The sequence below is a fragment of the Chiloscyllium punctatum genome, chromosome 33, assembly GCF_047496795.1.
Source record: "Chiloscyllium punctatum isolate Juve2018m chromosome 33, sChiPun1.3, whole genome shotgun sequence".
NCBI lineage: Eukaryota > Metazoa > Chordata > Chondrichthyes > Orectolobiformes > Hemiscylliidae > Chiloscyllium > Chiloscyllium punctatum.
Genome location: NC_092771.1, coordinates 19,338,994 through 19,483,172, shown reverse-complemented (window position 1 = coordinate 19,483,172; position 144,179 = coordinate 19,338,994). Strand labels below are relative to the sequence as shown.

The 144,179-nt window shown below is 45.6% G+C and overlaps 1 long non-coding RNA gene across 1 annotated transcript; it reads left to right on the top strand.

The window, feature by feature from the left end:
- The first annotated feature begins 63,210 nt into the window (after nucleotides 1-63,210).
- On the top strand, nucleotides 63,211-141,710 carry LOC140458592 (uncharacterized). The gene is made up of 3 exons (XR_011953595.1): nucleotides 63,211-63,389; nucleotides 63,515-63,623; nucleotides 140,735-141,710. It is a non-coding gene; the product is annotated as an uncharacterized lncRNA (long non-coding RNA).
- The last annotated feature ends 2,469 nt before the right edge of the window (nucleotides 141,711-144,179 follow it).

Genomic DNA, 144,179 nt, shown 5'->3' with positions numbered 1-144,179 from the left:
GAAAAGAAGCAAGTCAAGCAGACAGGACAGGCAGGGCCAAAGCAGAGAACCAGGTAGGACTGATAAATTAAACTGCATTTATTTCAATGCAAGAGGCTTAACAGGGAAGGCAGATGAACTCAGGGCATGGTTAGGAACATGGGACTGGGATATCATAGCAATTACAGAAATGTGGCTCAGTGATGGACAGGACGAGTAGCTTAATGTTCCAGGATACAAATGCTATAGGAAGGACAGAAAGGGGGGCAAGAGAGGAGGGGGGGGGGTGACATTTTTTTGATAAGGGACAGCATTACAGCTGTGCTGAGGGAGGATATTCCTGGAAATACATCCAGGGAAGTTATTTGGGTGGAACTGAGAAATAAGAAAGGGATGATCACCTTATTGGGATTGTATCATAGACTCCCTAATAGTCAGAGGGAAATTAAGGACATTTCAGTTATCTTTAAGAATAATAGGGTAGTTATAGTAGGGGATTTTAACTTTCCAAACATAGATTGGGACTGTCATAGTGTTAAGAGTTTAGATAGAGCGGAATTTGTTAAGTGTGTTCAAGAAAAATTTTCTGATTCAGTGTGTGGATATACCTACTAGAGAAGGTGGAAAACCTGACCTACTCTTGGGAAATAAGGCAGGGCAGGTGACTGGGGTACTGGATTAGTGGTGCTGGAAGAGCACAGCAGTTCAGGCAGCATCCAACGAGCAGCGAAACCGACGTTTCGGGCAAGAGCCCTTCATCAGGATTGCCCGAAACGTTGATTTCGCTGCTCGTTGGATGCTGCCTGAACTGCTGTGCTCTTCCAGCACCACTAATCCAGTATTTGGTTTTCAGCATCTGCAGTCATTGTTTTTACCTCGGTGACTGGGGTGTCAGCGGGGAAGCACTTTGGGGCCAGTCACCATAATTCTATTAGTTTTAAAATAGTGATGGAAAAGGATAGACCAGATCTAAAAGTTGAAGTTCTAAAATGGAGAAAGGTCAATTTTGACGGTATCTGGCAAGAACTTTCAAAAGCTGATTGGAGGCAGATATTCGCAGGTAAAGGGACGGCTGGAAAATGGGAGGCCTTCAGAAATGAGATAACGAGAGTCCAGAGACAGTATGTCCCTGTCAGTATGAAAGGAAAGGCTGGTAGGTGTAGGGAATGCTGAATGACTAAGGAAATTGAGGGTTTGCTTAAGAAAAAGAAGGAAGCATATGTCAGGTATAGACAAGATCAGGTGAGTCCTTAGAAGAGTATAAAGGCAGTAAGAGTATACTTAAGAGGGAAATCAGGAGGGCAAAAAAGGGGACATGAGATAGCTTTGGCAAATAGGATTAAGGAGAATGCAAAGGGTTTTTACAAACACATTAAGGACAAAAGGGTAACTAGGGAAAGAATAGGGCCCCTTAAAGATCAGCAAGGCGGCCTTTGTGTGGAACTGCAGGAGATGGGTGAGATACTAAACGAGTATTTTGCATCAGTGTTTGCATCAAATGTAAGGAAATAGTTGGTGACATCTTGAAAAATGTCCATATTACAGAGGAGGAAGTGCTGGATGTCTTGAAACGCATGAAAGTGGGTAAATCCCCAGGGCCAGATCAGGTATACCCTCGAACTCTGTGGGAAGCTAGAGAAGTGATTGCTTGGTCTCTTGCTGAGATATTTGTAGCATCACTAGTCACAGTTGAGGTGCCATAAAGACTGTAGGTTGGCTAATGTGGTGCCACTGTTTAAGAAAGGTGGTAAGGGCAAGCCAGGGAACTATAGACCAGTGAGTCTGACATTGGTGGTGGTCAAGTTATTGGAGGGAGTCCTGAGGGACAGGATGTACATGTATTTAGAAAGGCAAGGACTGATTAGGGATAGTCAACATGGTTTTGTGCGTGGGAAATCATGTCTCACAAACTTGATTGAGTTTTTTGAAGAAGTAACAAAGAGGATTGATGAGGGCAGAGCGGTGGACATGATCTGTATGGACTTCAGTAAGGCGTTCGACAAGGTTCCCCATGGGAGACTGGTTAGCAAGCTTAGATCTCATTGGAATACAGGGAGAACTAGCTATTTAGATACAGAACTGGCTCGAAGGTAGAAGGAAAAAGGTAGTGGTGGAGGGATGTTTTTCAGACTGGAGGCCTGTGACCAGTGGAATGCCATGAGGATCGGTGCTGGGTGCTGGGTTCACTACTTTTTATCATTTATATAAATGAGTTGGATAGAAAACTGGCTAACCGGTAGAAGTCAGAGAGTGGTGGTAGATGGTAAATATTCAGCATGGAGTCCAGTTACAAGTGGAGTTCCGCAGGGATCAGTTCTGGGTCCTCTGCTGTTTGTAATTTTTATTAATGACTTAGAGGAGGGAGTCGAAGGGTGGGTCAGTAAATTTGCAGATGATACAAAGATAGGTGGAGTTGTGGACAGTGAGGAGGGCTGTTGTCGGCTGCAGAGGGACTTAGATAGGATGCAGAGCTGGGCTGAGGAGTGGCAGATGGAGTTCAACCCTGCCAAGTGTGAGGTTGTCCATTTTGGAAGAACAAATAAGAATGCGGAATACAGGGTTAATGGTAGGGTTCTTGGTCAGGTGGAGGAACAGAGGGATCTTGGGGTCTATGTACATAGATCTTTGAAGGTTGCCACTCAGGTGGATAGAGTTTGTAAGAAGGCCTATGGAGTATTATCGTTCATTAGCAGAGGGATTGAATTCAAGAGTCGTGAGGTGATGTTGCAGCTGTACAGGACTTTGGTTAGGCCACATTTGGAGTACTGTGTGCAGTTCTGGTCACCTCACTTTAGGAAAGATGTGGAAGCTTTGGAGAGGGTGCAGAGAAGATTTACCAGGATGTTGCCTGGAATGGAGAGTAGGTCGTACGAGGATAGGTTGAGAGTTCTCGGCCTTTTCTCGTTGGAACGGCGAAGGATGAGGGGTGACTTGATAGAGGTTTATAAGATGATCAGCGGAATAGATAGAGTAGACAGTCAGAAACTTTTTCCCCGGGTACAACAGAGTGTTACAAGGGGACATAAATTTAAGGTGAAGGGTGGAAGGTATAGGGGAGATGTCAGGGGTGGGTTCTTTACCCAGAGAGTGGTGGGGGCATGGAATGCGCTGCCCGAGGGAGTGGTAGAGTCAGATTCATTGGCGACCTTTAAGCGGCATTTGGATAGGTACATGGATGGGTGCTTAATCTAGGATAGAAGTTCGGCACAACATCGTGGGCCGAAGGGCCTGTTCTGTGCTGTATTGTTCTATGTTCTATGTTCTATGTGAGCTTAAGAGGTATAGTTTGCAGATGACACCAAAATTGGAGGTGTATTGGATAGCAAAGAAGGTTACCTCAGATTACAACAAGATCTTGATCAGATGGGTCAATGGGCTGAGGAGTAGCAGATAGAGTTTAATTTAGATAAATGCAAGGTGCTGCATTTTGGGAAAGCAAATCTTAGCAGGACTTATACACTTAATGGTAAGGTCCTAGGGAGTATTGCTGAATAAAGAGACCTTGGAGTGCAGGTTCATAGCTCCTTGAAAGTAGAGTCACAGGTCGATAGGATAGTGAAGAAGATGATTGGTATGCTTTCCTTTATTGGTCAGAGTATTAGGTACCGGAGTTGGGAGATCATGTTGTGGTTGTACAGGATGTTGGTTACGCCACCTTTAGAATATTGCGTGTAATTCTGGCCTCCTTCCTATCAGAAGAATGTTGTGAAACTTGAAAATGTTCAGAAAAAATTTAACACAATGTTGCCAGGATTGGAGGATTTGAGCTATAGGGAGAGGTTGAATAGGCTAGGGCTGTTTTCCCTGTAGTGTTGGAGGCTGAGGGATGACCTTATAGAGGTTTATAAAATCATGAGGGGCATGGATAGGGTAAATAGACAAGATCTTTTCCCTGGGGTGGGGGAGTCCAGAAGTAGAGAGCATGGTTTAGGGTGAGAGGGGAAAGATATGAAAGAGACCTAAGGGGCAACTTTTTCACATAGAGGGTGGTACATGTATGGAATGAGCTGCTAGAGGAAGTGGTGGAGGCTGGTACAATTACAGACATTTAAAAAACATCTGGATGAGTATATGAATAGGAAGGGTTTGGAGGGATATAGGTCAGGTGCTGGCAGTGGGAATGGATTGGGGTGGGATATCTAGTCAGCATGGACGAGTTGGACCGAAGGATCTGTTTCCATGCTGTACATCTCTATGACTGTACTACTATGAATGGCGTAGCAGTCTCGAATGGCTGAATAGCCTATTCCTGTTCCTATTTTCTATGTTTCGATCCATGGCCATTCTCAGAAGAGACCATTTTGCCTCTCAGAACTAGTCTGTCATTCAAAGAACAAATTTCACACAGGTAGTGGCTCATTGATGTGCTACTGACTTCGAGAAAGATGTTAAAATAAGTGACTTTCTGCCTATTTTTAGATGTGAGTTATTTGAAGTAAAGTGGGAGGGTTCTTCTCATAGGTCGGCCAACATTTATCCCTCAGGTGATGCAATATTTTGAAATAAAACTGGACGTTATGGCAACTCAACTCAGACGTTACCACATCTTACTGCAATCTGTTCTTAACGTATCACACTGTAACATGGGATGTCCACCACATTCTTAGAATAACTGTCAGGATGTAGTTAATCTTTCAGGGGATCAGAAATGCCAGCTTTCTTACCAGTATGAAACTGTATAGTCATTGCTCAGAATCCTGTCTTGGCGGTTCAGTTTCTGAATCTTTGCAGAAAGGAATCTAGACATGGGGAAATAACACAGAGTCGGGTTTTTGGTCAAAATCAGAGAGAACTAAGCGGCAACAGAAATAGAGACAGCTGAGGAACATCAGAAATAGAGCTAGCTGGGGAACATCACAAATACTGTCACCTGTCAAAAATATTGCACGATTATTTGGAGGTATGGAATAATCCTTGCCTGAAAGGGACACCACAGTTCTGCATTAGTTGCACTCCATGTTTGTACGAAGCTTTGCAAATCAGAGCTTGAATTAAAAGCAGAAAATACTGGAAACTATTCGCAAGGAGACAAAGCTAACATTCCAAGTCAATGCCTGGCTTAAGAAGGAATAAGGTACTGCAGATGCTGTAAATCTGAAGGATACACAGAGAATGCTGGAAAAACTCAGCAGGTTTGGCAGCATTCCTTGAAGAAAGGGCGGCACAGTGGTTCAGTGGTTAGCACTGTTACCTCACAGTACCAGGAACCCAGGTTCAATTCCAATATCGGGCGACCGTCTGCATGGAGATTGCACATTCTCCCTGTGGTTTGCGTGGGTTTCCTCCAACACTCCAAAGGTGTGCAGGTTAGGTGGATTGCCCTGTTGTGTCCAGTGGTGTGCAGGTTAGGTGGATTAGGAGAAAGTGAGGACTGCAGATGCTGGAGATCAGAGCTGAAAAATGTGTTGCTGGAAAAGCGCAGCAGGTCAGGCAGCATCCAAGCAGTAGGAGAATCGATGTTTCAGGAATGAAGAAGGGCTTATGCCCGAAACGTCGATTCTCCTGCTGCTTGGATGCTGCCTGACCTGCTGCGCTTTTCCAGCAACACATTTTTCAGTTCAGGTTAGGTGGATTGCCCTGTTGTGTCCAGCAGTGGGCAGGTTAGGTGGATTGCCCTGTTGTGTCCAGTGGTGGGGGGCAGGTTAGATGGATTGCCCTGTTGTGTCCAGTGGTGGGGGGCAGGTTAGGTGGATTGTCCTGTTGTGTCCAGTGGTGGGGGGCAGGTTAGATGGATTGCCCTGTTGTGTCCAGTGGTGGGGGGCAGGTTAGGTGGATTGCCCTGTTGTGTCCAGTGGTGGGGGGCAGGTTAGGTGGATTGCCCTGTTGTGTCCAGCAGTGGGCAGGTTAGGTGGATTGTCCTGTTGTGTCCAGTGGTGGGGGCAGGTTAGGTGGATTGCCCTGTTGTGTCCAGTGGTGGGCAGATTAGGTGGATTGCCCTGTTGTGTCCAGCGGTGTGCAGGTTAGGTGGGTTAACCAAGGGAAATGAGGGGGTGGTGTGGGTTGGAGTTTGGTGTGGACTTGATCGATCAAATTACCTGCTTCACACTGTGGGCACTCTATGAATCATTATCAAGTCTAGTATGACTCTGCTTCAGGACAGCTCTGTTTTTCTCTCTCCACAGTTACTGCTAGACCTGCTGAGTTTCTCCAGCATTTTCTGCTTTTATATCAGAATGAGAACACCTACTTCAATTTCAGATCAGTTTAGCAAAGATGGTTGGTGTTGGAGAGGGGAACAGGAAGTTGGAAGGCAGAAGTGATTTAAATGATAAATAATGGCACAAGGCCATGAATCTATTGAATGGCAGAACAGGCTCAAGGGGCTGAATGGCCTACTGCTGTTCCTATTTCTTATGCTGGGTCAAAAGCAAAGTTGGAAATCACAAAGTAAAGTAAAGAAACATGCCATAGGAGGTAAATGAATATCGTGAAAACTATAAAACTATACCTGAGCCTGCTTTCTGACTTGGGACTGAAATCATTTATCCTTTAACAACCCAGAACTTTCTAACAAGCACCAAGACATCGCATAGATGCTGGTGGTAAGGGCACGACCTTGGAGATCCTTTATGTACACCCGGTCAGTCTGTGCCACCACAGTGGCTGCGAAGGGTCGAGACTCTCAGACATCTCCTGCAGGAATGTGCCTTTGCAAAGGAAGTCTGGACAGAGATACAGTGCTTTGTCTCGAGGTTCGTCCTGAGCAGCTCTGTGACGCAGGACTCTGTGCTCCACAGTCTGTTCCCCCGGACCCACACCGAGACAAACATCGACTGCGTCTGGAGGACCACCAACTCGCTGAAAGATGTTCTGCTGTCTGCTGGAAACTTTGCAGTCTTCCAGAACAAGGAATTGACCTCAACTGAGTGTTGCGGACTGGCACATTCCAAGGTCCAGGATGACTTGCTGAGGGATACATGAAAGCTTGGGATAGTTGCTGCCAAGGCTCAGTGGGGAAAGACCACTGCTTGAGGTCTTCCTGCTGAAGGTAAATGGGGGTCCATTCAGTTATCGGACTCCCTTTGTGCCTCAAGTATTTGTAAATGTTAGTATTTCATAGGTAAGAGAGGGCTTTGCATTTTTGGTCTTCTGGTTTTGTTTATTTACTTGATATGCAACTGTACAGAATCAAACCGCTTTTGTCACAATGTAGACATACAGAGAGTTTTTTTACAAATACAGTATGTTTTTGAAATTAAAAAGAACATGCAGGCAGGCTATGACATACCTTGGTGGGATTTGAACTGCTAGCTTAGAGGGTGGGGCACTACTATTGTGCTTCAGAGAGCCTGTCAATCCACCGCTGCAACACTCAAAGTCTACTGTGGTTAAAACCACTGATCAGCACCAAGAATAAGAATGTCTGCAAAGCATTGGTGTGGAAATACCATTGAATTCCCACAGAGTGGAAGCAGGCTTCATCCCATATCAACCTCAAAGAGCACCCCACCCAGCTATGTTGTCCCCGTAACCCTGCATTTCACATGGCCTATGCACCTAGCTTGCACACTATGGGCAATTTAGCATGGCCAATCCACCTAACCTGCACATCTTTGGACTGTGGGAGGAAACCGGAGCACCTGGAGGGAACACATGTAGACACAGGGTGAATATGCAAACTCCACGCAGTCACTTGAGGGTTAGAATCAAATCCAAGTCCCTGGGGTTGTGAGGCAGCATATAAACTGAAGGAAATTATAGATGTACCAATAAATTTCCAATTGCGTGAATCCCCCTTTAATATCTATTCAACTTATGCTTTTGTTTCTCTCCCTGGATTGAATACGTAACTATTGGAAACATTAATTGTATTGGGAGTGTGTGATAGAATTATGAAGGGCCTAAATGACAGTGGATGAGAAGGATCTATTTGCTTGAGGTGAGATCTCAATAACCAAGGATGTCGATTTAAAGTATATTGATAGATGAATTAGACAGGTGTTATGGAGAAAGGTTTTTGGCCAGAGGCTGGTATTGAGTTGGAACTGACTGCTTGAAAAGGTGGTGGAGATAGAAATACCCATCTCATTTAAAATAAAATACTTGAATATTCTCTGGAAGTGTCGTTACTTCAGGAATTGGAAAGAGGGATTATGCTGGCTAACTCTTTTCCAGTTGGGAATGTTCTCAAAGTGTTAACTTGGGAAACTGAACATCTTGATGGATGTACCAATAACAAATGGTGTCTTCCTGCGCTGTACATTTTCTCTGTTTCGAACTCGATAAGGAGCAGATAGTTGCTGTTATAATGGCTGCACAGTAGGTTTTGTGATTAGATGGTCAAGAACCATCAGTATAGATTGATAATGGTTACACTGTAGAATACGCTGAATATTACCCTTTATTTCCAGGAATTATAGCATTGCCACAGATGCTGAGTCTGGATAAGGGGCACTCACTAAACTCATTTCCTGTAGCTCAATCATTGTGGTGAGAGACTTTCACAGCAAGGTCAAACTGCAAGTCACAAGTTGTAGAACAGTAGGTGAGATAAGACAATTAGCTATAGTCCAAAATGGATCATCGCATTTTGTTTCATTTGAGAGAGATTACTGGTCCTTTTTGTATTCACTTGTGGGATGTGGGCATCATTGGCTGGGCTAGCATTTATTGTCCACCCCTAACTACCCTTGAGAAGGCGATGGTGAGCTGCCTTCTTGAACCATTGTAGTCCATATGCTAGAGGTACACCCACAATGGCCTTAGAGAGGGAATCCCAGGATTTTGACCCAGTGAAGGAATAGCAATATACTTCCAAGCCAGGATGGTGGGTGGCTCGGAAGAGAGCTTGCAGGTGTTTGTGACCAGGTTCCTCCCCGGCCCACCCCTTGATGCCACTGTCTATAGAAATATATTTAATTCTGCCTTGAACCAATGTTTGCACATTCTCCCCATGTCTGTTTAGATTTCCTTTGTGCGCTCCAGTTCCCCCTCGCAGTCCAAATAAATGTAGATTGGGTTGGCTGTACTAAATTGCCCATTGTTGCCTCCCAGGTGCAAGGGTACATGATGTCTCTGATCGTGTTTTCCGGGTCCTTAAGGGGGAGGGGGAGCAGCCCCAGATCGTGGTCCACGTTGGCACCAACGACATAGGTAGGAAGAGGGGTGAGGATGTTAGACAGGCTTTCAGGGAGCTAGGTTGGAAGCTCAGAGCTAGAACGAACAGAGTTGTTGTCTCTGGTTTGTTATCCGTGCCACGTGATAGAGAGTCAAGGAATAAGGAGAGAGAAGAGTTAAATGCGTGGCTACAGGGCTGGTGCAGGAGGGAGGGATTTCGGTACTTGGATAACTGGGGTTCTTTCTGGGGAAGGTGGGACCTCTATAAACAGAATGGTCTACACCTGAACCTGAGGAGCACCAGTATCCTTGGGGGGAGGTTTGCTAGTGCTCTTTGGGAGGGTTTAAACTAACTCTGCAGGGGCATGGGAACCTGGAGTGTAGCTTTAGGGTACAGGACCTTGAGTGTAGGGAGGTTAGGAACATGGCATCGATCTTGAAGGAGGGTACCTGTAAACAGGAAGGTGGCTTGAAGTGTGTATACTTCAATGCCAGAAGTATAAGAAATAAGGTAGGTGAGCTTGCAGCATGGGTTGGTACCTGGGACTTCGATGTTGTGGCCATTACAGAGACGTGGGTAGAACAGGGACAGGAATGGCTGTTGTAGGTTCCAGGGTTTAAATGTTTTAGTAGGGTCAGAGATGGGGGTAAAAGAGGGGGAGGTGTGGCATTGCTTGTCAAGGATAGTATTACAGCAGTAGAAAGGGTGATGGAGGAAGACTTGCCATCTGAGGTAATTTGGGCGGAGGTTAGAAATAGGAAAGGTGAAGTCACCCTGTTAGGAGTTTTCTACAGGCCTCCTAATAGTCCGAGAGAAGTAGAGGAAAGTATTGCGAGGATGATTCAGGAGAAGAGTGAAAGTAGCAGGGTGGTTGTTATGGGTGACTTTAACTTCCCAGATATTGACTGGGAAAGCTATAGCTTGAGTTCGTTAGATGGGTGGGTGTTTGTCCAATGTGTGCAGGAGGGTTTCCTGACACAATATGTAGACAGGCCAACAAGACGTGAGGCTATACTGGATTTGGTTCTAGATAATGAACCAGGCCAGGTGTTAGACTTGGAGGTAGGTGAGCACTTCGGGGACAGTGACCACAACTCGGTGACTTTTACTCTAGTGATGGAGAGGGATAAGTGTGCACTGCAGGGCAACAGTTATAGCTGGGGGCAGGGAAATTATGATGCGGTGAGGCATGACTTAGGATGCGTGGATTGGAAAAATAGGCTTCAAGGGAAGAACACAAATGATATGTGGAGATTGTTCAAGGAACAGCTAATGGGTGTCCTTGATAAGTATGTACCAATCAGGCAGGGAGTAAAGGGTCTTGTGAGGGAGCTGTGGTTTAACAAGGAATTGAAATCCCTTGTGAAAGGGAAGAGGGCGGCCTATGTAAAGATGAGGCGTGAAGGTTCAGTTGGGGCGATTGAGAGTTATAAGGTAGCCAGGAAGGATCTAAAGAGAGAGCTAAGAGCAGCGAGAAGGGGACATGAAAAGTCCTTGGTTGGTAGGATTAGGGAAAACCCAAAGGCTTTCTATAGGTATGTCAGGAATAAAAGGATGACTAGGGTAGGTATTGGTCCAGTCAAGGATAGTAGTGGGAAGTTGTGTGTGGAGGCGGAGGAGATTGGTGAGACACTAAATCAATACTTTTCGTCAGTATTCACTCAGGAACAGGACATTGTTGCCGATGTGAATACTGAGTCACAATTAATTAGAATGGACGGCTTTGAGGTATGTAGGGAAGAGGCGTTGGAAATTCTGGAAAATGAAAATAGATAAGTCCCCTGGGCCTGTTGGCATTTATCCTAGGATCCTCTGGGAAGCTAGGGAGGAGATAGTGGAGCCATTGGCCTTGATTTTTATGTCGTCGTTGTCTACGGGAATAGTGCCAGAAGACTGGAGGATAGCGAATGTGGTCCCCTTGTTCAAGAAGTGGAGCAGGGATAGCCCGAGTAACTATAGGCCAGTGAGTCTCACTTCTGTTGTGAGCAAAGTCTGAGAGAAAATTGTAAGGGAGAGGATTTAAGAACATCTGGATAGGAATAATGTGATCAAGGATAGTCAGCATGGTTTTGTGAAGGGCAGGTTGTGCCTCACAAACCTTATTGAATTCTTTGAGATGGTGACCAAGGAAGTGGACGAGGGTAAACCAGTAGATGTGGGGTATATGGATTTTAGCAAGGCGTTTGATAAGGTACCCCATGGCAGGCTAATGCAAAAACTACGGAGGTTTGGATTAGGAATTGGCTGGCTGGAAGGAAACAGAGGGTCGTAGTTGATGGTATAGGTTAATCTTGGAGCGCAGTTACTAGCGGTGTTCCACAAAGATCTGTTTTGGGACCATTGCTGTTTGTCATTTTTATAAATGACCTGGAGGAGGGGCTTGAAGGCTGGGTGAGCAAGTTTGCGGATGACACGAAAGTCGTTGGAGTTGTGGACAGCGAAGAAGGATGTGGCAGGTTACAGCGGGATATAGATAAGTTGCAGAGCTGGGCAGTAAGGTGGCAAATGGAATTCAATGTAGCTAAGTGTGAAGTCTTTCACTTTGGTAGGAGTAACAAGAAGATGGATTACTGGGCAAATGGTAGACTACTTGGTAGTGTGGATGAGCAGAGGGATCTTGGTGTCCATGTACACAGACCTTTGAAAGTTGCCACCCAGGTAAATAGTGCTGTCAAGAAGGCATATGGTGTACTGGGCTTTATTGGTAGAGGAATTGAGTTCCGGAGTCCTGAGGTCATGTTGCAGTTGTATAAGACTCTGGTGCGGCCTCATCTGGAGTATTGTGTGCAGTTTTGGTCGCCATATTATAGGAAGGATGTGGAGGCATTGGAACGAGTGCAGAGGAGTTTTACCAGGATGTTGCCTGGCATGGTAGGAAGATCGTATGAGGAAAGGCTGAGGCACTTGGGGCTGTTTTCATTGGAGAAAAAGAAGGTTTAGGGGTGACTTGATAGAGGTGTACAAGATGATTAGGGGTTTAGATAGGGTTGACAGTGAGAACCTTTTTCCGCTAATGAAGTCAGCTGTTACTAGGGGACACAGCTTTAAATTAAGGGGTGGTAGGTATAGGACAGATGTTAGGGGTAGATTTTTTACTCAGCGGGTTGTGAGTTCATGGAATGCCCTGCCAGTAGCAGTGGTGGACTCTCCCTCTTTATGGTCATTTAAGCGGGCATTGGACAAGCATATGGAGGTTATTGGGCTAGTGTAGGTTAGGTAGGCTTCGGTCGGCGCAACATCGAGGGCCGAAGGGCCTGTACTGCGCTGTATTTTTCTATGTTCTATGTTCTATGTTCTATGTTGTGCCCAGGGATATGCAGGCTAGGTGAATTAGCCATGGGAAATGCAGGGTTACGGGGAATAAGTAGAACAGTGGGTTTGAGTTAAATTTTGGACTCCAGCTGTTAGAGAGTCAGAGTTGAAAAAGGTGGAACTGGAAAAGCACAGCAGGTCAGGCAGTATCCGGGGAGAAGGAGAGTCAATGTTTGGGTATAAACCCTTCATCAGGAAGGTGGGTCTAGGTCGGATGCTCTTTGGAGGCTTGGTATAGATCTGAGGTCAAATATCTGCTTCCATTCTGTAGAGATTCTGTGATTCCGTACCTGAGAAAAATTAGCTTAATTAAAATATGATGCAGTGAGACAATAACGTTAGTGGGCGAATTTGTAAAGACACACAAATTGGTTGTTTGCAAATGAGGGAGAATCAAGCATGTGAGGGAGTGTTGCGATTTGTGAAGATAGAGGTAAGGAAAATAGCTGAGAACTGTCTCTGAGATCGTTATCTATGACAAGTAGCAGAGACACTGATTGCCATCTGTGGCAGAAAGCAAAGATCTGCAGCAAGATAGGGGAATGGTTTGAACAGAGACTGTGAAGAAGTCGAGCGAGATGTTCTTGGATAGTTTACAGTGTCCAAGGGACAACCACGAATAGCAGAAACAGTAAGTCTTGCTTCCATGCAACACTTTGACACTGGCTCAGTCCTATCCAGTGTTTAACACTGTAACAGCAAGTAGCCATCTTGTGTGAGATGTTACACTTTTATATTTGACATTTTCTGCTGACCTCTTGCATTGTCTACTAAAGAATTAGAATTAGGTTTAATGCCACGTGTATTCAAGTCACAAAGGAACAGGAATTCAGTGAAAAATCCCACAATACATGGCACCATCTTAGGTACAAAGTACTTAAGTACAAAAAATAGAGAAAATAAAGAGAAAAGTTACACTATGTTACAGATTTGTATAGTGTATTTGTATAGAGCGGCATGGCAGTTAGCACTGCTGCCTCACAGCACCAGAGACTGGGGTTCAATTCCCATCTCAGGCAACTGTCTGTGTGGAGTTTGCACATTCTCTCTGTGTCTGTGTGGGGTTGCACCAGTTTCCTCTGTGAGAAACAAAGCTCACACACTTCAATAATTGTAGTCCGAGACAAAATCTGAATCAGCAGTGTCCTTTATTTTACACTTGCAAGTGGGTGAGATGTCCAGTGCCTATAAGGTAGAGGACATACACACACCAAGTTCAATTCATACATAATATTTATATGATTTGATGTCTTTTGTTTTACATTGCTCCTCCCCTGCTTACATCGTCCACTTCCCTAAGACCGGCCCCCATTACCCCTGTTTATCTCTTGCCTTATCCGGCCTTGTCTGTGACAAAATGCTTATTTCTGGTCTCACAAGGCTGTTTGACCTCATCCTGCTGTAGGTCAGTGTTAGGCATATCCTTTCTTCATCATTATCTACCCCCTTCATCTGTGCCTTTCCCGAGGCCGTTCTGATCCCTATGACCCTTTTAATTGGGGTTTGTTCCTGTGTTTTTGTAAAAGTGGGAAGCAGATGTTTATACCTACTGTTTGTACAGGCGTATCTAGCTTAACTTCATCCTCTCACAACATCTTATCTATTTGCCCATAATGTCTTCCATTGTTTCATTGGCACATCTCATTCTGACATACAATTTTAGCTAATACAAAAACAATTATATATTTCCTCCACATTGTTTCCATTCTTGTTGACTCAGCTCTTAGCTAAAACAATTACACACTGGTGTGAGCTCATTTCCTTTGTAAAATGGAATTGCAGAAGTAACATTAATTTACCTATATCCCACACCTCCCACAGTCCAAAAATGTGCAGGTTAGGTGAATTGGTCATGCTAAATTGCCTGTCGTGTTAGGTGAAGGGGTAAATGTAGGGGAATGGTTCTGGGTGGGTTGCTCTTTGGAAGGTCGGTGTGGACTTGTTGGGCCGAAGGGCCTGTTTCCACACTGTAAATAATCTAATCTAAACAAAAAGCTCAAAAGATAGAGATTGCAGTCTTTCTATAAGGGACTCCACCAGTTTCCAATCTTCCCTGCAGGCTAAGAGTTAGTAGAGCTTTCTTTTTCCCTGTACTGTTTCAGAAGGTGGTCACATTTGGTAGATTAAATCCTTCAATTTCAATCAGTGATCAGGGACAGCAGGGTGTGACTGCGAGGGAGGCAGGTAAGGGGATCCTGTGTTCAGCAATGGAGGAGCCTCAGCTCTTGACCTTGTGCAACAGGTTTGAGGTACCTGCTCCCTGTGTGGATGAGGAAAAGAGCTGTGGGGAAGATGAGCCAGCTGACCATGGCACCGTGGTGCATGAGGCCATTCAAGAGGGGCGAGCAAAAAGGCAAGTGGTAGTTGTGGGGGATTCTATAATTATGGGAATAGTATCCTTTGCAAGCTAGATCGAGAACCCCACATGGGATAGATCCAAAATAGACAGGCAGGAAGCTGGAAGAACACAGCAAGCCAGGCAGCATCAGGACCTGAAGAAGGTTACGCCCAAAACGTGGATTTCTCCACCTCCTGATGCTGCCTGGCTTGAATGTTCTTCCAGCCTCCTGCCTGTCTGTTTTGGATTCCAGCATCTGCAGTTTTTTTTCTCTCTAGAAGTTCTTTTGGCAGTTCATTCCATACATGCACTCCCTCTGCTTGAAACAGCTGCCTCTCTAACCTTAAACCCATGCCCTCTAGTTCTGGACTCTCCCTGAAGTCAATTATATGTCTCTCGCTTAGAAGGAGCATGTGGCCAGCACTGGTGTTCCTTTTGCTGTTTCAGTAATATTCCCCATGTGCCCTGATACCTTCAACGATTTGTGTACATTCACACTGCAACTTCATATAATTGTCTGCCCATCTTTTCCCCGTTCCTTATTTCTGTAAATGGGAAAGTATTGCAGTGATTTTGCCATTTCGTGCTGGATGGTGGATGAGCAGGACACACTGCTGGACAGGTTTATTGAAAGGATTTACCAGACTTGGTCACATTAATTACACACCTAGCACGGTCTAACAAATGGAACTTGAATGTGGATCTGCTCTAGAGATCAGAAGATTACCATTGCATCACAATGTTAAAAATCACACAACACCTGGTTATAGTCCAACAGGTTTATTTGGAAGCACTAGCTTTCAGAGTGCTGCTCCTTCATCAGGTGATTGTGGAATACAAGATTTTAAGGCACAGAATTTATAGCAAAAGTTTACAGTGTGATGTAACTGAAATGATATATTGAAAAAGACCTGGATTGTTTATTAAGTCTCTCATCTTTTAGAATGACCATGTTGGTTTCTTTCATATGTAAACCCCAGATTTTTTTTTAAGAGTTACATTCTCAAGTGAACTTTAACAATCGGTGCCATGTTATTTCAGATAATTCATTGAAGGTGTGAGGTGCCCTGTGCCCATTTCTACCCTCCTAAATGTGTCATCTCACACTTACCTGCATTAATTTTCACCTGCCATGTTTCTGTTTATTTCACCATTCCATGTCTACCTATTTGTATCTTCCTCATTGTTTATGAATTTCATATCATCTGCAAACTTTGAAGTTTTGTCTTGTATCCACATGTCATAGGGTCAAGGCCATTAATGTATATCAAAAATGGCAATGGCCCCAGCACTGGTATTGGGCATGATTGGAGATGTCGGTGTTGGACTGGGGTGTACAAAGTTAAAAATCAAACAACATCAGGCTATTGTCCAACAAGTTTATTTGGAAGCACTAGCTTTCAGAGTGGCAACACCATTTTATGTCTCTTCCTACAGTTAAGAAGAGTCAGTTCACCATTCTTCTCTGCTCTTGCCCCCTCAGTCAATTTCATATATAACTGTCCTTTTGACCTCAACTTGCTAATAAGTCTATTACATGGTACTTCATCTTTTGAAAGTTCATACACTCAATTGCATTGCCCTGATCAGCCTTCCCCATGACTTCACCAAATTATTCAGTCAAGTTGACCAAAGTCCATTTGCCTTTTAGCAGCTGTGTTTCCGAATGCTGTAACATTTTAACTCGCTCATCAAGCCAGTATAAATACTGACCTATAATGTTTGATTTGATCAGTTTTACCTTTTCTTTATTCACAGAATGCAGAGTTGATGCAGACAAAGCTGCTTTTAGAGATGTTATTGAGACTTGAACCTGGGCCTCCCAGACCAGGAGCACAGACACTATCACTATGCTACAAGTGGGCCCCACCTGGGTCTGCTTTTTAATTCTTTTTATGATTAGATTACTTACAGTGTGGAAACAGGCCCTTCGACCCAACTAGTCCACACTGACCCTCTGAAGAGCAACCCACCCAGACCCATTCCCCTACATTTGCCCCTTCATCTAACACTATAGGGCAATTTAGCATGGCCAATTCACCTGACCTGCACATTTTTGGACTGTGGGAGGAAACCGGAGAACCCGGAGGAAACCCACACAGACACGGGGAGAATGTGCAAACTCCACACAGACAGTTGCCTGAGATGAGAATTGAACCCGGGTCTCTGGCGTTGTGAGGCAGCAGTGCTAACCACTGTGCCACCGTTATTTAACCTATTTTTCTAGTCAACCTGTTTAGAGATGTTATTGCATACCTCTGGAGTAGGTGGGATTTGAACTTGGGTCTCCTGGTCCAGGAACAGAGATAGTACCACTGAGCCACAAGAGGGCCCCACCTGGGTCTACATTTAAATTATTTTTTAAATTTAACCTCTTTTGCTAATCAACCTGTTCCGAGATGTTATTACACACCTCTGGAGCAGGTGAAATTTTAACTCAGGAAGACTGCTTTTATTGGCAATCCTTCGTTGCCCCAATAATGAGAATAGCCTTCTTAGCAACTAATTATCTTGCTCCCAAAGATTTGCGGGCTTTCAGTCCAGGGTGGTGCCTCTGAACCATGAGGCCTGAGTCACGTCCCATGTGCTTCTAGGGGTTGTAGAAACATCTCTAAACAGGTTGGTTAGAAAATATCATCAAGAGAGGGTGGACTAGAGGAATGTAAAAAGGGAGGTAATGTCACTGGACTGGTAATCCAGAGCCCCATGTTAATATTCTGGAGATCCTGGGTTCAAATCCTACCATGGCATATAGTGAAACTTGAATTCAGTAGAAATCTGGTATTAAATGGTGACTATGTGCCTTGTATTGTGGTTTATTTCTTCCCAGGATGTGAGTGTCATTGGCTAGGTCAGTATTCATTGCCATCGCTAATTGCCCAGAGAGTAGTTGAGAGTCAGCCACATTGCTTGTAGTTTTGGAGTCATATATAGGCTAGACTAGGTGAGGATGGAAGATTTCCTTGAAGGATATTAGTGAACCAGATTTTTTTTATGGCCATTAACACTGAGCTGGTCCCTCCGAATCTCCAACAAAATACTTCATTATCCATTTACTTTACACTGTGTGTGTTTGTAGAGTAATTGATACAAATGTTCTAATTATTTGAACCAATGATGCCAGGTTTGGTTTTGTTTATTATTCCATGAGATGTGGACATTACTGGCAAGGTCAACATGTGTTGTCCTTCCTGACTGGATATCTTGGTTAGCCATTTAACAGAACAGTTATAAGTCAACTACATTACCATGAATTGAGAGATGGACCAGGTAAGAAAATTAGTGAACGAGACAGGTTTTGACAGCAACAAATGGTTAGATTCATGGTCGCTATTACAAACTGTGGCTTAAATTTTCCTGGTTGGATTTAAATTCCACCAGCACTTTTAAAATTTCAGAATTGTAATTTATTCAAAAAATATCTTTATAAACATACATAGTCACTAAAGCAGTTTGGTTCTGTACAGTAGCATGTTGAGAAGCAAACAAACATTAGAGTTTGACTCTATCCAACAAACAAACCCAAAGCATTTCTTACTTATACAAGACTATATTTACATAAATTTGAGGCACTGTGAGGATCCAACAACTGAACAGAACCCCATTTAACCTCAGCAGAAAGACCTCAGACACTGGTCTTTCCCCACTGAGTCTTGACGGCAGCTGCCCCAAACTTTAGTGCATCCCTCAGTACGTAGTCCTGGACCTTGGAGTGTGTCAGTCTGCAAAACACGGTTGGGGTCAACTCCTTACTCTGGAAGACCAACAAGTTTCGGGCAGACCAAAGAGTGTCTTTCACGGAGTTGATGGTCCTCCAAGCGCAGTTGCTGTTTGTCTCAGTGTGCGTCCTGAGGAACAGACTGTAGAGCACAGATTCCCACGTCACGAGGTTACTCGAGATGAGCCTCCACAAACACCATTGTATCTTTATCTAGACTTCCTTTGAAAAGGCACAATCCAGATGGAGAAGTGTGATAGTCTTGATTTCGCCCCCTCCCTGCTTCGAAGGCAGTGTGTGGTTGCGCAGAGAGTCTGAGGTGGGATTCAAACCCACATCTCCAGCAAATCATCCTGGACCTCTAGACAACTATAGCAATAGATCATTTTCATGGTCACTATTACTGAGACGAACTTCATATTACTGCTTTTTTAATTGAAACGAAATTCCACCCACTATAATGGTGAGATTTGAACCCATGTTCCCAGAGATTAGCCTAGGTCTCTGGGCTGCTAAATCCAGTCATATTACACCATCCTTTTCCATAGGTTTCGGGCTCTCACTTTCTATAATGACTTGCCATGTTCTTGTATAATTGTACAATAATGACTATGTCTGGACAGATGGAACTCAGTTCTCAAAAACCAGGTACTGGGAATAATTCTGGATATTTGGCACAGAAACAGAAATTTTATTATTCATTTGGGGTCAAGGGCGTCACTAGCTAGCCCATCCCTTGTTGCTCGGAAGGTAGTCAAGAGTCAACCACGTTGCTGTTGGTCAGGATTAATATGTTGGCCAGACCAGGTAAGGATGGCAAATTTCTCTTCCTTAAATGAGGTAAGTGATGCTTTTTTCCCGACAACCAAAAACGGTCATCGTTTAGACTCTTAATTCCAGATTTTTATAAAACTGAATTCAAATTTCAACATAAGCCATAGAAGGATTCAAATCCAGGTTCCGGGAATATTACAAGGGTCTCTGGATTAACAGTCCAGTTATAATCCCATTTGGCCAATACCTTCCCTGGAAGCACTCAGCCGGGCTGCGATTATCATTGGAGAGAGAAAATGAATTAAGCTTTCAGCCGAGCTGGAAGAAGTTAGAGATGAATAGCTATACCAAGTAAGGATGCAAGATAAGGAGCTAACAGGGAAGGAAAAGGCAGTTGTCTCTGATAACTTGGTATTGGGGTTGGGTTGGGTGAAGAGGGATGAGTGCAGACAGGAGAGCTTAATTAACAAAAGGAACAATGACGCAAGGCAAAGTGAGCTGATAATACAAAAAGTTAAAAAAACACAAACAAAAGATGGGAACAAAAGAAGTGGATTTGGTTAATGATAGCGTGGAATTGCAGGGAAAGTTGTCCCTTGCAGGGATAAGTTTTAAGCTCAATGTTCAGAGGCACTAAGTGAGCATCTCTGGAGAGGGACCCCCTATGGCAGTTGTTAATGTTTTCCCAGTCAGCTGCCCCTCTCTTTAGTCATGGAGACTTCAGCTGTGATGCCCTTTCTTCCCCTCTCCCCACCCCCTCTCCCCGGCCATCCTGACATGATGTAATGGAACACTCACATGGAGCGAGACCTCATTCTGATGCCAATGGAATGCTGGCTTGCCCGCTAAGTTACCCCACAAAGTGTAGGTCGGTTTGATGTGGATTCCAGATTGCCCTTTGGAAAGTTCACAGCCTTTGGAATGCCCTTCCCATTATTTTCCCAGTCCTCACCTCCCTTCTCCCACAGCTTCCACTTCCACTATTCTGCAAAGTCAAAAGAATTCTGTCCATTAATTCCCTTACTATCTTCAGACTCTTTTTCAGTGTTTCTATTTATTTTCTTTCAAACTGAACAGAATGTTAGTGTCTAGCAGCACTAAGCACATCAATAACACATTAACAATTCATCTCTGAAGGTCCGTGATAGGTGTGTGCGTCCATGTGTGTGTATATCCATGTATTTGTATCCATGTGTGTGTATTCACGTGTCTGTATCCATGGGTGTATATCCATGTGTCTGTATATCCATATGTTTGTATCCATGTGTCTGTGTCCATAGGTGTATATCCATGTGTGTTTATCCATGTGTGTTTATCCATGTGTTTGTATCCATGTGTGTGTATTCATGTGTTTGTATCCATGGGTGTATATCCATGTGTCTGTGTCCATGGGTGTATATCCATGTGTGTTTATCCATGTGTTTGTAACTACATGTGTGTATCCATGTGTTTGTATCCGTGTGTGTGTATCCACGTGTCTGTATCCATGGGTGTATATCCATGTGTGTGTATCCAGGTGTGTATATCCATGTGTGTGTATCCATGGGTGTTTGTCCATGGGTGTATATCCATGTGTGTGTATCCATGTGTCTGTGTCCATGGGTGTTTATCCATGGGTCTGTACCCATGTGTATATCCATGTGTCTGTATCCATGTGTGTGTATCCATGTGTCTGTGTCCATGGGTGTATATCCATGTGTGTGTATCCATGTGTCTGTGTCCATGGGTGTATATCCATGTGTGTGTACCCATGTGTATATCCATGTGTCTGTATCCATGGGTGTATATCCATGGGTGTATATCCATGGGTGTATATCCATGTGTGTTGCACATATAACCACCTAAAACCATTATTCTTATCTGTTGATATTTAAGAGGGATTGTGTGCCTATGATGGTTCTGATCTTTAGGAGACAGGCTGTATGTAATAATGGAATATTAAAATCATAGAGTCATATCATACAGAAGAGGACCTTCAGCCCAACGGGTGTGCACCAACAATAACTACTTTACATCGACACTAATCACACTTTCTCCCAGTAGACTCATAGCCTTGAATGTTATGACATTGCAAGTGCTCATCCAAGTACTTTCTAAAGGGTGTTTAAACATCTCAACTATGCTCCCAGACAATGCACTCCAGGTTCCCACTGCCCTCCAGGTGAAAATCTTTTTTTCTCAAAATCCCCTCCAAACTTCCTACTTTTAGAATTTATGCCACCTTTGTTATTGACTCTCCAACTAAGAAGACAGCTGTTTTCTATACACCCTGTATGCCCCTTTAATTTTACACACCTCAACCAGGTCCCACCCTTCAACTTTGTCTGCTCTAAAGAAAACAGCCTGCATTTATCCAACCTCTCTTCATAGCTGAAATGTTCCATCTTAGGCAGTATCCTGGTGATTTATTTTTGTATTCCCTCCAGTATAATTAACCAAAGTTCTGTGCAGCTCCAACATAACCTCTGTGCTCTTATAATCTATGCCACGACTGATAAAGGTGTGTCCCATATAAGACTGTAAGACCATAAGACGTAGGAGCAGAAATTAGGCCATTCGATCCATCAAGTCTGCTCCATCATTCAATCATGGCTGATAAGTTTCTCAACCCGATTCTCCCACGTTCTCCCCATAAGCCTAGACTCTTTTACAATCAAGGACCTATCTATCTCCATCTTAAATGTACTCAATGATCTGGCCTCCATAGACTTCTGTGGCAGTGAATTCCACAGATTTGCCTCTCTCTGGCTGAAGAAGTTTCTCCTTATCTCTGTTCTAAAAGGTCTTCCCTTTACTCGAAGGCTGTGCCCTTGGGTCCTAGTCTCTCCTACCAATGGAAACACCTTCCCAACATCTACTCTGTCCAGGCCATTAAGTATTCTGTGAGTTTCAATTAGGCCCCCCCCCCTCATCATTTTAAACTCCATTGAGTATAAACCCAGAGTCCTCAAATGTTCCTCATATGTTAAGCTTTTCACTCCTGTCCCGTTCTCGTGAACCTCCTCTGAACAAGCCCCAGGGCCAGTACATCCTCCCTGAGATATGGGGCCCAAAACTGTGCACAATACTCCAAATGTGGCCTGACCAGAGCCTTATGGAGCCTCAGAAGTACATCCCTGTTTTTATATTCTCAAAATAAATGCCACTATTGAGCTTGCCTTCCTAACTACTAACTCAGCCTACAAGTGTGCCTTGAGAGAATCCTGGACTAGAACTCCCAAGTCTCTTTGCAATTCAGACTTCTGAATTTTCTCCCCATTTAGAAAATAGTCTATTTTTCCTACTGAAATGCATGACCTCACACTTTCCCACATTGTACTCCATCTGCCACTTCTTTGCCCACTCTCCTAACCTGTCCAAATCCTTCTGCAGCTGTCCTGCCTCCTCAATGCTACCTGTCCCTCTACCTATCTTTGTATCATCTGCAAACTTAGCCAGAATGTCCTCCGTTCCTTCAGCTAAATTGTTAATGTTTAAAGTGAAAAGTTGTGGTCCCAACACTGAGCCTTGTGGAACACCACTTGTCACCGGCTGCCATTCTGAGAAAGGACCCTTTTATCCCCACTCTCTGCTTTTTGCCAGGCAGCCAAGCTTCTACCCATGCCAGCACCTTGCTTCTAACATCATGGGCCCTTATCTTAGTCAGTAATCTCCTGTGTGGCATCTTGTCAAAGGCCTTCATGAAGTCCAGATAGATAACACACATTGGTTCTCCTTGGTCTAACCTGTTTGTTACTTCCTCAAAGAATTCTAACAGATTTGTCAGGCATGACCTCCCCTTGATGAAACCATACTGACTTTACCCTATTTTACCATACACTTCCAAGTATTCAGAAATCTCATCCTTTACAATGGATTCCAGGATCAGACCCATTACTGAGGTTAGGCTAATCAGTCTGTATTTTCCATCTATTTCCTTCCATCTTCCATCCCTTTTTAAACAGGGGTGTTATGTTAGTGATTTTCCAGTCCTCTGGGAACCTCCCTAATTCTAGTGATTTCTGAAAGATTACCACTAACGCCTCCACTATCTCTTCAGGTATCTGCCTTAGAACTCTGGGGTGTAGTCCATCTGGTCCAGGTAATTTATCCACCTTCAGGCCATTCTGTTTTTCTAGCATCTTCTCCTTGGTGATAGCCACCTTACTCAGCTCTGCCCCCTCACTCTCTTGAATTTTTGAGGAATTACTCATGTCTTCCACCGTGAAGACTAACACAAAGTAATTATTCAGTTCCTCAGGCATTTCTTTGTTCTCCATTACTATCTCTCCTGTGTCATTTCCCAGCAGCCCAATGTCCAAATTTGATCTTTTCCCTCCTTATTTTTTTGTTGCTCTCTGTTGGTCTTTGTAAGTTTCTCAATCCTCTAGTTTCCCACTGTTCTTTATATGCTTTCTCTTTTGCTTTTTTGCTTTCCCTGATTTCTTTAGTCATATTGCCTCATCCTCCCTGTACCATTCTTCTTTTTCCTCAGGATGAATTCCTGTTGTGTCTCCTGAATTGCTCCCAGAAACTCCTGCCATTGCTGTTCCACTGTCTTTTCCTGCTGGGCTCCTCTCCCAGTCAATTCTACCCAGCTCCTCCCTCATGCCTCTGTAGTTGCCTTTATTCAGCTGAAATATAGTTACCTCTGATTCTATCTTCTCTCTCTCAGATTGCAGAGTATGTTCAATCATGTTATGATCACTGCTTCCTCAGGGTTCCTTCACCTTAAGCTCCCTTATCAAGTCTGCCTTATTGTACAACACTGAATTCAGTAGTACCCATTCCCTACTGGTCTCCATCACAAACTGCTCCAAAAAGCCATCTCATAGACATTCCACAAATTTCTTTTCTTGCAAAATTGATTTCCCCAGTCCACCTGCATATAGAAATCCCCCATGTTCACTGTGCCTTCCTAACTGAACTATTAACCTATCCTACAATCTTCAGTAACATGATGACGCCAAGATCCCTCTGTTCCCCTGAACTTCCTAGTAGCCTGCCATTCATTGAGTACTCTCTTGTTACCTCTTCCAGACTGCATTACCTCATATGTTTCAGTGTTAAATTCTATCTGGCACTGAGCTGCTGATTTGCCCAATCCATCTATATCCGCCTGTAACCTAAAACATTCTTCCTCACTATCAACCACCTGGACAATCTTCATGTCATCCACAAGCCTATTTATCATTTCACACCTCCAACCCCCCTCAACCTGTCACCCTCATCATTCTTTAAGCTTGGAAGCATTGAGGTTAATGGCTGGCAGGAGCTTGTTCAAACTGTTGACAACTTGCCCATTGACCTACATCATGCTTTGAGTTCAACTGTCTTAATAGTGACAGAGGAGGAAAGACAATGTACAAACTCCTGCATTCCAGAAACCAATATCCCCATGGGACATCCTGTTCTATGTGTCCAAAGGGATTGAGAACTGACCCATTCAGCCATATGAAGACCCACAGTTGACAAGCTGGAGACTGGAAGAACACAGCAAGCCAGGCAGCATCAGGAGGTGAAGAAGGCGTAGATCATGTTGCGGCTGTACAGGACATTGGTTAGGCCACTTTTGCAATATTGCGTGCAATTCTGGTCTCCTTCCTATCGGAAAGATGTTGTGAAACTTGAAAGGGTTCAGAAAAGATTTACAAGGATGTTGCCAGGGTTGGAGAATTTGAGCTATAGTGAAAGACTGAACAGGCTGGGGCTGTTTTCCCTGGATCATTGGAGGCTGAGGGGTGACCTTATAGAGGTTTACAAAATCATGAGGGGCATGGATAGGATAAATAGACAAAGTCTTTTCCCTGGGATCGGGGAGTCCAGAACCAGAGGTCATAGGTTTAGGGTGAGAGGGGAAAGATATAAAAGAGACCTAAGGGGCAACCTTTTCACGCAGGGGGTGGTACGTTTATGGCATGAACTGCCAGAATAAGTGGTGGAGGTTGGTACAATTGTAACATTGAAAACGCATTTGGATAGTTATATCAATAAGAAGCGTTTAAAGGGATATGGGCCGGGTGCTGGCAGATGGGACTAGATTGGGTTGGGATATCTGGTCGGCATAGAGAGGTTGGACCAAAGGGTCTGTTTCCGTGCTGTACATTTCTATGACTCTATGACTAAGACAATGTTTTGGGTGTACCCCTTCAATAGGACTGGGGGTGGGGGCAGAAGACCCACAGCAGAGACCTGCAACCCTCAGTAAAAATCATCTTCAAATCGAGGGGCAGCTGATGACAAGATCATCAGCCAGTCATGATCATGTTGTAGAGAAGTCTTGGAGGGCTGAATTGCCTACCCTTGCTCCCATTTTCAATGTTTCTATGAGATAAGATGGCAACAGTTTGTTAGAACAGGGAACAGCAAACAGATCCTTAAAGTCAGTCCATTGTCTCTTCCCCACATTGTGTATTCTTCAGTGTAATATTATTAAGATAATCTTGTGAGATTAAGTATTTATTGTCTGAAATGATTAGATTTTATCTTTAAATTCAATAGTAGTATTGTTTCCCAAATGTTTCAATTACTTTTGAAACAAGGTTTGTTACCAAGTAAGCCAAGGTTTATAAAATCACGAGGGGCATAGATAAGGTGACTAGACAAGGTCTTTTCCCTCGGGTAGGGGATTTCAAAACCAGGAGGCATATGTTTAAGGTGAGAAGGGAAAGATTTAAAAGGGACTTATGGGGCATATTTTTCACACAGAGATTGGTGAGTATAAATAATGAACTGCCAGAGGCAGTGGTAGAGGCAGGTATGCTTACAATGTTTAAAAGACATTTGAACAGGTACATGAATAGGAAAGGTTTAGAAGGATATGGGCCAAATGAAGGCAAGTGGCACCAGTGTAGTTTGGCAAACCATGGATAAGTTTGACCGAAGGGTCTGTTTCCATGCTGTATAACTGTATGACTCTAACATAGCAACCATTCTGACAAACACAATTTAATGCACAGGATTAGGGGGCGAAACAGTTCATTTGCTTTTGATGGTGTTCATGAAGGACTGTTGATCAAGACAGCAGAACTGCCTGCTCTCCTTCATATAGTGACATGCAATCTTTAGCATTCAGGCAGCTAGGACCTCAGTTTGAAACCTCATTGAAAAGCCACCACCTTTGATAGTTCAGCACTCCCTCAGCATTTCACTCAGGCCTCAGCCTAGATTAGATGCTGAAGTCCTGGGGTAGGACTTTCTGCTAGAGCTACCAATAGAGTGGAGACAAATAATGCTGGTAAATCCAGGGAAAAAGAATGTGTTCCAAAACAAAAATGCTGGAAGTTTCAAGAATAACGTATTAAATTGGCACCTTGGAATTAATAAAACAGAAGCATTATCATCATAACACTGAGATATATGGAGGTATTTATAATGTAACTACTTAAGTAAAGCTGAATTCTATTGTAGTCTGAAGCTAGCACACATACATTCTACACATTATTGAATAGTAATCAGAATGGATCCTCTTTCTCTAACCCAGTGCACAGGTATTCACCCTCACATTCAAGTCAGCTAAAGATGATGAACCCAGTTTAAAATGAGATTCGTTCCACTTTCAGTACATCGACATTCTTGCCTCTCTGAATTTCCGTCCTCTGACAATCCAGAAACTTTTATTACCCAAATGTGGCCCTACCCTTGTGGAATTTGCCTATTTATCTAATTTCATCTAGGTTTCTGCAATAAAACAATAGACAGTACCTTTCAGTCTAACACTCTGTAGATTGCATTTCTCTTCTAACCGTTCATGTTTGCGAGATAAATTAGAACAAAACTTAATTCCTGTCGGGTTCCTGAAATTCTGCATCAGTCATACCAAGTAATAATACATTTAAGCACTTATAAATTTAAAACTGAACTGCTTCCATTTATTTGTTGTCTAAAGCCAAAAATGTTCTCCCCTAATTCACTTACAAAGCAGACATTGTCTATTTGTTAGGTCAGTTACTCTCATGGCAATCCCTAGTCAAATAGAAAAGCTCCCAAGTCCCACAAATGAGGGCTAGCAGTGAGTAAGAGGGTGATATTTGCCTTTCAAATCATTGCAGAAGTTCCACTTGGAACCCCTGGATTTCAAAGCATAATGATTCCAAAATGCTGCAGCAGTGACTCAGTTGGGATGGACTGTTGCCTCTGAATTAGATGGTGACTCACTGAAGTCCCACTGCAGCAGATCAGCACAAAATTCATGGCTAGGATGCCACCACAGTAATGAGGGAGTGTGACATTATCAGTGGGCCTGTCTTTCAGTGGAGATGCTAAACTATGATTGTGTAATTCATGATCCCACGACACAATTTCAAGAGAAAAAGCAGACGATATTTTCATGGCCAAAAGCCACTGACATCAACAGTTCAGCACTCCCTTCAAACTCTGCAGAATCTTCTGTGCTCATGGCCAAAGGGATGTATGCTAGTCAATGGCCAGTATGCATTCCTTAGCCAACACTACTGAAACAGGTCATCTGCTCAATATCACATTGCTCTTTATAGGAGTTCCTGTGTGCAAATTGGCTGCTGTTGGTCCTATTTTATAAGCTGACATCATTTGCAAATTGCAACAGTTGCTACAAAGCACTTTGGGACATACTGAGGCAGTAAAAGACTATATAAATGCAAATTATTGTTTGCTTAAGTAATCCATTGTCAAAACTGTAAATGTATTATTGCAAATGGCTTTTGTCAAAAAAAGTAATATAAATAGCTGACGAAGTAATAAGCACTGGATTGTATCTGAGTAAGTGGCATTGAATGTTTAAAAAGGTCAGGAAGCACAGATATTTTCAGTCTATGATCGTGTGATACCTCAAAAAGTGGCTATTTGTGTGTTAGTTGCAGTGAGGTCTTGTATTAAATCTGAAAGATTGAGTGGGATTAACAATACTCAAGAGCTAATTGTTTTCGTGTGACTGCCTTTTGCTCCCTATCTCTCACTCATTCATTCTCTAGCTATTGTCTAGCTATCACCATTGTTAACAGCTAACCTGAGAATGCAACTTTTTAAAAAAAAGGTTTTGTGATTTACACATGAAAGAAGTGAAACTAGCACGGTATTCTAACAGATGAAAGGCTTAACAGACAATCAATTTTTCAATGTATAATTTCAGTTATATTACACTGTAAATTTTTGCTATAAATTCTGCGTTAGGATTGAGCCCTCCACTACCACCTGATGAAGGAGTGACGCTCCGAAAGCTAGTGCTTCCAATTAAACCTGTTGGACCATAACCTGGTATTCTGTGATTTTTAATTTTGTACACCCAAGTCCAACACCGGCCTCTCCAAGTCATTCATTCTCAGTCTTATGTTCACATCCATTCATTAGCTTGCGCTGAAGCTCATAAGTACATCCTTTTCACTCTTGCTTGCTGAATGCTGATAGGTCTTTAACCTGCTGTGAGCGTCATGAAGTCTCACGAGTCCCTAAAGCCAAGGGGAATCCCAGCAATGGCATTGCCATATGAGGTTTATAGCAGTTTAAAGTGCGATTCCTGTGTCTCACTGTAGAGCAACACTAACAAATAGGTAAAAACAATGACTGCAGATGCTGAAAATCAAATACTGGATTAGTGGTGCTGGAAGAGCACAGCAGTTCAGGCAGCATCCAACGAGCAGCGAAATCAACGTTTCGGGCAAAAGCCCTTCAACACTAACAAATAGCTTCCTGAGAGGTATTAGAGGTACCTGATTTACAATGACATCTCAGTACTTGCTGGAATAATAGAGCTGGACTTACCAACAGACAGGGATTTAATCAGACATAGTGCGCTGGGGAGCAAGGAACTTAGTATAGGCATTTATTATTACTCATTCTACTTCTCGATTCCACCCTTGGGCGACTGAGTGTGGAGCTTGCACATTCTCTGCGTGTCTATGTTTGTTTCCTCTGGGTGCTCTGTTTTCCTCCTACAGTCCAAAGATGTGCAGGTTAGGTGGATTGGCCAAGCTAAATTGCCCAAGTGTGTCCGGGGATGTGCAGGCTAGATGGATTAACCATGAGAAATGCAGGGGTATAGAGATAGGGAAGGGAGGTGGGTCTGAGTGCATTTGGATGGAATGCTCTTTGGATGGTCAGTGTTGACTCAATGGACCAAACGGTCGGCTTCCATACTGTGGGGATTCCATAATTCTGCTTTATGAAGTTTATCCTCCATTTAGTACTGAACGATGCCAATTCTGTGTGGCAAGTTGTGCAGGTGGATAAAGACCTAATAAATATGAATTGATCCCTTCACATCATTGATTGCCTCTAAATCTTTGAGATGCTGTTAAGTATAAATTGGAATAAATGCCTGCAGAAATTTAAATCAGAGACTTTGCTAGTTTTGCCCTAAGAACCGAAGGAATTCTTAACATCGTAGAGACAAAAAGAGACTGAAACAATTTTGTAAGATGACATGAACAGAGAATTATAATATTATATAACTTTTAAAGGAAGCTAATCTATCTTTAAAATAGACACAAGGAGTCTTACTAAGTAGTTCTGAAAAGTCACTTGACTTCCTTTGAGAATTGAACAGTGACTGGAACCAGACTGTCTCAATCTCAAGAAGGATCGCAAAATCTTTTTAAAATTCAATGAACATTTCCACAGACACTGATGAGAAACTCAATGACAATGACTTCCCTGGAGGTGTAAATGACTCTTTTTACGTCACCAAAATCCTGAAAGAATGGGATGTATTTGAGTTTATGACTGAGATACTTATGTCATTAATTGTGTCTATGAATAGATGGGTTTGCTCTTAAGACTTGAGGTAACCCAACACTGAAGCGCACTTCAACAGTTTAGGGATGGCAGCCATTTTAGGTTTTAGCTGGGGACACCCATATCTGGGTGGAGATACTTCAGTGGTACTGCAAAGATGTCTCCAGCTACGACTAGCAACTGAAGAACCGTCAACAGAATGTAAGGGTTGAGTTTTCTCTCACTGATACTGGGAGTCACAGAGGAAGGTATCCAGGTCAACCCCCAGATGACCATACACCCAACCAGGCTGCTATTGCCACAACCTGCAGTGCTGTTAACCTGAAACAAAGGAGCCTACCCTCACTCCCAGGGTCTGAGTCCAGCTGTAGAAGCAACCTCCAAATATTCAACCTCAGAAGCTAGCACAGCTGTTGAGTCTGACTTCAAGTTTCGATATCTTCTCCTCAAAAAGAGAATCGTTAACCAATCCAGGACAACAGCAATACTAAAGCCTGATCTCATTTTCACCTTGATACATTACATTTTTCTTTACTAACTTTCACTGTCTGCGTACGTGCAGCAAACATTGTTATAACCGATGCCTTATGAACCAGTCCTCTCGATAAACTAGTAAAAATTATATACCTCAAAATACTGAGATGTTTGCTGTATTATTCAGTCCAATTGTTATAGTTTTGAAAATTTACTTACCTCAGTTCCGGGAGCCAGCAGTGGTAACAAGTTAGTGTGATTTGTGACTTGGGGGACGGAGGTCCACTTACCTCATGGAAATAAAACTTTAAGATGCAGATGTTTCCCTTTCTTGTTGGCTCTGTATCTTGTATTTCTGCTTCTGTGATTTTTTTAATTCTCTTTTCTCGTATCTAAAATGGTTGTTATGGTTTTGTAGCTGATATATTGCTTCTGTTAATTCTGTTTTTTTTTATGTACCTGGGATGGTGCTGCCTGTGATGACATTGTTAATTTTGCACTGTGCTCCTGTACAGTCATAGAGTCATAGAGATGTACAGCATAGAAACAGACCCTTCGGTCCAACCCGTCCATGCCAACCAGATATCCCAACACAATCTAGTCACACCTGCCAACACCCGGCCCATATCCCTCCAAACCCTTCCTATTCATATACCCATCCAAATGCCTTTTAAATTTTGCAATTGTACCAGCCTCCACTACTTCCTCCAGCTCATTCCATACACGTACCACCCTCTGCATGAAAAAGTTGCCCCTAAGGTCCGTTTTATATCTTTCCCCTCTCACCCTAAGCTTATGCCCTCTAGTTCTGGACTCCCCAACCCCAGGGAAAAGACTTTGTCTATTTATCCTATTCATGCCCCTCATAATTTTGTAAACCTCTATAAGGTCACCTCTTAACCTCCGACACTCCAGGGAAAACAGCCCCAGCCTGTTCAGCCTCTCCTATAGCTCAGATCCTCCAACCCTGGCAACATCCTCGTCAATCTTTTCAGAACCCTTTCAAGTTTCACAACATCTTTCCGATAGGAAGGAGACCAGAATTGCACACAATATTCCAACAGTGGCCTAACCATTGTCCTGTACAGCCACAACATGACCTCCCAACTCCTGTACTCAATACTCTGACCAACAAAAGAAAGCATACCAAACACCTTCTTCACTATCCTATCTACCTGTGACTTCACTTTCAAGGAGCTATGAACCTGCACTCCAAGGTCTCTTTGTTCAGCAACACTCCCTAGGACCTTACCATTAAGTGTATACGTCCTGCTAAGATTTACTTTTCCAAAATGCAGCACTACACATTTATCTAAATTAAACTCCATCTGCCACTTCTCAGCCCATTGGCCCATCTGATCAAGATCCTGTTGTAATTTGAGGTAACCTTCTTCGCTGTCCAGTACACCTCCAATTTGGATGTCATCTGCAAACTTGCTAACTGTACCTCTTATGCTCACATCCAAATCATTTATGTGAATGACAAAAAGAGATGGGAAAGATTTAAAAAGGACCTGAGGGACGACATTTTCATGTAGAGGGTGGTGCGTGTATGGAATGAGCTGCCAGGGGAGGTGCTGGAGGTGGGTACAATTACAACATTTAAGAGCCATCTGGATGGAGACAGGAATAGGAAAGATTTAGAAAGGTATGCATCAAAAGTCTTTTCCCTGGGGTGGGGGAATCCAGAACTAGAGGGCATAGGTTTAGGGTGAGAGGGAAAAGGTATAAAAGGGACCTAAGGGGCAACTTTTCCATGTAGAGGGTGGTGCATGTATGGAATGAACTGCCAGAGGAAGTGGTGGAGACTGGTACAATTGCAGCATTTAATAGGCATCTGAATGGGTATATGAATAAGAAGGGTTTAGAGGGATATGGGCCAAGTTCTGGCAAATGGGACTAGATTAAGTTGGGCTTTAGGGTGTAGGTTTGCTTGCTGAGCTGTAGGTTTGATATCCAAACATTTCATTACCTGGCTAAGTAACATCATCAGTGGCGACCTCCAAGTGAAGCATTGGAGGTTGAGGGGTGACTTTATAGAGGTTTACAAAATCATGAGGGGCATGGATAGGATAAATAGACAAAGTCTTTTCCCTGGGGTTGGGGAGTCCAGAACTAGAGGGCATAAGCTTAGGGTGAGAGGGGAAAGATATAAAACGGACCTTAGGGGCAACTTTTTCATGCAGAGGGTGGTTCGTACAGGAAATGACATCACCACAAACCCCAGGAACCCCATCCAGGAGAAAGATATAAATAGAAAACAGGAGACAACAGCTTCGCTTCACTTGGAGGTCGCCACTGATGATGTTACCTAGCCAGGTAATGAAACGTCTGGATATCAAACCTACAGCTCAGCGAACAAACCTACACCCTAAACCTCAACCTGAGCTACAAACCTTCACAAACCTTGCATTAGGTTGGGCTATTTGGTTGGCTTGGACGGAAGGATCTGTTTCCATGCTGTACAGCTCTATGACTCTCTGACTCTAAATGCTAGAAAATGGGAGTAGATCAGTTTAGGATATCTGGTTGGTGCGGATGAGTTGGACTGAAGGGTCTGTTTCCCTGCTGTATCACTCTATGACTATCTGAAAATTGCCATGGACATGCCCCTTGGCATGCTAGATGGTGAGTTTATATGGAAGGCGTCACTTCCCTAACCAAAAGGTAGACCTGGGGACTGATGCTGCAAGTTTAGCTGACAGTGTGCCTGCTCTCCAGTATTGATCCAGGTGGGAACCTTAGCACTTTGGATTTCTGAGCATAAAATCAAGACCGAGCCACATAGGCTCTGATCTCGTTCCAAAGCACAGTGCCATTTTTGAAGTAAAAACTAACTCACCGTAGTCCTATTGGATTATAGGGCCGGCCCCTCTTTGGAGAGAGATGTATGATGGTGGTTTAACCTGAGGGTCACCACACCTCAGGTGAAGGGAGATGTTGAGAGGAAGAGTCCTTCATGGTAATCTCAGGCACTGCAGGAATTGAACCCATGCTGTTGGCATCACAAACCAGCCGTCTCATGGACTAAGCTATTCGACCCTCAACTTTTGAAGTGATAGTTGGTGGAAAACACAAACAAAAAAAACCAGATTCCTCATGTATTACTCAGGCATGCGGCCTCTGGTTTCGTATCTGTTTTGTTAACAATAACTCCATCCTAATTTGTAAATATTTATATAACCAAACGTCTTCCTTGATGCTTTGTAATATAGGAAGTGCAAATGTAGTTTCAGAAAAGAAGGAAGTGAAAAGTTTCTGTTTGGGCAGCTATTTACCAAAGGTTGAAACCGATCCTTTACAACAGTATTCACCAAAGAGACGGACATGATGGATGTTGAGGTTAGGGAAAGGTGTATGAATACTCTTGGGCAGGTCAATATAATGAAGGAGGAAGTGTTGGATGTCCTGAAATACGTTATAGAGCCCCTGCAGATTCATAGAATTCCTATAGTATGGATTCAGGCCCTTCAGCCCAGCAAGTCCGCACTGACCCTCTGAAGAGTATCCCACCCAGATCCATTCCCCTATTACTCTACATTTAGCCCTGACTAATGCACCTAACCTGCACATCCCTGAAACTATGGACAATTTCCCATGACCAATTCACTCCAACCTGCACATCTTTGGATTGTGGGAGGAAACCTACGCAGACATGGGGAGAGCATGCAAACTCCAAACAGATAGTCGTCCGAGGTTGGAATCGAACCCGGGTCCCAGGTGCTGTGATGCTACAGTGCTAGCTACTGAGCCACCATGCCGCTACGTTAAGGACAAATCTCCAGGGTTAGCTGGGATCTATTCCAGGATACTGTGGGAGGCAAAGGAGGAAAAAGCTTGGGCCTTAACAGATACTTTTGGATCTTTTTTGGCCTCCGGTAAGGTTTCAGAGCACTGGAGAATGGCCAATGTTGTTTCTTTCTATAAGAAGAGAAACAGAGATAATCCACGTAATTGCAGGCTGGTGAGTCTGACATCAATGGTGGGGAAGCTATTGGAGAAGATACAGAGAGACGGGATTTGTTAACATTTGGAAGCAAATTAACTTTTTAGTCACAGGCAACATGGGTTTGTGTGGGTGAGGTCATGTTTCACTGACTTAATTGTGTTTTTTGAGGAGGTGACAAGACTGATTGATGAGGCAAGGGCAGTGAATGTTGTATAATGGCTTTTAGTAAGGCATTTAAAAAGGTATGTCATAGCAGGCTGATACAGAAGGTAGAGTTTCATGGCATCTGGGGTGTGTTGGCTAGATGGATACAAAATGTCTTGGTCATAGAAGACAGAGAGTAACTTTGGAAGAGTGCTTTTCGGAATGGAGATCAATAACTAGTAGTGTTCTACAGGGATCAATGCTGGGACTTTGGTTTATTGTAATATATATAAATAAATCTGGAGAGAAATGTAGGTGGTCTGATTAGTAAGTTTTCAGATAGCATCAAAATTGGTGGAGTTACAAATAGTGAGGATGGTTGTCAAAGGATACAGTGGGATAAATAGAGTGCAGATTTGGGCAGAGAAGTGGTGGATAGAGTTTAATCTGGGCAAATACGAGTTGATGTGGTTTGGTAGATCGAAGTCAGTCGTGAATTATACTGTAAATGGCAGAACCCTTAGGAGCATTGACATACAGACTCATGTGAATGCAAAGCAGAGTAAAAGGTGCCATGGTCCTATCACACCATTGGGCTGTTTTCTCATCAGAGAGAGGAGAGATGACTAGTGGTGGTTTAAATTGAAGGTCACCACGCGTCAGGCAAGGGGAGAGGTTGTGAAGGGGAGTTCTTCATGTTAACCTCAGCTGGTAGAGGAATTAAACCCACACTGTTAGCGTCACTCTGCATTACAAACTAACTGTTGACTCAATTGAGCTAACCATGTGGTTGAACATGGTGAGGAATTAGATATGGCTTCTAAATGAAGGTTCAGTACTGACCATGAATCCAACAGGGAACTTGGGAGAAACTTCTTCAACCAGAGGAGTGGTTGACATGAAGGTCACAGATATACTTAAGAGGAAGCAAGGTAAGCGCATGAGGGAGAATGAGTAGAAGGCTATGCAATTAAGATTAGAGATGAAGAAGGTATGGGAAGAGGCTTGTTTGGAGCATAATCTGTCGATGGATCAGTTGGTTGGAATGGGTTCTGTCGTCTGTCTCAAATAATCCAAAGTTTTCCGTTACCTGAGTTGTAAACTCTGGAATTCCCTCCATAAATCTATCTGATGTTCAACCACATCCTCCCTCTACTCTTATTGACACTCTTTAAAACCAAGCATTTAGTAACCTGATTAGTCTTTATGTATACCTCCATTTAAAAAACTGGCCATTTATAAAGACCAAAAGAGAGACTTACAGTGAATTGAAAGGAGAAACATTGCTAAGAGTTAACCTTTCTCCCATTATGTGTCTTTTGTTAACATTTTAGTACAACTCTCCTTTGTGTAGAAAAAAAAGCCGCAATGTCATCTAAGTAATATCCAATTGTTTGAATATTTGGTGTTTGGTGGTGTGTCTCTTGACTTGTCTCCTTTCTGTAAGTTGCTTGACATCCTTTCTTCAACTGTTGGCAACAACACCACCATTAAGGAGGGAATTCCAGGATTTTGACACAGGGACACTGAAGAAGCAGCAATAGATTTCCAAGTCAGGATAATGAGTGGCTTGAAGGGGAACTTGCAGATGGTGTTACTCCTGTGTGCCTGCTACTCTTGTCATTCTAGATGGTAGCAGTTGTAGATTTGGAAGGTGATATCAAAGGAGCCTTGGTGAATTACTGCAGTGTATCTTGTAGATGGCATGCACTGCTGCTACTAGTGGCTCCAAAAGGAATGAGTGCTCATGCTGGATACTATCCAAATGAGCTGCTTTTTCCTGGATGATGTTGAGTTGTTGGTGTTACACTTGTTCAGGCAATTGGAGAGTATTCCCTAAACTTGTGACTGTGCCTCAGAGATAATGGATAGGCTTGAGGAAGCAGGGAGATGAGTGACCTGCTCTTGGAATTATAACATTTATATAGTTGGTCCATTTGAATTTCTGGTCAATGGTAATCCTCAGGATGTTGATAATGGAAGTTATCAAAACATTGAATGCTGTTAAACAGTGAAATATAATTCTTAGAGCTAAAGGGATCAAAGGTTATGGGGACAAAACAGGAACAGAGTACTGAGTTGATCATAAGCCATGATTATACTGAATGGTGGAGTAGGCTTGAAGGGCTGAATGGCCTACTGTTGTTTCTATTTTTGATGTTTCCATGTCTATTTGAGTACACCAGCAAAGCACTTTGAGACATTTCCTTATATCAAAGGTGTTAATTACATGGAGTTGCTGTAGGAGGTTACATAGAACTGGAAATGTTTCTGACATTGATGAACCTCAGTTTAAAACTAACTTGTCACCATATCTATTCACTTTACATTAACTTTTTGTGGTTAGGTATGGTTATGGAGGTGAGGTACAAATGCCAGCCATCAGCCAATTTAATTCAAGAAGTGGCAGAAGGGAATGGATTCTGTAAATGCTGAAGGCCTGAATGATATTCCAGCAATAGCCCCAGAGGCGTGTGTTTGAAAACTAGCTGTGGTAAAAACAATGACTGCAGATGCTGGAAATCAGATTCTGGATTAGCGGTGCTGGAAGAGCACAGCAGTTCAGGCAGCATCCAAGTAGCTTCGAAATCGACGTTTCGGGCAAAAGCCCTTCAGAAGCTCGAAACGTCGATTTCGAAGCTACTTGGATGCTGCCTGAACTGCTGTGCTCTTCCAGCACCACTAATCCTGAAAACTAGCTGTGCCAAGCTATTCCCATGCAACTACAACACTGGCATATACCCGGTGAAAGCTCCAAGCAAATACTCAGGCATAAAATTTCTACACTCGGAGTCCAGATGCAATGCTTCAAGTGCGTGTATTACGCATGCATGTGAGCAGCCACTGTTGGACAATCCAAGTACTTCTTCACTGAGGTTCTAAAGACCATAATTTATATCTGTCTTCTTATCAGATACAACTCACAGCAATAGGTAGACAAAAGCCACAACACCATAGTCTCCAGTGGGCTGATGGTTTCATTTCTCTACAGAGCAATTGATACTAGTTCTCCATAGGCAACAAAGAATGTGTTTCTTTTCCATAAAAGGTTGACAGAGGTGAATAGATGTTGTTTGGAGTAGTCTGGCCACATGTCAGTGGTGTTTCTTAATGAGGTTATTGTTTGCGCAGTTTGAATGCCTAAGGCATATCCTCTCTACATCTGCAGTCATAGAGTCAGAGATGTACAACACAGAGACAGACCCTTTGGTGCAAATTGTTCATGCTGACCCGATATCCCAACCCAATCTAGTCCCAACCTGCCAGGACCCAGCCTATATCCCTCCAAACCCTTCATATTCATATACCCATCCAGATGCCTTTTAAATGCTGAAATTGTACTAGCCTCTACCACTTCGTCTGGCAGCCTGTTCCACACACACACACCACCCTCTACATGAAAAACTTGCCCCTTAGTTCTCTTTTAGATCTTTCCCCTCTCACCCTAAACTTATGCCCTCTAGTTCTGCGCTCCCCCACCCAACGGAAAATACCTTATCTATTTATCCTATCCATGCCCCTCATGATTTTATAAACCTCAGTCTCCGATGCTCTCGGGAAAACAGCCTCAACCTAATCAGCCTCTCCCTATAGCTCAAATCCTCCAACCCTGGCAACATCCTTATAGATCTCTTCTGAACCCTTTCAAGTTTCCCAACATCCTTCTGATAGGAAGGAGACCAGAATTGCACGCAATATTCCAAAAGTGGCCTAACCAATGTCCTGTACAATTGCAACATGACCTCCTGTACTCAATATTTTGACCAACAAAGGATGTATAGAAAATAGGAAATAAATTACTTTGAACAAGTACAGTTGTTATTTGCAAATTTTTAGCTGAGCTCTTTGCATAATTTGACTCTCACATAAGGCTGTGGTTGTCTGTGAATGTTTTGGCAGCTACAGGTCCGAGACAACATATAAAGGCAAATTCAGCTGCTTCACCAGTAACATGAAAAACCATCCAGATACCTTCTGTTTACTAAAAGAAAAGAGGACAAAGGCAGCCCAACCAATTACTGCCCCATCACCTACTCTCAAGCATCATAGAAAGGTCAGAAGGTATCATTGACAATGCAAACAAGTGGCACTTATTCAACAACAAATTGCTCCCTGATGCTCTATTTGGGATCAGTCAAGCCGATTCCGCTCCTGACCTCATTGCAGCCTTGGTCCAAGTATGAGAGCCAAACTCAAGTGAGCAAAGGGGGACCGGGGGGATATCTCTTCACTGACTGGAGTCAGACTTGCAGAAAGGGAAATGATGGCCATTTGTTTTTATTCAGTCATTGGTTGTGAACATGCTAGGTCAGCACATTTTCTCCTTGCCCTAATTACGTGCCATTTCAGAAGCAGTTAAGAGACAATCACATTGTTTTGGATTTGGAGTCACATGTAGACCAGACCAGGTGAAGATGGCAGATTTCCTCCTCTAAAGGACATTAGTGAACCAGATGATGTACTTTTCAAAATGGTAATCAACAGTGACTAGCTTTTTGTAATTTAATTAAAGTTTAACCATCTGCTATCGTGGGTTTGGAATCCATGTCCCATAGAAATTAGCCTGGGATTCTAGATCACTACGTTAGTGACTTTGTCACAAGGCCCCCATTTCCCCTTTAAGGGAGTTGTTTGTTGGAGGTCAATCATCTCAAACAAAGTGCATCCCTGCAGAGGCCCTCAGGGTAGTATCCAGGACCCAACCATTAGACTAGATTAGATTACTTACAGTGTGGAAACAGGCCCTTCTGCCCAACAAGTCCACACCGACCCACCGAAGCGTATACCACCCAGACCCATACTCCTACATTTACCCCTTCACCTAACACTACGGACAATTTAGCATGGTCAATTCACCTAACCTGCACATTTTTAGATTGTGGGAGGAAACTGGAGCACCTGGAGGAAACCCACACAGACACGGGGAGAATGTGCAAACTCCACATAGAGAGTCACCTGAGGCGGGAATTGAACCCGGGTCTCTAGCGCTGTGAGGCAGCAGTGCTAACCACTGTGCCACCATGCCACCCAGCTTCAGCTGCTTCATGAATGGCCTCTCCTCCATTGTAAAGTCAGGGATGGGGATATTCACTGATGATTGCACAATGTTCTGCATCATACGTACTTCTCAGACAGTGAAGCAGTGCACATCCAAATGACAAACCTAGACAACATTCAATTTGGGCTGAGAGGTAGCAATAGCATGAAAGAATCAAATCACCAGCCTTAATGTACAATGGCAGTGCCATCGCTGAATCCGCCACTGTAGTATCCAAGGGGTTTCTGTTGATTAGAAACTGAACTGGACCAGCTATATGAACGTGGCTACAAAAATAGGTCAAAAACTCAGAATTCTACAATGACTAATGCTCTCCCGATTCCTTAAAGCCCGCCCATCAGCTACAAGGCGCAAGTCAGGGGTATGATGGACTACTCCCTACTTTCTTGGATGGGTACAACTCTAGCAACACTCAAGAAGCTTCTTTCGCATCCCATTCAATTCCTTCAGCATAGACTGCCTTCAATAGCAATGTACAGTAGAAGCACAGTGTACCATTTTGCAGACATACTGCAATAATTTACAGATTTTTTTCAATTGCATCTTACAAACATGTGACCACTACCATCTAGAAGGAACACCACCACCTGCAAGTTCCAGCCCAAGTTGCACACCATCCTGACTGGGAAACCCCCATATCACTATTCGTTCAGCCTTTGCTGTTTGAATTCGTGTATCACTGGACATCGGAGTGCATCTGGGAAAATTAACAAACAGTGAAATTCACAACTAATCTTGGAGGAACTGTTGGGCGAAGTTCACAGCACAGAATCAGATAAGTTAATTGTTGTTTTAAGTCTGTCCAAGAGAACCCAGGGAAATAGTGAGGAAAGAGATCGATCTGAGATGGGTACAGCTGAGAACAGAAGTGAGTCAAACAGTCAGGGCAGGCAGGGACAAGGCAGGACTAATAAATTAAACTGCATTTATTTCAATGCAAGGGGCCTAACAGGGAAGGCAGATGAACTCAGGGCATGGTTAAGAACATGGGACTGGGATATCATAGTAATTACAGAAACATGGCTCAGGGAAGGGCAGGACTGGCACCTTAATATTCCAGGATACAAATGCTACAGGAAGGATAGAAAGGGAGGCAAGAGAGGAGGGGGAGTGGCATTTTTGATAAGGGATAGCATTACAGATGTGCTGAGAGAGGATATTCCCGGAAATACATCCAGGGAAGTTATTTGGGTGGAACTGAGAAATAAGAAAGGGATAATCACCTTATTGGGATTGTATTATAGACCCCCCAATAGTCAGAGGAAAATTGAGAAACAAACTTGCAAGGAGATCTCAGCTATCTGTAAGAATAATAGGGTAGTTATGGTAGGGGATTTTAACTTTCCAAACATTGACTGGGACTGCCATACTGTTAAAGGTTTAGATGGAGAGGAATTTCTTAAGTGTGTACAAGACAATTTTCTGATTCAGTATGTGGATGTACCTATGAGAGAAGGTGCAAAACTTGACCTACTCTTGGGAAATAAGGCAGGGCAGGTGACTGAGGTGTCAGTGGGGGAGCACTTTGGGGCCAGTCACCATAATTCTATTGGTTTTAAAATAGTGATGGAAAAGGATAGACCAGATCTAAAAGTTGAATTTCTAAATTGGAGAAAGGCCAATTTTGATGGTATTAGGCAAGAACTTTCGAAAGCTGATTGGAGGCAGAAGTTCGCAGGTAAAGGGACGGCTGGAAAATGGGAAGCCTTCAGAAATGAGATAACAAGAATCCAGAGAAAGTATATTCCTGTCAGGGTGAAAGGGAAGGCTGGTAGGTATAGGGAATGCTGGATGACTAAAGATGTTGAGGGTTTGGTTAAGAAAAAGAAGGAAGCATATGTCAGGTATAGACAGGATAGATCAAGTGAATCCTTAGAAGAGTATAAAGGAAGTAGGAGTATACTTAAGAGGGAAATCAAAAGGGCAAAACAGGGACATGAGATAGCTTTGGAGAATAGAGTTAAGGAGAATCCAAAGGGTTTTATAAATATATTAAGGACAAAAGGGTAACTAGGGAGAGAATAGGACCCCTCAAAGATCTGCAAGGTGGCCTTTGTGTGGAGCCATAGAAAATGGGGGAGATACTAAATGAATATTTTGCATCAGTATTTACTGTGGAAAAGAATATAGAAGATATAGACTGTAGGGAAACAGTCTTGCAAAATGTCCAGATTACAGAGGAGGAAGTGCTGGATGTCTTGAAACGGTTAAAGGTGGATAAATCCCCAGGACCTGATCAGGTGTATCCGAGAACTCTGTGGGAAGCTAGAGAAGTGATTGCTGGGCCTCTTACTGAGATATTTGTATCATCGATAGTCATAAGTGAGGTGCCGGAAGACTGGAGGTTGACAAACGTGATGCCACTGTTTAAGAAGGGTGGTAAGGACAAGCCAGGAAACTATAGACCGGTGAGCCTGACCTCGGTGGTGGGCAAGTTGTTGGAGGGAATCCTGAGCGACAGGATGTATATGTATTTGGAAAGGCAAGGACTGATTCAGAATATGGATTATTGGTGCTGGAAGAGCACAGCAGTTCAGGCAGCATCCAAGGAGCTTCAAAATCGATGTTTCAGGCAAAAGCCCTTCATCAAGAATAAGAGTCAACATGGCTTTGTGCGTGGGAAATCATGTGTCACCAACTTGATTGAGTTTTTTGAAGATGTAACAAAGAAGATTGATGAGGGCAGGGCAGTAGATGTGATCTATATGAACTTCAGTAAGGCATTCGACAAGGTTCCCCATGAGAGACTAATTAGCAAGGTAAAGATCTCACGGAATACAGGGAGAACTAACCATTTGGATACAGAACTGGCTCGAAGGTAGAAGACAGAGGGTGGTGGTGGAGGGTTGTTTTTCAGACTGGAGGCCTGTGATCAGTGGAGTGCCACAAGCATCGGTGCTGGGCCCTCTACTTTTTGTCATTCACATAAATGACTTGGATGCGAGCATCAGAGGTAGAGTTAGTAAGTTTGCAGCTGACATTAAAATTGGAGGTGTAGTGGACAGCGAAGAGGGTTACCTCAGATTACAACAGGATCTGGAGCAGGTGGGCCAATGGGCTGAGAAGTGGCAGATGAAGTTTAATTCAGATAGATGCAAGGTGCTGCATTTTGGGAAAGCAAATCTTAGCAGGACTTATACACTTAATGGTAAGGTCCAGGGCAGTGTTGCTGAACAAAGAGACCTTGGAGTGCAGGTTCATTGCTCCTTGAAAGTGGAGTCGCAGGTAGATAGGATAGTGAAGAAGGCGTTTGGTATGCTTTCCTTTATTGGTCAGAGTATTGAGTACAAGAGTTGGGAGGTCATGTTGCGGCTGTACAGGACATTGGTTAGGCCACTGTTGGAATATTACATGCAATTCTGGTCTCCTTCCTATCGGAAAGATGTTGTGAAACTTGAAAGGGTTCAGAAAAGATTGACGAGGCTGTTTCCAGGGTTGGAGGATCTGAGCTACAGGGAGAAGCTGAACAGAGGCTGTTTTCCCTGGAGCTTCGGAGGTTAAGGGGTGACCTTATAGAGGTTTACAAAATTATGAGGGGCATGAACAGGATAAATAGGCAAAGTCTTTTCCCTGGGGTCGGGGAGTCCAGAACTAGAGGGCATACATTTAGGGTGATAGGGGAAAGATATAAAAGAGACCTAAGGGGCAACATTTTCACGCAGAGGGTGGTACGTGTATGGAATGAGCTGCCAGAGGATGTGGTGGAGGCTGGTACAATTGCAACATTTAAGAGGCATTTGGATGGGTATATGAATAGGAAGGTTTGGAGGGATATGGGCCAGGTGCTGGCAGGTGGGACTAGATTGGGTTGGGATATCTGGTCGGCATGGACAGGTTGGACTGAAGGGTCTGTAATCATGCTGTACATCTCTATGACTCTATGACTCTACTGGGCCAGAATCCTGGAACTTCATCCCTAAAAGCACTTTGTGTGTACCAACACCCCTCCCCACTTAGCAAGTACTACAGAGATTCAAAAGAACAGTTCAGCATTACCTTCTCGAGAGCAACTGTAAATGAGCAAGAAATTTTGGGCTCGCCAATGATGCTGATATCCCATAAATCTCTCTCTCTCTCTCTCACACACACACACACACACACACACACACACAAATGCACACACAGACACTCACGCATACACACACACACTCACACACACAAAGGTACGCACAAACACACACACACACACACAGACGCACACACGTGCACGCACACACATGTGCATGCACACACAGAGGCACACAGGTGCGCAGACACACAGGTGCGCGCATACACACACACACCGGCGCTAACACACACAGGCACGCTAACGTGCACGCACACACTCATAGATGCTCACACTCACACACACACACATCCGAGTTTTGTAAAGAGGTAGACTGTGACTCATATAGGAGGAATATCTGGATCATTTGGATTTAATGATTTGTATTGTTCTAAGAACCTTAACTCCAAGTGTGACATCATTAGTTTTTAAAATAGTAACGATCACTTATAAAGGGAGGGTAAAAAGGGTTAAATTGACACAATTTAAAGTTTGAAAATTCGTATTAACACGAATAGAAGAGCTGACTGGAATTAAACAAAAGAACCCATTGATTGATTAATCAGTGTATATTAGTAAAGAATCAGCAATGTCCGCTCCCGAAATTTTAATAGAGTGCTTTGTTGATAATTTCTGAAGGTTATTAAAGTAATGTTTAAAATGAATGCTATGCAGAATTTTAAAAGTGTCAACAGCAGGATTGAGTTCATATTTTGAATGACAGTTTAAAGAGGCTGTTAAAAGATTAGCTGTCTTTGATATGATAACTGAGTAGAACTTTGTTCTTATGACAAACTAAACACTTGCAGGGATTTAACACTTTGAATGGGTGTCCTGAATGGAGGTTTTATTTCCATATCAATGCGCATGTTTGCAATCTATATTAGATCATTAGGAATCTGCCCAGAGTGGATACTGGCAGTGGAGGTGGCACAAGGGGCTAAGGTGCCGCGGAGTGTCATGAGAGGGCTTAAGGTGTGGGTCGGAGTGTGAGGAGGTGTGATCATAAAATCTGGAGGGTCTACCAGCCTTTCGTCCAACTGAACCAAAGTCCCTGAGACCCAAGGCAGGCAATCCAGCTCAGCACGCCTGCCCCCTGACCACTTACAATCAGCTTCTGTGCTCCCCTTCTGATGTAGCAAACATTAGAGGTACAGGGAACATTTGAGGTGAAGCTGGTGTGTTCAGTTGTAAAATATCTCGATACCATAATTCAGCTTTTGCTCTCCTTCATTGTCATAAAGGTTAGAACAATTATCAATCAGGAAAAAGTAAAATAACACAACATTGTGTGGACTAGAGTAAATATACAATGGACAGCGCATTAGGTGTTAACTGTGGTGCAGTGAGCAGAGCTGTTACATCTTATCTAGAAAATTATGGGTTCAACTGGGTTCAGTGACCCTATGGTCCAGTTGACTCCCTCAGTGCAATTCTACAGGAGTGCTGTACTGTCAGAGGTGCTTGTTTTTGGATGGGTCTTGGTTCTTTTATCAGATCCCATGAGAATGTTTTAGATTATTTAGGAAAGTTCTTGTCAGTATCTTGATGAATAATTATCCCTAAACTAGCTTCGTAAAGCTATCTGATTATGACATTGTGGTTTTTGGGAGCTTATTGTGCTGTCTACATTACACAGTAACTATACTTCATTTGCTGTAACAAACTCAGAAGTACAAGGTGCTACATAAATACAAGCTCTTGCTTTTGTCCAACTCAAAGGATAATTTTATTTTACGTAAATGGAATTACTTTCAGAAGGGTGAGTGCAGTGGCTTTGCTTTGTAGGTTATGAGTTTTGAGAATAGCACAAATGCTCATTAATTGTTACTTTTAAAGGTTTACAGAAACCCATGATGGAGCATCAACACGTGGCTCAGGAGGTGAATTCAATTATTGTTGATCAGGCCCACCATCTCCGTTAGGTTGATGGTCTGCTGGGAGTCCACCATGTTGCTGAGGTCACATGACGGCCCTGTTGCTTTTTGCTGATAGATTGAGCAATCTGCAGAATCAGATGTGTCAAATGATGTAATATTAGCTCATGTACTTCATTTGCATGATAAGCAATGGCATGGTGGCTCAGTGGTTAGCACTGCTACCTCACCTCACCAGGAGCATGGGTTCAATTCTAGCCTTGAGTTTGAGAATCCTTCCGCATGTCTGTGTGGATTTACTCCAGGTGCTCTGGTTTCCTTCTACAGTCCAAAGATGTTCAGGCTGCGTGGATTAGCATGGGAAATGTGGTGTAGTGGGAATGTGTCTATGTGGGATGGTTTTGGAGTGTTAATTATAGTCTGCTTCCACACTATAAGGATTTTATTTTAAAAGTATTAGAGATAAATTGAGACATAGCACCATGGGCACTGTGAGTTGAAATGTCTAGCTAGAGTAAAAATAGCATGAGTCCTTGAATCCCTTACTCTGTTGAAAATAGCTAAGATCGCAGCCAATTTTCTGGGTAACAAGGAATTATTTACTCTATATGAGATTTAATCATTCCACGCTCACTATTTTGTAAGGAGAACTGTAAGTTTCCGATAGAAGGTCCATGAATCCATGAGACTTTTGGAATAAGTTTGAGAGAGAGAACTGCTCAGGGACATTGCTATCCATCTGTTTTGGAAGAAGTAACTATAGATATTTTTGAAATCAACCTGACAGAGATACAACAACACACCTCTGGAACCCAGGCCTCCTGGCTTATTGGCAAGGATGCTACCACTCCACCACAAAAGGTAATCGTAGCCTTTAATTCTGCATCTTGTACAACTGTTATTAACGTTACAAAAGGTGATTGCTTGTGATGGGCTTGTCTATAGCCTTATGAGTCCTGTTCATGCCAAGACTCAATAAAGGACCTGCATTTGTGTAAACATATCCAGTCGCCCAGGCTCTTCAGTGTTTGTCACATTCAATACAACGTTGTTTTGAAGGGTGATTTTTGTGCCTGAATTCTCCAATGGAGGAATGTTCTGTTAAAAAACACAGTTATTCACAATCCAGGTCGATGTCACGTGGATGTGTGATGTTAGGCCAAGTGTGGATTTGCATAGTCGTTTGCAAATACTACTTTATGAAGTCAGCGTTGGAGGTATTGGCTTTGTGCTCTACTGTCTTGTCCTGAAGGCACTTGACTCTATTGTCCCCAAACATTAAAACCTCTGGATGACCTTGTGTCTTTCCAAAGTTGATTCCCCTCATGGGATCCAGCTTGTATGTGGTTCTTTATCTGGGCCTCATATTTAAGGAAGGATGTGTTGGCATTGAAAGGGATCCAAAGCAGGTTTACCAGAATGATCCTGGGGATGGGGGGAGGAGGGGATCAGTAGAGGAGTTTGGGTCTGTACTCGATGGAGTTGAGCAGGATGAGGAGGGGATCTTATTGAAACTGAGAGAATGCTGAGAGGCCTGGATAGAGTGGATGTGGAGAAGATGTTTCCACTTGTAGGAGAAAGTCAAACCTGAGGACACAGCCTCAGAGCGAAGGGACGGCCCTTTAGAACTGAGGTGAGGAAGAACTTCTTCAGCCAGAGAGTGGTGAATCTGTGGAACTCATTGCCACAGAAGGCAGTGGAGGTCAAGCCATTGAGTGTATTTAAGACTGAGATAGATAGCTTCTTGATTAGTAAGGGGATCAAGAGTTATAGGAAGAAGGAGGAGTGGGGTTTGGGATGGACCAACCCACCAAATCTCAATCTATCCATGTCCAATGCGCCCGACACATGCATGTAAGAGCACCTGAGCATTTGTAGGAGCATGCAGAAAAGAAAATGGATTAATACTTGAAATACTAGTGTAGCTATCATGAGACAGCAGAGGAGAAGGTAAATGGACAGTACCTTTCAGAGAACTGATCACCCCCTCCCTGTAAAATGTCATGATTCTTATAAGGTGGAATGAGACATCCAATCTCAAAGATCAGCTTGGCTGTTCAGTGACCATTTGACAATGCTCCCGATTTTAATTTGCTCATTACAGTTGACTTGTGGATTGATGTGGTTTCTGAATCAACCAGCTAGCTTTAAGCCTGGCCAGAAGGACTTGTACGGTGCAGTGGTAGTGTCCAAACCTCTGAGCGAGGGGATACAAGTTCAAGTCCCACCTGCTCCAGGACTGTTGTTTCTTTTTTTAAAAAAACAAAAGTCTACATATTGTAAGCCTGAGAACTGAAAATCTGCCACTGTGTACCTGTCACACTCCCTCAGGTCACCCATTCACTTTGTGGTTGGTGGAAACTCACCATATTCACTGATATGATCGGTCATTGCACACGGGGTGAATTCACTTCACATGCAATGATCTATTCTGTTTCTGGAACATATACAACAGCTTCTTGGTAGAGGTGGATCTATCTCGTGCTTGTCACTGCTTCAGGCCATTGCCACAGGCCATTATTACTGTGGGTGAAACTTGTTACTCAACCAGTTGGGAGTCTTTCACAAGACAGTGTTCATTTTTATTTTGGTCTCACTCCACAACAGGGCATGTTATGAGCTCTGGACAATGCCTGGAAGGCAGGTATCAGGTTTATTATGTAGCATCAACACACTTGTTTAGAACTTTGTTTTCTGCTCTGATCAAAGTTTTATGGTGCCTGGAAAACTTCTGAGTTTTAAATAATATTTTATTCTTAACTTGGGTTGAGTGCCATATGTTTGCAAGGACAACACTGAAGTCATCATCCTCCAACAGTAATAGAGAGAACGAGGATGATCTCTTGACTAAGTCCATGGTCTCCAGTACATGGCAACATTGCTTAATGCAGGTAAAGTTAAAAGCCACACAACACCAGGTTTATTTGGAAGTTGATGAAGGAGCAGTGCTTTGAAAGCTAGTGCTTCCAAATAAATCTGTCGGACTATAACCTGTGTGATTTTTAACTTTTGTCCACCCCAATCCAACCCAACACTGGCACCTCCAGTTAAATCAAGTAAATTCATTATAGAGGTTCATAGGACTGCTCTTTCATTACAGAGAGACGATTGCTGGTATGGTTAACCTGAGGGTCACTGTGCCTCAGGCAAGGGAAGACCTTCATGACAATTTCACTAGTACAGGAAGTGAACCTGTGCTGTTAATCATAGGATCAGTGTGGAAACAGGCCATTTGACCCATCACATCCACAGTGACTGTCTGCAGAGTTTCGCACCCAGCCTCACCTCTCTCTATCCCTGTAACCCTGCATTTAGCATGGCCAATCCACCTGACCTGTACATCTCTGGTCTGTGGGAAGAAACACATACAGAGAACTTGCAAACTCCTTACAGGCAGTCACCTGAGGCTGGAATTGAACCTGCGTCCCTAGCACTATGAGGCAGCAGTGCTAACCACTGAGCCACTGTGCTGCTCGATATCATCCTACTTTGCAAATCAGACATCAAGCCAACTTTTAAGGCCCAGATCTTAGTGGTTGAGCTGCCTTAGCTGCCATACCATTCCAAAGCCCTTGGATAGAAAGGGAGGATTAAACCAGACTCTGGAGAGTTGTGTGGAATTTAGCCTCAAGATGTTGAGGCAGAAATTGTTACTTCAGTCTTGAAGACTAGATAAGGAAGGTGGACAAAAGCAAAATGGGAGGCGGAATGTTGGAACAGTGTGTTTGGAAGATAAATACAGGCATGGACTAATTGGGTCAAATGAAAGGAAAATATGCATTTGTATGGTGCCCTTTTAATGGCCAATGGTCATCCCAAAATGATTTAAAGCCAACCGATTTCTTTTGAAGAGCAGTTGCTGTTGTTTTTGCATACCAATGTTGTTCTCCCACCCCAGCTCCCCTGCTACATCTTGTCTTAGTCCCTTTGACTGCATCTTGGAGTGTGGGACCGTGTTCAAATTATGACTGAAATCAGTCAGTGAGCAATAGTCTCTGTATTCAGCAATCACAGCACAAGTTCAAGCTGACCATAGAATCCTGAAATACGGTTCTTACAAGAGTCCCTTTATACACAGTTCTTACATACATTAAAATCTCATTAATATAGTGTAACTTTTTTAAAAACTATAGTACACAAAGGTTTGCAGAGCTTCTGAACTGGGAGACAGAAGGTGGGTTAAAATGTACTAAATGCTAGCTGCTACTTTGGATGGGATGTCTGTCTGGTCTGCTTGCATAATTAGGAAGTGTCTTTGAAATTAGTAAATGTTAGTAAAAATACTAAACAGACAGGCAGGAGGCTGGAAGAACACAGCAGGCCAGGCAGCATCAGGAGGTGGAGAAGTTGATGTTTCAGGTGTAACCCTTCTTCGTTAGGCCTTTCTGCTCTAAATAAGTTAGAAATTGTAATACAAGATTAAAGGATATTAAACTGATTTCTGCAGCTGTGAGGTGAGATTTATTTACTATTTGCTGGTATGAGTTTCATTCATTCATGCAATTTCATGCCAGCACTGTTTTGTCCGTTAATTTCTTAAAGGGATAATGGCCCGTTTAAAAGGTATTTCACAGGTACTTAATCAGGATTGTGGTGCTGGAAAAGCACAACAGGTCAGGCAGCATCCGAGAAGCAGGAAAATGTACATTTCGGGCAAAAGCCCTTCATCAGAAAACGTTTGCTTTTGCCCAAAACATCGATTCTCCTGCTCCTCAGGTGCTGCCTGACCTGCTGTGCTTTTCCAGCATCACAGTCTCTCCAGCATCTGCAGTCCTCACTTTTGCCGAGATACGTAATCGGTTCAGGTGCAGGAGATGGTGAGTAAGGGCTGATTAATATTGTAATGTTTCATGGAGACTTGATGGGGATGGTATTGTTCCGTATGCAGATAAGGTGTGGAAATGGGTTTGAAAGGGTTGCTTTTAAATTTGGATATTACAGAATTGCGGCTTGATGAAAGAATGTATGAACCCCTGTGTCATAACCAATAATAGGTTAGTAAAGGGTTATGAATAAACAAATGGGAACCAGGTCTTAATGAATATAGCAAGCTGGAGAGTGAGTTAATAAAGATAGCCTAAAATACAATGTGTCACAAGAGTAGCCAAGACAGAGGCCAGCCATTCAGTTCAGAGACAGACCTTCCCTGCAGATACACCTCCAGGGGGTGCTCTTTGTGTGGAGACTGTGGTGCTGGAAAAGCACAGCAGGTCAGGCAGCACCCGAGGAGCAGGAAAGTCAGCATTTTGGGCAAAAGCCCTTCATCAGCTCTTTGTGTGGCCCACCACAAGAAACCCTACCTGCCTAATCACGGCATGCCTGAATGGAGGTTGTCGAGAAGGTGGGTGATGGTGGGATCTTCCAAAGCGTCTGGCCACTGCCGCAAGAAGCCCGTTGGACGTGCAGCAAAAGTAAGGGGAATGTATCTTGAAGGTGCCATCTTTGTGCATGAAGAATTAACATGCGCTGTATGTTCTCCCTTGCCTGAGCGATATCAGCACGTGGTTTTACCCATTGTAACTTCTGGGTCCAACATACAACCCATATTGTTTCTGGGCTGCATTCTGTTGCTGTCATCGTGGGCTCCATACAACAACAGCTGGCTGCGGGGGAATGAAATATCTGCTGTTCCCTCAAGGTTCCCCTCCCTTCAGGGAGGTTTTTGAATTGCATTTCTGTTTCTTTCTCTCAGGGTACCACCAGGGTGAACACTCCCTCATCACTCACTCTGCCATAGCTTGCAGTAGAGGTGGAGCAGAACTCTCTGTACCTCCTGGACTAGCCTCTTCAAGGTCTCAGATCGTCGGAGGATACCTGCCACAATCATTACAGGTACACTGAGCAGACTGTCAGCACCTCAGCTGGCAATGTCAGGATTGCACAGACCATAGTGGGTGTAGGCAAAAACTCCTCTCACTTTGCTTTTCCCCCTCCTGCCCCCGCTCCCCCCCCACCCATGCAACCTCACTCAATGCAACAAGTTCCTGTTGAACACTTCCACATGCCCTGACCCTGACCACTTTCCTTCCTCAAAGACTGCTTGCTCCCATTGTAGTCGTTGATGCACCCACCTCTCCCCCCCGACTTCTCAGTCATTCTTGCTGCTGGTGCCCATCCTTTCAATGGATGTGGAGCGAGAAACTGTTTCAATAAACGTACATTCAAGAGTTGCAAATGCATAGAAAAAACAAATCTGCCACCAGATCAGGCAAGGCCAGTCTGGCCCCTACATCGTAGCAAATTTAATCTTAATCTCTCATCACAAATCAAGACATTGCCGTAATGGGGTCATTAATTGCCCTGCCTGTCATGTTTCCCCATTCATGGAGGCTACATTTCATTTCGCCCATTGGACCAAATAGTCTCCATCTATAATGAAACAATATCAGTGAATGCACTCAATATGACCTGCAGAGTAGATGAGTAATAGCTTCTTTCATTGCTTCTCTCCCAGCTTATCCCTAAACATCCAACATTGATGTATAACTGTCTACATCCCTACTTGGTAAGCCAGAAAATCCCTTGAGTTTTTAATCCACCTAAAGGTCAGTGTAACCCACAGTACTTGAATTCCAAAGTAATGTATGATTCTGTTTTGAGATGTTAAGCAAAATATGCTATCAATCAATTTATGAACAAAAACTATTGAACGGAAGTTGTTCAAGGATTGACTAAGACACATATAAGGGAGGCCAGATCAACCATAATGATGTCTTTGAAACTTGCAGATGTTCTTTGGAAGTCATAGAGAAGGTATTAAGGGCATCTTCAACATTGCAGACCTGGTCGTAGATTGACTGACCTATTAACCATTTCCAATCTGTAGTCCTCAAAGATCTCTACATCCATCCCTCTCTGACCTCTTGCGGACCCTTCGTCTTTGCCCCTTCATCATTGATGAACATGCCTTCAGCTGTATGTGGTCTAGGCTTTGGAATTCCCTCCTAAACTACTCTACCTCCCTTTGCATTAATCCCCTTCAAATGTTCTTCTTTGATCAATATCTCCTGATGCAACAGGGTCAGATTTTGTTTGATTGTCCATCCTGTGAAGTACCTTGTACGGCTTTATCAAGTTAAAGATACACTTTCTTTAACTTGTTTCTTCATAGAATGGGGCATTTCTAGCAAGGCCAGTATTTATCTCCCATCCCTAATGGACTGCACCTTGACTAACTTGCTAGACCATTTTGGTGGTGCAGTTAAAAAAAATTACATTACCATTGGTCAGGAGTCACATGTAGGTCATACCAGCTAAATGTGGCAGATTTCCTTCCATTAAGGGACATTAGTAAAGCAGCACAAGTTTTTATGACAATCAAAGATTGCTTCGTGGTCATGATTACTGAAGCTAACTTTCAGTTCCACAATTTAATAATTGGATCTTTATATTCCTTCTGATACCATGGCGAGATTTTGAACCTGTATCTCCAAAGCATCATTTGATTACCATTCATGATATCGTTATTATTATATCACCATCTCTGATTCAAGTGGAACCTTTCAAAATGTTAAGTTGTTGCTTTGGAGTTAAAGAAGTGCTTTTTTGAACATAGTGTAGTAATATGACCAACGTTGGCCAATCCGTACCTGCTCTGCCAATTAAGAAAATCATGGGTGATCCTATTGTGGCCTCAAATCCATATCTCTGCCTATACCCAATATCCTTCAACTCTCCGGTTACTCAAGAATTTATCCACCCGCCTTCATTTTTTTTCCTCTTCATTCATAGGATATGGCCGTCTCAGACTAGGTCAACATTTACATATCATCTCTAATTGCCCAGAAGGGACTTTAGGAGTCAACCACATTCAGTGACATACCCACACTACTCTCTGAGAAAGAGAATTCCAAAAACTCATGACCCTGAGGGAAAATTTCTCATCATCTCCACCCTAAATCCTAATATATAAACTGTGACCTCTGGTTCTTGTCTCTTCCACAAGAATATTCACCCCATCTCGTGTCCTCAGGATCTCACATGTTTCAATAAGGTCACCTCCCATTCTTCTAGGCTCCAATGGGCATAGGCCAGCCTTTCTGATTGTTCCTTGATGATAACCTCCACAGCCATGGGCAGCATGATAGCTCAGTGGTTAGCTCTGCTGCCTCACAGCATCAGGGACCTGGATTTGATTCCAGTCAGGTGACTAAAAGGTAAAAACAATGACTGCAGATGCTGGAAACCAGATTCTGGATTCGTGGTGCTGGAAGAGCACAGCAGTTCAGGCAGTATCCAAGAAGCTACTTGGATGCTGCCTGAACTGCTGTGCTCTTCCAGCACCACTAATCCAGAATCCAGTCAGGTGACTGTCCTTGTGGAGTTTGTACATTCTCCCCATGTCTGCCCAGGTTTCCTCCAGGTACTCTGGTTAACTCCCACAGTCCAAAGATGAGCAGGTTAGGTGAATTGGCCATGCTAAATTGCCCACAGTGTTCAGAGATGTGTAAGGTTAGGTGCATTAGTCAAGGGAAATGTAAAGTAACAGGGCAGGGGAATGGGTCTGGGTGGGATACTCTTTGGTATGGACTTGTGGGGCCAAATGGTCTGCTTCCACACTGTAGGGATTCTATGATTTCTCTGAACCCAAGAAATGTGTGCAGCCAGTGAATTTCTGCTTGTTGATTTCATTAGATTAAGACTTCCAAGCCCTGCATTGTGATTTCCAGAGAAATACCTACTTCTTGGAAAGTCTCTATTGCAGATCATCTCCTCCAGTGATTTATGAGCACATTGGGAAAGCTTGTCTTTCCATTGGTTTCAACCACCCTCCTCAATCTAGTTGTAGGAGGAAGCAAGTTGATTTAAAGCATGTTCCACATTACTGAAGAAGTTGAGATGGTGTGTCCTGGCCAGAAATGAGCAGCTGAGTCACCCCAGAAGGATGTAGTTTTGGGGTCACAATCCAGTGACGACTGGAAGAATCAGGAAAAGTTCATGCCCTAGTGGTTGGACAGTGAGTTGTCAAATTCCCCCAAAAGGCAAAATAAAGAAAATCTTCCATTTGGTAGAAATTAGCAGCTGCTGGGACATCTCACACACAATAAAATCTGACCAACTTCCAGTCAGGTTCTGAGGAAGGGTCACTCGACCCAAAACGTTAACTCTCCACAGATGCTGCCAGACCTGCTGAAATTTTCCAGCAGTTTCTGGTTTTGTTTCTGATTTACAGTGTCCGCAGTTCTTTTGGCTTTTTTTTCCCAGTCAGCTATTATCTGTTCAAATTATAGAATTCAAGTTGACTGTTCAGGCTATAATACAGGTACACATAGCATAGGATGATCGAGAGTTGGGGGGCTGTGAGACTGTCTGAGTGGCCCTTGCTGACAGCTAGCACAGATACAAAGGGCTGAATGCCCTCTATCTGTGCTGTAATCATTATATCATTCCATACTATGTAATAATGAGTCAATAAGAAATTCCAATGTAGGTATATTCTTATCTAAATCTGTTCAAAGGTGTTATTATGCACCTCTAAAGCTGGGGAAACTTGAATCCAGGCTTCCTGACTCAGAAATAGGGATACTACCACTAGACCACAAGAGTCATAAAAGTGTAACTTTTTTTTAGAAAAATCAAACTGGGTAGCACAGTGACACAATGGTTAGCACTGCTACCTCACAACGCCAAGGTCCTGGGTTGAATTCCAGCCTTGAGTGACTGTCTGTGTGGAGTTTGCATGTTGTCCCTGTGTCTGCGTGGGTTTCCCCCACGTGCTCTGGTTTCCTTCCACAAAGATGTGCAGGTCAGGTGGATTGGCCATGGGAAATGCAGGATCATAGGGTAGGGGTGGTGGGTCTGGGTGGAATGCTCTTCAGAGAGTCAGTGAGGACTCAGTGGGTGGAAAATGGCCAGGTTCCACACTGTAGCGATTCTCTGAAAATGGTTGGATGTGTCACAGCATATCTCGGGGACAAGTGAGACTTGAACCTAGAGCCACTTCACTCAGATGTATGGACGCTACCACAGCACCACAAGAGTTGTGGATGTGTAGCTCTCTTTTAATAACAACACACCTGGTTGGACATGTAACAGCACACCTGTCGGACAGGTGGGATTTGAACCTGGACCTCCTAGCTCAGAAATAGGGATGCTACTATTACACCACAAGATATCTAATGACATCATCCCACTATAATCTCGGTTAAATTAATGGCCTATATGCTGTGAAAAAGATGCTGAATAACGATGGAGGTCTTCCTCAGATATTGCCGAACCTGAAGAAATGGAAAGACAAGGGAGAAGGTTAGGGAGTTTTAAAGATCTATTCAAACAGCACAGGTTACGGGGTAATGTAAAAGTGTCGTAGTTATTTAGTCCATGGTCTATATTAATATTTTCAGAGAGAACTCTTTGTTCTGTGGAGATTACATTTGCAGTTATGGGGCCATTATAATGCTGGACTTGAGAAATTGGGTTAAGATCACCTCAAATAGTCACGATCTGGAGGAGCTGGAAGTTGGACTGGGGTGAACAAAGTTAAAAAATCACACAAAACCAGGTTATAGTCCAACAGGTTATTTGGAAGCTTTCAGAGCACTGCTCCTTTGTCAGGTCAAATAGTTACAGTTCAAAGGGCTCTGTGTGTACCAGCAAGGCCAGAATTAGGAGGGTGAAAGCTAGAAAAACAGCAAGAGGCCTTCTCTGTGATGGGAGACTGTAGATGGTGAGTCTGAGGAGGATATCCTCAACGTCATTCGACATTTCAATTATCATCAAACCTCAGAGTCGAAAGGTTTGGTAGCCTGAAGTTTATTAACCTAAAAAGAAAAGCAGACATCTGTTGTCCAAGAGATGAGTAACTCAGGGTGGAGCCTTGGTTGAATTTTGACAAGTTGTCGCAGAATCACTGAGTTCTTACTATACAAAAGGAGGCCATTCAGCCCTATGTGTCTGAACTTGCACTTTGAATAAACACTGTTTAATGCCATTACTTCTGTTTTCTCCCAGTAATCCTGAATATTCTTACAATTTAAATGATCATCTAATATCCTCTTGAATACCTCAACTGAATCTGACTCCATTCCAATTCCAGGCAGTGCAACCTAACTGTTTCCTGGCTCAAAAACTGTGTCCGTGCCCTCTCATTCTCATCCCTTTTATGACAAGGAATAGCCTCTCACTGTCTAAACTTTCATGATTTTAGAGCTTTTATCAAATCTCCTCATAATTTTCTTCTCTCCAAAAATAACAGTCCATATGTAGAATCCCTAAGGTGCAGCAAGAGGCCATTCATCCCATCCAGTTTGTACCAACCGCTCCAAACAGCATCCCACCTAGACCCACTTCTGCAACTTCACAAAAAATCATAGCTAACAAGATAATTTAGCATGGCCAAACTACCTAACATGTGCTGTTGATTATATAATCAGTGTGGAAGTAGGCCATTTGGCCCATCACATCCACAATAACAGTCCAAAGAGCATCCCACTCTGCCCCACCCTCTCTATCCCTGTAACCCCGCAGTTAGCACAGCCAATTCACCTAACCTGCACATCTTTGGACTGTGGAAGGAAACCAGAGCACCCAGCAGAAACAGGAAGAACGTGCAAACTCCATGCAAACACTCACCCGAAGCTGGAATCAAACCCAGGTCCTTGGCCCTGTGAGGCAGCAGGGCTAACCACTGAGCCACCCATGCCCAATCTATTTGCATAGCTGTGGTTTCTTATCCCTGGGACCATTCTTGTAAACTTCTGCTGCACTCTCTCCAATGTATTCATATCCTTCCTGAAGTCTGTAGCCCTCAAAAGGTTAGATTTTTAAGCCTGAGGTTTATTAACCTAAAAATCTATCAGACATCTATTGCCACAGAAATGAGTAATTCAGGGTAAAGCCTTGGTTGAATTTTGGCAGTTTTGTATGTAATATTCCAGCTGAGGTCGAACCAGTGTCTTACACAAGTTGGCATAACCTGCTTGCCCGTTTAGCCTATACCCTATTCATTAAGTCTAGAATATTGTATGCTTTGCTAATTGCTCAGTCAACCTGTCCCTTTAATGACTTATCAGCTGGGTCTCTGCACTCCTGCACACAGTATAGATTAGCACTGTTTACAAAAGCCCAACAACATCTCTTCTTCCTCAGGCAGCTGAGAAAATTTGGTATGATGGCGAATGCCCTTGCCAACTTGTATAGGTGTGCCATCGAGAGCATTCTGTCTGGCTGTATCACTACCTGGTATGGCAACTGTACCATTCAAGATCGGAGACGGTTACAGAGAGTGGTGAACTCGGCCCGGACGATCACAAAGGCCAACCTCCCATCTCTAGCTTCCATCTACCAGGCCCGATGTCAAGGAAAGGCCGCCAGCATTCTCAAAGCTCCATCACACCCTGGCAATGTTTTTCTACAACCTCTACCATCGGGGAGAAGGTACAGAAGCCTGAACACACACACCAGCCGGTTTCAAAACAGTTTCTACCCTACCATTGTTAGAATATTGAATGGACTCACAAGCTCTTAACATTCGCCTGTACCCATGTTTTTGTTTTTGCCGCCGTTTATCTATTACTTACTTATCTATCCTACTTAACTCTGTGACCTACCTGTATTGCTTGCAAGACAAAGCCTTTCACTGTGCCTCGGTACACATGACAATAAAATAAATTAAACTCAATTCAATTCCTTATTGTATATTGCAACACTATGTTCTTTCAGCCAAAACTTATCCTTCTTCTGCATTCATCATGCAACACATCCTGAGAAACAGTGTGAAATCTTCAAGTTCAGCTTTAAGCCCATAGAACAGTCAGTAGCAGGGAGCAGCTGAAGATTTTAGGAAAATCTCGTGACAATCCTCAGCAAAAGTTGGCATAGTGGTTCACTGCTTAGTACTGCTACCTCACAGCGTCAGGGGCCCAAGTTCGGTCCCACACTCAATCTGTATGGAGTTTGCACATTCTCCCCGTGTCTGCATGGGTTTCCTCTAGGTGCCCAGGATTCCTCCCACTGTCCAATGATGTACAGGTAGGTAGGTTGGCCATGCTAAATTGCCCATTGTACCCTGGAATATGCAGGCTAGGTGAATTAGCCAAGGAAATGCAGGGCTACAGGGATAGGGTAAGGGGAGTTTGTGCCAAATGGGATGATCTTTGGAGGATCAGTGTGGACTTTAATGGGCTAAATAACCTGCTTTCACACTGGGGATTCTATGAAAAAATAATACCTAGTTTCAGATCTGGTAAGAGAGACTATGCAAATGAACAGTTGGCAATGCCATGGAGAAGAAGAATTGTTAATTCTGAAGGAGAGCAGTCATACAGCATGAAAACAGACCCTTTGGTCCAACCCCTCCATGTTGATTAGGTATCCTAATCTGAACTAGACTCATTTATCTGCGTTTGGCCCATTTCCCTCAAATGTTTTCCTGTCTGAATACCTTTTAAACGTTGAAATTGTATCTGCCTCCACCACTTCCTTTGGCAGCTCGTTCCATACACACACCATTCACTGCATGAAAAAATTGCTCCTTAGGACTCTTTTAAATCTTGCCCCTCTCACCCTAAACCCTATGCCCTCTAGTTCTGGGCTCCCTTGCCCTGAGGAAAAGACCTTGGCTATTCACCCAATCCATGCCCCTCATGATTTTATGAACTTCCATAAGGTCCCAGTTTGGTGGTGATTGAATAGAGAGTCTTTATGTAAAGCTTAAAATCCCTGATGGACCAGGAAACTTTAAAATGGAGCAATAATCCAGGCTGGAATGGCGTGTTCAGCAAGCAAAGGAAGAGTGAGAGTAGCTGAGCTAAACGTCAGAGGGGTTTTTGAAAGGGGCAATTGTGTCTGCCTTCACCATACTTTTAGTCAGTGAAAATTATCCAGTCAACACTCAATGAGAACCCAGTCACACATTGGTTACTATGTGAACAAATACCAGTGTTCACTAAAGAATGACGTTGCCTTGGGAGCAAGGGGTCAGCATCCATGTCAACCACTAAGTACGAGCGTGTGAATCTTGGGAGTTTCCTACTTCAGATTTCTCACTGTCTTCCAAGGACAATTGATAATAATTATAGTTTTCACCAGTTGTTATGATAAATACTGTACTTTTCTTAACCTTGTTCTGCTCTGCCCTTGTTAGAAAATGGTTGTGAAGTAAATAATAAAGGGAAATAAAAATCATGAATTTAGCTTTTCTTGACCAAACATAGGAAGGAAAACTGTAACAGTACTGCCTGTGTGTGTGTGTGAGAGAGAGAGAGAGAGAGAAAGAAAGAGAGAGAGAGAGAGAGAGAGAGAGAGAGAAACAGGGAGCCAGAGACTTAAAAGATAACATTGGTCAAATTCCAGAAACCCTGATAAAGAGACAAAGAATAACAGTAGTGCCTTGAATCCCAGACATGATAGATAGGCACCCAAGGACAGCAGAATATCTTTGTGTATTCAAGCACTGGTGTTGGAAAGTTGGGAAAAAAATAAACTGATAAGGTTTCAGACATAGGAAAACAGATGGGGATGAGGGGTCTGGGCTGGCAAGTGATTACACGGCACAGTGTTGTAACTGGACAATTATTACAAGTTGCCAATTTGGTTAAATCCAGTCTCCATGGCTGTGCTGTGTGGAGAAAGTATATAAAAAAAAACTTCCTGAGCAGTAAAACGTGTATTGATAATGGTCCCAGAGCTTTGAGTTGTCCGGCAGACAAACCCTGGTAGAAAACCATTTTGGCGAAGGAAATCATGTGCGTGATGCCGGTGGATGTTTAACCATCCAGGCTAGCCACATGGACACTGAATTACTAACCAGAGTGTAACAGGCAAGACAAGGTGTCTTGCTACTATTGCTCATAGAATGTTGAATCTTGCGGACACTGAATAAAGTACAACCCCTGCCTCTGATATGGATCCATGCAAAATCATTCTCCATTAAGGTCAGTCAAAAGAAAACCCAACAGCAGTTATCTTCATTCATTCACTCTTTCCCAAAGGCCTGTTTCTCCTTCAAGTGCTCGTCCAATTAATTTCAAGGGATACTCAGCTATTTCTCCTATCCTCTTTTCTGAGAATTCAGCCATTGCCTTCCATTGGATTGTGTATGCTTATAGATAAAGTAAGCAATGGTTTGTTTGAGGGTACTATTGAGCCAATAATTTGGATTTGATTCCCACAGCAGCTGAGGTTACTATAAAGGACCATCCTTTGCAACCTTGCCTGAGGCATGGTTACCCTCAAGATAAACCACCCTCAGTTGTCTCCTCCCTAATGAGAAAGTAGCTCATGGTCGCTATTAAATATATATCCAATGAGGCAGTACATTCCAAATTCTAACAACTCATTGAAAAAAATAATTCTCCTTATCACCTCTGGTTCCTTGCCAATCACCTTCAATCTTTGTCCTCTGGTTATGGACTCTTCAACCACTGAAAACATTTTCTCTTTATATACTGTACCTAAATCTTTATATTTCAATACCTTCCAAGATATTACCTTTGTCTCACCCCTTCTGCAAGCAGTAGCCCATACTTCAGGTGGATCAGGCAGGCAATGCAATCATCTGTTACCTCCACCAATAGTCCTACCTCAGACAGAGACATATGAGAGACCACATCTTTTCACATTCTGACCTATAAACTGGAAGGAAAGTCAGGCTTTGCTATACAGCTAAAATATCAGCAGATGTATGCAGCTTGAAAATCAAATGATGCACATTTCAATTGGGACGAGTACAACGATAATCAGGGCTCATTAATCAGCAAGCTATCACAAATGTGTAAATATCCAACTTAAACCATCAAGGTGATCCATTTACAAGGACAAAAATAATTTACACCAGGTTTCATGATTAACAGGAAAATAATTTTATTTATTACAAACAGACTACTTCTTGAGCAAATAAAAGAAAAAGATAAAGGATTACTAATCTATCACTATACAACTTGAACTTTACTCCCTTGAACTATCAATGCACACACACATTCACAAAAAAGACAGACAAAAGGCAGACACATTAGTAGATTAAATGTAGGAAAATATAGACAGGGAAAGCAAAACTTTGTTGATCAAAAGTCCAGAGTGTGAAGTGAAAGATTATTTCTCATAGTTCCTTTTGATTTCAGCAGTGATGGCGCACTGTTGACTGCTGAACGATGTTCAATCTTTGATTTAATAGTTGATCAGGTAGACCTAGGTCTTTATTTGTATTAACATTATTTCTTATAAACTTCTTGCTTTTCATCATAGAATCCCAACTGTGTGGGAACAGGCCATTTGGCCCAACAAATCTACACTAACCCTCCAAAGAATAACCTACCCAGACCCATTCCCCTACCCTATTACTCTACATTTACCCCTGACTCATGCACTCAACCTACATATCCCTAAGCTCTATGGGGCAATTTAGCATGGCCATTTCACCTAACCTGTACCTCTTTGGATTATGGGAGGAAACCGGAGAACCCAGAGGAAACCCACGCAGACACAGGGATAAGGTACAAACTCCACACAGACAGTAGCCTGTGGCTGGAATAAAACCCAGGTCCCTGGTGCTGTGAGGCAGCAATGCTAGCCACTGAGCCACCATGCAGCCCTTTTGTTTGACTTGCACTCACATAAAAATAAGGCAGAGATATTTCCTATTTGTTACCTCTGGACATCCCAAGCTGCCCTCCTCCTACAAGTTTGTAGCAAACTACAGCTTGACCAATCTGAGGGCTGTTGCCAGACAGTTTCTCTTCAATTTAAGAAGTCTCGGAGCCACTCTGCCTTGATAAAGTAACAACCTCACCGGTCTGAAATCACAGTAGTCCCGAAGAGTTAGAATATACAGCAATTGACTTTTAAGTCACTCAATACTCCTAGTATTTCAGCCATATAACAGTATCCAGGTTCCAATCCAGTTTATAATCTAAAATGAAAAAAAAATGGTATTCCTGAACATTCTGAACAGTCATGTTCAGAGTTCAACAATGGAATTAATCACATCCAGGCTTTGAATGCTGATGGTCTGATTCCCCAACTGTTCCAAGCAAGCTAAAATAGACAGTGACTCAAAAAGGGAATTTTGTCAGATTCTTGGGTTTGAATTGTGTATCTTGTGACTGAAGACATCGGAGGCTGAAGGGTGCCTTAGAGAGGTTCACAAAATTATGAGGGGCATGGATAGGGTAAACAGGCAAAGTCTTTTCCCTGGGGTCGGGGAGTCGAGAACTAGAGGCCATAGGTTTAGGGTGAGAGGGGAAGGATGTAAAAGAAACCTTTTTCACACCGAGGGTGGTACGTGTATGGAATGAGCTGCCGGAGGAAGTGGCGGAGACTGGTACAATTACAACATTTAAGAGGCATTTGGATGGGTATATGAATAGGAAGAGTTTGGAGGGATATGGGCCGGGTGCTGGCAGGTGGGACTAGATTGGGTTGGGATATCTGGTCGGCATGGACAGGTTGGACCGAAGGGTCTGTTTCCATGCTGTACTTCTCTATGACTCTATGACTCTAAATGCTTTTCTGGTGAGGCTTCCAGTGTATAGCAGAAAAGGAGCTGTAATAGCCATACAATGTTTATGAGCAGTGCAATTTGCCGTGTCCGTATAGGTTTACCATACACTTTATATAGCAGGCTAAAAATAGTTTAAAAGGATAAAGGTAATTGATGAAAGAACCAGAAGGAAGATGAGGAGCAATGGTTTTACAAAATGATTGTGATCTGCAATGCACTGCCTGAAGTGAAACATTCAAGAGTGACTTTCAAAAGGAAGTTGAATAAGTGTTTGAAAAGGGGAACTTTGCAGTTTTATGAGGAAAGAGCAAAGAACGAGGACCTTTCAAAGTGCGGGCAGAGGCATGATGTGCCAAACGGTTTCTTTCTGGAACATTCTACGATTCAGTGGTTCTGGGCATAGAGAGATACTTTCTTGTCATTCGTTTGGTCTCATCCTCCGGTGTGAGAAAGTTGAATTTATCGCACAGACAATCTCTCCGCACAACACTCTAAGGACTGAAGAATGTACTAATTTTATGACTTTGTGGTCGACTGTGAGTTACTGTCTCCCACTGTGTTTCTCTCCCATTATATTTTAAGTCCAAGGCATTGTGTTTGAAAGTGAAAAAGCAGAAGTGAAACACTTTTTACCTCTTTTAATTGTAACGTCTTCCCACAGCTGTGCTAACCTCAACGTTTGGGATGTTCTAAGCAGAAGAGCTTGTGAAATAGGAGCCAGAATGGAGCAAACAGAACATTGAGACTATTCTGCCATAACTGTAGTTGAGGTAACCTTCTGACTCAGCTCCACCTTCTCTTCTGCTTTCATATCTCTCGTTTTCCGGATGGTCAAAGATTTGTCTGTCTCAGACTTAAATAGATTCAACAATCGAGTGTTCAAAGAGGCTGGGGTGAGAACTCCAAGATTCACAACACTTGGAGAGAAGAGGTTTTTCCCTCTTATCAATGCTGAAGTCCTTCCTCTAGTAACCATGTGCCAGAGCAGCAGAACAGCCCGCTACCCATTATCGAACCCCTTTGGGATTTTGGATGTTTCAATCAGGTCGACTCCAAGTTGAGATTAGACCTCAGACATGATACATCTTCATTCAGCAGTGAATGTATGGACAAGTAGTGGACTGAACAATGACACCATGCACTACTGCCTGGTCCATTTTATAGTTGGACTCCATTGACACTTGGAGGGTGAGATGCCAATGCAGATCATGCTGCTCAATGGATGCTTATCCCTTGGGAGTGTGGGAAGGGTGTGTTTCCATGCTGTATGGCTCTATCACTCTGTGACTCCTGTCATGTATTTAAAGTACCTCTTAAAGGAGAGTTGACTTATTAGTGGTGGTCAGCAGTTGTTTTTTTTTATTCACTCACAGAACAAAGCAGTCACTGGCTGGGCCAGTGTTTATTGTTCATCCCTAATTACCCAGAGGGCAGTTAAGAGTCAACCACATTGCTGCGGGTCTGGAGTCACATGGAGGCCAGACCAGGCAAAGATGGCAGTTTCCTTCCCTAAAGGGTATTAGTGAACCAGATGGGCTTTTCCTCAACAATGGTTGTACAGTCATCATTTGACTTTCAATTGAATTCAAATTCCACCATCTGTCATGGTGGGATTTGAACCCAGGTCTCTAGAATATCATCAGGGTCACTGGATTAATAATCTAGTGATAATACCACTAGGCCATTGCTTATATCTTGACAGAAGCCCAATTTTGTATACTCTCCATGGTGCTTCTGGTGGAAAAAATAAGGCTAGAAAGGGAACTCCTTTTCCCTTCTGATAGGGATCCAGACAGATTAGTTGTGATGTGTGGCATCATAGGAGGAAATTCTTACCAGAGTAGCCAAGTTAAGGATTTGCTCTTTATTTCAATGCATTACTCAGTGAATGAACAGTCCAGGTGACTGTTGGGAATACTGGAGTTTTGCTCTTGTGAGAGAAACAATAGACAAAGTTTTAGAAGTCCATTTTTCAAAACAGCAAGCATTCTGATGTACCAGCAGTCAGTGAAGGTACTGGATTAGTGGTGCTGGAAGAGCACAGCAGTTCAGGCAGCATCCGAGGAGCAATAAAATCGATGTTTCGGGCAAAAACCCTTTGTCAGGAATACAGGCAGAGAGCCTGAAGGGTGGAGAGATAAGTGAGAGGAGGGTGGGGGTGGGGAGAAAGTAGCATAGAGTACAATATGTGAGTGGGGGAGGGGACGAAGGTGATAGGTCGGCGGGAGGAATGGGTGTAGCGGATAGGTGGAAAAGAAGATAGGCAGGTAAGACAAGTCATGGGGACAGTGCTGACCTGGAAGTTTGGAACTAGGGTGGGGTAGGGGAAGGGGAAATAAGGAAATTGTTGAAGTCCACATTGATGCCCTGGGGTTGAAGTGTTCCGAGGCGGAAGATGAGGCGTTCTTCCTCCAGGCATCTGGTGGTGAGGGAGCGGCGGTGAAGGAGGCCCAGGACCTTCATGTTCTCGGCAGAGTGGGAGGGGGAGTTGAAACATTGGGCCACGAGCCGGTGTGGTTGATTGGTGCGGATGTCCCGGAGATGTTCCCTAAAGCGCTCTGCTAGGAGGCGCCCAGTCTCCCCAATGTAGAGGAGACCGCATCGGGAGCAACGGATACAATAAATGATATTGGTGGCTGTGCAGGTAAAACTTTGATGGATGTGGAAGGCTCCTTTAGGGCCTTGGATAGAGGTGAGGGAGGAGGTGTGGCTGCAGGTTTTACAGTTCCTGTGGTGGCAGGGGAAAGTGCCAAGATCGTAGGGTGGGTTGTAGGGGGGGGCGTGGACCTGACCAGGTAGTCACAGAGGGAACGGTCTTTGCGGAAGGTGGAAAGGGGTGGGGAGGGAAATATATCCCTGGTGGTGGCGTCTGTTTGGAGGTGGTGGAAATGTTGGCGGATGATTTGGTTTATGTGAAGGTTGGTAGGGTGGAAGGTGAGCACCAGGGGCGTTCTGTCTTTATTACAGTTGGAGGGGTGGGGTCTGGGGGCGGAGGTGCGGGATGTAGACGAGATGCGTTGGAGGGCATCTTTAATCACGTGGGAAGGGAAATTGCGGTCTCTAAAGAAGGAGGCCATCTGGTGTGTTCTGTGGTGGAACTGGTCCTCCTGGGAACAGATCCGGAACAGGCGGAGGAATTGGGAATACAGGATGGCATTTTTGCAAGAGGTAGGGTGGGAAGAGGTGTCATCCAGGTAGCTATGGGAGTCGGTGGGTTTGTAAAAAATGTCCGTGTCAAGTCGGTCGTCATTAATGGAGATGGAGAGGTCCAGGAAGGGGAGGGAGGGGGTGGCTAAGAAGGTTTTTAGCAGCCTTGCTTTCATTGCCCGGACCTTTGAGTATAAGAGTTGGGAAAATGTGTTGAGGTTGCAAAGGATATTGGTGAAGCCTATTCTGAAGTACTGTGTCACCCTGATATAGGAAGAATATTTTCAAGTTGGAGAGGATTCAGAAAATATTTGCCAGGATGATGCTGGGAACTTGAGTTATAAGGAGAGGCTGGGTAGACTGGTACTGTTTTCACTGGAGCATAGGAGGTTGAGGGGTGACCTTATATAGGTTGATAAAATCATGAGGGGTATAGATAGAGTTATTCACAAGTGTCTTTTTCGTAGAGTGAGGGATTTCAAAACTAGAGGGTATAGTTTTAAGGTGAGAGGAGAAAGATTTTTTAAAAAACTGAGGAACAATTTTTTTACACAGAAAGCGGTTCATGTGTGCAGTGAACTTCTGGAGGAAGTGGATGTGAGTACAGTTACAATGTTTAAAAGATTGTTAGATAACTACATGAATAAGAAACATTTGGATGGATAAGGGTCAAGCCCAGGCTGTGGGACCAGTTTAGTTTGGGATTCTGGTCAGCATGGACTAGTCGGACCTAAGAGTCTGTGTCCGGCTTTATATGAGTTTAAACAATGTAAGACCCTAACTGATATGACTGATTTGTTCCCACAGTGTAACAAGCCACAGAATATATCATCAGCTCGTAGGGTGGGTTTTGAGTCATAACAAAAACCCAACATAACTGCCAGCAATATAAAACTCGCAGTGAATTCCCTGCGTTATTTTTAATAGGTAAGAAACAAAGGTCACTCTGAGGTTAATGTCCAGACAAAAGGGTAGGTAAACAGTTGCATGAAATGGAGAAGTGGTGGTTTTGAATTCTGTACTTTGCAAGAGGAAGGAAAGGTTGGGTGAAAGGATGAGTCAGTGAGGCATTCGCAACAGAATACCAGAAAAATGAAAAATGAGACTATTTTAATTCTACCACATGCAGAAAGTTACTCTGAAAAGAGCACCTATTACCTAAAAAGAGTTTCTGAGGAGAACTGAATGGGCCTCAACATTTCAGACAAACACTGTGCCCACTGTCTGAAGGAATGACTGGAACAGGGGGAGGTGAGCAGTGGTAAGCTGCCATCTTGATCTGCTGCAGTCCATGTTAGACCCACAATGCCATTAAGGAGGGAATTCCAGGATTTTGGCTTCACTAAAGTGATTGCGATATATTTCAAAGTCAGGATGGTGGGTGGCTTGGAGGGGAATTTGCTGGAGGTGTTCCAATGTGCTTGGAAGACTTAGTGGAGGATGGGAACATGGAGGCAATTTTAATCCTGATTAAGCAGTCTATTGTGTTTCTGTGATTGGTCAATATATGTTAACAATCTTGCTGCTGATTGGTCAAGTCAAATGTGCAGAACGAATAACAATCTGTTTCTTGTAGGGTAAGGTACCAAGATAAACAAAAATGCTTTCTTGGGAGCCCATGTGGAATTGGTTGAAGTTGGTTGATGTCCGATGTGTCAATCTGCATGAGATGAGATAAGTTTGGAGCTTGAGATATAGACACACAAAAGGTAAGAGCAGGGGTGGCACATTAAACTCTTTGAGACTGCTCCACCATTCCGTATAATTACAGGTGATTATAGAACTCAGACCCACTTTCTCCCTTAGTCTTTGAGTCCTTTAGCCCTAAGAACTGTATCTAACTCCTTCTTGATAACATTTCAAGTCTGATCCGATTCTTCTTTAGAGCTTGGTTTTTCAGAAATGAATCACAATGAGTCATTTAAAGATCTACAGCACTTTTGTTAGAGATAATGAAAGTTGAACCAAGTCAGCCAGAATCTAAGAGAATGGTGGAAAAGTTTTGTGTGCCTCCAAAGATGACAATATGGACACATATTTGAACAAACACATTAACTTTACATTTTACTGCATTAGTCCGACCTTCCCAAGACAGCAACAAAGAGCACACTTACATTGATTTGATCTAATTTATTGTAGATACATATTCATGTTGCCAGGGTTGAAGGATTTGAGCTAAGGGAGAGGCTGAACAGGCTAGGGCTGTTTTCCCTGGAGCATCGGAGGCTGAGGGGTGACCTTATAGAGGTTTACAAAATTATGAGGGGCATGGATAGGATAAGTAGACAAAGCCCTTTCCCTGGGGTGGGGGAGTCCAGAACTAGAGGGCATAGGTTAAGGGTGAAAGGGGAAAAATATAAGAGACCTAAGGGGCAACCTTTTCACGCAGAGGGTGGTATGTGTATGGAATGAGCTGCCAGAGGAAGTGGTGGAGGCTAGTACAATTGCAGCATTTAAAAGGCATCTGGATGGGTATATGAATAGGAAGAGTTTGGAGGGATATAGGCCGGGTGCTGGCAGGTGGGACTCGATTGAGTTGGGATATCTGGATGGCATGGACGGGTTGGACCGAAGGGTCTGTTTCCATGCTGTATATCTCTATGACTCTACCTAAGTATAGTGAAAAGCTTTGTTTTGTGAGCAGTCCAGGCAGATCAGAACAAACAACAAAGTTCACATCATAGAGTGCTTAGACAGAGTGAGGTATACAGGGTTATGGCTGCAGAGGAGTACACGGAGCAAGATCAACATTAGCAAGGTAAGTAGATTTTAAAAAACATTATTAGCAATTTTTACACACTTAGAATTTAGGTTTAGAATTGCAGAACAGAATGTGAGAATAAGATCTGCTGCAGAGACCTCAAAAAGAGTTGTCCAGTGTCGACGCCATCTTGAAACACTGTGCCTCTTGTGTGCACAATCTCGTTGTCACAATAATCATATTTTTAGTTTTCTTTATTCTCCTCTTTCATCTGGCAGAAAATGTTTGTGCCATGTAAATTTCAAGCAACAATGAGCTCAGGGACAAAACTGTTCCCCTTTCTTTCTGCTGCATTGACTATTTGTTGGGGAAATGCAACAAACCACGCCAGAACGTTTGGACAGGCAGATTAGGGGCCTGCTTGGGCACAATGATTCATCAAGTTTTTTTGCCATCTAGACAGAATGCAGCTATTGTACATCATTAATCCATTTGCAGTCCCTCTCCTAAATTGCAAAGTGGAGGGTTGGAGAAAAGTCTTCATCCAAAATCGGAATAATCTATCAGCAATTCCTCTCTGAGCCCTGTAGACAATCAAGTAAGATCAAGAAAACCATAGGGAAAAAAAAATCAGGTATATCCCATGTGATCTTATTAAGAAAACATGTTCTCACTTAAGAAGTGGATGTGCCGATGTTGGACTGGGGCGGACAAAGTCAGAAGTCACACGACACCAGGTTATAGTCTAACAGGTTTATTTGAAAACACAAGCTTTGACCTGATGAAGGGGCAGCATTCCAAAAGCTTGTGATTTCAAATAAACATGTTGGACTGCAACCTGGTATTGTGAGACAATTGTCACAAACTCGTCTAATTCAGTTCTGATGGTCCGCAGTGAATTCATATTGACAATAGCTTTTCATAATCTATTAGAGTCATAGAAATGTGCAGCATGAAACAGACCCTTTGGCCCTCTGTGAAAATCAGTACTTATTGGCATCTAATTTAACAGTGTGCATTTTTACTGAGTTGTAGCATTCCCAGCTTTACGTTAGGAGCTTATTCAGAGGAACCGAATATCGAAATAATCCAGCATGATCGCAAGATCCTGATGCTTGGCTAAACTATGTTATCCAGCACTCGATTAATTAAAGGTATTTAATTTGGTTGCATCACCATAGTCTTGCCAGACCATTAGAGAGAAGTGACTGGTGGTGATTTAACCTGAGGGCCACCAGACCTTCTTTTGCCCGAAATGTCGATTTTCCTGCTCCTTGGATGCTGCCTGAACTGCTGTGCTTTTCCAGCACCAATCTAATCTAGAATCTGGTTTCCAGCATCTGCAGCCATTGTTTTTACCACCAGACCTTGGGTAAGGGAAGAGGTTGATTGAGAAGGAGAGTCCTTCACAGTAACCTCAAACCAGTGATAGGAATTGACCCCACACTGTTGGTATCACACTGCTCTGTAACCCAACAATCCAGCCAACTGAGCTAAACCAACATCTAATGATGTGAACAAGGAAATGTTATTTTCTCCAGCAGAGAAGACAACAACAAAAGATCATTAATTTGAATTTGATTTCCTGAAAAGAGAAACGAGGTGCCAAAGCTTTTAATATTGCACTCATCAGAACACAAGCAAGAATGCCACCTTTCAAACAAAACACAACAATTTATACAATAGGAGGAAAGGAGTGCTGATTGGTTTGCAAATTAGTTCTGGCTGAGGCAAAACCATGGAGAAAGCCACAGGAAACTATCAGCCCTTCAGGATTCCAGATAACTCTGAAAAGGCAAAGGTTTGAAAATATCCCTTTTGTTTTCAGAGACTGGATCCTTGCACATACATGCACATCGCTTCTCAGGAGCATTGTTGAGCCGGACTGATTATTTTTAATTGGTTGTTAGTGCAGATTAATAGCACACTTGAGATTGTTTTTGCAAGTGCTGTTAATCCCAGAACCTCATAAAAAAGTAGATGTTGCATTTTGCATTTTGCAAGTGTGGGCATGAGTACATTCTGTACTCAATCTCCCAGGTACATCCAGAGGAACATGTATTTTGATTTCATTAACCAGTCATTGGGACATACAGTCTTGCATCACACTGGCATCAGCAAGCCATTTCATGTTGCCACTAAGCACTCCCAACACAAGTGGCATTTCCCAGGAGCGAGATGCTATTTTCAGTCCACTTTGCCTACCACACAATTGAGTCATTAGTGACTTTCAGTTTTGTTGTCAAATGTTTAAAGACAGTCTCCAAGTTTGTTTGTTGAAGCTATTCTGAACTACAGAGGAACCTTGATTATCCAAAGAGTATTTTGTTTGGTTAATCAAATCCTGGATAATCGAATGCCGGATAACATAGTTTAGCCAAGCATCGGGACCTTGCGATCTTCCCGGATTATTCTGATATTCGGATAATCGAATGCCGGATAATCGAGGTTCCTCTGTATAAGCTCCTAACACAAAGCTGGGAATGCTACAACTCAGCCAAAAAACCTTCTAAGCTACTCTTAGTCTCTGCTCCAATAGACATAATCCTAATATCTTCAATTATTTTCTGAAAATTAAAGTTTCACAAGTCTTGTTTCATCCTGGCCAATACAGCTCAATCTAAACACCCCAAAATAGGCAGTCAGAACTGCACTTGGCATTTAAACTAATGCCCTTATCCTCTATTTGTGACTTTCAAACCGGAATTGGCAATGTCAGTGGCATTCTCAAGGGACCTGTCTCTCTTGATGTGATTGTCATATCAGCAGACTACTTCCAAGTAAGCCAATACACCATTGCACCGTTACACATTGTTATAAAATTAGGGTGTAACAATTGTTTTCAAAGATATATGCCTCCTGCTAATCTAACTTGTCGATAGCCTCTGTGATGGGTGGGTGAACAAACAGCGATAATCTGTGTCTCAAAGGGGACACCACCCATGTAATAGCGGAATGTTCTTGTAGTCATCTTTATGTATTTGCGGTGCTGTGAACAAAGTTAGTAAATTGTAGTTGTGCTCTTGATGATCAGTGCCTGAAACCATGAGATGTTGATGTTCAATGAATGAATGATTTATTGTCATATGTTTTACAGTGAAATACAATAAAACACAGTGAAAAGCTTTCATTTGTTGCCAACATCCGGCACCAATTTGATAGTTTAAGAATAAGAGAAAATGAAAAGATATACCTTAAAGAGACATCTATCCACGGACGAGTTCTGAGCTCAGGACCACCATTGCCTCACCGATGTTTACTCCAGACTCAATTAACGTTGAAGTTGCTGATCTTGAGATATCACCTTTCACCGCTAGGCTGATTGCCACAACCCACACTGGGCATACCAAGGTCGAAGACTATTGTCACGTTTGATGCTCCCATCTTCACTTCATTGCCGCCAGTACAAGGCAAAGCCGCTGATCCTCAGGCACTACCTTTCATCACTGGGCCTACTACGCTGACTCCAGGGTTACCTCAGGGATCACCCCCACCCCCACCCCGCTCCCCCACTTCTTGCACTAGGTTCACTCTCTCCCCCTCTTCTGGGTTCACACTCCCACCTTCTCATGCTGGGCTCACTCTCCCACCCCAACCCCCCCCTCCTCTCCAATACTGGGCTCACTCTCCCCACACACTGGATTTACTCGCCCCTTCCCCACACTAGACTCGCGCTCCCCCCACACTGGGTTCACTATCTCCCCCCCCCCCAACCTCCCCCCACATTGGGCTCACTTCCCAACCCCCCCACCAACACTAGGCTCACTCTCCCCACACGCAGTGTTGACACTTCCCCCTCCTCACTCTGGGCTCACTCTCCCCATACACTGGGCTTACTCTCTCCCCACACACTGAGTTCAGTCTCCTCCCCCCCCTCCCCCCAACCCCCACCCCGCACCAACATTAGGCTCTCTCTCCCCCCAGACTGGGCTCATTCTCCCACAGACTAGGCTCACACTCCCCTACACCGGGCTTACTCTCCCCACAGATTAGGATCACTCTCCCCCATAGTGGGCTCACTCTCCCCCTACACTGAGCTCACTCTCCCCACAGATGACAATCACTCTCCCCCCACAGTGGGCTCACTCACCCCCACCCCACACTAGGCTCAGGAACCAGGTTTGCTAACCAAGTGAGTGGTGTCTGCAGAGCGATAAAGTACTTTTTCTAGTTGTAGTGAGGTATGAATCGAGAGTGGGAGTGAGAAACCTGAGTTTGGTGATGAATGGGCAAGGTTTTATAATCAGTTCCGGGATTATTGACTGTAGTTGATACAGTTATGTGAGTTGATAAGGTTTACAAAGGCAGGAGAACCCGTGGAGTGCTGCTCCTGCAATATGTGGGAAACTTCTGGTCTCCATGGTGACGACATATGCAGGGAATATATTCAGCTGAAACTCCGGATTTGCCACATGAAGGGCCTGGCGTTGCAAATGGAAAATAAGGAAATAATTACAGTGCTGGGGACCTGGATTTGATTCCAGCCTCAGGCAACTGTCCGTGTGGAGTTCGCACATTCTGCCCGTGTCTGCGTGGGTTTCCTCCGGGTGCTCCGGTTTCCTCCCACAGTCCAAAGATTTGCAGGTCAGGTGGATTGGCCATGCTAAAATTGCCCCATAGTGTTCAGGGATGTGTAGGAAGGTGCATTAGTCAGGGGAAAGTAGGGAAGTAGGGTAGGGGAACGGGGTCTGGGTGGGTTAGTCTTTGGAGGGACGGTGTGAACTTGTTGGACCAAAATAGCCTGTTTCCACACTGTAGGGATTCTAACATTTAAAATAATTCTTCCAGTTGGTGGACCCTGAGACCTTCTGAGCTCAATACCGAGTTAAATCATTTTAGGGCATGAGCACTTTTTCCCATGTCCTTACCCCAACCCCCGCACACCAGGCCATGTCATCACATGGGCTGCTACCACAACCACCCCATTGTCAACCACTAATTGCCCCCATTAGCAGCTCTTCAATTCTGCCAGGCTGACCTTTACCTGTTCTTTTGTCTACCCAACTGCTTTTCCCTCTCTGTCACTGGGCTCCATCTCCAACCATTGTTTACTCCTCCTCACCCCATCTTCAGCATATATGCCAACATTTTCCTCGCTAAAATTGGTTCTGCAGGAGGGTCACTGGGCCTGAAATGTTAACTCCTTTTTCTCTGCGCCGATGCTGCTAGACCTGCTGAATCTTTCCAGCAGTTTCTGTTGTTGTTTCTGATTTTCAGCAACCAGAGCACATCAGTTTTATTTTGGAACCATGCGTCAAGTCACCACACTACCAGAAGGATGTGGAGGCTCTGGAGAGGGTACAGAAACAGTTTACCTGGTTTGGAGGGTATTAGCTATGAGAAGAGATTGGACAAACTTGGTTTTGTTTTCACTTGAACATTGATGGATGAGGGATGAACTGATAAAAGTTTATAAAATTTTGAGAGGCATGGAGATAATGGAGGTTTTCCCAGGTTTCCTTGGATGGTGATGGCTAGCACGAGGGGACATAGCTTTAAATTGAGGGGTGAAAGACATAGGACAGATGTCAAAAGTAGTTTCTTTCCTTAGAGAGTAGTAGGGATGTGGAACGCACTGCAGTAGTAGACTCGCCAACTTTAAGGGCATTTAAATGGTCATTGGATAGACATAATAGTTGAAAATGGAGTAGTGTAGCTTGAGTGGGCTTCAGATTGTTTTCACAGGATGGTGCAAGATCGAGGGCCGAAGGGCCTGTGCTGCGCTGTAAGGTTCTATCTTCTATGTTCTATTAATGGTTAGCTGGGGACTCTTTCCCAGGGTAGAAATGTCAATTACTAGGAGATATAGGTTTAGGATAAAAGTGGTGAAAATGTGTTGCTGGAAAAGCGCAGCAGGTCAGGCAGCATCCAAGGAGCAGGAGAATCGACGTTTCGGGCATAAGCCCTTCTTCAGGAATCTTCTTGAAGAAGGGCTTATGCCCGAAACGTCGATTCTCCTGCTCGTTGGATGCTGCCTGACCTTCTGCGTTTTTCCAGCAACACATTTTCAGCTCTGATCTCCAGCATCTGCAGTCCTCACTTTCTCCTTTAGGATAAAAGTGGGTAAGTTTAAAGGAGATGTGAGAGGAAAATTCTTTTTACTCAATGGGTGGTAAACTTGAAAGGGCTCAGAAACGATTTACAAGTTTGTTGTCAGGCTTGGAGGGTTTGAGTTATACGCAGAAGCAAAAAAGGCTGGGGCAATTTTCCCAGGAGCTTCGGAGGCTGAGAGGTGAACCTGAGAGTGTTTTTTAAAATCATGGGGAATGGGTAGGGTGAGTAGCCCCAAGGTAGGGGAGGTTTATAAGATCATGAGGGCATGGATAGGGTAAATAGACATGATCTTTTCCGTGGGGTAGGGGAGTCCAAAACTAGAGAGCATAGGTTTAAGGCAAAAGATTTAAAAGGGACCTAAAGGGCAACTTTTTTACACAGAGGGTGGTACTTGTGTGAAAGTTGAATTTTTTAGACTATTTTTTAAGGTTAACTTTATGGGGTTGACTATTACATGGATACTACTTTTGAGGGGCTGAAATTCATGCTACAGTCCAAAATACCAAATCATTAGCATAATCCCAATCAATTTCTAAACGAATAAAGAAAAGACAACAACGATTTATGGTAAACTGAGCTGCACACAAAGGGAGGTTATCACTTGTCTTTGATCTGATGCATCTTAAACTTTCACGCCAAATTGATGCAAATTGTACATCAAAACACATAATAGCATGAAAGAAGAATTCATTTCCTCATTGTAATATTTATGTGCAGAATAATACCATGACTCACAAATGTTGATCTGTGAAGAACTAGGGTCGACTTTTACACAAGATGCATGGAAAATTCCAGATTTTTTGGCTAAACATAGGGGGCGGAATTTTACTCGAGTATTTATGGTACTGAGCTTCTGGAGAGAGCTTGGTTGTGGAGGCAGCAGTGATGATGGCAGTGTGGCCTTGTCAAGTCCAGAATGGGGCAGCAGCTGGAGGCTTGGAGTGGGGACTTGGTCAAACGGACATTGAACCCAATGTGGGAAGAGTGAGCCCAAAGCGGGGTAGTGAGGGAGATCCTCAATATCTGCAGTGGCGGTGAGAGCAGGCAGCCCGAGGTCTCCTGGAGAGCGGGCCAAAGCAGAGATCAAGCCCTTGTAAGGAGTGCGAGCCCAGTATGGCTGTGCATTTAAGAAAGACTGTTGAACCTTTAACTTTATTTCTTTATTTTTCTACTTTGTACCTGAGATTTTGTACCTATGGCACTGGATATGGTGATATTACACACTTTTCACTGTACTCACTTACTCTTTACTGAAAAATGTGTTGCTGGAAAAGCGCAGCCGGTCAGTCCTCACTTTCTCCTAGTTGATTTTAACCTACTGCGAATCCTCTTGCAAGGATGCCTTCCTTGAAGAAGCTCTCTTCCTCCTTCTACAAGGATTTCAGTGAGTCCCTCTCTCACTGCACCCCCCAAGTCCCTGAAACTCTTCAGCCACGTTCTCAAACAGACTTGCACCACAGTCACATCTCCTTCCTCAGCACCTGTCTCCGGCCTATCACCCTCACCTTAACCTCCTTCCACCTATCGCATTCCCAACGCTCCTCCCCCAAGTCTCTCCTCCCTACTTTTTATCTTAGCCTGCTTGGCACACCCTCCTCATTCCTGAAGAAGGGCTTATGCCCGAAATATCGATTCTCCTGTTCCTTGTATGCTGCCTGACCTGCTGTGCTTTTCCAGCAACACATTTTTCAGCTCTGATCTCCAGCATCTGCAGTCCTCACTTCCTCACTTACTCTTTACTTGAGTACGTATGAAAATAACATCTAATTCCAATTTTAATTCTAATTCTACAATAGCAATGTTTAAGAGGCATCTTGGTATGTGAACAGGCAGGAATAGAGAGATGCCACTGTGTAGAGGTGAAAGGTTTTTAGTTTAGAAAGGCGTCAAATGTCAGCACAGTCTTGGTGGGCCAAAGGGCCTGTTCCTGTGCTATACCGTTCTTTGTAGTTAGACGGATGCAGAGTGACAAGACTAAAGAGCAGGAACAATGATGCAAATTTGCACTTGGAAAAGTACAAAGATAAAATCACTTCACTTGAAATATGATTGCATGGCCTTGCGTCATTAAGAAAAAAAAAAGTGGGCGGCACGGTGGCACAGTGGTTAGCACTGCTGCCTCACAGCGCCAGAAACCTGGGTTCAATTCCCACCTCAGGTGACTGACTGTGTGGAGTTTGCACATTCTCCCCCTGTCTGCATGGGTTTCCTCCGGGTGCTCCGGTTTCCTCCCAAAGTCCAAAGTTGTGCAGGTCAGGTGAATTGGCCATGCTAAGTTGCCCGTAGTGTTAGGTGCAGGGGTATATGCAAGGGAATGGGTCTGGGTGGGTGCACTTCGGCGGGTCGGTGTGGACTTGTTGGGCCGAAGGGCCTGTTCCCACACTGTAAGTAATCTAATCTAATCTAATCTAAAAAAAAGAGATCAAAACATGGTTTCTGAGAATGCATTTCTCACACATTCAACTCCACATTTCTACAAAGTAGTTGCTCGACTGAATGCTGCCATACTAAGAATGTGCAGCGTTGTTGGCAATACCATCATTCAGATGATCCCTCTTTTGCTGTTTTAGGTTGGGTTGCCTGTGTCAGCGGGGATAAGGCAAATAATTGCAGCAATAGCTCTACATTCCGAATTGCCAGGAATGTAATCAGAATCATTGGAGATTGCTAAAATTCAGCTCAAAATAGAGCAGCTTGAACGAGAGGCAATGGCAAGGGAAAAAGACAAAAAAAAAAGAATATCCCGGGCAGAACAAAAAACAAAAACGAAAGGAAATGAAACAGTTTGAATTACGATTAAACACAGATGAAAAGAAAAGGAAAGAATCGCCCTCGCAGAAGAAAAGGAGAAAGGTAGAGTTTTTGAGGGGCTGATATTCATGCTACAGTCCAAAATACCGAATCATTAGCATAAGCCCAATCAATTTCTAAACGATTAAAGAAAAGACAACAACGAGTTATGGTAAACTGAGCTGCACACAAATGGAGGTTATCACTTGTCTCTGATCTGATGTTTCTTAAACTTTCACGCCAAATTGGAGCAAATTGTACACAAAACACATAATAGCATGAAAAAGAATTCATTTCCTCATTATAATATTTATGTACAGGATAATACTATGACTTCCAAATGTTGATCTGTGAAGAACTAGGGTTGACTTTTACAAGAGATTTATGGGAAATTCCAAATTGTTTGGCTAAGTGTAAGGGTCGACTTTTACGTAAGATCGACTTTTACTCGAGTCTGTGTGGTACTGAGCTTCTGGAGAGAGCTTGGTTGTGGAGCCAGCGGCGGTGATGGCAGTTTGGCCTTGTCGAGTCCAGAATGGTTGGGTCTGAAAACTCAAAATGGTGGACGTAGAGGTGGAAAGTAGGAGCAGTGATGAGGACAGTGTTGGAGAATAATCCCATCATAACCAAAGGCCTGGTGGGGATCTGTTTAAATATGTCTAAGCATTGTTTGGAATTGTGAGATATTTGTTCTAGGTTATCTTTATTAACCCACTCACTAGCTTGCTTTATTCATTAATACCGGGTACCTGTTCATTTATTCATAATCCTTTTCAAACCTGTTATTTACTGTAACACGGTTTCATTCATTCGTCATAAAATGGTGGTTCTGTAGTACCAAATATTTTATTATCACAGGAAAGGCCAAATAAAAACAACCCTTTCTAATTAAAACAGCCCTTTCAACCATTACTGCTTTCCTCACACCTTCAATTCTTGAAATCCTTTGCTACAAGCAATGTTTTGACCTATTTACCTCTGAATAAATAACAAAGACTACTAACCTATTCAGAACACGGCACGGTGGCACAGTGGTTAGCACTGCTGCCTCACAGCGCCGGAGACCCGGGTTCAATTCCCACCTCAGGCGACTGGCTGTGTGGAGTTTGCACGTTCTCCCTGTGTCTGCGTGGGTTTCCTCCGGGTGCTCCGGTTTCCTCCCACAGTCACAAAGATGTGCAGGTTAGGTGAATTGGCCATGCTAAATTGCCCGTAGTGTTAGGTAAGGGGTAGATGTAGATGTAGGGGTATGGGTGGGTTACGCTTCGGCGGGGCAGTGTGGACTTGTTGGGCCGAAAGGCCTGTTTCCACACTGTAAGGAATCTAATCTAATCTTTAAAAAAAACAATACCACCCTGCCAAGATGTCTCCATGACATATCCAAAACGATGGAAAGATTATGATATTAATCAGACCTTACCAACTGTCCCTTGGACATGAATACATTGCAGAACATCAAATATTTTTCACAATTAGTATGTACTTTTCAAATACCTTTTGACTGGGCTTTTAAGACACTAACAAATATATGTTGGTGGTAGTGTGGGGAATCAGGAAATAAAAAAAGGAAAAACATATAACCAGGAGATTTAGAATCCTCTCAGTTTAGGGCGCTGACCCTGTGGCTGGCTTGGTCACAGGCAGTGTGTTCCTGCTGCTACTAGAGTTGGTCCCTGTGTTTTGGAGGAGGAGGAGATTTTTTTTTCTTTCCCTTTATTCAGGGAAAACATTTGTTCTTTTGGTTTACTTTTTAAACAAATTTAAGAAACTAACCGTCAAAACAGCACTTAAGTGGAATTGCAAGAATGAATGAAACTCAGCAAATAATAAACAAACCTCACAAATCCAGCTGCAATAATCAGTTTAATACCATTTGTTCCTTTATTAAGTACAAGTAGAATTTCTAAGGTTTTTTGAGCATATTGGCCTAGTATTTTTACTAATATTTACGAACTTAAAAGACAAAAGGACCTCTTAAATGTACAATTCCATCAAGAGTAACAGTCAGCTACTCTCTTGTCTTCCAGGACACTCCATTCTAAAAGGTCTTCCCTTTACCCTCAGGTCCTACAACATCCACTCTGTCCAGGCCATTCAGTATTCTGTAAGTTTCAATTAGATTCCCTCCATCCCCCCCCCCCCCCCCCCCCATCCTTCTAAACTCCATTGAGTACAGACCCAGAGTCCTCAAACATTCCTCATTTGTTAAGCTTTTCATTTCTGGTACTGTTCTCGTGAACCTCTTCTGAACACGCTCCAGGGCCAGTATATCCTGCCTGAGATATGAGACCCAAAACTGTGCATAATACTCCAAATGTGGTCTGACCAGAGCTTTATAGAGCCTCAGAAGTACATCCCTGCTTTTATATTGAAGTTCTCTCAAAATAAATGCCATCATTGCATTTGCTTTCCTAACTACTGACTCAGCCTACAAGTTTATCTTGAGAGAATCCTGGACTAGAACCCCCAAGTCTCTTTGCACTTCAGACTTCTGAATTTTCTCCCCATTTTGAAAATAGTCCATTTCTCTATTTTTCCTACCAAAGTGCATGATCTCACACTTTCTCACATGGGACTCCATCTGCCACTTCTTTGCCCACTCTCCGAACCCATCCAAATCCTTCTGCAGCCTCCCTGCCTCCTCAATGCTACCTGTCCCTCTACCAATCTTTGTATCATCTGCAAACTTACGATAATGCCCTCAGTTCCTTCATCTAGATCGTTAATGTATGAAGTGAACAGTTATGGTCTCAACACTGAGCCTTGTGGAACACCACTTGCTGTCCTGAGAAGGACCCTTTTATTCCCAGCCTCTGCTTTCTGTCAGACAGACACATGGACTAAACAACCCCACCGTCCTGTGGCCAAACACTTTAACTCCCCCTCCCACTCCACCAAGAACTAGGTCCTGGGTCTCCTCCACTGTCAAACCCTAACCACCTGGTGCCTGGAGGAAGAACGCTTCATCTTCCGCCTTTGGACCCTCCAACCACACAGGATCAATGTGGATTTCGCCAGTTTCCTCATCTCCCCTCCCTTATTCCAGACCCAACCTTTCAACTCGGAACCACCCTCTTGAACTGTCCTACCTGTCCATCCTACCCCATCCGCTCCACCGTCCTCTCCCACCATAAGCCCCACATTGCATTCCCAGCTACCTTTCCCCCAGCCCCGCAACACTCAGCCACATTCCTGATGAAGGGCTTATGTTGAGAATGCCGACTTCTCCTGCTCCTTGGATACTGCCTGATTGGCTGTGGTTTTCCAGCACTGCACTCTTCGACTCTGATCTCCAGTCCTCACTTTTACCTCATAGTCATCATCATGAGTCTCTTAATTCCAGATTTTTATTTGAATTCAAGTTCTATCACCTGCCATGGTGAGATTTGAACCTGGATCCCCAGAACATACCCCAGACTGCCGGATTAACAGTCCAGTGTTAATACCATTAGGCCATCACTTCCCCATCAGCTTGCACTCATTATTTTGGGGGCAGGTTCAAATCCCAACCCATGGAAGCAGGAGGAAATACATTCAACTGGTTGAAATAATTGTGACGATAAAAGTAGCAACTTTTTGTGGTTTAAAAAAACTCATCGGGTTTGCAAACTTTGCTTTTTTTCTCAGTGAGCTCTGAGAGATTGTTGGGCTTGCTGTCTCTGGCACCAGATTGTGAGATGATTTAAGATCCTGTTTGTATTCTCCAACACCATCTTCCTGTGCAAACTGCTTTGAGAATCTTTGTTTCTGACCTCAATCCCCTACTGCATTATCTGCTTTTATAATATGGCTGTCCTTGCTGCTGAAGGGACTGCACTTGCAAATGGTTTTGACATTACTGCGTTCCTCAGAAAAGCTGCAGTGACAACTTGCAGAGCACAGTGACAGTTCACTCTCAAAAACCAGAACCTCTAAAGACTTCAGGCAACCAATCCATTCACAGTCTGTACTCTTCAAAATGTGTTGGTAGTGTTAAAGGTGTAGGAATTATAAACATTTCGTTTCAGAGGTTGGCATGTACCTCATCCTTGACCAGGCCAACATCCCCAGCACCGATGGGCACGTCATCCCTATGACTGACATGAGGCTCCCTGAGCAGGTGCTCTACTCCCAGCTCCGGAGCAGCAGGCCAGCCCCAGGTGGGACAGAGGAAGGGCCTCAGGGATATCCTCAAGGCCTCACTGGGGAAGTGCAGCATTCCCACAGACACTGGGAATCACTGGCCCTAGACCGTCCCAAAGTGGAAGAGGAGATCCAGGAAGGCATCGAGCACCTGGGGACATGCCATCGGGAAAAAGCGTAAGCCGGGAGTGAAACAGAAAATGGAGTGCGCTGCTACACCAAAGCCTTACCGTGACTACCTTCTGCCCCCAGTGTAACACAGTCTGTGGTGGCTGCATCGGTCTGTACAGCCACCTACAGACTCACCCCAAGAGTGGGAGAGAGTCATCCCTATCTCTGAGGGAGCACTGATGACGGATGATGACACACCAAAGGCAGTGAACAAAGGAGAATAGGGTGAACAGAGAGGAGAGTGGGGCCAAAGTGCAGGGTTGGTGAAGGCAGAAGTGAATGGGGTGAACTGCGAGCCAACAAGTAGAGGGGAGTGTGATGGAGCAACTAAGATGGTGAGGACTCTGGAGCCGGGGAGTCTAAGGACTATGGAGAATGGACCGATGATGGGGTTAATGAGGGAAATTGAGAACAGAGTGGAGAATGGGGTAATGAGGAAAGTGGAGAGTAGGACAGCAAGTGGGCAATGAGGGGATGGAGGAATGAGGTAGCAAGTGGGTGGATTGGAGAATGGCTTGTAGAATGAGACAATGACAGGGAGAGAGTAACAACTGGGCATGCCATTTATGGTTCAGGTTCAAAATTCAAGTCCTGATACAAAATAACAACATCAGCAATACTGACTTCCTGTTTCAGTGCATTAGCAGGAGACAACCGTTGTGATATTCCATATCCATCTGCCTTTCATCATGAAAGAAATATTTGCAATGAGATACCTGCTTTCAGGACCCAGGAGATCTTTACAGATGATGCAGTATTCCTCAAACACAGACATTACCATGACTTGGCATGCACAACAATCAATGTTTTTATGGACCAGACCAAACCACCCTCAAAATATATTAAGAAGATACTTTAGACCCTAGCTTCAATGACTCGATGACTCTATGACTGTAAGGCATTGTGTTCCAGATGCAATTCAGTTGGTCAAACTATCAGGCTTGAAACAAAACACACTTTGTTCTTACACTATAATTAAAATACAGACAAAATGGAAAATAAAAGCAAAAATTTAGCTTAACTGTAACTGTATTAAAATGCTTAACAAAGTAATACATTTATTAACAACTACTGATTAACTGTTCCAATATGGTAACATCCCATAAACACACCCTTGGCAAAGGCAAATTCAGTTAAATAATTATCTCACATGTAATTCTAGCAGGAGGAAAAGAACCCCAGCTTTTAGCTGTAACAGAGAGAAGAATAGGGGCTTCCATATCCAGCTTCAAGACCTCAGCAACTGCAACTGAAGGCTAAAACTAAAAGGAAATCCTGATTCCATGGGGAGCTTGATCCCACCCATTCAGTGTGCTTCTATTGTTTCAACTTTTAGAAAGAAAACCAAGGCCTCACAAGCTGTTTATTTGCTTTGGAACAGTCTGCTCAACTCCTCTGTCTCAACCTGTCATCAAAACCAGGACAAAATGCATCTCTTAAAGCCATACCATCGCCACAATTTATACACAGGAAGCTCTTGCAAAACCACTTTGTACTCATGACTAGCTGATCTGTTTTTGTGATGTTAATTGGGGCATAACGAATAAATCACCAAGTATAAGTCCTCTGCATTTTCTCAAAATATGGGAGATAATGTTGCTGCTGTACAGGACATTGGTTAGACCACTTTTGGAATATTGCATTCAATTTTGGTCTCTGCATTGGAAAGGTGATGTTGAACTTGAAAAGATTCAGAAAAGTTTCACAAGGATGTTGTCAGGATTAGAAGGTTTGAACTATAGGGAGAGGTTTGATTAGGCTGGGGCTATATTCCTTGGAGTATAGGGGGCTGAGGGGTGATCTCATAGAGGTTTATAAAATCATGAAAGGCGTGGATAGGGTAAATAGGCAAGATCCTTTCCCCAGGGTAGGGGAGTCCAAAATTAGAGGGCATAGGTTTAAGATGAGAGGGGAAAGATTTAAAAGGACTTAAAGGGGCAACTTTATCATGCAGACTCTAAATATTGTAATTGTACCAACTTTGTGTTCTCTCCTCCAGTTTGAGCCATCTAGCATAGAAACAGACCTTTCGGTTCAATCCATCTATGCCGAACAGGTTTCCCAAATTGAACCACTCCTATTTGCCCGTACTTGGCCCATATCCCTCAAAACCTTTCCTATCCATGTAGCTGTCCAAATACTTCTTAAATGTTGTAATTGTACCAGTCTCTACACTTCTGCCACCTTTGGGCATTCCTGATGAAGGGCTTTTGTCCGAAACGTCGATTCTCCTGCTCCTCGGATGCTGCCTGACCTGCTGTGCTTTTCCAGCACCACACTCTAGATTATAGAACACCAAACACGTTCTCCAATTAGTATGTACTTTTAACTGGGCCTTTATCCCTTTAAGAAACTTACTGTGAAAACAGCACATATGTGAAATTAAATGAATGAAAGAAACCCGCATCAGGAAATAGTAAACAAATTTCAACCTAGCTGCAGGAACCAGTTTAATATCATTTATTCTTTTATTAGGTACCGGTACAATTTCTAATTTACTTAGAGCATATAGGTCTAACATTTGTTACTAACATTTACTAACTAAAAAGGCAAAAGGGCTAACACCTCTTAATTATGCAAGCAGACAGGACAGACACTCTTAATCCCATCAGGAGGAGTAACCAGCATTTGACATGTTTTAATCCACCTCCTGTCTCTCAGGACAAAAGCCCCTCTAACCTTTGTGTGCTATTAGATAAAACAATGCAACACTATCGTAATAGAATTTTAATATATGTAAGAACAGTGTAAAAAAAGATTACCGTAAGGACGGTATTTCAGGATTCTCTTGCCATCTTGAATTTGTGCTACTTGCAGTTGCTGAATAAAGGAGGCTATTTTCACCATTCGTCAACTTTGATTGTGATTTGAACACAATCCAACAACACTGCCATAGGATATTTTATATTCAAAGAAAGGGTGGCACAGTGGCTCAGTAGCTAGCACTGCTACCTCACAGTACCAGGGACCCAGGTTCATTTACTGCCTTGGGCGACTGTCTGCATGGAATTTGCACGTTCTTTCTGTGTGGGACCCCTCTGGGTGCTCCGTTTTCCTCCCACAATCCAAAGATGTGCAGGTTAGGTGAATTGGCTGTGCTAGATTGCCCATAGTGTTAGGTGCATTAGTGTGGGGTAAACATAGAGTAGGGGTCTGGGTGGGTTGCTCTTCAGAGGGTTGGTGTGGATTTGTTGGGCTGAAGGGCCTGTTTCCATACTGTAGAGAAATCTAATCTAATCTAATCTAATCTTCTTCTTCACTTACAACAACTGCTTATGGACTAGTCCTGGTCCTTGGAGTAGAGCTCAAACCCATTGATTTGATTCATTTTTGTCACATGCACTAAGATACAGGGAGAAGAATTGTTTTGCTTGCTATACAGGCAGATCATACCATTGTTGTGAGTAAATCACCACAACTTACCTTTAATTCAGTTACTTATTAAGAAATTTCACAGACAATGAAATACTGAAACAATAATTTTAAATTTAGAGTCATAGAGATGTACAGCGTGGAAACAGGCCCTTCAGCCCAACTTGCCTATGCTACCCAAATTTCACATTTTAAACTAATCCCATTTGCCCGCTATTGGCCCATATCCCTGCAGACCTATCCCATCCCATGTACCCATCCAACTGTTTCTTAAATGATGAAACTGTACTCACTTTCACCACCACCTCTGGCAGCCCATACCTGACACCAGTGTTCCACCCAGACCCATCCCCTGTAACCCTGTGTTTCACATGGTTAATCCACCCACAAATCCCTGGAGACTGTGGGCAGTTTAGCATGTCCGATCCACCTAATCTGCACATCTTTGGAATGTGAGAGGAAACCAGAGCACCCAGAGGTAATCCACACACACACACACACACACACACACACAGGGAAAACATGCAAACTCCACACAAACAGTTGCCTGAGGAAGGAATTGAACCCAGGTCCCTGGAATTCTGTTCTGGCCATCTCACTTCCTGTCCATGAAACCCAGGGAAAAAAAATCATCTGGGTTACTAATGCCTTTCAGGGAAGCAAGGTGTTATCCTTACCTGGTAAAAACAATGACTGCAGATGCTGAAAACCAAATACTGGATTAGTGGTGCTGGAAGAGCACAGCAGTTCAGGCAGCATCCAACGAGCAGCGAAATCAACCTTACCTGCTCTGGCCTACATGTCCTCTAGGCAATTAGGAATGGGCAATAAATGCTAATGGTGCCCACATTACATGAATGAATAACAAAAACAAAAAAATCATTTTGTTTACATGCAATTTTATCCTTGTGTTAATTTTAGACATTTAAAGATAGTTAAGATCAGGCTTCTTTCATTATCAATGGCATGGTCATAGCTAGTGACAATTAAGATTAAAGTATAACATAACACTTCAAACAAACTGGATTATAATCTTTGTCTCTCGAGATCGTTAGACAAACAAATATCTCACACATTTAACATTGGGAACTTTAATATGCATTCCTCTGCCTTAGGCAAAGCCGATCCAGAGATCACTTTTAGCATCAGAGAGAGTGGCAGCTCCCCCTTGTTAGTAGACCTACCCGAAATTTGAAATCATATACATTTGGCTAAAGCATGAGCTTGTGCAATTTGTGTGAATGTAACATGGTGTTGTAAAACAGACTGATCAGGGGCTGGTATCACAAAGAGAATTTCGCAGCAGGTTACAAATTCTCGACTGGCTCAGGAGGCAGTTCAGGAACTAATGTTTTATACCCCTTAGAAAGGCAACAGTAATACATGAAAAAGGAACAAAGAATTGTGGATGCTGGAAGTCAAAAGCAGTTCTGAAGCAGGGTCACTGAACGTGAAATGTTAGCTCCACTTTCTCTCCACGTGTGTTGTCAGACCTGTTGAGTTTTACCAGCAATAATTTATGGTCTATTTATCTATCTCTTGACAAAGATTTAGGGTTATGTGCAAAGAGGCATGCTGAGTATGAAGACTTCGATCTGAGTGTCAAAAGTTAAAGCGTTAATAAATCAATTGACTTTCCCTGCACTGGAATGGCCCTGCTCACTCCTTGTACAAGTGGCAGAACTGCATTGAGGCTCAGTCATGGAATCCCTACATTCTGGATTAGTGGTGCTGGAAGAGCACAGCAGTTCAGGCAGCATCCAAGTAGCTTCGAAATCGACGTTTCGGGCAAAAGCCCTTCATCAGGAATAAAAATCCAGAATCTGGTTTCCAGCATCTGCAGTCATTGTTTTTACCTCATAGAATCCCTACAGTCTAGAAACAGGCCATTTGGCACCCACTGACCTCCAAAGAGTATCCCACCCCTCATTTCCCATGGCCGGTCCACCGAATCTACACATCCTTAGACTTTGGGTGGAAATGGGAGCACCCAGAGCAAACGCACAAACTCCACACAGTTGCCCAAGGGGGGAATTGAACCAGGGTCCCTGTAACTCTGAGATAACAGTGCTAACCATGGAGCCAGTCTACTGGAAAGTGTCCTTTTGTAATGTCTTGGTGAAGCTGAATTAGACTTTGGCATTTACACACAATATATTAATTATTACAAAGCCAGGCATTATAAAGCAAAACAACTGCCTTTATTGGGAGAAAATCTCTGACCAGGTTTTAAAGGGACCAAAACAGCAAGCTGTTAGGATGGCCATATTATGGCATTGGGTGGCAGCATCTGAAGAGGAGTCACGCCAGACTCGAACCATTAACTTTATTCATCTCGCTGCCAGACTTGCTGAGTTTCTCCAGCATTGTGAATTTGTTTCAGTTTTCCAGCAGTGTTTTGCCTTTATTGTATTACTGATTATTTGCTGTCTTAATTTCCATTTTGCTCATTTCTAACCTTCAAATAAACTTTCCTATTTGTGTCGTGGTTGAAGTTTCAGTGGGGGATTGTTTTGGCAAAAGTGATCACAATTTTGTAAGGTTTAGAGTACTCATGGAACAGATGAGAGTGGTGCTGAAGGAAGACTGCTAAATTCGGGGAAGGCCAATACAGCCTTGGTGAATGTGAATTGGGAGCAGCTATTTAAGCTGAAAATGTGTTGCTGGAAAAGCGCAGCAGGTCAGGAAGCATCCAAGGAACAGGAGAATCGGCATTTCGGGCATGAGCCCTTCTTCAGAAATGAGGAAAGTGTGTCCAACAGGCTAAGTAAAAGGTAGGGAGGAGGGACTTGGGGGAGGAGTATTGGAAATGCGATAGGTAGAAGGAGGTCAAGGTGAGGGTGATAGGCCGGAGTGGGGTGGGGGCGGAGAGGTCAGGAAGAAGATTGCAGGTTAGGAAGGTGGTGCTGAATTCGAGGGATTTGACTGAGACAAGGTGGGGGGAGGGGAAATGAGGAAACTGGAGAAATCTGAGTTCATCCCTTGTGGTTGGAGGGTTCCTAAGCGGAAGATGAGGTGCTCTTCCAGGGCAGCTATTTGAGGTGGGAGGCTTTAAAGGAGAGGTTAATTAGAGTGCAGGACAGAAATGTCCCTGTAAAAATGAGGGATAGAAATGTCATGATTAGAGAACCAGGTGAAATTCATAGACTAGCTCAGAGGGAAAAGGAAGCATCCATAAGGTCTAGGTGACTGAACACAGAAAAAGCTTTGGAAGAATATCAGGAAAGTAGGACCAATCTGAAACAAGGAATTAAGAGGGCTAAAAGGAGTCATGAAGTATCTTTAGCAAACAGAGTAAAGGAAAATCCCAAAGCCTTTTACTTGTATATAAGGAGCAAGAGGGTAACTAGATTGGTTTTTAGAGAAAGTTCTTTGTTTCTTTTCATATATTACTGTTGCCTTTCTAAGGAGTATAAAACTCCTTAGTTTCTGGAAGTTCCTGAGCTGCCTCCTGAGTCAATCGTGAATTCATAACCTGCTGCAACATTCTCTTTGTGATACCAGTCCCCAAAAGGAGGAAAGTTATGTGTGGAGTCAGAGAAAATGAGTGAGATTCTTAATGAGCACTTTGCGTCGGTATTCACCAGGGTGAGGACATGACGGATGTTGAGGTTAGGGATAGATGTTTGATTACTCTAGGTGAAGTCGGCATAAGGAGGATAAAGTGTTGGGGTATTCAAAAAGGCATCAAGGTGGACAAGTCCCTACGTCCGGATGGGATCTACCCTAGGTTACTGAAGGAAACAAGACAGGAAATAGCTGGAGCCTTAAGAGGTATCTTTGCAGCATCCTTAAACATGGTAAGGTTCTGGAGGACTGGAGAATAACTAATGTTGTCACCTTGTTTAAGAAGAGTAGAAAAGATAATCCAGATAATTATAGACTGGTGAGCCTGATGTCAGTGGTAAGGAAGCTACTGGAGAAGATACTGAGGGATAGGATCTACTCCCATTTGGAAGAAAACGAGCTTATCGGCGATCGGCAACATGGTTTTATACAGGGAAGGTCATGTCTTACCCACTTAATAGAATTCATTGAGGAAGTGACAAAGTTGATTAATGAGGGAAGGGCTGTAGATGTCATATGCATGGACTTCACGTAAGGTGTTGATGAGGTTCTCCATGATAGGCTGATGGAGAAGTGAAGTTGCATGGGATCCAAGATGAGCTAGCTAGATGGATAGAGAACTGGCTGCGCAATAGGAGATAGAGAGTAGTAGTGGAAGGGAGTTTCTCAAAATGGAGAACTGTGACCATTGGTGTTCCACAGGGATCCGTGCTGGCACCACTGTTGTTTGTGATGTACATAAATGATTTGGAAGAAGGTATAGGTGGTCTGATTAGCAAGTTTGAAGATGACACTAAGATTAGTGGAGTAGCAGACAGTGAAGGGGACTGTTAGAGAATACAGCAGAATATGAATAGATTAGAGAGTTGGGCGGAGAAATGGCAAATGCAGTTCAATCCAAGCGAATGCGAGGTGATTTATTTCAGAAGATCCCTGAAATGGAAAACCCCTGAGGAAAATTGATGTACAGAGAGATCTGGGTGTTCAGGTCCATTCTACTCTGAAGGTGGCAACACAGGTCAATTGATTGGTCAAGAAGGCATATGGCATGCTTTCCTTCATCGGATGGGGCATTGAGTACAAGAATTGGCAGGTCATGTTACATTTGTATAGGACTTTGTTTTAGCCACATTTGGAATACTGCGTACAGTTCTGGTTGCCACATTACCAAAAGGATGTGGATGCTTTGGAGAGGGTGCAGAGGAGGTTCACCAGGATGTTGCCTGGTATGGAGGGCGCTAGCTATGAGGAGAGGTTGAGTAGGTTAGGATTACTTTCATTAGAAAGATGGAGGTTGAGGGGGGACATGATTGAGGTCTACAAAATCATGAGAGGTGTAGATAGGGCGGATAGCAAGAAACTTTTTCCCAGAGTGGGGGACTCAATTGCGACAGCTCAGGAGTTCAAGATGAGAGGGGTAAAGTTTAAGGGAAATATACGTTGAAAGTTCTTTATGCAGAGGGTGGTAAGTGCCTGAAGCGCCTTGCCAGTGGAGGTGGTAGAGGCAGGCACGATAGCATCACTCAAGATTCTGAAAAGTCCTTTATTAAATGACACTGTGTGGAATGTCCTTCCTTGAATGGACAGGGTTAGGCAATTAGATCTCAGGAATTCACATCTTCTATTATCCATGGACTTACCAACACTCAAAATTGATGGACTGCTAGATACATTGTATCCTCAGTTGATATTAAAGAGAGGACTAGAGGATTTAATATCACAGAAGTAGGTGTGAACAGTGAACTCCCAATGGTGGAGCAAAGGTTTTTAACTTCACCTGTTTCTGTAAATATTAGAGGTGGATTGATTAGTTAGTTACCTGGTTTTACACAACTAATCTTACTTACTTCAAGCAGCAAGGAGAAACAGCCAGTCTGGAATTGAACAGATGATCCCAGCATTGGCTTCCCTCTCACTCTCTACCTATGAGCTTGAACAGCGTCCACTGTTTTTGACAATGTGTGTACTGCAAAGCAGAAACATTTTTTGAAGAACTCAATACAGCAGCTGCTGTCTCCAGAACAATTGATAAGTCAACTGTCTATATCTAAATGATCTTGGTATAACTAGATCATTTATACCAATGATCCTCTTTATTTCCTCTTTATTGCACTTTGAAATTATTCCTTAATCTATCCCTTCACATTGTAAACTCTTTTTTTGTGTGAAATTGTGAAACTGAATGTGTGAAAATGCGCACAAGTTGGAGCATTTTATTTATTTTTGACTCTGTTAAATACAAAGAATTAAAATCCAATTTTCTTTTTTAAAGTCCTGTCTGCTTACATATTTAATAGTCACATCACACCAACAGTTAAACACTAACTGAATAGCCAAGCACATCCTATTATAAAAATGGGCTGTTGCCAGCAAAGCAGAAGTAGGACGTAAGGGGCAATATGTGTTGTCTGTGTGTGGAATGAGCTGCCAGAGGAAGTGGTGGAGGCTGGTACAATTACAGCATTTAAAAGGCATCTGGATGGGTATATGAATAGGAAGAGTTTGGAGGGAGATGGGCCGAATGCTGGAAAATGGGAACTAGATTAATTTAGGATATCTGATCAACATGGATGAGTTGAACCCATCTGTTTCTGTGCTGTACATCTCTACGATGCTATGACTCTAGGGAGAGAGGGGAACTGTCCCACCTCTCCCCACCTGTTCATAATTTTTTACTTGTGAATCTGTTTTAGATTTCCAGCAGCGTTTTGCCTTAAATGTATTTGCTGTCTTCATTTCCATTTTGCTTATTTCTAACTTTCCTATTTGTTTTAGCTTGCATGATGTGGATGTATCTACGTGCATGGCAGAACATAAAAGGAAAACAGTAACATGTTATGGTGCTGGTGTTGGACTGGGGGTGGATAAGGTCAGAAGTCACACAACACCAGGTCATATGTCCAACAGGTTTATTTGAAATCACAAGTTTTCGAAGCATAGCCCCATCATCAGGTGAAGTAAGAGAGAAGCGCACAGATACAGAATATATTAGCAGAGAGATCAAGGGCAGATAGATCAAAAGATTGTACAAATGGGGCGAGAGGAGTGTTGAATAATAACTCTCTGCAGGTGATCCAAAATATCAGACGGTGTGAGTAATGTGTCAACGGTTGAATAACAAGTGAAGCAATCACCTACAATCCAATTAAGTGAGATAATTATGAAAATGTAAAAATAAGGTGGTGCTGGAAATAAACCAAATCACTGGAACCACATGGTCGGTATAGGAGTCACTTGCCGAGGGTCTAACCAAAGTAACAAGTAATCCAAAACGGTACAAACTAATTAAGGTGGAGAGATCATAACAAGTTATCAAGGTGATAGTGTCAAAACAGGACAGTAAGGAAGATTTTACATGACAGCATGGTAGGGTCACATATAGCACAACATGAACCCCAGATCACGATTGAGGCCACCCTCATTTGGTTTGTCTCCAACAGCGCCTTATTTTAATTTTTTTATAATTATCTCTCTGCCTCAATTAATTGGATTATAGGTCATCCCTTCACTTACTATCCAAAAGTTCACACTTTACTCACACCATCTAGCACTCTTGATAGCTTGCAGAGTCCTATTATTCAGCCTGTCGACACTCCACTCACATCCTTTGTATGATCTTTGAATCTCTCGGGTTTTGAAGCCTGTGTCTGGGTGTTCTCTTCACTCCACCCTGACGAAGGGGCAGCACTCCGAAGGCTTGTGAAGTCAAAATAAAGCTGTTGGGCTCAAACCTGGTGTTGTGTGACTTTTGACCCAGTAATATGTTGATTGGGTTGGAAAAAGAAAGGCTTGCATTTACGTAATGCTTCTTATGGCCACCTTAAAATGAACTTAATGGACAATGAAGAAGTTTTGAAATATGGTCATGACTGTAATATAGGAAACATGAGCTCATTGAATAAGCCAAATAGCCTATGTCTTATGGTCCCAGCAGTCAATTTGCATGCACAAAATTGCGACAAGCAACAATGAAATAATGACCAGCTTAATCTGTTTTGAGGTGGAAGGAGAGATGAATATTGATCTCCATTCAAAATGGTGTCATGGAATTGTTTACACCTACATGAGCAGGTAGGTGAGGTTTGATTTAACATCTCAAATGAAAGGCTGCACTTTTGACAGTGCAATGTTCTCCAAGGGAGTGCAGCCTAGGTTCACGCAGTCAATTCCCGGAATGGCAGGACTATCATATGTTGAAAGATTGGGGCGACTGGGCTTGTATACACTTGAGTTTAGAAGGATGAGAGGGGATCTGATTGAGACGTATAAGATTATTAAAGGATTGGACACTCTGGAGGCAGGAAGCGTGTTTCTGCTGATGGGTGAGTCCAGAACCAGAGGACACAGTTTAAAAATAAGGGGTAGACCAGTTAGAAGAGTTGAGGAGAAACTTCTTCACCCAGAGAGTGGTGGATATAGGGAAGGCTCTGCCCCAGAAGCAGTGGAGGATACTTTAAAGAAAGAGTTGGATAGAGCTCTTAAGGATAGTGGAATCAAGGGTTATGGGGATAAGGCAGGAGTCGGATACTGATTGTGGATGATCAGCCATGATCATAATGAATGGTGGTGCTAGCTCAAAGGGCCGAATGGCTTACTCCTGCACCCTTTGTCAGTTGTCTATTGTCAGGTACAGCAATGTAAGGGGAACATGAGTTTTGAGAAGATTTGTAGCTCAGGCTGAGGTTTTGGATACAGGTTTGCTTGTTGACCTGAAAGGTTCATTTCCAGACATTTCGTTACCCTACTAGGTAACATCTTCAGTAGGCCTCAGGTAAAGCAATGCTGAAAATTCCTGCTTAATAAATAGAAAGCAGGAATTTTCAGCATTGCTTCGTATGAGGCCCACTGAAGGTTAACGAAATGTCTGGAAATGAACCTTCCAGCTCAGCGGGCAAACCTATATCCGAACATATTAAATGTGAATTATCCCCCAGCAGTTCACTGGGGAAAGAAACAATTATGATGGTTAAAGATCTTAAATGTGGTTAAGTTATTATATTAGAAATCACTGTGGAATTTATTTACTTTAACTAGAAGGATTCATTTGAGAAGTTCATTTATTTCCATTTGCTTATATTAAAAATGGTTTCCGAATTAAACTAAACAATGCTGATTGGCGACATTCACACCTGATCTGCAAGTTAACCTCTGAGTGGGCGGCACGGTGGCACAGTGGTTAGCACTGCTGCCTCACAGCGCCAGAGACCCGGGTTCATTTCCCGCCTCAGGCGACTAACTGTGTGGAGTTTGTACATTCTCCCCGTGTCTGCGTGGGTTTCCTCCGGGTGCTCCGGTTTCCTCCCACAGTCCAAAAATGTGCAGGTCAGGTGAATTGGCCACGCTAAAATTGCCTGTAGTGTTAGATGTAGGGGTAAATGTAGGGGAAGGGGTATGGGTGGGTGCGCTTCAGCGGGTCGGTGTGGACTTGTTGGGCCGAAGGGCCTGTTTCCACACTGTAAGTAATCTAATCTAATCCTTTGTCCTTAACAATGGGCTGAATGCATCATGATGTCTGTACCACTTTGCGCTGCTCAACAACATGGTACCTTGGAGAATGTTGGCCTTACAAGGCAACCAGGTTAACTCATTAATAGCAAGCAGATTGCAGGGGAGAGGTTAAGACAGCAACTGGGAGATAGGGATGATAGACAAGACCAGGTGGAGCAGACACCTTGCCTCTTTGATATCTGTAACAGAGATAGTTTGTTTAATGTAAATCTATAACAGACCATGTTGGAATTCAAGTAATGTAGAAATACTTGATGATTTTTTTGATTGGGTAGATGCCTGTTTCAGAATCTTTCTGAAGGAGAACTTTCCTAACATGTTGGCAAAGTAAATGATTGCAACCTGCATCTGACACTATTTCATGTAATCATTTATCACAACAGCATCAACCTCAATTTTTGTGTTTTATATGTTGTTTTTACAGCATACCAGCAGAATTTGTTTTATTTATTCATGGGATGTGGCCATCACTGGCTGGAAAGTATTTATTGCCTGTTATCAATTGCCCAGAGGGCAGTTTTGAGTCAACCACATTGCTGTGGGTCTGGAGTCACATGTAGATTCAAACAGGTAAGTTGGCAGTTTCCTTCCCTAAAGGACATTAGTGAACCAGATGGACTTTTCCAACAATCGACAATTGTTTCATGGTCATCGTTAGACTCTTAATTCCAGATATTTATTGAATTCAATTTTCACCATCTGCCGTGCCGGGTCTCATGTACACACTCTCACATTCACACAGTCTCATAGGCATATACTCCCTCATACTCATGGACACTGTCTGTCAAGCACACACACTCTTGCAAACACTCACACGCATGCTCTCACACACATATGTTCCCTCACACACACACACTCCCTCTCAAGCACACACACACTACCCCCTCTCTCTCAAGAGCAAGTACATGCGCACACAAACAGTCCCTCTATCTCCCCCCCCCCCCACACACACACACACATCTTCTTGCATACATGCACTCTCTCCCCCAATACACACTTGTGTATGCATATGCGCACGCACACACACACACATAAAGCATACAAGCTGTAATTGGTCAGTTAGTGTGGCATTCTATAAGTTCGTACTTTGGAAATAAGACCAGTCTGACTCTTCGATGAGGTACAAACAGACTGAAACATGGCCTCATACCTAAAATGCATCATCTGATCTAAGGTGTTACCTTTATTCTGAAGCTATCTTGGGGCAGGGATTTGCATATTAATCGATTGAAACCTGCACCTCCATTCTAATTGATTAAATACTTAATAGCCATCTTGATTTGTTCAATATGTTCGCAGGTTTATTGAGCTGGCTGCACAATAAACTTACAGGTTGTTTTTGGGATCCTCCCATCCCAAAAACAACCCGCCGTCTGCATTAAAATTCCCCCTTAATGTCACCTTATGTTTCAAATGTTCTGATAACACTCCTGCAAAAACACCGTAGACAAATGAAAATGTTTGTCCTCAACACTGCCTTCACCTCAAAGGATAAAAATGCACTCACCTTGTTGATAATAAGGAACCACAACAGCCCAGGTTCAACTCATAGTTTCTGCCCTCATGACATTGGCTGGTGCAAGTCTGTGTATTTAAGGAAAAATTCCACTGTCTTAAAATGAATATTCTCCTCATTTGTACAAGACAGCAAGTGTATTCTGATAAATAACTATCTACGCCATGTCTTGGCATACTTGTGTGTCCTCTAATGTAATGCTATGCAAATAAAGATTTTGGGCTGTGTCTGTTTGATCCACCACAAGGAACATAGTGTCAGAAGCGTGTGGCCAGGGCAGAGTGGATTTTCATAGCAGGCAGTTGTAAAAGAAAGACAGAGCATAATTACAATTTCAAGTCTGCTATTTTGTCCAGGATGAGTCATTACGACTTTGAACTTTCCAGCACTTGGCAGAAGGGACATTTGAGTGAATTGGAAACTCTCATTGTCCTAATGACAGAATTTTGACATTGCTACAGAATCAAAGTAACATCTGTGGTCAGTGTTGGGAAGAAACATTACAAGCTATATTGCATCTTTGACCTGACTGAGGAATCAAAATAAATAAGTGGTAACATTCTGAACAATCACTTTGATCCCCGTACTAATGTCACAGTGAACAGTATATTTTTAATACAAACGCTCAGTAAGAGAAGCAAAGTATGTCCATGTCGTGATTGGAACCAGGTGGATCTTACTGACTATCCTTAATTGGGGTTGTTAACCTGGGACAACAAGAAGCCCTGCCTGACATATATGAACATGAGATTCAGAATCTCGTCATGTCAGGGACTGACTCTGTGCTGGTTGGGCTACAGTCAGTGTGTTACTGTTGCAGTTGGATTCTGTTTTTTTTGGGGGGGTGGAAACCTGATTCCTGAACTGGCTGAATTATTTAGCCAGTTTGTTAACTGGTGAGGACTGATTTCGAAACCCCTGATGCACACAATGTGCTTCAGGTGTAACTCAGTTCTCATTAGGGGATTGTTGTTTCACTGGCTGGTTACAGCCTGTGTGTGATTTGTCCTTTTTTTCAAAAATAAAAAAAATGTTAATTTTGTGGTAGGGCTTAGTCCTTGGACTCTAGTTTTTTCTGTATATGTCTTCACTTTTGGTGTTTGGACTGAGCCCTTGTGGAAGACATACTTTTTTTTAACCAGAGGAGCTGCTCCTGTGGGGAGGCCTAGCCCTGGGATTGGGCCTGTGAAGATTGAATACCCACATGTGTGTGTGCTGGGAGATGAACACTTGCTGTATCCTGGAGTTTGGGAGAAGACCTTTCATTTAGGAGTGGACCAAAACACCTTTGAGTTAACCACCTTTTAAAATGTATTGTGTTCCTTTGAGTGGCCCTGGCTCTCCAAGGATGTGTCAGGGCTCCATGGAGACTGAACACCTGTATGCTGCGAGGTGTGCATTTGCTGCCTTTGGGAGTGGACTCTGCCCTTGGTTGTGGACCCTGTTTTTAGTGGTTGATTCTGCAGTTGGAGTGGACTCCACTTCTGACAATGCATGTTGTAAACTGGAGTGGACTCTATTATTATTATTTTTTTTTAAAGGTTCTATTTGGACGCTGTGTGCCAGAAAGGACTATTTGTTCACAATTAACTCTACCATGTTTCTTGTTGGGTCATCACCTGCACACTCTTGTGTGTCCCTGGGTCTGGTAGGCCTTGCTGCGAGTTGGGAGGCTCATGGGCTGTTCTGAGAGCTGAAGGTTGGTAGGCTGTCCTGAAAGCTGGAGGGTGGGTAGGCCACCCTAATGCTAGTTGCCTGGAGAGCGAGATGGTGGGCAGGCCGTTCTGAGTGCTGTCGTCCCAAGAAGAGGTAATCGGGGTGGGCTGTCCTAGAGATGGTCGGAAGGTGTGTCAGAGCACCCGAGAGCCAGAAGGTGTATGGGGGCAGGCTGAGCTCCGGAAGGCTTGTGGGCCGCCCTGTACGCTGTCGTCCCAGGGAAGGGAACGGGCTGTCCTAGAGGTGGCCAGAAGGTGTCAGGGTAGCCCACTGGCTGGATGGTGCATCGGGGTGGGTGAGAGCCCAATGGTATGTAGGGGCAGACCAAGAGCCAAAAGGCAGGTAGCTGTCCTCAGTGCTGTCACCCTGGGTAGGTACTGGGGTGGGCTGCCCCAGAGGTGGTTGAAAGGTGTGCCAGGGTGGACCAAGAACTGGAAGGGGCATGGGGTGGACCGAGAGCCAGAAGGTGTGTAGGGGCAGGCTGCCTTAGAGTGGCCGGAAGGTGGAAGGGATGGGGGCTTGCTGGCTCTGTATTTATGTAACAGTATTGTCTCATGTACAAATGTCATTGTTGATGTCTTTTCCTATTTGAAACTGGGATTTGAGGTTTGTCCTCCTTTCCCTATGAACTGGTTGAATGATGGGGTTTGGGGCCTGGCTTTGCTGCTCCTTTCCCTTGTAAAATTGCTGTTTCTCTGTATACAGCTGTAAATGTTAACTGCTTTTTAAAAAAGCAATTTTGTAATTTTATTAATAAAATAGAAAGAGATTCAGAATCTCACGTCAGGGGCTGATTCTGAGCTGGCTGGCCACAGCTAGTGTACTGTGCACATAAATAAAAGGTGACTTGGTGATGGGATACTAGCCTCTGTGCAGTTATTTCAGTATCAGTATGAATGAACTAAGACCTCTCATTGGATCTTGTGGGCTTGGGTAACTAAAAAGATTCTGCTGTGACAGCATGTCTGCTGAGTAAAGCGAAACTTAATCTGAAGTGATCTTCAGTAAACTATTGACAAGCTCTGGAACTTTAACAATTAAAAGTTCACTTGAGAATGTAACTTTTAATTGTTAAAGTTCTGGGATTTACATATGAAAGAACTGAAACCAACATATTCTCAAAGGTGAGAGACTTAACAAACAATCCAGGTCTCTTTCAATATTATTTCAGTTACATCACACTGTAAACATTTACTCTAGATCCTGTGTCTTATGATCTTGTACTCCAAACCACCTGATGAAGGAGCAGTGCACTGAAAGCTAGTGCTTCCAAATAAACCTGTTGGCCTATAACCTGGTGTTGTGACTTTTTAATGTTGTAAAGATGGTTTTGAGTAACTTGCAAATTTCAGTGTTCAATTTTTCTCTTTATGGTCAGATGACAGGCTGTAGTCTAACAGTATTAATTGAAATCACAAGCTTTCCGAACACTGCTCCTTCATCACCTGACCATAACCTGGTGTCTTCTGACCTTGCCCACTCCAGCCTAACGGCAGGACCTCCATCATTGCTTTATATGAAAAGGAAATGCTTGAATTCCTATGTATTGTGGTTAATCATACTCAAGTGATCTCTGCTTATTTTATGCAAATAAAGAATTTGGCAGTTGCCATTGTAAATAACCATTTTAAAATTAAAATTGTTATGGATTGTAAGGCAATGGCATTAGTAGGGATAAGCTGGGGTTATTTTGACTTTCCATTGCATGGGTTCTGCCATGGAACTGGGGTTAAAATTGGTCCTGGTATAAGTAGGTGTAATAGTAGGGGACAGGTGAGGGGCAACTCTCTTCATCTAGAGGATGATGTGCGTGTGGAACAAGCTGCCAGAGGAATGAGCTGGTAGAGGCTGGTACACTTGCAACATTTAAAAGGCATCTGCATGCGTACTTGAATAGGAAGGGTTGAGAGGGATACAGGTCAAGTGCTGGCAAATGGGACTAGATTAATTTAGGATATCTGGTCAGCATGGAGATGAACCAAAGGGTCTGCTTCCATGCTGTACAACTTTGACTCTATCTTAGGATCTTCGACAGTACAAACCTAAATGCACAGGTCTCTACCAATGCTGCTCTTACTAATTAATATAACTTGTATCTAATTGTTGTATTAATAAGTATGAATGACAAGAGCTGCTTCTTGCTTTTAAAAAAAACATTAATGGATTGATCCTCTATTTCTGTAAACCAATGAGAGCCTGACACCCAGTCGAAGGGAAGAGGAGAGGTGGTATTACCTTCTCCCTATAAATGCTATGGTTTTGGTGGAGGTGGGTTGCTGATTGACTTGGCTTTAACTTCTTCTCTGCAGAAACTAACATCCGATTGTTTGAGGATCCTGGGATTGTATTCGTTAGAGTTTAAAAGGTTGAGGGGAGATCTAATAGAAACGTACAAGATGATGCATGGCTTAGAAAGGGTGAATGCTGGGAAATTGTTTCCATCAGGCGGGGATATCAGGACCCATGGGCACAGCCTTAGAATTAGAAGGGGTCAATTTAAAACTGAAATATGGAGACATTTCTTCAGCCAGAGATTGATAGGCCTGAGGGATTCATTGCCACAGCGTACAGTGGAGGCCGGGATATTAAATATCTTCAAGATGGGGGTTGATAATTCCTTGCAAGATTAAAGAATTTAAGGGCTACAGGGTGCGTGCAGGCTTTGAAATACCCGTCAGCCATGATTGAGTCCACTCCACCATTCAATGGGCTGAATGGCCTTCCTTCCACTCCTATATCTTATGGAGCACGAAGACTTGCAGCTTGTCAAGATCAGCAGCGTGGAGCAGCTAACAGGAGACCTCAGCGCAGAGGATCCACTTCATTGATAGGTCAGAAACCCAGTATCTGGGGAGGTTCAGGATGGCTATAGCAAGATGTGCCATCAGCTGGATCTGGTGACCCAATGACCTTTACTGGGGGGGGGGGGGACACTTTATTGAGGCTTATGAAATCATGAGGGGCATGGTTTAGATAAACAGTCTTTTCCCTGGGGTGTGGGAGTCCAAAACTAGAGGACGTTAGGTTTTGAGTGAGACGGAAAAGGGATCTAAGGGGCAACATTTTCATGCAGAGGGTGGTGCATGTATGGAATGAGCTGCCAGAGGAAGTGGTGGAGACTGGTACAATTGCAGCATTTAAAAGGCATCTGGATGGGTATATGAATAGGAAGGGTTTGGGGGGATATGGGCCAAGTGCTGGTAAATGGGACTGTGCACAGTCTTGGTGTCCCTATTTAGGAAAGGATGTAAGTGCATCAGAAATAGTTCCGGAGAGGTTTACTAGTTTGATACCTTGAAATAATTACACAGAAGCCAATATCCCGTCACCAAGTCATACTGTACATGGGCTGTGACCAGCCATCTCAAAGCTAGGCCATAGCTTGAAAAGCCCCTCTGAATTTCCTGTTTTTTTTTGCCAATATATCATGGTCTTTAACCCCTTAAGAATCATTACGGTGTACAACATAGAAAAAGAATGAAGATTTTACTGAGATGTTCCCCTTGGAACTATATGCGAGGTCAGGAGCGAATTGGGGCAGGACATCAGCTTCACATTGAAATTTATTCTCCATTATCAAAAATACAGGATAGACAACTTAAACAATCACAGTGAATATAGCAAATCCACTTTTAAAGATAAATACATTCTTAGCTTCAGTGCAAGAGTCCAGACCTGCTTGGTTTACTGTACAAATTCTCAGTATCACACACCCAGTAATGAGTGTACTTACTTCCACTCCATATTTTCAATGCAAATAGATTTAAAAACAAGATGGGTCATCTAAAATTCTTCCTGTGAAGAAGATATGGCCTTATCTGATAGGGTAGGTACAATAAGTAGCATTGTCCCAAAGGAGCTTGTCTACTATCCCCAGCAGTTCAGTACATGTACTTCCAGGCAACCTTGGCCAGTGATTCAAAGAACAGTTGGACCCGTTGCCCCCTTGTGATCACCAGTCAGTGCCCGTGATCATCATCTAAGTTAAGCTCTCTGACTAGGTCAGGGAGAATTTCCTGTTATTTTTTTTCTTTCCCCATACTACTGCCGAACTGCGGTAGTGCTTATTTTTTTTCCCCCCAGCACCACATTGTGTGTGTGCAGGTGTGAGACTCAGTGAAAGACATAAGATGCACAAACCTTTTATTCAAAGTTCCACCAGGAAGAAAAGAAACACGTGAGTGGCCAGTCACAAGCACTGCCCTTCACAAAAAAAGAGCAATGCTGTGCGATCAAACAGTGAAGGGGAGGGCAGGCATTAAATCAAAATAGAGTTTGAAATTTCCTGTTTATTTTTCCTTCTGGAGAGTCCTTGATACTGATCCAACTCCTTCAGAGCCAGCTCTGAGTGAACAGAATCTCTGACATTCTTGTTTTTTTCCCCTTAAACCCCCCCACTACCACCTAACTGCAGTAGTGCTTATTTTTTCCCCCGCACCCATGTTGTGTGTGTGTGTGTGTGTGTGTGTGGTGTAAGAGACACAAGGTGAACGAATCTTTATTCAATTTCCACTATGAAGAAAGGAAAACACCCGAGTGGCCAGGGCCGAGCACTGCCCTTCACCTCAAAGGACAATGCTGTGTGATCAAACAGTGAAGGGGAGGGTAGGGATTAAATCAAAATAGTTGGAGGGGGGAAAATAATACACTCCACTCCTTGCGGCAGCCACCTCTCCCTGAACAACTCCAGGGTGTTGGTGGACACCGCGTGCTCCTTCTCCAAGGACACCCGGGCTCTAACGTAACCCCGGAAGAGGGGCAGGCAGTCGGCCCTAACGACCCCCTCCACGGCCCGCTGCCTGGACCTGTTGATGGCCAGTTTGGCCAGGCCCAGGAGCAGACCCACGAGGAGGTCTTCGGACCTGCCCTCCCTCCTCCGTACCGGGTGCCCAAAGATCGGGACCGTGGGATTGAAGTGCAACCAAAAGCAGAGGAGAAGGTTTTTCCAGAAAATCAAAAAGGGAGTGCAAACGCACGGATTCCACAGCACCACAGAACAAGCAGTTGGGCTGGGAGTCCATGAACCACCGCAATCTGCGGTTGCAGGGGACTGCTGCGTGCAGCACCCTCCACCCCAGATCCCCGAGAGAAAGGGGGAGGACTCCCGCGTAGAGAGCCCTCCACTGGGGATCCCCACCGCCCGGTGGCAAATGGGCACGCCAAGGCATGGCAGGACGGTGGATGAGGGAGAAGAGGTGGACGGTGTGCAGCAGCAGTCTATATAGGGCCCTCCTTTTTACCCCCTGGAAGGGAACAAAATTGAAATTCCGAAGGCAGCTCAGGTTGTCGGGCACAGGCTCCCGCGGGAAGTACGGGACCTTGGGGCCAATGTGAAATTCCGTCCGGGCCGGGGTGAGTGCGGACGGGATCCCACCGCACACCTGAGCGTCCTCCAACTGGTGCACTACGTCGGGTCCGAGCACCGCCGTTTTAAGGCGTCGGATGGCGGTGGCCACGTACCGGACGTCTACCGCTGCCCTGCTCGCTATGTCCTGCGGCAGCGTCCAGCCCAGGCCCCCGGCACCCAGCACGTCCCTGACCCTGGTCACCCTCGCCGCCACGGCCCTCCCCTCTGACAGCCACTCGAACCCGCGAGTACGGAGGTGCGGATTCCTGAGCAACGGCTCCCTGACGACAGCCGCTACTCCAGCCGGAGGGTAGGCGCGGCGCGATTCGACCATGTTCCAGACAGTGATCAGGTCCTGGTAAAAGACAGGCAGCACCTTGAGGGCGACCTCCAAACCGTCACGGTCGATGAACAGGAGCTGTGTGTTGTAGTGGAGGTTACGCACCTGGCGTAAAAAAATACGTCGCCAGGGCGCACCACCTCGGAGGAGGCTCGACGTAAAGGTATCACTGCAAGGTCTGAAGGCGGAACATCGCGACCTGGGTGTGGATGCACACCAGCGACTGACCGCCCTCCTCAATAGGGAGACTCAGAACCTGCGCGGCGACCCAGTGCATCTTTTTATCCCAGAAGAAGTCGACCAACGTTCTCTGGATGTCAGCGACAAAGCCAGGAGGAGGGACCAAAGTGACCAGCCGGTACCACAGCATGGCGGCCACCAGCTGGTTTATGACCAGCACTCGACTCCTGTAAGATAGCACTCGGAGCAGTCCTGTCCAGCGGCCTAGGCGAGCCAAGACTTTGGCCTCCAGCTCCTGCCAGTTGGCCGGCCAGGATTCCTCAGCCGGGCTGAGGTAGACCCCCAGGTAGAGGAGATGGGTGGTACTCCAGCTGAACCCCCGTAACTCCCCCGGCAGAGAGTCCACCCGCCACGGACCGACCAGTAGTCCGGAACATTTGGCCCAGTTGATCCTGGCGGAAGATGCCGCCGAGTACACGGCCTGGCACTCGCGCATCCTCCCCAGGTCAGCAGGGTCGGTGAAAGTGAGGAGCACGTCGTCGGCGTAGGCCGAGAGGACCACCCCCGTGCCCGCGCCGCGCAGAACCAGCCCCGACAACCTCCTCCGCAAGAGGCGCAGGAAAGGCTCCACGCACAGGGAATACAGCTGGCCGGACAGGGGGCAGCCTTGACGCACTCCTCTCCCGAAGCGAAGGGGCGCCGTCAGGGACCCGTTAACTTTAACCAGACACTCTGCGGCGGCGTACAAAAGTCGGATCCGGGCGACGAACCGCGTCCCGAACCCGAACGCCCGCAGAGTCCCGAGCAGGTACTCGTGATCGACCCTGTCGAACGCCTTCTCCTGGTCGAGAGACAGGAAGGCGCTCGGCAGACCAGCCCGTCGACAGAAATGGATCAGGTCCCGGACCAGGTGGACGTTGTCGTGTATCCTCCGGCCCGGGACCGTGTAGGACTGGTCCGGGTGAATCATGTGGGCCAGCACGGAAGCCAGGCGAGAAGACAACACCCTGGCGAAGATTTTGTAGTCCGTGCTGAGGAGGGAGACCGGACGCCAGTTCTTTAAGGAACGAAGGTCCCCCTTCTTTGGCAGCAGGACGATGACCGCCCTGCGCCAAGAAAGGGGCAGCTGTCCGGCATTTAGACACTCCCCCAGGACCTGTGCGTAGTCGTTCCCCAGGACGTCCCAGAACGCCCTGAAGAACTCCACAGTCAGCCCGTCCAGCCCCGGGGTTTTGCCCCTCGAGAGCCGGTCGAGGGCGCCGGTCAGCTCCTCTAAAGTGACGAGAGCGTCGAGCCTTCCGGCGTCCTCCGGGCTGAGCTGCGGCAGGTCCTCCCACAGAACTCTGCGAGCGTCCTCGCTGGACGGATCCGGAGAGAACAGAGAGCCGTGTAATAGTTTCGGACGTGGGCCCTGATGCCCTCCGGATCCGAGACGAGGGACCCGTCGTCGGCCAGCAGCACAAGGAGCTGCTGATGGGTGCCATGCCTTTTTTCCAGCGAGTAGAAGAAGGGGGAGCCGCGGTCCAGGTCCTGCAGGAGCTGGATCCGCAACTTCACGTACGCGCCCCGAGCCCCGACGAGCTGCAGGTCCCGGAGCGCGGCCTTCTTCTCCTCGTACACCCCGCGCAGGGCCGGGTCCGCGTTGGGCTGACCGAGGCGTGACTCCAGGTCGAGCATCTCCCTCTCCAACTCCCCGATCCTGGATTTACGCCTCTTCGTCGACCGCCTCGCGTACTCCTGACAGAAGACGCGGACGTGAGCCTTGCCCACATCCCACCATAGCCTCAGGGAGGGGAAGCTTCCCGCTTCCTTCTCTAGCCAGCCCAGAAACGACGAAACGAGTCCCGGAACCGCTCGTCCTCCAGCAGCAGGTTGTTAAAGTGCCAGTACGCGGAGCCGAGCCTGGCGCCGAACGGAAGGAGTTCCGCCCACACCAGGTGATGGTCCGTGCACGACACCTGCCGCGTGGAGGCCTTCGGAAAACAGGAGGCGTACGCCCGCGAAATGTACAGGCGGTCGATTCTGGACGCTCCGATCCCAGGCCTCACGAAGGTGAAGGCGATGGAGTCGGGATGGAGATTCCACCAGGTCGAAGGACTTGACCAAGACCCCCAACCTCTTCCCCGACGCACAGCCAGTGCGGGCACCGCCGTGGTCCCTGCCCTCGAGGACGCAGTTAAAATCTCCCCCGAGGACGACGCTCTGGTTCTCATCGATGGGAGAGATGAGCGGACACTTCTCCAAAGAAGCTTGGTTGCCTTGGCCCGGCCAGGGGAGCGTAGACGTTCACCAAGTGAAGCACCGCGCCCCCCAGCCGAACCGTCAGGTGAAGCAAACAGCCTGGCACTAGCTCCCTGACCCCCAAGATCTCTGGCTGAAAACGCGGGGCCAACAAGATAGCCCGATCTGCGGGTGAGGTGACTCATGTAGACCCCCCCTCGCCACTCCAGGAGCCAGGTGGCTTCGTCTCCCGGGGTAGTGTGGGTTTCTTGCAGGAAGCACGCCGCATACCTCCCATCCCGAAGGACCGAGAGGGTCTGGAATCTGCGCTGTGACTCCCTGCTGCCGTTGATGTTGAGGCTGGCTATAGTTGTCTCCATGTCGGAAGTGTTGTGCAACCACCACCAGTACAGTTAAAAACCTATATACACATTTACTGGGAGGATGAGGGAGGGGCACAGAAGTCCCTTGCTCTCACCAAGAGTGCCCCCAGGAAGTTCCTGACTCGCTTTCACTCATTCACGTGAGCCCAGGCGCCTGGCGAGCAGCGTGGGCCGACCAGTAAACTCTTTCAAAGGAGCTCCAGCGGTCGAGTGCCAGTTGGGCTCTATCCCGGCGACTCAGAGTTTCCTCGACAAATTCCCGGAGTTCCTCGAGGGGGATATCGGTGGGGGTCACCTGGGACTCATGTCGCTGCATACAGAGTCCGCGTCGTCCCTGGTGTCCGCCACCGATCCCGAACCCTCCTCTGGGAGTTCGCTCTCGGTCACCGACCCCTCCCCCACAGAGAGGATGGGGGGCTGGTTCGGCACCGCCAACTGACCTCAAACCCCTGGTGACCCCATCCCCAGGGTCACCGGCAGTACCTTCCTCTGTGCACCCCTTTCTGAACACCCAGAGTTTGGGTCGTCAGGCCGCAGAGGCTCAGGGCCCTGCTCCTCTCCCGACACTGGGACGCCCATCTCCTCAGGGTAAAAAGGTCCTCCCCCAGGGCCAAGGCCCCCGGGATAAACAGTCTGGGAGGGAGGAGCGAGGATAACACCTTCCTCCCCTCCACCACTCAACAACCCAGCAGAGGGTTCCCCGTTGTTGCCTGCACCACGGCCCATGTGGCTATTAAAGTCCTCCCCAGGGGCCAGAGGAGTTATGGCAGCGGAAGGTCCCGCTGTAGCCCCTGGGGGTTTGAGTAGGTCAGGCCACGGTGCGGGAGAGTCACAAGGCACTGTAGGCTCTTCCCCTGGAGAGGGGCAGCGCCAGTGCACTGCTGGAATGTCTCTCCCCTCCAAGGGCCAGTGCCTCTTCCCCAGAGAGACAGGGGGGAATTTATGGGCCTTCCCCTCCCTGCTTGCCTTGGTGGTCATGGGGCCCGAGATCCCTCCCACCCAGCCTTTCCTGGAATACGATTGGCTGGGGGAAGATGGGGCACGGCCAGGGTGGGGAGGGTCAGCCGTGTCACTTCCTGCCCTGCCCCTGGTTTATCAGGTGATGGTGGGGCAGGGCCCAGTTTCCTCTCCAGGGCCCAGAGACACGGTCGCTGCAGGGGGGCGGGCAGTGGTGGATCCCCCCCAAGTTAGTGCCTGGGTAGGGTGGGGCTTGGGCTCAGGGGCCCCTGGGCCAGGTGTTGCAGCGCCAAGGGCAGGCGTTGAAGCCCCGGGGTTTCACTATTGGGGTGGATGTGGGGTCAGTGGGGCCAGGATCAGGTATGGGTTTAGGGGTCTGGGGGGGTCAGGGTTCCTGCACCGGGGTGACGCTGGCATAGCCGCAGGGGCATTGTCATGCGGGTGTGGGGTGGGGCGGGGGGCAGGCCTGTTGCGTCGCCTCGTGTCGCGTCTTCTTGAGCGCCTTCTGGCCGGCTGGACGCTCATCTCGCTCGCTCGCTCTCTCTGCCAGAGGCTGGAGCATTGGAAGCCTCCAGTGCCGGGGCTTGCGCTGTTGACTTTGGGGAAGGGGGAGTGGGTGCGGCAGCACCACCATCAGCTGTTGGCGTGGGCTGGGCAGCCTTCTGGGTGGGGCAGTTATTTGTAATGTGCCCACCTCGTGGCACAGGTGGTGCCGTCAGAAGGAGCAGTAGGCCGCGCCCTCGTGGAGGAGGGTGAAGGCGCCCTCGGTGACCTCCTCCCGGGCCAGGCAAATGAACACCTAGCATCGGAAGGAGTATATGTTTCAGAGGGCGGGGTCCTTAAGACCGAGCAGGGGCAGTTGGACACCTGACTGGATCTCCCCCAAGGTGGTGAGGTGGGGGAGAAGGAGCTCGCTAGCAATGAAGGGCGGGACGTTGGCGATCACGATCCTCTGGGCCGTAACCTCCAGAGGGTCGACGGGCAAATGTGTCCCGCCCACAGTGAGCTCCGTCTCCACGGCCAGGTGGACTGCCTGCTCGGTCTTCAGGAAAAACATGGCCTTCCCGTACATCCGGGCCGCAGCGACGATGGCCAGTGGGCTGACCACACTAGCCATGGCCTTGCTGCAGGCCTTGATGGACATATTGGGGTGGGGATAGGCCTTGACCCCCAGGCGTTTAGTTAAGTGCCTGAAGGGGGTCGTGGTTGCGGCTGGGGTTGGAGCAGCAGAGCCTAAGGCAGCGGCTACCCCGGCGTAGGTGCGGCTGGGCCCCGCGACCTTCGGGTTCGCCATACTCTGCTGCTATATGTTAGTAGGCCTCAGGCAGCAGCAGTGGCGGAAGTCCTGGGGATGTGCCCAAGCCAGTCATCCAAGGTGAGTCCCAGGCAGTGACTGTGGAGACCGGCCTCAGGCAACAGCAGCGATGGAAGCAGGCCTCTGGTGAGTCCCAGGTCAGCCCTCGGTCGCAGCGGTGGGGGCAGACCTGTTGGGGAGGGTCCCCAAGACAAGTCCCAGGCAGCAGCAGTGGAAGTAGGCCTCCAGCAGTGGCAGTGGTGGAGGTCCTGTGGAGGGGACAAGGCGAGTCCCAGGCAGCGGTGGTGGTAGGCCTGTTGGGAAGGGTCTCCAAGGCAAGTCCCAGTCAGCAGCAATGGTGGAGGTTGTGGGGAGGGGCCCAAGGCGAGTCCCAGGCAGTGGTGGTGGAGGTTGGCCTCAGGCAACAGCAGCAGTAGAGGCAGGCCTCTGGCAAGTCCTGGGCAGGCCCTTGGTCGCAGCAGTGGGGGGCAGACCTGTTGCGGTGGGTCCCCAAGGCAAGTCCCAGGCAGCCCCAAAATTGAGTTCCAGGCAGCAGCAGTGGAGGTGGGCCTCTAATAACAGTGGCAGTGGTGGAGGTCCTGGGAAAGGCCCCAAGCAGCAACAGCTGAGGCAGGTCCAGGCGGGGTCTCAGAGACCAGTGGAAGTGGGCCCCAGGTCAGCAGCAACATTGCCTTGACCTGGGTAAGGCCCAGGCTGCAGCTCCAAAAGTAGGCCCCAGACTCAAAAATTCTCACCTCCTTCTGCTTCTGCCTCCTCTTCTTCCTTCCTTCCTTCCTTCTTCCTCTCTCTCAATGTGGGGCAGCTAGTCCAGGGACAGTCCCCTTCAAGGAGGAGAGTCCTTACACGTACGTACACTCGCACTGATCCAACTCTCAAAAGGGAAAAACACCTGAGTGGCCAGTGACAAGCACTGCCCTTCACAAAAGAGCAATGCTGTGTGATCAAACAGTGAAGGGGAGGGTAGGGATTAAATCAAAATAGAGTTGGAAAGTTCCTAATTGTTTTTTTTTCCCTATTTAGTATTGTTTTTTAAATTTAAGCCCCACACTACCGCTTAACTGCAGTTGTGCTTATTTTTTCCCCAGCACCCATGGTGTGTGGGTGTATACAGGTGAGAGACACAGTGAAAGACACAAAGTGCACAACTCTTTATTCAATTTCCACCACCAGGAAGGTAGGAAAACACCCGAGTGGCCAGTGACAAGCACTGCCCTTCACATCAAAGGGCAATGCTGTGTGATCAAAACATGAAGGGGAGGGCAGGGACTAAATCAAAAGAGGTGGAGGCGGAAATGATGCACTCCACTCCCTGCGGCACCCACGTCTCCCTGAACAACTCCAGGGTGTTGGTGGACACCGCGTGCTCCTTCTCCAAGGACACTCGGGCTCTAACGTAACCCCGGAAGAGGGGCAGGCAGTCGGCCCTAACGACCCCCTCCACGGCCTGCTGCCTGGACCTGTTGATGGCCAGTTTGGCCAGGCCCAGGAGCAGACCCACGAGGAGGTCTTCGGACCTGCCCTCCCTCCTCCGTACCGGGTGCCCGAAGATCAGGAGCGTGGGACTGAAGTGCAACCAAAAACAGAGGAGAAGGTTTTTCAGAAAATCAAAAAGGGAGTGCAAACGCCCGCACCCAATATATACATGGTCCACGGACTCCACAGCGCCACAGAACAAGCAGTTGGGCTGGGAGTCCGTGAACCACCGCAATCTGCGGTTGCAGGGGACTGCTGCGTGCAGCACCCTCCACCCTAGATCCCCGAGAGAAAAGGGGGAGGACTCCCGCGTAGAGAGCCCTCCACTGGGGATCCCCACGCCCGGTGGCAAGTGGGCACGCCAAGGCATGGCAGGACGGTGGATGAGGGAGAAGAGGTGGACGGTGTGCAGCAGCAGTCGATACAGGGCCCTCCTTTTTATGTCCCTAAAAGCAACAAAATTAAAATTCCGGAGGCGGCTCAGGTTGTGGGGCACAGGCTCCCGCGGGAAGTACGGGACCTTGGGGCCAATGTGAAATTCTGTCCGGGCCGGGGTGAGCGCGGACGGGATCCCACCGCACACCTGAGCGTCCTCCAACTGGTGCACTACGTCGGGTCCGAGCACCGCCGTTTTAAGGCGTCGGATGGCGGTGGCCACGTACCGGACGTCTACCGCTGCCCTGCTCGCTATGTCCTGCGGCAGCGTCCAGCCCAGGCCCCCGGCACCCAGCACGTCCCCGACCCTGGTCACCCTCGTCACCACGGCCCTCCCCTCCGACAGCCACTCGAACCCGCGAGTACGGACGTGTGGATTCCTGAGCAACAGCTCCCTGACGACAGCCGCTACTCCAGCCGGAGGGTAGGCGCGACGCGATTCGACCATGTTCCAGACAGTGATCAGGTCCTGGTAAAAGACAGGCAGCACCTTGAGGGCGACCTCCAAACAGTCACGGTCGACGAACAAGAGCTGCGTGTCGTAGTTGAGGTTACGCACCTGGCGGAAAAAATACGTCGCCAGGGCGCACCACCTAGGAGGAGGCTCGACGTAAAGGTATCGCCGCAAGGTCTGAAGGCGGAACGTCGCGACCTGGGTGCGGACGCACACCAGCGACTGACCGCCCTCCTCAATAGGGAGACTCAGAACCTGCGCGGCGACCCAGTGCATCTTTTTGTCCCAGAAGAAGTCGACCAACGTTCTCTGGATGTCAGCGACAAAGCCAGGAGGAGGGACCAAAGTGACCAGCCGGTACCACAGCATGGCGGCCACCAGCTGGTTTATGACCAGCACTCGACTCCTGTAAGATAGCACTCGGAGCAGTCCTGTCCAGCGGCCTAGGCGAGCCGAGACTTTGGCCTCCAGCTCCTGCCAGTTGGCCAGCCAGGATTCCTCAGCCGGGCTGAGGTAGACCCCCAGGTAGAGGAGATGGGTGGTACTCCAGCTGAACCCCCGTAACTCCTCCGGCAGAGAGTCCACCCGCCACGGGCCGACCAGTAGTCCAGAACACTTGGCCCAGTTGATCCTGGCGGAAGACGCCGCAGAGTACACAGCCTGGCACTCGCGCATCCTCCCCAGGTCAGCCGGGTCGGTGAAAGTGAGGAGCACGTCGTCAGCGTAGGCCGAGAGGACCACCCCCGTGCCCGCGCCGCGCAGAACCAGCCCCGACAACCTCCTCCGCAAGAGGCGCAGGAAAGGCTCCACGCACAGGGAATACAGCTGGCCGGACAGGGGGCAGCCTTGACGCACTCCTCTCCCGAAGCGAAGGGGCGCCGTCAGGGACCCGTTAACTTTAACCAGACACTCTGCGGCGGCGTACAAAAGTCGGATCCGGGCGACGAACCGCGTCCCGAACCCGAACGCCCGCAGAGTCCCGAGCAGGTACTCGTGATCGACCCTGTCGAACGCCTTCTCCTGGTCGAGAGACAGGAAGGCGCTCGGCAGACCAGCCCGTCGACAGAAATGGATCAGGTCCCGGACCAGGTGGACGTTGTCGTGTATCCTCCGGCCCGGGACCGTGTAGGACTGGTCCGGGTGAATCATGTGGGCCAGCACGGAAGCCAGGCGAGAAGACAACACCCTGGTGAAGATTTTGTAGTCCGTGCTGAGGAGGGAGACCGGACGCCAGTTCTTTAAGGAACGAAGGTCCCCCTTCTTTGGCAGCAGGACGATGACCGCCCTGCGCCAAGAAAGGGGCAGCTGTCCGGCATTTAGACACTCCCCCAGGACCTGTGCATAGTCGTTCCCCAGGACGTCCCAGAACGCCCTGAAGAACTCCACAGTCAGCCCGTCCAGCCCCGGGGTTTTGCCCCTCGAGAGCCGGTCGAGGGCGCCGGTCAGCTCCTCTAAAGTGACGGGAGCGTCGAGCCTTCCGGCGTCCTCCGGGCCGAGCTGCGGCAGGTCCTCCCACAGAACTCTGCGAGCGTCCTCGCTGGACGGATCCGGAGAGAACAGAGCCGTGTAATAGTTTCGGACGTGGGCCCTGACGCCCTCCGGATCCGAGACGAGGGACCCGTCGTCGGCCAGCAGCACAAGGAGCTGCTGACGGGTGCCGCGCCTTTTTTCCAGCGAGTAGAAGAAGGGGGAGCCGCGGTCCAGGTCCTGCAGGAGCTGGATCCGCGACCTCACGTACGCGCCCCGAGCCCCGACGAGCTGCAGGTCCCGGAGCGCGGCCTTCTTCTCTTCGTACACCCCGCGCAGGGCCGGGTCCGCGTCGGGCTGACCGAGGCGTGACTCCAGGTCGAGCATCTCCCTCTCCAACTCCACGATCCTGGATTTCCGCCTCTTGGTCGACCCCCTCGCGTACTCCTGACAGAAGACGCGGACGTGAGCCTTGCCCACGTCCCACCATAGCCTCAGGGAGGGGAAGCTTCCCCGCTTCCTTCTCCAGCCGGCCCAGAAACGACAAAACGAGTCCCGGAACCGCTCGTCCTCCAGCAGCAGGTTGTTAAAGTGCCAGTACGCGGAGCCGTGCCTGGTGCCGAACGGAAGGAGTTCCGCCCACACCAGGTGATGGTCCGTGCACGACACCTGCCGCGTGGAGGCCTTCGGAAAACAGGAGGCGTACGCCCGCGAAACGTACAGGCGGTCGATTCTGGACGCTCCGACCCCAGGCCTCACGAAGGTGAAGGCGATGGAGTCGGGATGGAGATTCCGCCAGACGTCCACCAGGTCGAAGGACTTGACCAAGTCCCCCAACCTCTTCCCCGACGCGCAGCCAGTGCGGGTACCGCCGTGGTCCCTGCCCTCGAGGACGCAGTTAAAATCTCCCCCGAGGACGACGCACTGGTTCTCGTCGATGGAAGCCAGATGAGTGGACAGTTCTTGAAAGAAGCTCGCTTGCCTCGGCCCAGCCAGGGGAGCGTAGACGTTCACCAAGTGTAGCACCGCGCCCCCCAGCCGAACCGTCAGGTGAAGCAAACGGCCTGGCACCGGCTCCCTGACCCCCAAGATGTCCGGCTGAAAATGCGGGGCCAACAGGATAGCCACCCCGCCAGATCTGCGGGTGAGGTGACTCATGTAGACCCCCCCTCGCCACTCCAGGAGCCAGGTGGCTTCGTCTCCCGGGGTAGTGTGGGTTTCTTGCAGGAAGCACGCCGCATACCTCCCGTCCCGAAGGACCGAGGAGGGTCTGGAATCTGCGCTGTGACTCCCTGCTGCCGTTGATGTTCAGGCTGGCTATAGTCGTCTCCATGTCGGAAGCGTTGTGCTACCACCACCAGTACAGTTAAAAACAAATACAATTACTGGGAGGACGAGGGAGGGGCACAGGAGTCCCTCGCCCTCACCAGGAGTGCCCCCAGGAAGTTCCTGACTCGCTTTCGCTCGTTGACGTCGAGCCCAGGCGCCTGGCGAGCAGCGTGGACCGAGCAATAGACTTTTTCATAAGAGCTCCAGCGGTCGAGCGCCAGCTGGGCTCTATCCCGGCGACCTCGAGTTTCCTCGACAAATTCCCGGAGTTCCTCGAGGGGGATGAGGGGGAGATCGGCAGGGGGCACCTGGGACTCAAAAATGTCACTACAGACAGAGTCCGCATCACCCCCGGTGTCCGCCACCGATCCCGAACCCTCCTCCGGGAGGTCGCCCTCGGTCACCGACCCCTCCCCCACCGAGAGGATGGGGGCTGGTCCGGCGCCGCCAACAGGCCTCGAACCCCCAGCGACCCCACCCCCAGGGTCACCGGCGGTACCTTCCTTGGCGCACCCCGTCCCAGAACGCCCCGAGTTTGGGTCGTCGGGCGGCGGAGGCTCGGGGCCCCGCTCCTTTCCCGACACCAGGATGCCTGGCTCCTCGGGGAAAACATCGTCCCCCAGGAAAAGGTCATCCCCCAGGGCCAAGGCCCCCGGAAAAACAGTCTGGGAGGGAGGAGCGGGGATAACACCTTCCTCCCCTCCGCCGCTCGGCGACCCAGTAAAGGGTCCTTTGTCGTCACCCGCACCGCGGCCCTCATCGTTGTTGAAGTCCCCCCCAGGGGCCCGAGGAGTCAAGGTAGCAGGAAGCCCTGCTGAAGCCCCTGGGGGTTTGGGCAGGTCAAGCCGCGGTGCGGGATCGTTGGGGGGTACCGTGGGCCCGTCCCCTGGAGAGGGGCAGCGCCACCGGCGCACCGCAGGACTGTCTCTCTCCTCCAAAGGCCAGCCTCTCTTCCCCAGAGCGACAGGGGGGGGATTTATGGGCCTTTCCCTCTCCGCCCGCCTTGGTGGTCATGGGGCGTGAGGCCCCTTCCCCCAGCCTTTCCCGGAATACGATTGGCTGGGGGAAGACAGGGGGCGTGGCCAGGGTGGGGAGGGTCAGCAGTGTCACTTCCTGCCCCGCCCCTGGTTTATCAGGTGATGGCGGGCGGGGCAGGGGCCCAGTTCCCTCTCCGGGGCCCGGAGACATGGTCGCTGCGGGAGGTTGGGCAGTGGTGGTCCCCCCGAGGTTAGTGCCAGGGTGTGTCTGGGTGGGGCGGGGCTCGGGCTCGGGCTCGGGGTCCCCTGGGCCAGGTGTTGCAGTGCCTGGGGCGGGCGTCGCAGCCCTAGGGGTTTCTCCATCGCGGTGGGGGGTAGATGTGGGGTTTGTGGGGTCAGTGGGGTCCGGGCCGGGTATGGGTTCGGGGGTTTGGGGGTCAGGGTTCCCGCGCCGGGGCGACGCTGGCACGGCCGCAGGGGCATTGTCGTGCTGGGGCGGGGCAGGTCGTGGGCTGGGTGTCGGGGAAGGGGATAGGGTGGTCTCCCCGTGGGCGGGCCTGACGCGTCGCGTCTTCTTTAGCGCCTTCCGGCCGGCTGGACGCTCACCCCCCTCCCTGCCGGAGGCTGGAGGATCGGAAGCCTCCGGCTCAGGCGCTGGGGCTTGTGGTGTTGACTTTGGGGGAGGGGGAGTGGGTGCGGCGGCACCACCGTCAGCCGTTGGCAGGGGCTGGGCAGCCTTCTGGGTGGGGCAGTTTCTTCTAATGTGCCCCACCTCGCGGCACAGGAGGCACCGTCCGCCGTCCAGAAGGCGCGGTAAGCCACGCCCTCGTGGAGGAGGGTAAACGAGCCCTCGGTGACCTCCTCCCGGGCCAGGCAAATAAACACCTGGCGTCGGAAGGAGTAGATGGGCTGGAGGGCGGGATCCTTCAGACCGAGCAGGAGCGGTTGGATCCCTGACCGGATTTCCCCCAAGGTGGTGAGGTGGGGGAGAAGGAGCTCGCTGGCAATGAAGGGCGGGGCGTTGGAGATCACGACCCTCTGGGCCGTAACCTCCAGAGGGTCGACAGGCAAATGTGTCCCACCCACAGTGAGCCCCCTCTCCACGGCCAGGTGGACCGCCTGCTCGGTCTTTAGAAAAAATATGGCCTTCCCGTACATCCGGGCCGCAGCGACGATGGCCAGTGGGCTGACCACACTAGCCATGGCTTTACTGCAGGCCTCGATGGTCATGTTCGGGTGGGGATAGGCCTTGACCCCCAGGTGTTTAGTCAGGTGCCTGAAGGGGGTGTGGTTTGCAGCCGGGGCTGGGACAGCCGAGCCTAAGGCAGCGGCTACCCCGGCGTAGGTGCGGCTGGGCCCCGCGACCTTTGGGCTCGCCATACTCTGCTGCTGGGTGTTGGGTTCGGCCTCCGGCAGCAGCAGTGGTGGAGGTTGCAGGGAAATTCCCAGGCAACGACTGTGGAGACCTGCCTCAGGCGACAGCAGCAGTGGAGGCAGGCCTCAGGTGAGTCCCAGGTAGGCCCTCGGTCGCTGTGGTGTGGGGCAGACCTGTTGGGGAGGGTCCCCAAGGCAAGTCCCAGGCAGCCCCAAAATTGAGCCCAAGGCAGCAGCAGTGGAGGTGGGCCTCAGGCAACAGCAGCAGCAGCAGTGGTGGAGGTCCTGGGGAGGGGCCCCAAGGCAAGTCCCAGGCAGCAGTAGTGAGGCAGGCTCGAAGCAGCAACAGGGAGAGTCCTTGCATGTGTGCACAGTCACAGTCACACATTGATCCAATTTCTCCAGATAGGCAAAACACCCAAGTGGCCAGTGACAAGCACTGCCCTTCACATCAAAGGGCAATGCAGTGTGATCAAAACAGTGAAGGGGAGGGTAGGGACTAAATCAAAATGGAGTTGGAAATGTCTTGTTTATCTCTGTAAGCCAAGGCTCCCTGATTGGTCCAGGTTAACCAGACGAAAGTGAGCACAGCAGACACTGGAGATTAGAGCTGAGAATGTGGTGCTGGAAAAGCACAGCAGGTCAGGCAGCATCCGAGGAGCAGGAGAGTCGACATTTCTGGCAAAATCCCAGACAAAGGTGTCATAGTCAATGAGATCAATCTGGCCCCGGTTCCAATCACTACATAGCTGGCATGAACAGATTGCCTTCTGAGGAAATGTTGAATATGTTGGGCTTGTTTTCACCAGTTTAAAAGAGTAAGAGGTGATCTGATAGTAACGTATAGGATCCTGAATGGGCCTGGTACAGTGGCTCAATGGTTAGCACTGCTGCCTCATAGCACCAAGGACCTGGGTTCGATTCCAGCCTTGGGTGACTGCCTGTGTGGAGTTTGCATGTTCTCCCTGTGTCTGCTTGGGTTTCCTCCCACATTCCAAAGATGTGCAGGCTAAGTGGGTTAGCCATGAAAAATGTAGATTTACAGGGAGAAGCTGGGATGCTCTTCAGAGGATTAGTGTGGCTTGAATAGCCTGTTTCCACTTTCTAGGGACTCTATGATGACAAGGTACAGGAGGAAATGATACCCACTCTTGTAGATAAGCCTGGCACTAGGGAATGTTGGTGTAAAATTAGGATCCCCTTTCTGGACACATGAAGCGATTCTTTTTTAGAGGGTTATAAGATCTTGAAATTTGTGTTAGAATATCGTGGAAGTGGAACATTTAAGTGGGACATAGGTTCTTGTTAGTCAGGGGAATCAAAGGTTAACAAAGATAGATGGGAATGTGGAACTCTGAACACAAACAAATCAGCTGTATGAGAGTCATAGACCCTATGGAAATAGACCCTTCGGCCCAACTCATTCAGGCTGACCGGAGTTTCTAAATGGAACCAGTCCCACTTGCCTGCATTTAGCCTATATTGCTCTAATCCTTTCCTATCTATGTATCTGTGTCAAAGAGTATGGTGCTGGAGAAGCACAAAAAGGCAGCACGGTGGCTCAGTGGTTAGCACAGCTGCTTCACAGAGCCAGGGGACCTGGGTTCAATTCCTGTCTCGGGCAACTGTCTGTGTGGAATTTGCACATTCTCCCCGTGTCTGCGTGGGTTTCTTCCAGGTGCTCTGGTTTCCTCCCACAGTCCAAAGATGTGCAGGTTAGATGAATTGGCCATGCTAAATTGCACGTAGTACTAGGTGCATTAGTAATTGTAGGGGAATGGGACTGGATGGGTTGCTCTTCGGAGGGTTGGTGTGGACTTGTTGAAGGGCCTGTTTCCATACTGTAGGGAATCTACTCACACGGCATCTGGGGAGCAGGAGAATTGACAATTCAAGCATAAGCCCTTCATCAAGAATGTGGCGGGGGAAAAGGGGCTGAGGGATAAATAGGGGGAGGAACCGCTGGTGGGAAGGTCGCCTGGAAGGTGACAGGTAGATGGAAGTGGCTGGGTGAGGATGGTGATAAGTCAGCAGAGGGTGGAAGGAAGATGGACAGGTGGGACAGTTCAAGAGGGCAGTGCTAACTTGGAGGGTTGGATCTGGGATGAGGTGGGGGAAGGGAGATGAGGAAACTGGTGAAATTGACATTGCTGTGTGGTTGAAGTGTGCCAACCCACAAGATGAAGCGTCTTCCTCCAGGCGTCGAGTGGCTAAGATTTGGAGGTGGAGGAGGCTCAGGGATTGCACATCTTTGGCGGAGTAGGAGGGGGAGTTGAAGTGGTCGGCCACAGGATGGTGGGGTTGTTTGGTGCATGTGTCCCAGAGATGTTCCCTGAAACGTTCCATAAGTTGGTGCCCTCTCTCTCCATGTAAAGGAGACCACATTGAAAGCAATAGACACAGGCGTTTGAATGTGCAGGAAAATCTCTGCCAGATGTGGAAGCATTCTTTGGGGACTTGGATGGAGGTAAGGGGGGAGGTGTGGGCACAGGTTTTACACCTCTTGCAGTGACGTGGCAAGGCAAGGTCCTGGGAATGGAGGGTGGGTTGGTGCGGACCTAATGAGGGAGTTGCGGACATAGAACAGTACAGGCCCTTCGGCCGTTGATCTTGTGCTTCCCTTTTATCCCGTTCAAAGATCAGACTAACCTACGTACCATTCATTGTATCATCTGTGTGCCTAAATGTCCCTAATGTATCTAACTCTACTACCACTGCTGGCAGTGCATTCCATGCACCCACCACTCTCTGTGTAAAGAAGCAACCTCTGACATCTCCCTTAAACCTTCCTTCAATCACCTTAAAATTATGCTCCCTCATAGGTCTCTGCGAAACGCTGATAGAGGTGGGGAGGGAAATATACCTCTGGTGGTGGGGTTTTGAAGGAAGCGGGTGGATTCAAAGGAGAACTTGTTGAGGTTGAGGACCATTTCAGCCAATCCAATAAGTGTGTTGGTGGAGGGATGCTGATAGGGTGGGCGGGAGAGGAAGAAATGGAAGGCTTGGAGACCTTCGTCATGGTGGATGGACGTATACAGGGACTCTCTGTCCATGGTGAAAATGACAGGTTGGGGCCCTGGGAAATGATAGTCACGGAGAAGGTGAAGGGTGTGGGTGGTGTCCTGAATGTATGTGGGGAGTTCCTGGATCAAGAAGGACAAGATGGTGTCAATATATGAGGAGATGAGTTTGGTGGGGCAGGAGCTGGTGGAGATGATGGGTTCTCTGAGGCAGTCAGGTTTGTGGATTTTGGTAGGAGGTAGAACTGGGCCATGCAGGGTTCCTGGGACTATGAGGTTGGAGGCTGTGGATGGGAGATCCCTTGAGGTGATGAGGTTGTGGATGGTCTGGGAGATGATGGTCTGGTGATAGGAGGTGAGGTCGTGGTTGAGGGGGGGTAGTAGGAGGAGGTGTCCGTGTGTTGGCGCCAGGCTTCAGTGGTGTACAGGCTGGTGCACCAAACTATCACTGCGCCCCCTGCTCCCTCCCATCCGTTGGTTTAATGGTGAGGTTGGGGTTGGAGCAGAGGGAATAGAGGGCTGCACGTTGCAATGGTGAGAGGGGTGAACAGGTTGAGGTTGTCAAAATCACAGTGGTAGTTGGAGATGAAGAAGTCAAGGGAGGGTAATAGATTAGCATGGGGTATCCAAGTGGAGGAGTGTGTTGGAAGCAGGAAAAGGAGTCCTTGGAGGATGGTTGGGAGTCCTCTCCATGTATCTGTCCAAATATCTTTTAAATGTAATTGTACTCACCTCTACCACTTCCTCTGGCAGCTCATTCCATACATGTACCACCCTCTGCATGAAAACATTGCCCCTCAGGTCCCTTCTAAATCTTTCCCCTCTCTCCCTAAACCGAAGCCCTCTAGTGTTGGACTCCTTTACCCTGTGGAAAGAATCTTGGCTCTTCACCCTTTCTCTGCCCCTCATAGTTTTTTAAGCCCCTCGAAGTTAACGCTCAAACTCCTATGCTCCAGGGGAGAAGGTCCCAGTTGATCCAGCTCCCAGTATAAATCAAACATCGTTGAGAGTGTGGTGCTGGAAAAGCACAGTAGGTCAGGCAGCATCCAAGGAGCAGGAGAATCGATGTTTTGGGCATATGATTTTCATCAGACCTCATTCCTGACGAAAGGTCTCTGCCCGAAACATCGATTTTCCTGCTCCTCGGATGCTGCCTGACCTGCTGTGTTTTTCCAGCACCACACTCTTGACTCTGTTCTCCAGCATCTGCAGCCCTCAGTTTCTCCATTATAAATCAAACACTTCGTTATTGAATACTGACACAAATGTGAAATGCTAAATGTCCTATTTCAGCCCCTAATTCAGACTTTAATTCCCATGTACCATGCTATGTAACGCAACAGCAGTCTCGCTATCTTTTGTCAGCATTGATATTGAATTGTCAATGTACTGCCCATAATGGGCATTACCAACAGGCTGGAAGCAAGAATCCCTCTGAAACATTGCTGCTGGGATGTTTCATAGATTCCTACAGCACAGAGACAGGCCCTTTGACCTTTTATAAAAAAGGTGACAGCTCAGCTCGGGCACTGCATTAAAGGTTTGAGGCTGTATTCCAACCTTGTGTCAGACCTGTTCTATTTCCAAAGTAGGAATTCATAAATTATTATGTGGACTGACCACTTACGGACTGTGCACTATTTAACAAAATAGCATGTCTCGGCAAATGCAAGTTCAGCCCACAGACTTGTGTGTGTGTGCGTGTGAGGGAGGGAGAGAGAGAAAAAGAGAGAGATCATATGTGTGCGTGTGTGTACGTGTCTGTGTGTGTAAGTGAAGACAGTTTTAATATAGAAGGGCAAAATGTGTTAGTGCAGGCTTCGAGGGCTAAAAGGTGAATTCCTGGGCTGAATTTTTCTTTATTCAGTTTTGAAACAGGCTGTTAGACCACAGAAATCATAGCCATTAAGCCCAAAATTGTCCTCACTCAACGCCCACATAAGAAATATACAGAGATGAATCACTAGATGCCAATCAATTTTGACTGGGTTTCCCCTTTCTCATTCCTGGGTTGGTGCAGCCAGCTGCAACCTCTCTCATGCTGCCCTGCTCATTTTGGTTGACTTTGTACAGGATGTGAATCAAAATGAGAATTTTTTGGTCTACAACACTTGTATCCGCACCGAAAGGGGTGGCATGGAGGCTCAGCGGATAGTGTCAAAAGGTGTGGTGCTGGAAAAGCACAGCGGGTCAGGCAGCATTTGAGGAGGAGAGTCAACATTTCAGGCATAAGCTTTTCATAATGAATCCCTGATGAAGAGCTTATGCTCGAAACATCAGTTCTCCTGCTCCTCGGGTACTGCCTGACCAGCTGTGCTTTTCCAGCACAACACTTTCTTCGACTCTAATCTCCAGCACCTGCAGTCCTCTCTCTCTCCTTTCTCACTGCTGCCTCACAGCACCAGGGAGCCAGGTTTGTTTCCAGCCCCAGGTAACTGTATGGGGATGGTACATCCTCCCGGCATTTGCATGGATTTCCTCTCACAGTACAAAGATGTGCAGGTTGCGTGGACTGGCCATGCTGAGTTGTCCATAGTGTCCAGGGATGTGCAGATTGGTGGGTTGGGTAATGCTGGGTTACAGGGATACAGTGGAGATAGGTCTGGGTGAGATGCTCTACGAAGGGTTGGAATGGACCGCATGACCTGCTTCCACACTGAAATGAAAATTAATTTGCGCAGTCATCGACTGAACTGCCAATAAAATGGATGTCCATCCACTTCTGGTCCTTTAAGTCTCCTGATTCCATTGCTTCACCACCATTGCTGATTATGCCTACAGCTGCCCAGATTCTAATCCTTGGAATGAGCCATTGTGTCTCTCTTTTCTCCTTTAAGACTTTCCTTAAATCTTCCATATTGTCCTAGCTTTTAGTCACTGCTCCTGTTAGCTCTTTAGCGCTCCTTTGAGGCATCTTGGGATATTTCATCATGTTAAAGTCTTCATAAAAATACAAATTGTTGCTGTTAACTGGAATCTTGAGTTTCCTGTATAAAAGTGTATGCCTGACTCCTCAGTTCAGAGGGACTGCATGGTCACAGAGCCAAGCAATAACTTTGTCAGTGGCTAGTGGGAACTCTTTAATTCTCCACATTGCAGGCAATCAATGGATTCTCCTCAACAATGTGACTTGATGTATGTGAATTACACCACAGATGCAGCGTGGGTGGTTTTGGTGACTCACTAGCTACACAGATTTGATTTGATTTATTATTGTCACATGTACCGAGTTAGAGTGAAAAGTATTGTTTTGCGTGCTAGACCAATCATGCTTCGCATGAGTACATCATGGTAATAGAATGGAATGCAGAATGTGGTGTTAACGTCTACAGAGAAGATGCAGAGAAAGACCAATTCTGATATGAGAGGTCCATTCAGAAGTCTGATAACAGTGGGGAAGAAGCTGTTCTTAAATCTGTTTTGTTTCTTTTGCCTGATGGAAGAGAGTGGAAGAGAATATAACCTAAATGGGAGGGGTCTTTGATTATGTTGTTGCTTTCCTGCTTCATGGTGGTGAAGTGTAGACGGAGTCAACAGAAGGAAGGCTGGTTTGTGCGATGGACTGGGCTATGTTCACAACTCTCTATCATTTCTGTAAGGCTGCTGTAAGAGGTCTTGGTTAGTCTGGGAATGGTTGAAAATGGCCCACTGTCACCATGGACAATCAAAGCCAGGTGGACAGGTAGTGGGGTGTAGAATGTTTGATGCTTTCCCCTGAAAACCCTTCTGATGCAGTTAGTCAGCCGTTACTCCTCAGTGTGGTGGGTTTAGTGATGTGGGTTGGTAAGATGGAAGGCATAATGCTGGAATGCTGGTGGTGCAATAAGCACAGGCTTGGGTTGGAGTTGACATTCTCCAGTACTTTTGCTACTGCAATGACCCTCCAGCTGTGGGCCTGGGGTCACATGTAGGACAGCTCAGATAAGGATGGGAGATTTTCCTTCACTAAAAGCTCCTTTTTCTATCAGGTGTGACTGACAGCAGAATGCTAGAGACTTATCTTCAATTCTTGTCCAATCTTGGAGGAATAGATGCCCTATTGAGGAAATTCTCTAAGAGTAGTCACCTGACAGGCTATCTTCTGAAAAAAAAGTAGTTGGAATGCCAAATCATTTAAGGGTGAAGATAATGAACAAAAAAATCTGACAATCTTGCATGCAATGTGGGTACATTGCAAACAACTTTGTGTATGTGTTAATGTGGATGTACCTACTAGAGAAGGTTTAAAACTTGACCTACTTTTGGGGAATAAGACATGACAGGTGACTGAGGTGTCAGTGGGGGAGCACTTTGGGGCCAGCGACCATAATTCTATTTGTTTTAAAATAGTGATGGAAAAGGATAGACCAGATCTAAAAGTTGAAGTTCTAAATTGGCAAGAACTTTCAAAAGCTGATTGGAGGCAGATGTTCGCAGGTAAAGGGACGGCTGGAAAATGGGAAGCCTTCAGAAATGAGATAACGAGAATCCAGAGAAAGTATAGTCCTGTCAGGGTGAAAGGGAAGGCTGGTAGGTATAGGGAATGCTGGATGACTAAAGAAATTGAGGGTTTGGTTAAGAAACAGAAGGAAGCATATGCCAGGTATAGACAGGATAGATCGAGTGAATCCTTAGAAGAGTATAAAGAAAGTAGGAGTATACTTAAGAGGGAAATCAGGAGGGCAAAATGGGGACATGAGATAGCTTTGGCAAATAGAATTAAGGAGAATCCAAAGGGTTTTAACAAATATATTAAGGACAAAAGGGTAACTAGGGAGAGAATAGAGCCCCTCAAAGATCAACAAGGTGGCCTTTGTGTGGAGCCACAGAAAATGGGGGAGATTTTAAATGATATTTTGCATCAGTATTTATTGTGGAAAAGGATATGGAAGATATAGACTGTAGGGAAATAGATGGTGACATCTTGCAAAATGTCCAGATTACAGAGGAGGAAGTGCTGGATGTTTTGAAACTGTTAAAAGTGGATAAATGCCCAGGACCTGATCAGGTGGACCCGAGAACTCTGTGGGAAGCTAGAGAAGTGATTGCTGGGCCTCTTGCTGAGATATTTGTATCATCAATGGTCACAGGTGAGATGCTGGAAGACTGGAGGTTGGCGAACGTGGTGCCACTGTTTAAGAAGGGCGGTAAGGACAAGCCAGGGAACTATAGACCGGTGAACCTGACCTCGGTGGTGGGCAAGTTGCTGGAGGGAATCCTGAGGGACAGGATGTACATGTATTTGGAAAGGCAAGGACTGATTCAGGATAGTCAACATGGCTTTGTGCGTGGGAAATCATGTCTCGCAAACTTGATTGAGTTTTTTTGAAGTAACAAAGAAGATTGAGGGCAGAGCAGTAGATATGATCTATGTGATTAGCAAGGTTAGATCTCATGGAATACAGGGAGAACTAGCCATTTGGATACAGAACTGGCTCAAAGGTAGAAGACAGAGGGTGGTGGTGGTGGTGGAGGGTTGTTTTTCAGACTGGAAGCCTGTGACCAGTGGAGTGCCACAAGGATCGGTGCTGGGCCCTCTACTTTTTGTCATTTACATAAATGATTTGGATGTGAGCATAAAAGGTACAGTTAGTAAGTTTGCAGATGACACCAAAATTGGAGGTGTAGTGGACAGCAAAGAGGGTTACTTCAAATTACAACAGGATCTGGAGCAGGTTGGCCAATGGGCTGAGAAGTGACAGATGGAGTTTAAATCAGATAAATGTGAGGTGCTGCATTTTGGGAAAGCAAATCTTAGCAGGACTTATACACTTAATGGTAAGGTCCTAGGGAGTGTTACTGAACAATAGATCTTGGAGTGCAGGTTCATAGCTCCTTGAAAGTGGAGTTGTAGGTAGATAGGATAGTGAAGAAGGCATTTGGTATACTTTCCTTTATTGGTCAGAGTATTGAGTACAGGAGTTGGGAGGTCACGTTGCAGCTGTACAGGAAATTGGTCAGGCCACTGTTGGAATATTGCGTGCAGTTCTGGTCTCCTTCCTATCAGAAAGATGTTGTGGAACTTGAAAGGGTTCAGAAAAGATTTACAAGGGTGTTTCCAGGGTTGGAGGATTTGAGCTACAGGGAGAGGCTGAACAGGCTGGGGCTGTTTTCTCTGGAGTGTCGGAGGCTAATGGGTGACCTTATAGAGGTTTACAAAATTATGACGGGCATAGATAGGATAAATAGACAGTCTTTTCTCTGGGGTCGGGGAATCCAGAACTAGAGGGCATAGGTTTAGGGTGAGAGAGGAAAGATATAAAAGAGACCTAAGGGGCAACTTTTTCACGTAGAGGGTGGTACGTGTATGGAATGCGCTGCCAGAGGGTGTGGTGGAGGCTGGTACAATTGCAACATTTGAGTCATTTGGATGGATATATGAATAGGAAGGGTTTGGAGGGATATGGGCCGGGTGCTGGCAGGTGGGACTAGATTGGGTTGGGGTATCTGGCCGGCATGGACAGGATTCACTGAAGGGTCAATTTCCATGGTGTACATCTCTATGACATTATGACTCTGTGTTAATGCCTAACAACATTGTGTATGCACTAATGCCTAACAGCACCGTTCACGTGTTAGAGTAACAACATCATGTATGTATTCATGCCTGACAACGTTGTGCACGTGTTAATGTCTGACAACGTTGTGCACGTGCTCATGCCTAACGGCCTGCAACAGTTCAAGAAGAAAGCTCACCACCATCTTTTCAAAGGCAACTAGGGACAAGCAATAAATGTTAGCCTCGCCAGCAATCCCTGATTGAATATAAAGTACTTTACTGCTTGTAAAAATGTGCCAGTTAAAGACTTTGCACACAAATCATGCCCTTCTAAGTACATATTTGATGAAGGTATATGTCGTTGGCCCCAGTTACAGCATTCTGATTGAGTGTGTAATCAGCAGCAGTGAACAGCTTTCAATGGTCTTAATCCTGGTTTACACTTCACACCCACAATAAAAACATTTGTTTAAGGTCAGATTGATCTGTGCAGCCAGTAGTGGATTGTTTCTGCTGCAGAACCCATTCTTTCCAGGCAGGAGAACATGGGGGAAAAACAAAGAGATGTGACTCAAACCCGTTGCTACAAAGGTGTTTTATTTGGAACAAACTAACTTTGAATGACACGTGAACCTCACCCTTGAGAGGAGAGACATTTCATTCAAATATTTCATGGAAAATTCGAGCCGGAGTAGACCATTCAGCCCTTCGAGCCTGCTCCACCAAAACCAATCCACCTTGGCCACCGAAAGCATAATTTAAGTTTAACTATTGCCGTCCTGACATTGAGGCTCTGGCAAAGCAGTAGTGAAATGGACGATGTGGGAGAGCTGCAGACTCCAGAGTCAAGTAGTTTTGCGGCACCCCTTGCGAGCTAAGGGAGATTGGCGTGCTCCCATCTAATCTTTTGTTTCCCTTCTACAAATCAAAACCTCGAGGTCCTCCTCTCCAGCGTCTTGGAGGGATCCCACCACTATCATTGGTTTACCTGACCTTTTAATCTTGCCAGCTACAGGGTAATCCTGTATCCACAGATCCTGTTATCGCCATTTCAGTTACCCGCGGTTTATCGTGGCCTGAATGTATCACAGGGAGCATTGCACAATCAGGGCTGCCGGGAAGGTACATTTCATTCCTATTTATGGTTTTGGTCTTCCACAGTAGGCCTTGGAATGTTGGACGGCATGGTGGCTCAGTGGTTAGCACTGCTGCCTAATAGTGCAGAGACCGAAGCTCGTTTCCAGACTTGGGCAACTGTCTGTGTGGAGTTTGCACATTCCCTCCCTGTCTGTGTGGGTTTTCTCCAGGTGCGCCAGTTTCTTCCCACAGTGCAAAGATGAGCAGGTTAGGTGAATTGGCCAAGCTGAAATGCCCATAGTGTTCAGGGATGCCTAGATTAGATGCATTAGTCAGGCGTGAAAGTAGAGTAATAGGTTAGGGAATAGGTCTGAGTGGGTTACAGTTTGGAGGGTTGGTATGGGCTTGTTGGGCCAAAGGGCCTGTTTCCGCACTGTAGGGATCTAATTCTATACAGTATCCCCTGCAGGTATGGGGGTCTACTGTACTGACAGAAAATGGAATGACATTATGTTCGGAATGGTGTTCTGACTTTAAATTAGCTGAATGTCTGCATCTCTAGTTTAGCTGTTTTACCATCCTTTGCTGAAAATGTGTTGCTGGAAAAGCGCAGCAGATCAGGCAGCATCCAAGGAGCAGGAGAATCGACGTTTTGGGCATGAGCCCATCTTCAGGAATGAGGAAAGTGTGCCAAGCAGGCTAAGATAAAAGGTAGGGAGGAGGGACTTGGGGGAGGGGTGCTGGAAATGCGATAGGTGGAAGGAGGTTAAGGTGAGGGTGATAGGCCGGGGTGGAGGCGGAGAGGTCAGGAAGAAGATTGCAGGTTAGGAAGGTGGTGCTGAGTCTGAGGGTTGGGACTGAGATAAGGTGGGGGGAGGGGAAATGAGGAAACTGAAGAAATCTGAGTTCATCCCTTGTGGTTGGAGGGTTCCTAAGCGGAAGATGTGGCGCTCTTCCTCCAGCCGTCATGTTGCTATGGTCTGGCGATGGAGGAGTCCAAGGACCTGCGTGTCCTTGGTGGAGTGGGAGGGGGAGTTGAAGTGTTGAGCCACGGGGTGGTTGGGTTTGTTGGTCTGGGTGTCCCAGAGGTGTTCTCTGAAACGTTCCGCAAGTAGGCGGCCTGTCTCCTCAATATAGAGGAGGCCACATCGGGTGCAGCGGATGCAGTAAATGATGTGTGTGGAGGTGCAGGTGAATTTGTGGCGGATATGGAAGGATCCCTCGGGGCCTTGGAGGGAAGTAAAGGGGGAGGTGTGGGCGCAAGTTTTGCATTTCTTGCGGTTGCAGGGGAAGGGGCCGGGAGTGGAGGTTGGGTTGGTGGGGGGTGTGGACCTGACGAGGGAGTCATGGAGGGAGTGGTCTTTTCGGAATGCTGATAGGGGAGGGGAGGGAAATATATATCTGGTGGTGGGGTCCGTTTGTAGGTGGCGGAAATGATAATGGATGATACGATGTATAGGGAGGTTGGTGGGGTGGTAGGTGGGGACCAGTAGGGTTCTGTCCTGGTGGCGATTGGAGGGGTGGGAATTGGAGGAGATGCGGTGGAGAGCATCAGCGATCACGTCTGGGGGGAAATTGCGGTCCTTGAAGAAGGAGGCCATCTGGGTGGTACTGTTTTGGAACTGGTCCTCCTGGGAGCAGATGCAGCGGAGGCGAAGGAATTGGGAATATAGGATGGCGTTTTTACAGAGGGCAGGGTGGGAGGAGGTGTAGTCTAGGTAGCTGTGGGAGTCGGTCGGTTTATAGTAAATGTCTGTGTTGATTCGGTCGCCTGAGATAGAAATGGAGAGTTCTAGGAAGGGGAGGGAGGAGTCTGAGATGGTCCAGGTAAATTTGAGGTCGGGGTGGAAGGTGTTGGTAAAGTGGATGAACTGTTCAACCTCCTCGGGAGCACGAGGCAGCGCCGATACAGTCATCGATGTAGCGGAGGAAAAGGTGGGGGGTGATGCCAGTGTAGCTGTGGAAGATGGACTGTTCCACGTATCCGATGAAGAGGCAGGCATAGCTGGGGCCCATGCGGGTGCCCATGGCTACTCCTTTGGTTTGGAGGAAGTGGGAGGATTGGAAAGAGAAGTTGTTCAGAGTGAGGACCAGTTCAGTCAGTCGAAGGAGGGTGTCACTGGTACGGTGGGAAAGGAAGAAATGGAGGGCTTTGAGTCCTTCATGATGGGGGATGGAGGTGTACAGGGACTGGATGTCCATGGTGAAGATAAGGCGTTAGGGACTGGGGAAGCGAAACTCGTGGAGGAAGTGGTGTCCGAACGTAGGTGGAGGGCGTGGGTGGTGTCCCGAACGTAGGTGGGGAGTCTTTGGACTAAGGGGGACAGGACAGTGTCGAGGTATGCAGAGATCAGTTTGGTGGGGCAGGAGCAGGCTGAGACAATGGGTCGGCTGGGGCAGTCAGGTTTGTGGATTTTGGGCAGGAGGTAGAAACGGGCGGTGCGGGGTTGTGGGACTATGAGGTTGGAGGCGGTGGATGGGAGATCCCCTGAGGTGATGAGGTTATAGATGGTCTGGGAGATGATGGCTTGGTGGTGGGAGATGGGGTCATGGTCAAGAGGGCAGTAGGAGGAGGTGTCCGCGAGCTGGCGTTTAGCCTCAGCGGTGTGAAGGTCGGTGCACCAAACTACTACCGTGCCTCCCTTGTCTGCCGGTTTGATAATGAGGTTGGGGTTGGAGGTTACCATCCTTTGCTCCAGCACCTACCCAGCAGATGCCTGGCTCCAATTTACTCAGAATATAGCTTGTTTTGGGTCTGGTTCATCTGGTTATGAGTTTAAGTCCCAATCCGTAAAATCTAGGCTGATACAGCAGTGCACTGGGCTGTCGGATGTATCACCTTTCAAATGAGTCATTAAACCAGACTTATAAGCAAGGCTCAAGCACATGCAATAAACAGACTGGAACAGTGCAGGAATAATTTGTCAGGATGATCATGAATTTTCTTTTAGGCTGAAGGAAGTTTCATGGTGGAGTTCCCCCAAGGTTCCTTTTCCTGATCATAGGATCCTGACAGTGTGGAACCAGGTCATTTAGCCCATCGAGTCTACACCAGCCCTAAAAAGGGTACCCCATCCAGACTCAGGTGGCTGATTCACTCAGCCTACACATCCCTGGTTGCTAGGAGCAATTTAACATGGCTAATCCAGTTATTCTGCATACCTTTGGACTGTGGGAGGAAACCTACGCAGACACAGGGAGAACATGTCACTCAAATGCCACGCAGTCACCTGAGGGTGGAATTGAACCTGGATCTCTGCCGCTGTGAAGCATCAGTGCCAACCACTGAGCCATATCGAGACAATACCAAAGTTTGGAGTTGATACACCCATGGAAGCAATGTGATCTGTGAGGAGGACAGAATAACACATTGGAAAGATAGTGACAAGTTGGTGGAGTGGTCAGGTAGAGGGCAAATGAAGTTCAATTCAGTGCAAGAAACAGTATACAATAGAGTATATTGTTTTAAAGCTTGTGTAGGTGCAGAGAAACCTGGATGTATGTCTACATAATCGAGAGAGCGGTGTTGGAAAAGCACAGCAAGTGAGGCAGCATCCAAGGAGCAGGAGAATTGATGTTTCAGGCAAGAGTCCTTCATCAGGAATTCCTGATGAAGGGCTTTTGCCCAAAACGTCGATTCTCCTGCTCCTCGGATGCTGCCTGACTTGCTGGGCTTTTCTAGCATCACACTCTTGACTCTGATCTCCAGCATCTACAGTCCTTTACTTTTGCCTGTATGTGTATGTAAATCATTAAAGGTGGCAGGAACGGTGGAGAGAGCAGTGAATAAAGCATGCATTATCCATGCAGTGGTTTAATGATATGGATTAGGACTCCAGGATAAAAGATTAATGGTCTGACACATGCATTTGTATGTTACTACAGCAGATGGTGAAATTTGAATTCAATGAAAATCTGGAATAAAAAGTTAAATTCATGGTGACCATGTGACTATTGAAGGGGTTTAATAGTAATGTCCCTACCTCTGTGCAAGGAAGGCTGCATTCAAGTGCAATCTGCTCCACCAGTGTGTCATAATATATCTGAACATGTTATCTACGGTATCCTAGGCTTTATTAAGAGGGGCATAAATTTTAAGAGCAAGGAGATTGCACTGAACTTGTACAGAATACTGGTAAGTGTACAATTTGAGGCACTACATGTTCTGAAGCACATGATGCATTGGAGAGCGTGCAGAAGAGATTTACGAGAATGATTCCAGAGATTCAGTTCTAAAAATAGATTGGAAAATTTGGGATTCATTCCTTGGAACAGGAGGAAGTGAAGAAGAAATTTAATAGATTCCATATAACTTTGAAAACTATGCAGAATAGCGAGGGAGAAACTTCCCAATCGTTAAAAGATCAAGAACCAGAGAGTACAGCTTTAAACTAATTTGGAAAAGGAACAAATGTGAGGTGAAAAAATTATTTTTCAGTGTGTAGCTAGAAATGCAAATGTGGTGGAGGCAGTTTCAATAAAAGCTTTGAAAGGGCTTTAGGTGATTATTTGAATAGAAACAATGAGCTCGGTTGGGGGTGGGGGAGACGACAGGAGAATGGCACTAAGCCATGATGCTCATTTGGATAGTTGGTACAGACATGGTGGGCTAAATGGTCCTGTTCTGCACAATAGCAATTCCAGGACTCCGAGGTTCTGCCTGTCCTCTCACTTTAAGCTGAAAGATCCCATGGCACTATTCTGAATAAGGGCAGGGCAGTCATCCCTTATGTAACACCCAATGTTTACCCCTTTAACAGAATAACTTGTCACCATCACAATGTGCAGGGGTGGCTCCCACAAACACCAAACTGGATGTTATGTTTCCTATGGCAATGATTAAACTTCAAAAATGCTTAGAATCCCTTCAGTGTGGAGGACGGCCAACCCTTCAAAGAGCATTCCACACCCATTCAACCCCCTACTTTATCCCTGCATTTCCCATGGCTGATCCACCCTAGCCTATACATCCCTGGATACGATGGGGCAATTTAGCATGGTCAATAAAAGTAACCTGCACACCTTTGGACAGTGGGAGGAAACAGGACCACCTGGAGAAAGCTTACACAGATTCAGGGAGATTCTGCCAACTTCACACAATCACCCTGAGGTTGGACTTGCCAGGTCCCTGGCACTGTCAGGCAGCAGTTCTAACCACTGAGTCACCATCTCACCTTGAATTAATAGACTCACAGAATCAAAGACATGTACATCACGGAAATAGACCTATCAGTCCAACTTGTCCATGCCGACCAGATATCCCAACTTAATCTATTGTCAGGTGTCTTATCTCTGGCCAATGTCACGTCTCACCTATTTTGAACCCAGTTCCGATAGTGTGTTTGTAGAAAACCAAAACCATAAGACTTTGGGAAAGTCTGTGCACCAAAAGATCTGTAAAAGATAATGAGGCACATAATCTGTTTACCACACTTGACCATTCCCTTTGTGGTGGATATAGATTGCATCATTAGGCCTGATTTGTCATCACCTGACTCATATCCTTCTAAACCCTTTCTATTCATGTACACATTGAGATGCCTTTTAAATACTGTAATAGTACCAGCCTCCACCACTTCTTCTGGGAGCTCATTCCATGTTTGCACCACCCTCTACATGAAAATGTTGCCCCTTAGATCCCTTTTATACCTTTTCCTTCTCACCCTAAACCTATGCCCTCTACTTCTGAACTCCTAGTTGGCTGTTAATTGATTTCAGATGAGAAGCACAGACATAAAGTAAAAGTTCTTCCTTAATCAAACAAAGCACTTCTTTATACAGCACTGGGTTCAGATCAGTGCTCATGATTGTATTGAGATGAAAAAGATTCTGAGGTGACTTGACAAATTGGATGTCGGAAGGCCGTTTCCCCTGTGGGGAAGCATAGAATTTGGGAAGGCATATTTGAAAAGAAAGGGCATCTTCTATTTAAGATGGAGGTGAGGAAGATTTATTTACACTTGGGGATCATTAGATTTTAGTCTTCTCATCCTCAGTGAGCAATAGAGACTCCATCGTGGATAAATTAGATTTTTGTTCGATGAGGGAGTAAAAGTTATGTGGGACAGGCAGGACAATGGAGTTTGGGCTATAATCAGGTCAGCCATGATCCAACTGAATAGTGAAGCAGCTTGAGGGGCTGAATGGCCTTCTCCTGCTCTTTATTGCTTATGATATTATAACAGGTGGAATTAGTTGGTTCTAGCAATTAAATTGGACTTACTTGATGATGTAATTGGAAAGACCTTTAGGGTAGTTTACTCTTGTAGGAATATCAGGGGGAGAGGGGTTTCCTTGTGTAAAAAAATAAGGGGGTACCCACTTAATGTCCTGACCAATCAGAGTCAATTTCTCCACTCTAATATTGAAACAAAGCCTGAGTATTAACTGTCAGTCAGTCTTGATGGATGCACTCCCCATGGCCTCTACCAATCAGAGTTCACTTGCCAACTGATCAGCATTCTCCTCTCATTCTGTATAAATATTTGTTTTCCCCTTGAATTGGTATTCTTGTGAAAAGTCCTGATGAGTGAAAGATCGAAAATCTTTAATACAATGAGTATTTTTTCAGCAACATTCAACTTCTGTACTCCCGAAGGACAATCTCATTATTTTTGGTGAGGTGTATTATCTCTGGCCAATGTCACAGCCCAACTGTTTTGAACCCAGTTCCAATGGTGGGTTTGTGGCAAACCAAACCCCTAAGACTTTGGGAAAGTCTGTGCACCAAAGGATCTGTAAAAGATAATGAGACATATAATCTGTTTACCACACTTGACCATTCCCTTTGTGGTGGATATAGATGCAGAGAAAATGCTGACTGGGCTTTGGTTTGAACTGCGGGTGAGAGGGAAAGTTAGCAAACAATGCAACCGTTGTCTCAATCTTATGCAATTAAACATGACAAAGCTTTGACTGAGCAAGAGGAACTTACAGTCTGAGCAACGTAGCATGGTTTTAACTGAACTAAAAATGTGACTCTTTCTTGAGGCTACAGCTTCCTTCTATTTCTCACAAATTCAGGATCTTGGTGGGTATCAAACTAACTGCTGCTGACAGCCTTGTTGGGCAGTTTCAAACCAGCCATCAGGAAGGGAACAGAATGGGCAAGGAATGGTCCTCCTGACTTGCTCGGTGGTCGATAGTGCGGCTACAGCTAGGAACTTGTATTTTTAGCAGAGTCTTTTGAGTGTTTCATAACTGTAGAGTCATAGAGATGGACAGTACAGAAACAGATCATTCGGTCCGACTTGTCCATGTCAACCAGATATCCTAACCTAATCTTGTACCATTTGCCAACACTTGGCCCATATCCCTCTAAACACTTCCAATTCCTACACTCACCCAGATGCCTTTTAAATGCTGTAACTGTATTAACCTCCACCATTTCCTCTGGCACCTCATTTCATACACACACCACCCTCTGCGTGAAAAAGTTCCCCTTAGGTCTGTTTTATACCTTTCCCCTCTCACCCTAAACCTATGCCCTCTAGTTCTGGACTCCCCCACCCCAGGGAAAATACCTTGTCTATTTGCATGTGATTATTGGAAACCAGTAAAGTTGCAATATTCGTCAGTGGTGTTGTCCTTAGAGTCGAAAAGTGTGGCGCTGGATAAACACAGTAGGTCAGGCACCATCTGAGGAGTCGACGTTTTGGGCATAAGCCCTTCATCAAGAATGATCTCCAGTCCTTACTTACCCTCCTTAGAAGTCTGGCACACAGTGAGAATTTTTTTTGTAATTAGATTCCCTAGAAACAGGCCCCTCGGCCCAACAAGTCCACACCGACACTCTGAAGAGTAACCCCACCCAGGCCCATTTGCCTCTGACTTAACACTATGGGCAATTTAGCATGGCCAATCCACCCGCCCTGTGCATTTTTGGATTGTGGGAGGAAACCGGAGCACCCGAAGGAAACCGGGACACAGACACGGGGAGAACGTGCAAACGCCACACAGACAGTCGCCCGAGGCTGGAATTGAACACAGGGCCCTGGCGCTGTGAGGCAGCAGTGCTAACCGCTGATCCACCGTGCCGTCCAATAAATGATAGCAATGGACTGCATTAAGAATGAATAGATTGGCAAAATGGACAGATGGGTGGCGGGTGAAATTTAAAATAGAGAAGCGCAAAGTGGTGCACATTTGGCCGAACGGATTGGTCGCAAAAATATTGACAAAGTTTATGTTGAAACTGAAGCATGTGGAGCTTAATGTGCATGGACTTTTGAATGTGGCAGAATATATTGAAAGACAGCAAGCATTCAGTACCTTGGGCTTTGTAAGTGGATGTGATGAGAGCAAATACAAGGAATGTAAAATCTGGTTAGACCAGAACTAGTGTATTGTGTCCAGTGCCAATTATCAGAAGGATGTGAATTATTTGAAAGGGTGTGGTGAAGATTCACTTGAACAGTTCTGTATTGAAGGACTTTAGCTCCAATGCTAGGGTAGAGGAGTTGGTGTACTCTTTGAAATAAAAACGGTGGTTGTACAGACCAATTGAAATAGGGTAGACAAAGAAAAAAAAACTTTGCTAGCTGATGGTACAAAGAACCAACGCAGATTTAAGTTTTTAGGCAAGAGATTCAGGTCGGGAGATGAGGTCGGGATTCAGGTCGGCAGGCAGTGCTAATGACCTGGATTTTGCTGCCTGTGAGGGTGGTGCAGGCAGAGACAAACTATGGTTTGAAGAGAAATTGAATAAATTTTAGCAAAATAGACTTGTGGGGCTACAGGGATAGAGCTGGGGAATGGGATTGACTAGATTGCTCTGTGCAGATCCCGAATGTATTCAATGGGCCAAATGGTCTTCTATGGATCTATGGGGTATAATTTTCCCCTTCCTCTAGGTGGTAGCAGAGGTCGCAGAAGGGGGAATTAGGAAGGTGAGTTGGTGTGGAAAGGCAATCCTCTCTGTCATGTCACCTCAATACTTAAGTTCTTAATAGATCAGGCAGTAGCTATGGAGACAAAACCAGAGGTAACTCCAAAACTTGGATCAGTGATCTTTAATCAGAACTGCAGATTAGGAACTATCCAAGCTCGTTCTTTGCAGCCTGCTGTTACAGCCACAGTATTTATCTAGCTGGTCCAGTTCAGTTTCTTGTCAGTGGTAACCCCAGGATGTTGTCATGGGGCGATTGCTGGATACTCTTTGTCCAAGATGCTTTGGCATGCCAGGACTGAGATGATTGGTCTCCAACAAACACAACCATCTTTTTTTGTGCTATGTATGATTCCAACTAGTAGAGATTCACAACTCCAGTTTTTCAAGGGCTCCTTGATCCTTTAATCCATCAAATGTTGGTTTGGATCTGTCCTGCTTTTTGATGATAGGACATGTTGGCACTTTTCCACATTGTATGGTAGATGGCAGAGTTGTACCTATACAGCAACGGGATGTGGATTATTCTGGAGCACATGCTGGAATACTGTCAGGGCCCATATCTTTTCCAGTGTCTCGTGTCTTCAATCATTTCTTGATACCACATGGAGTGAATCAAAATGGCTGAAGACTGGCACCTGTGCTGTTTGGTATCTGCAGAGGAAGCCAAAATGTATCACCCACTCAGCAACTCTGGCTGAAGATTCATGTAAATGCCTCAGCCGTTCATTTTGCACTGACACGCTGGGCTAACCCATCATTTGTTGTTTAATTGATTACCAACATTCACTGCAGGATGTACAGAGTTGTAGATCTAATCCATTGCTTGTGGAATTGCTTAGGGCTATCTATTACATACTACCTCTACTATTTGTCATGCACGCAGACCTATGTTATAACTTCACTCGATGACTCTCAATTGGGGCACCATGGTGGCTCAGTGGTTAGCACTGCTGCCTCATAGTGCTAGGGGCCTGGGTTCAATTTCACCCTCAGTCTCTGTGAAGCTTGTGCATTCTCCCCATTTCTTCCCACAGTCTACAGATGTGCAGGTTAGGTGGGTTTGCCATGCTAAATTGCCCATCATGTCTAAGGATTTGTAGGTTCAGTGGATTAGCCATGGGAAATGCAGGGTTACAAGGGATGGGTCTGGGTGGGATACTCTCTGGAGGGTTGGTGTGGACTCAATGGGCCAAATGGCCTGTTTTCACACTGTGGTGATTCCATGACATCTAACTTTGGGCCTGCTCCTGGCAAGCCCTCCTGCACTCTTCAATGAACCAGGATTAATTTCCTGGCTTGGTGGTAATGGAAGGCTGGGGGTATGCTGTGCCATTATAGACAGTGGGTGGATATAATTCTGCTATTGCCAAATACCCACAGCTCTTCATAGGTCTGCCTGTTAGGTTGTTGGATCAGTTTGAAATCTATCCCCTTTAGCAGCGCGATCGAACCACACAACGAGATGAAAGGCAGCATCGATTTGAAGGCAGGATTTTGACTTCATAAGGACAGTGCAGTCATTGCTCTTAATGATACAGCTACGAACAGACGCATCAAGTAGAGTGCTGAGGACAAAGTCAAGTATGATTTCCTTTGCTTTGGCTGTCTCACCACCTGCTGCAGGCACAGCCCTTTAGGACCTGAGCAGCCTTTTGAAAGCAGTGATGCTAATGAGCCATTTTTTATAATAGACATTGAATCCTACAACCCACATTGACCCCCTGTGACCTTGTCATCCTAATGTAATTTTGACATAGAGGGAGATTGAGTCATTGGCTGTGCAGCTTGGGGCTGTGGTTATCAGCAGGATGTTTCCTTGCCCATGTTTGAACTGATGCCATGAGACTTCAAGGGGCCACCAGTCAGTCAATGTTGAGGGGAGAGGTCTGTATGACACTGTGCTGCCACTGGGTCTGTCCTGCTATGGAGAATAGACATACCAAGGGACGGTGGTGGTGGTGGTGATAGTGAGAATGATCATATCGGGCATTTTAGTCTGTGTGACACCTCTGCCAATTTTGGCACACGTCCCTGAATGTTGCTAAGGCAGACCACAGGCTGGTGGGCCATAGATGCTGGTTTTGTTCCCAGTGGTTTGGTTGATGCTAGGTTGTCCATTCAGATTAATTAACACAACATATTTTATAAGGCGTTTTAGCAGTTGGATCCAACAGAGTGACTACCGAAAGGATAGCATATTTCCCCAAAGGGTGTAAGTGAACCATATGTTTCTTTTAATGATAACAGTTTCATGGTCACCTTTTTAATTCCACGTTCAATGCTTGAATTTGACCTTTTCCATCTGCTGTGGTGGGATTTGAAACCACATCCTCACACCATTCGCCTGGGTCTTTGATCTAATAGTCTAGGGACAATAACATTACGCTCGCACCCCAATTAGCTTTGTTTACCCACCAAGTCTGCACCCAGAATCGAACATTACATTCGACATGCACAGCAATGTTTTCTTCTCCAAGTAAGCATTGGGGAGATTCAAAAACACCGTCTTTGGTTGTTTTGACAAATACTGTCCCCTGGCCAATGACTCCACCCATCTACCTGGTAACAATCTAAAGGCTGAGTCAACTCATTTGTAATCTTGATCCTAAGATCCAGCTTCTATACACGTATCTTCTCCTTTGCCATGTTCATCTGTATCCACGCCTGGAACATCGACTGAGTCTGTCTCGCCTCAGATCATTGACTGGAACCTTCAATAATGTCCTTGAATTGGCTAATTCGAAGGTTCAGGTTAATACTCTTGATTGACAGAGACTTTGTTCACCTGGTAAGAGTCAGGCATTGACCTGTAGGACACGCAATTCTGTTTTTAAAACAACCACTGTGATTAAGAAAGAGCTTGATTATAGCAGTTTCACATGCCTCCTTCCTCAACGCATGGGTACGCCGAAAATCCCAACACTGCAGGGTCAAAACTGCACAGTAAAATCATCACGAGATTCACTGTTGTCTGTCTCAGTTGGTCATGACATTTGATGGAATGTGGAAAAACAGGCATACCTAGTACCAAGAAGTACTTGGCAATGGCATATAATGAAAAGAACAGAATGTTTCCATTTAAAAGTTAATTGAAGGGATATGGGTGTTGCTGGCTGGGCCAGTATTTATTGCCCAAACCTAGTTGCCCTGGAGAAACAGGGTGTGAGCAGTTAGGCTTGCTCAATACATTTGCGAAAGTTGCATGACCCTTTGATCTTTTACTTATAAATTCTGTGTCCGACGTGTTCCCTCTCACTAGTTACCTGAGGAAGGAGTGGGGGCTCAGAGACCTTACGGTTTCAAGTCAACCAATTGGACAATAACCCTGTGACTTTTGATTTCTTGAATTGCTGCAGTTTTGGGGATGTAAGGGCACACTCAGTGCTGTAAGGGTTCTAACCTGACGACCGTGAAGTGAGAGCAGCGTAGTTGCAGGTCAGGGTAGCATGTGTCATATTAATAATGGGACGAGGAGAAAATGAGGACTGCAGATGAGTCAGAGTCAACGAGTGTGGCGCTGGAAAAGCACAGCAGGTCAGGCAGCATCTGAGGAGCAGGAGAGTCGACGTTTTGGGCATAAGCCCTTCAGAACCCTCCTGCTCCTCGCATGCTGCCTGACCTGCTGTGCTTTTCCAGCGCCACACCTTTTGACTCTAATAATGGGGCAAGTGAAAAAAAACACACTGTAAGACCAGAAGAAAAAGAACAGGAGTAAACTGCCCAGCCTGGTGCATCATTGAACAGAATCACGGCTGATCCGACACTCCTCCACTTTCCATCTAATCCTTGATTCCTTGGTTGATGAAGAATCTATCTCAGCCTAAAATATACACAAGTACTCTGCCCCTACAGCTCTCTGTGGCAAGGTGTCTCTCACCTCAAAACCCTCTGAGAGAAGAAATTCTTCCTCATCTCAATCTTAAATCAGCACCCCTTTACTCTGAGATTAAGACCTCTGGTTCTAGACTCTCCCATCAGGGCAAATATCCTCTCAACTTTGACCCTGTCAAGCCGCTTATGAATCTTATATTTTTCAATGAGATCACCTCTCATTATTCTAAAATCCAGCGAGTGGAGTCCAAACCTAGTTTAGCTTTTGCTCACAAAGCAATCCCTGTCTATCAGGGATCATCTTAGTGAACCTACCCTGAACTGCCTCCAATTAAACAACTGTGTCACACCCCACTAGCAAGCAATTCTAAAGAGGAGCATTTGATCTGTTTTATCCAATACTGTTTCATTTCAAGAACTAGCATGGTGGCTCAGTGGTTAGCACAACTGTCTCACAGAGCCAGGGACCTGGGTTTGATTCCATCCTCGGGCGACTGTCTGTGTGTGTTTCCTCCCAAAATCCAAGAATATGCAAGTTATGTGGATTGAGCATGCTAAATTGCCCTGTAGTGTCCAGGGATATGTAGGCTTGGTGGATTAGTGATGGTAAATGCAGGGGTCTGAGTGGAACGCTCTTCAGAGGGTTGGTATGGACCTGATGGCCCAAATGGTCTGCTTCCACACCGTAGAGGATACTATGAGCTTCACAATCTGCCACTGGCATTTGCTTTTCCGAAACCTGATTCAGATGGAAAGTTGACTGTCCACATACAAACTGATGGCAGCTTTCCAGATCTTGTGCAATTACACACAAAAGTTTTGTGAGAATCAAAGAGGAACAATAGAATTGTTTTTAATCCATTATGCTCTGTTTCTGTGCAGAAACCTAGTTTCAAAGCTGTAGGGCTTAAAGGATATTTTTATTTGAAGAGATTGTAGGGTGATAAGGCTGACCTTTGTATATTTAACTAATAAAATACAAAAGCACGACTGTTTCATTTTATTGTCAAATGGATCGGTCAAATTTTACTTGTCATTCTCGTGGAAACATTGCTGTATGCAGAAAATCTGCTCTGACCTTATCATCAATTACTTCAGGTGTAAGGCAAAACTCAAGTTAAATATGTATTTTAATACAATTCTTTTGAAACTGGAATTTATTTACTTGTACCTCAGTCCATAGAAAAGTGGATAATGTCTCCACATTCTGGTGCCATCTTGGATTATAGAATAAATTACTGAATAAATTGTACAAATGGCAAAATACTGAATAAATTAACATTAAATTGATATTACTAAAACTGAAACAGCTTCAAAGGTTCATCTGGCGAGAGGCAAAAGATATAAAAGGGACGTAAGGGGCAACATTTTCATGCAGAGGGTGGTGCGTGAATGGAATGAGCTGCCAGAGGAGGCTGGTACGATTACAACATTTAAAAGGCATCTGAATGGTAACATGAATAGAAAGGGTTTAGAGGGATATAGGCCAAATGCTGGCAAATGGGGCTAGATTAATTTAGGATATCTGGTCGGCATAGACGAGTTGGACCAAAGGGTCTGTTTCTGTGCTGTACATCTCTATGACTCTGTGTCTGCCTTGGGTTGGATTAAGAGTCCATTTCCATGCTGTACATCTCGGTGACTCTATATGACTCTTTCTCTCTCCGCAGAGACTTCATCCTCACTGCTCCTCCATGTCATCGCTGTCTGACGTTGTCCCCGGGTCCTGGTGATTGTTTCTTTTGTACTGACTCCAACACCATTGCTTCCGCACCCCCATCTCTGAGCTGGAGATGGTCACTCTGGAGCATTAAAGAGTAACTTCATTCAATTATCTACAAGGTGCAAGTCAAGAATGCAATGGAATATCCTCCACTTGCCCAGGGTCAACAACACTTAAATGGTTTGACACCAATCAGTGTCAGTTTGTTTGGGAAGCCACAATCTTAACTATTTGCCCCCTTCCCCACTGTCATATGATCACAGTATCATAGAATTCCTATGGTACAGGTTAAAAAAAACCATTTGGCCCATCAAGTCTGCACCAACCCTTTAAAGACTGTCCCACCCCCATCCTAACCCCACATTTACCATGGCTAATCCACTTAATCTGCACACTACAGGCAATTTAGCATGGCCCATCTTCCTAACATGTAAATTTTAAGGCTGTGGGAGGAAACCCTCACAGACATGGGAAGAATGTGCAAACTCAGCGCAGACAGTCACCCAAGGCTGGAATCGAACTCAGGTCCCTGGTACTGAGATGGCATTGCCAATCACTGAGCCACCGTGCTGCAGTAGTGTAATGTGTATACCAGGGACAAGATGTACTGTAGCTCACCTCGCAACTTTAAATAGTAGCTTCCCTTCCAAATCTGCAGCCTCTGCTACTCAGCGAGACAAGGACAATGGGTATATCACCCCTTCACTGAGTCCCGTTTGACTTAAAACTGAATTGTCTTTCCACCATCATTAGTTCTTTAATATCCAGAATCTCTCACATTCTGTCAGCCCCTACAGCACATGAACTACAGTGATTTAATGTTGTAGCTCATTACCATCTTCTAGGGGTAAATTATAAATGCCAACACCTGATGATCTTGCCAGCAACCTTCATACCTGACAATGAATAAATGTTTGTTTGAAAATTGCGTCCAAGTTTCTTCAATAAAAGAAGTGAGAATGGTATGTTCTTGTCCATAAACCATATTTTAATGCTTCATTAATTAAAGGTTTACCTGCCAAAAATGTCAGTCAGTGGTAGTGTTACCAGTATATGATTTTGGGTGTGCCATTATGCTCGGAATGCGTTATGAGCTGCACGTCAAGATTATTACACCATATCCCAACTATGAAATTTGAATCCACTCCAGTCATGCTATTTTAGATTGTCAAATAACACCAAAATACTGTGGAGTTTGGAAACAAAGGCAGAGGACGCTGGAGAAACTCTACAGGCCTGGCAGCATCTATTGGAGAGAGAAATAGAGCTAATGTTTTAATAAGGGTGTGATATGACTCTTTTTGTCAGAACCCAGCTAATGGCTCACAGTGCTTCACTGATGCCCAGCTTTGCAGTGCTAGAAGTGTTCTGAATTTATCCCAATTTAGCAAGGTGATAATGGATAAAACATGATGGATAGTAGCATCATTGTGAAGATAGGGTTTCAGCAGTGCTGTATGGTGTTTATTCCCACTGAAACTTTCGTAGAAGGATGCATCTGTTACATATAGGCTGGTGAGGCCAAGTTCCTTTCATTCATTCTCTCTTGACCTGCTACATGTCCACCAAGAAGTACACGAGAGGCTTGGTGCAATACAGTCACACTTGGCGATGAGCATTGAAGCCCATCACCCAGAGTACATTCCGTTTCCCACACTCCGTTGTCTAATTGATTTTTAACATGGAGAGGAGCTGTTTTATCAGCTGAGGGAGGGTAGCAGGTGACTTCTACATGTTTAACCCCAGCTGGTTAATCTTCAGTTCATTAATTTCAACAAGTAGGGAGCGTGATTTTTGTCAATCAATTGTCATATTAAAATTAATTTATATCTTTTGATATTTCATTGCAAAAAGGTAGAAAGAGGCTGCCCAAATGCGTATTCAGGTGGTCACGGACAATGCTCTTAAATTAAACTGATGATGAGTCCTTGCAGACTGCCTTACTGCAGGGACAGACTTGGTCGCACAGCAAGTGCTGATTGAGATTAGATATTAGATTTCCTACAGTGTGGAAACAGGCCCTTCGGCCCAACCAGTCCACACTGACCCTCCGAAGAGTAACCCACAGCAGACCCATTTCCCTCTGACTAACGCACCTAGCACTATGGGCAATTTTGCACGGCCAACTCACTTGAACTGTACATCTTTGGACTGTGGGAGGAAACCCACGCAGACATGGGGAGAATGTGCAAACTCCACACAGACAGTTACCCGAAGCTGGAATCAAACCTGGGACCCTGGTGCGGTGAGGCAGCAGTGCTAACCACTGAGCCACCATGCCACCAATGAGGGCATTGGGTGAGAATTGAATAGGTTGTGTTTTGTCTTTCACCAGCATCTCTCTCTTGGATTGGCTTGATGAAGAATGTTTTGGTTCAGATCCCCTTTAGGCTGGCTTGCCCATTGTCATCCAATGGACTCATGTTTGATTGGAGCTTCTGACATTCCATTGTTACCCTGTTAACAGAAGAACACATCATCAATAGTCTTGAGATAATTTTTTTATTCATTTATGGGCTGAATTCATTTGGGATGAATTCATCAAGGGTTATCAAAGGCCTAGTGGTGTTATTTGTGAATCAGTAATTATGAGTCTGATGTAACACTCTGGGAGCATGGCTCAAAGCCTACCAAGGTAGATGATGTAATTTAAATTAAAATTTTAAAACTTTAATGATGACCATGCAACAATTGTTGTTTAAAAAAAAAACATTTAGTTCACTAATCACCTTCAGGGGAGGAAATGTTCCATTCTTACCTGGTCTGACTTACATGTGACTCCAGACCCACAGCAATGTATTGGACTCTTAGTTGCATGCTGGGCAATTGATGCCAAATTAACCAGTGACACCCGCATCCCACAGGTGAATTTAAAAAAAAGACACTAGTAAGGTCTGTCCCTGATATTGTTGTGTTTTTGCCAGGGTAAGGATATGAAGCCAAAGGGAGTGGATGGAGTTAAGATACAGATCAGATATGATCTCAGTTAACAGCAGAACAGACTCCAAGGTTGAATGAAATCCAAGTACATGTTCCCATGTTCCTGCCTTGCCAGTGGTCATTTTGTTTAAAGAACAGAGATTACCATCAGGATTTCACTCTGTTTGCTCAATTAAATAAAACAGAGACCAACAGTTACTTCTTGAACCAATTCAACAAAATCCTCGCGAAAATAAAACAAGCTGGAGCCTTGTTTATTGTGGAAATTAAAACTATCAAGCTAATGCATGCACAATTTCCTACAAATTTCCTGGGCTGCTCACCATCATCTTCTCAAGGGGAACTGGGAACAGACAGCAAATACTTGCCCAGACAGTGATGCTTGTGTCCCACAGTGGTCCCTGTGGTTAGCACTGCTGCCTCACAGTGCTGGGGACCTGGTGCAAATATCT